General features: G+C 38.4%; 1 pseudogene; it reads right to left on the reverse strand.

Moving 5' to 3' along the window:
• Positions 1-13557: 13557 nt before the first annotated feature.
• LOC129505248 (U6 snRNA-associated Sm-like protein LSm3) lies at positions 13558-63661 on the reverse strand (annotated as a pseudogene).
• Positions 63662-115850: the final 52189 nt, after the last annotated feature.

Raw genomic sequence — 115850 nt, forward strand, 5'->3', positions numbered from 1 at the left:
TTTAAAGTGATAGATAAAAATCCAAAAACTTATTTTGCTGTATTATCTCTAAGATCTCTTGAGTTATTCATATTTTAAATGTCAAACACATTAAGCAGATTCTTCCGAAGCAGAGACAAAATGGTCTCTTAACCTAGTGTGCACCGTGGTTACACATTTTTTATAATTCTGAGCAAATATCAACATTGCTTATTATTCTTTCAGTTTGACTCAAATTTATGACCAAGTCAATAGTCTATTATCCTCACAGCATCTTGGCACGTACAAAAAGTATGCATACTCTGCAGACACAAATAAGCAGAGCAAGAATGACAAGTGCAGAAGGAAGGGAAATAGCTTTTTTAGTCTTGTGTTAGGAAAAGGAACCCACAAGTATGTTCTTCTACATAAATAATTCTTAATCTACATGATAGGGCTCAAAACCGACAAGAAAAGTAGGAGACCAGAAATACGCCTCCTCCTTTAGTATATTGCCCTTTACAACCCCGTGCACACTGGACCTTTGGGAACCCTGGCTGTGCTCTGAGCACACACAGCATGGTCTGTGTTTTTCACTGCCTAGCTGTTCATAGTCTGCAAGAACTGACCTGGGACTTTTGCCACTCTCTGGAGAGAAGATACTCTACCCTAGCTCAGCAGAGCCAGGAGATGAGCCTTTGAGGTCCTGAGTTCACAGAGCCGTTTCCATCATCGTTCTGCTGTCTTCTAATAACCTGATCCCATACAGACTGCTCTTTCTTCCTTCTCTTCCGTGACATCTTTTGATATCTAGAACATTCTGCTGACTTTTGTGCTAATGCCAGCACCCGATCCGTTTTCTTCTTTTCTACCCCCTTCCTTGCCCACATTCTCAGAAATTCAACCTGGACCTAGATAATTCTTATAGCAAACTGACCCAGCCGTCACAGAACCTCCTCATTGCCCACCACATTCACTCTACTCTGACTGCCCATTACCACTGAGGCATCTTTGGTTTAGCAACATTTATTTATTTTTTTAATTTTTATTTATTTATGATAGTCACACACACACAGAGAGAGAGAGAGAGAGAGAGAGGCAGAGAGAGGAGCAGACTCCATGCACTGGGAGCCCGACGTGGGATTCGATCCCGGGTCTCCAGGATCGTGCCCTGGGCCAAAGGCAGGCGCTAAACCGCTGCGCCACCCAGGGATCCCTGGTTTAGCAACATTTAAACAGTTTCAGCCACACCTGTGTATCCCACCTCCACTCCTACTTCATTAACTTGATTTTATATTTCTTGAAAGCTTTTGACCACTGTTCCCAATCAACCCGTAGCCCTCTTCAGTCACCTTTGCCTCCCTTCTCAGTCTGAACCCCATAGTTGGCTTTAGTCAGGGCCCTAGATACTTGATTTCCCTTGTTCTACATTTGGCAGTCCCTATTCTATACAAACACTCTTTGCTTCTTGATTCTGCATCACTGAGAGTAGCTAGAGTAGCTAAGCAATAAAATGGCAAATGTGTATTGATGTGCACTTATAAATTCATGTTCTCCAACTTGAGAACATGAATGAACCATTCACGTATGAACCATTCTCCCTCCAGCCCCTGAAACTCGGCCATAATTGATTTGTCACCCTTCTTTCTAGCTTTCTCCATGTGCTCCTCCCTTTCAAACCATTGACTATGACTTGCATGCCCCTTGAGTGCTCACAGCACCTGAGAGTTGGCCTCTGCTTTAGGGTAAATTCCACAGGTCCAAGTCCCCACACATTGGGTGGGCAACTATTGTCAAGCTACCTATCCTTTCTGGGTGGGGAATTGGGTGAAACAGATGATAGGAATTAAGGAGTGCACTTACCGTGATGAGCACAGAGTGATGTGTAGAAGTGTTGAATCACTAAATTATACATCTGAAACTAACATGACATTGTATGTTAACTAATTAAAATTAAAATAAAAAGTAAATTAAAAAAAAAGGTACTAATACCTTTCTCTTCCACTTTTGTCAGAGGAGACCATCATCCCTTGAAGGGAGCCCCAGACCTCACCACCTCACCCCCTAGACTATTGTAATAGCATCCTAATTGTCCTCAGCCCATCTGATTTTTCTATTCTCCAGTCTGTCCCACACATTACCAAGGATTAAACTTCCTAAAGAACACCTTCAGCATGTCACTTCTTTGCTCGGAATATTTTTGTGGTCTTCTTGTTTTCAAACAGGTCTTGCATTTAAGGATTTGTCTTTGTAAGCCCTTACAAGGTCCTACACAGTGACCTGTGGGACCTGGACACTAATCAGAGGCTAATGCATTGCCCAAGTCAGTGAATTCTTCTCTTGTGAGGTTTGGTAGCTTATTACATTAACTGAGAGCTTCTGTACTATTTACTACACTTTCAGTGCAAATGACAAAATATTTACTGAAGATCACACCACTGCAGTTATTGTTAGGTGTAAATAACCACCATTGTTTAATCTCTACTATGTGCTGAATGTTTTACTATATACTTTATGTGCATTATCACTTAACCCCCAAACCATCCTGATAGATGAATGGTATTATTTCTGTTTTAAAGAAGAGGAAACTTTCAAGATGGCTAAGAAACTTGCACAAGATAATATATATGTATGGAGCTACAGTTCACACTTTATAGATGTCTGGCCCCAAACTTTTCTAGATCCTATTTTTCAACAGAAAAATCTTGAGAAGTGTTGTGCCCAAGATTGCGAATCCAAGAAACCACCAAGGAGCCGACACCGATGCAAACACACGAGGGTTTATTTACAAGCTCGAGCTTGGGTCCAGGTGTACCCGATACGGCAGAGCAGGGACTTGGACCCAGAGGTGGGTTTCAGCTTAGTTTTTTATAGGCTGGTCTAGGGGATCTTCAGAAGGGGTGGAGGAATTTCTCAAGTTGTTTACATTTTGATATGGGGCTTTCAAGGGCATTGAGCTCTGTTCTTATTCTAATAGGGGCTTCCTGCCCTTGGCTTGGGCTCTGTTCTCATTCTAATATGGGGCTTTCTAGGGCATTAAGCTGTAAGCTGTTTTCTTCCTGTAACTGAAGTAAGGTAAAGTTCAGCTCTTATTCACAGGGGCTTGGGATGGCTGTACTTGTGCTAACGCTGAACTTAAAGTGGAATGGCCTTAATTTTCTCGGCCTCCACAAGAAGTCCCTTTGGTCTATAAGGAAAAAATGTCATTGGGACCCCTGGGTGGCTCAGTCAGGTAAGCATTAGATTCTTGATTTAGGCTCAGGTCAAAATCTCAAGGTCCTGAGATGCAGCTTGCATTGTACCAGCTGTGTTCAGTGGAGAGTCTGTGCAAGATTCTTTCCCTCTGCCTCTCCCCCATTCTTTTGCATGTGCACACAGGCAAGCTCTCTCTCTCTCTCTCTCTCTCTCTCTCTCTCTTCCTCTCTCTCTCAAATAAATAATCTTTTTAAAAAGAAACAATAAATTCACACACACACACACACACACACACACACACACACACATCTTGAAAAGTCCCTGATTCTAGATTCTAGAAAGGAAAATGTAATCAGGAGAAGAATGTGCCTTTTTTAATGTTCTCCATTTTGCATTGTCCCCAAGACAAAATGATCTCTTTTGACATTCATCTGCTCTTTTCCTAGAAAAGTTAGTAAAGGGAAAAGGGAAGAAATACATGGCTTTAGTGGTTCACTCAGTACTCTGCAGTGTGACAGCACAAGAAACCCCATAACAAGTGTGTGACAGTCACTCACTGTACAGAAAGTGTCCTAGAATCTTCACACTACTTTGCCATGTGCCACTTTGGATACACCCAGGATAAGCTGACTGCAAGAGAGAGCTCATTCTCTTCTTTGTTTGCTGTAAATATGCCAGGATAAGTGGTGCAGGGGCATTCCCACATCCTGTAGGATGTGTTGTCAACACTCCTGATCCTGGACAATACAAAGGCTAATAGGCACCAGATTATTATTATAGAAATATGGGACAACCACCTCCTTTTTGGTTTATCTGCCTGAGCATTTCACTTTCAGAGAAGATAAAGGCCAAGTCAAGAAGTGATGACTGATTCTGGAAGATAAATACTCCTGAATGAGCATGAGGATGAATTAGACAAGTCAATGCAAATATTTTCTTTTCACCCCCAAATTCAAATTAGATTGTAAAGAAATATGGGTCCAGCCACTGACTTAAGATACCACACAGAAATTTAGGACCCGTAAATATAGAGTTAAATAGAATCTTACTAAATTTTCTACAACTACCTCTACTTAGATGGCAATAATTTAACTATGTTGGACCCTGGCTCACGGGTGCCAACGTGTCCCGGTGGACGCCCCAGAGACCCAGACCCCAGACAGGCAGATGCAATCAGCAAGAGGGTTTATTGAACGTTTGCGCAAACGGGCTCTCCGCCTCCGAGGAGGAAAAGAGCCCCAATTAGCAATTACAGGTTCTTTTAAAAGGCAAAAGGAAAGAAACTGCCTAAAGACAAAAGAACCGCGGGGAGTCGCGTAGCATCCAGGGTCAACATGAACCTATTCAGGGACATTCCAATCAGGGTGTGTGTGGGGCGGGGGATGGTTTTCTTATTGTAAACAGAATGCTTTTAGTTGCTAAAATTTCAGGAAGACGCCTGGATGGGCTGCCTCTGGATTAGGGCTGGCCTTACTTACAAGGGGGGAGGTTTCTTCAACTATTAGAAATATTAACCAGAATTCTTATTGCTTACATCTTTGCTCTTACACAATATTTTCTCTAACCATACATTAGAAAGAATACCCTCTAATTGGAAATGAATGGCTAACAACTCACAATCCTTAAGAAAGCAGACAGTAACAGAGTGCAAAGTCTTCCTCTCTTAATAGCTGAGTTTGATCTCCTTTAGATAAGTGTTGACTTTTAAAAAAATATTTTATTTATTTACTATGAGAGACACACACAGAGAGAGAGGGAGGCAGAGACATAGGTAGAGAGAGAAGCAGGCTTCCTGCAAGGAGCCCAGTGTGGGACTCAATCCTGGATCCCAGGATCACACCCTGAGCCGAAGGCAGACACTCAACCACTGAGACACCCAGGCATCCCAACTGTTGATTTTTAAACAGTTTTAATACCAGAGAGATAATATTTGAAGTGAAAAATGATTAGCGGTGAAATTAACAGATTAATTGTAGTTATAATCTGTCAAAGATTTTTGTTGTATTTTCTTCTGTTTCTTGTATCTTTAAAAAAAAAAATTGTAACCAATATTATGTGCCAAGGGATCTCATATTCCACCTCCCGCTATGTCATATGGACATAATTGACTAATAGTATTAATAAGAAACATCTGTTCCAATGAATATTATGCCTAAAGTAACTCTGTGTATATGTGTGTAATATACTGCATGTAATAAGAAGCTCTGAGTACTCACCAGCTTTAAAGAGTGCTCTAATTTGGTTAAACTTCAAAAAGCCATTTATATATGTAACTAAAGCAAGTAATAATGTACTTTATTACATTTTCAGTAATTTCCATTGTCCATTTTTTAAAAAACTAATTACATAATTGGCTTCTAATTATAACATCTTAATTCAAATCAATTTAAATTTTACCACTAGAAATAAATGACTCATTTGCTGCAGCTGTTTTCAAATCTTATTTTTCTCCTCATTCCAATGCTCATTCTCTACATTTTTTTAAATAAAAAGGTATACACTGTTTTTTGAAAGGAATAAAGATGATAAAGATCAAAGAGTTTGTGTATATTAAAGAACATTGCCTGACGTACATTTATGCTCTCACCAACTGGTTTGAATGCACATCGAAGATGGTGGTATTTGTTCCCAAATCTATTTACGCCAGTTACATTATTTATAATAATTATGTAAATTCATAAACAATCACGCATGAAGTATGAGGATGAAAAGATATTTGTTTCTAATGAAACTACATTGAGTGCATTGGAAAAACTAAATAAAAGCAAGATATTTTAAAAAATGTTTAGCTTGGTGTAGCAAGACCATTCTCAAAGTTTGGAGAAAAAAATCATTAAAAAAAAAAAGCATTCTCGGGGTTCCTGGGTGGCTCACCAGTTAAGTGTCTGCCTTTGGCTCAGGTCATGATCTTGGAGTTCTGGGATGGAGCCTCATATCAGGCTCTCTGCTCAGCCAGGAGTCTGCTTCTCCCTCTTCCTCTGCCCCCACCCCAACTTGTGTTCACCCTCTCTCACTCTCTCTCACCTCTCTGAGGTGCCAGTTGAGGCTCATGAACATTCATGCATTATAATACTAGCTTGCCTGGAGGATTTTCTCCAGCAACCCCCTGCTGCTTGGATACAGGCAATGGGAATGTGGGTGTTTGAGTTCATTCAAGGTTAGAGTTTTACCAAGTGGGTGGGACAAAAGCAGAGGATGGGAACAGTGGTGACACTATTTGCAAGTGAAGGATCATAATAATGAATCATAAAATACAAGGAGAAGAAGAACAAGGGGAGGGCCAGTGGATAGAAAGTTGAGGCATTTCAATGAATTAAATTTGCAGTGAGGTTGAAGATTGTTGCTGCAGGAGTACTGAAGCATGGGAGCTGAAGTAATAGGAAGCAGTGATTGGGAGGAGTTAATCTGAGATTTCAGAGGTGGTACAGTTTATGGTGATGATATAGTCCAAGACACGATTTTGGGAGTGTGTGGACATAATGGAGATGTCACAAGATCATCGGAAATGACATGGTCTAGGACCTGAGAAGCTAAAATGCATGAAGACACCTTCATGCACGGTGAAGTCATCAAAGATGATGTCAATGGTTTGGGGGGAAAGAAGGCTGCCATCTAGGGACTGAAGTGTTCAATGAATGAACAGGATTTTGATGGTTACAAAGCAGAGGAAGCTTATTCAAGTGAACGACAGTGAGCTTCAAAGAAGCTGCATTGTTTTTATTTTATTTTACTTATTTTGTTTCCAAAAGAAAAATGGGCCTGATGGTCTGGAAATGACACTGTTTGGGGGTAAGGCAGCAAGAGCAACATCTAAAGCAATTGGGATATAAGAAAAGAAAATCAGCCTTTTTTTGCGAAGGCTTCAGGGGAAATGTTCCCAGAAAAAGCTGGCTTGCAGACAAAAAGTTATGACCAGGTTCCCAGAAGATGAAGAAGCTGCTGAAGCTGTGAAGGATGCAGGGACATTTACTGTTTGAGAAGAGAGCCACTTGTGAAAGACCAGAGCTCCGGTAAGTGGTTCTGCCAGAATTCAAACCCAAGTATGTCTGACCCCCAAGTGGGGCCATGCTGCTTGTCAGAGAGAGAAAATGCATCCAAAGTAGTGATTGGCTGTTGGATGCAGGCAGAAACATCTTCAAAATTCTTTCATTTGTCTCTTTAATTTTTGACAATTTCTAAGACATTCAGATTATTAGGTTGGCATATGTATGTAGCTGAAAACAGAAGAGAGAATAGTTATTCTGTCCCCGAAAATGCAAACTTTAGAAGCTCCCTTTAGCCTCAGAAACTCGATGTGAACATAACAACTCAGGTGAGCCTTTGGAGCTGGCAGAGGTACTAAATCAACTGAGACAACAAAGTTATTTTAGAGCTTATGAAGCACTTTTTATAAACTGCTGTTGCACTGAATGCTTCCCACAAGAAACTATTCAGAGTGAAAATGACAATGGGAAGATCAAATTCTCATCAAAGCTGATTATTCTGGCAGAAAGAGTATGCAAAACATCTTGAAGGCATGTGCACTATGCTTAGTGCATCTCTTTTAGTCTCATTTAGTCCAATATTGCATATGATTGATAAAACATTTTTTTGGAACATTCTATCCCTAAACCCCTGTAAACAAAATGATATCACTCAAGTTCTAATATTCTGACCGAATTCATCTCTTCACTGTGAGGAATGATACAGTACAAGGTCAAAGGAAGTAAAAGTGAGATGTTGGCTGTCTGTCTTTAATCCTCTAAAAATAAAATGTCAATGAATGTGCATCCAGTATATCCCCATCAATTCCAGATTGGAACTGTAACATGAAACGATTAGACAGATTTCCAGAGCAACCCGCCACCACGGTTCTCTTTTTCCACAAACGACTTAAAAAACAAACGTAGTGATGATTTTTTCTGCCAACAGACAACTTGTTACCCTCTGATCCATAACCTGCTTTTCTTCAATAATCCATATTGTTTTTTCTCCTAAGGTTAACATCCAAGAAAAGTAGTTTTTCCAGCTTTCTGGATCCAGTGGCCACCTAATGTTTTATCAGGCCTTTTTCTTGAAAGTCCACTGCCCCCCTTGACCTAACCACACAGCGTGGGAAGCAGAGGGACCCACATGACAATGTGATCCTGGCCGCTCTTGATTAGTCCAGGGCTGGATACCTGACTCAACCATTGGATACGTAAAGCCTGGATGTTGTCAGAACAGTTTATGGCCTTGCAAGATCAAAAGAGTGAGGAAGGTGATCTGCCAGACACGAGAGGTGGAAAATAGCCCATATCGATGTGTTGTCAGAAGTGCTACCACTTGGACAAGCAGAGATGAAGATGTCACGTAAACCCCCATGTCTTCCTGTGCCTGTTGTTCACAGTATCCCTCTGCATTCTTGTTCATGGTCCTGTCAGACATTCCAGTATCCTTGTGTCTTTATATGACACCATCCTCCCCATTTTGCTGAAGCTACTACACCTTAGAATTTTGGTCTCCAAACAAAACAAAATTCAAGAAGCTGTTGCCCTGTAGGATGTGCCTAGGGATATCTACCTCGTGATGTGGAAAGCATTAAAAGAATGCCCCCCTTTCTTGTATGAACAAACACTTTGAAATTAGTTGTGTCAACCACAGCCCTTTGAGTAATAATGAGAATGAATGTTCGTCGCAAGGTTAGAAAGTTCTAAGCACTGTGCTATGTGGATTACAGTCATTACCGCATTCGATCTCCATGGAGTACTTACAAGAAAACTGAAGCTCGGAGAAGTCAAGTGAGATGGACAAAGATTCCCTTCCCAGGTCCATCTTCAAGAAAGGACTTGCCCCCAGCTGTTTGAAGTGCTGTCATCCCCTTCAGGGCTAGCCTCAAACTGTGGAGAGCTGCCCCCCCCCCCAGATCACACCCCCCCTGGTATGTAGCCTGTGTCCAAGGAGTTAGAGGTAGCAAAGCCCAGCATCAATCTGTAGGGACATCTTAGTTCCAGAGTTCCCAGTAGGGTGGTTGGGGCTATCAGATAGATCTCGAAGCTCAAATTCCCTTCTGCCCAAACTGCTTCCTTCTCGTCCTTTCCACAGCTGCCCTTTCCAGTGCTGTTCCCTAGTAAACACTCGAACACTAACCATCTATCTCTGAGGCTGCTTCCTGAGTAGCCCAAACTTTAACAATTAGATTGTCCAAGTTCCTCCAGCCAACAAGGGCAGAGCTAGGATTTATGTTAGTCTTCCTGAACCCAGGCACATGCATTTCCCCTCTGTCCTAGCCACAGTGTCTACAGTGCAAACAATGATTGAGAGGCCACTGTGTCAAAACTATTCAGTTCACAATGTTTGCTTTGGCCATGGAAATCCAGTCTTTCCCTCATCTATCCCAGAGAGGGAAGCTTTTGAAATTTACAAAAAATAAAACTGTTCCTACCTTATTAGAAATATATAAGACCCAACATTAGGGGCAGCCCCGGTGGCCCAGCAGTTTAGCGCTGCCTTCAGCCCAGGATGTGATCCTAGAGACCCGGGATTGAGTCCCACCTCAGGCTCCCTGCATGGAGCCTGCTTCCCTCTGCCTGTCTCTCTCTCTCTCTCTGTCTGTCTGTCTCTCTCTCTCTGTCATGAATGAATGAATAAAATATTTTTAAAAAATCTTTTAAAATGACCCAACATTAGAAAGTTAAGGGCATATTCAGTGATCATTCTCACTGACCACAAAGAGAAAAGAAATGAAGTTGTGCATTTTCATTATTGGTGCAAAATATATGTGTGCACGTCATGTGACACATACATTTCAATTCCTAATACAACTTGTGTCAATCATTTCCCAGAAATTATTATCTTACTAATGCTGACAGATTCTGACTCTAAAACTGGTGGGAGAAAGGGACCCTGAGTGGCTCAGTCGGTTAAATGTTGGACTCTTGGTTTCAACTCAGGTCATGATCTCAGAGTGGTGAGATAGAGCCCTGAGTTGGAAGTTTCAATGAAAACTCAGATTTCTAGGTTTTTTCTTTTTTAAATCTAGCAATACCAACCCTGCATTCAGTGTAGAGTCTGCATGAGATTCTCTGCCTCTCCCTCTGCCCCCCAACCCCTGTTTGCATGCACACTTTCTCTCTCTAAAAAAACAAAACCAAAACCAAAAACAAAAGCAAAAACAAAAAAAAACCCTGAAAAACTAGTGGGGGAAAATGCAAAGGCAAATGAAAAAGTCAGAATTTCCCACACATGATCTTGATTCTTCTCCTATTGATGAAGGATTTGTATTCAGCTTTTTAGAGTAACCAAATTCACAACCATCTGCCCACCCCTTCTTCAACACTTAGGGGTTATTTAGAAATGATCTTTATGTACAAAGATTACAGAAATCCCTTACAAAAATTTGACCCCATTGGATAAAAAATAAAATAAAATAAAATAAAATAAAGTAATTTCAAAGACTCTTCTGGGTTTTTTCCAACAGACTGACAGACATTAAGAAGTTAATGGGTAGGCCACCTTTAATGAATCCCATTTTTTATTCCCACTAGACCTGGAGGCGATGGAGAGCTGGCAGGAGAACAAAGGTGAATCAACACCACTGTGAGTAATAGAGTCCTACCTCCACGGTGGGGAGGCCAGCTGGCCAGACTGTATCCCAATTAGGAAAATGTTTTTCTTCCTTAGCCTAGATTAGACCTAACTGCCCCGAGAAATACTGTGTGTCCTTAGATGTGTGTGTGTGTGTGTGTGTGTGTGTGTGTGTGTGTGCGCTGTTTGGTTTGATACTTAGCTCCTGGATGACCCTGACTGAAGAGGCACATCTTCAAAGGAGCCTGAGCTGCATTGCAAAAGCCTAATTGCAGCTTTGTACTGACTTGGATATGTGTCACTCAAGCCCCCTGGGAGTCATCATGCTGAATGAACCCCTCCTCGCTCACCATCTGCACCACACAGACCCCTGGATGGTAACTGGTCAGAATAACTCAGACATCGGGAAATCCACGCTCGGGTCATTACCTCCCTTGGCTTGCTGAAGGAGGGTAGTAAAAGGGGAGCTGGAGCCTATGGAAGGGTACGGTTTCCTTGAATGGGAGGTATCATGTTGAGTTCGTGACAAGGGGATATAATGAGAACAGAATGGATGGGAAGCAAGGCCATTCCATGGCATGTTTAACTTTATTGTGTTTATTCTTTGCATTATGAAGACATGGATATGAATACATAGTTCATAAAGATAATAAAATCCTTCTAAAGCCTAAACTCTTTAGCTAGTTGACTCTCTCCAGGATAATCAGGTGTCATGTAATCGTGAGCAGGGGGTGGTTTAACAATGTGGAGGGTCAAGGAAGCAAGAACAAAGACTGGGGCAGCCTCACATCCATCCAGGTTCAGCTATCCCCAGGGACTTAGCAGTCTTCTCGAGGTAGCTAATAACCAGGAGCTCTGGGGAGTGGGTCCTGCTGGGTAGGAAAGAAGTAGCCAGGAAACATCTCCATAGCAAGTATGACACTGTCTTTCTTTCACAAATATATTAAAAACAGGTGACCTTTAAGAGCGGGGGAGTCTGCTGCCTCTTCTAGAACCTTCTTTGGAGGGACTGGCTGTCTGGCACCCGACCCAACATACCCAACATTGAACACCTGCTGGATTTTATTTAACGGCTGGCACAATGGGTCTTGTGTCTTGTTTGTGTATTTAAAAATTTTAATTAGTTTCTGACATTTGAAAATTGAGAAGTTTCTATGAAAACTCAGATTTCTAGGTTTTTTTTCTTTTTTAAATCTAGCAATACCAAGCCCATGTTCTAGAATAACAACACCCCCGCCAGGAGGGAGTGGCCACTGCTGCATTTAGAGGGGAGGCTCATGCTCCGCAGTTTCACCAAGTGGTCCTGCCCTCGCTTAGAGTGGGCCTGGACCCTCTTACGTGTGTGCCCTCCAGATCCACGAGGAAGAAAGAAAGGCTCACTGTGCACTGTCTCACTTTTACAGTTGGTGTATTTACTTCTGTGAGTTAAGGGAAAGAACCTTGCAAAATAACTAATGGAAATGACATCTGGCTTACATAGATGTCAAACACTCTAAAAAAAAAAAAAAAACCATTTTCCACAACTTTGAGTTGCAAAATTGGCAAAAGCGGTGAGAAGTTGGGAAAGCAATTTTCGACACAGTGAGGTGGAGTCAGACTTCGTGGACTTTGAGGCAAATATTTTAGAGCGTCATCAGTCAAGTCACAAACATCCTATTTATGAAGATGGAGGGAGAAAGCCAGGATTCTCAAGTATTTATTTTTCTACATATTGCTTTTCTGTTTGAGGCACGATATCAGCGAGTTATCACACACAATCCAGAGCAGACCCATTTCATGTTACCAGACATCTTTCTCAATACATTTGGACTGACTGTATGTAGTAACAAATCAAAACAAAATTGTATTGCTCATGTCCCCACTAACTGCAGAATTTAAAATACCCGAATCCACCATACATTTTGGTGATAGGTCCATAAAAAGATTTAAGAAGAAGTATCTTCATGGAGCATCTCCTGAGCAATTTCTTCAAATGCTTTCGAAAAGGACATCTCTTCTGTCTGCTGGAGAGATGTCATGTGTTACCTGGCTAATATCTGAAATGCACTGCATTTTAGTTTTCTTGGTCTTTACAATGAAATTATTTAGAACTGCTTCCCAACTGTCTTACCAGTATGGATCCTCTCAGGAGTCAGGCACAGAGAATATTCTAGAATATTCTAGAGAATAGCCTGCCCAGTTATTCTGATTTGTGGAAATTTGTGATTTGTACAATAAAAATGAGCACAGATATGCTGATGTCTGTTAGTTCCTAGCCTCTTTGGTGCTTTCCTTTACGATTTCACTATCAGATCTAGAATCTCAGGAAGCAAATTCACAGAGCAGGAGCTGGTGGAAGAGGGGGATTAACTTGGCTCCATTTTCACTAACCGTTATCATATAAATGCTGCTAGCCTAGAACATGATTTGAAGTAAAGGGCAGTCAGGCTGACCTCAAGTGCCTTGAAAGCATCGTGAGTGGCCACTGAGCAAAACTGCCCACCTACCATATCATCCTTCGTCCTCCTCCACACCCCAGGCTGAGCATCCTGCCCTTGTTTCCACTTCCATTTTCTACTGTTCCAGAAGAAGAAGTGGGCATAGAATAAATGGGTTTATTTTGTTTTGTTTTGTTTTTTTGGGTTTTGGGTTTTTTTTCTATATCCTTATGATCCCATTTTTTGAAAGGATTGGAAAAATATAAAAATGCCCTTTAGCTTAAGGATTTTTGAGTTATATGCAAATGGAGTCATTTCAAGAGTGGAAGAGTCCTTGGTCATTTCTTAATATCGAAATTTATGCAGGTTTCTCTTCTGAATGTCTTCTAAAGAGGCAATCATACAAAGTCTCCCATTTTCCACACACAATAAATTCTTTGTTTCAGCCAACTCTTAATGGAGGGGCAACTAGTACAACACCATCTCCCTGGACAAAGAGCATTGGAATATTCTGTTTTGTTGCTTTATATATCTTTGTACGTTTCCTCATCAAATTCTATAGCAGTCACATTTTTCCACATCTCCCAATATTACATTTAAATGCTGATCATAAGCATATAATCTGCCTTGAAGCTCTCTGTTGTTTCTTATTTTCACATAAATTAGCTCAACCAGGCTGAGCCTTCTGAGATCCAGGGGCTGTTTTACCATCCTGGTAGTTTCTTGCTGTCCACATTGTCTGCCATGTTTCACACCCTGAGCCCTTTAGAACATCCGCAGTTTAACCCAGATCTGCCACTTATTTTATGACTGCCTAGCTTATTTTCCTGATCTTTAGTTTTGCTCTCTGTGTAATGAGAATAAAAAATAGTAGCCCTGCAGGACTGTCGTGAAAATTCATTTATTCATTCAACAAGTATCTACTGAGCTCTTACTGAGCTCTACTGTTCCAAACACTGGAAATACAGCATTTGGAGGACAAGGGGGACCAAAGTTTCTGTGCTTATGTTGCTAATATTCTAGGGAAGACACCACAAGTAGTATAATATTATATAATATAATAAATATAATATATATAATATAATATATAATATAATATATAATATATAATACTAAAGTAAGAGATCCTTCTGTCTTTCCTTCCTTCCTTTCTTCTTTCCTTCCTTTATCTTTTCATTCAATAAGTATTTGTGTTGGCAACTAAAGAAGGCACTGGATAAACTGATAATCAATTGAAACTCAATGGAGTCCTGAAGGAGTATCTAAAAGTAAGACCCACCATCTACTTCGACATGGATGGAACTGGAGGGTATTATGCCGAGTGAATTAAGTCAATCAGAGAAGGGCAAACATTATATGGTTTCATTCATACGAGGAATATAAAAAATAGTGAAAGGGATTATAGGGGAAAGGAGAGAAGATGAGTGGGAAATATCAGAGAGGAAGACAGAACATGAGAGACTCTTAGCTCTGGGAAACAAACAAGGGATAGTGAAAGAGGAGTTGGGCAGGGATGGGGTGACGGTGACAGGCACTGAGGGGGGCACTTGACGGGATGAACACTGGGTGTTATACTCTATGTTGGCAAATCGAACTACAATAAAAAAAGATTTAAAAAAATAATAAAAGTAAGACCAGGAATCTCTGCCATGAAGGAAAGGTGATTATAGGAAAGTGATAAGGCAAAGAAAAAAAAAACATTAAAAAAATTTAAGGCTGTCTTACATTTTTGCCCTGATATGGCCATGAAGATTCTGAAAAACCTTTAAGACTTGCTGACAGACCAATACTAATTCTATTGTTTTAAATATTTATACTATAAGACTATTTAGGCATTACAAATTTTATTACAGGGCAGCCCAGGTGGCTCAGCGGTTTAGCGCCGCCTTCAACCCAGGGCGTGATCCTGGAGTCCAAGGATCGAGTCCCATGTCAGGCTCCCTGCATGGAGCCTGCTTCTCCCTCTGCCTGTGTCTCTTCCTCTCTCTCTGTCTCTGTGTCTCTCGTGAATAAATAAATAAAATCTTTAATAAAAATTTTATTACAGGGGCACCTGGGTGGCATAGTTGTTGAGTGTCTGCCTCTGGCTCAGGGTGTGATCCCCGGGGAGGTCCTGGGATTGAGTCATGTATCTGGCTCCTCACAGGGAGCCTGCTTCTCCCTCTGCCTGTGTCTCTGCCTTTCTCTGTGTGTCTCTCATGAATAAATAAATAAAATATTTTTTAAAAGTTTATTACACACTAGTGTCTTGGTACTGATAGAATAGCTTATCTCAGACTACCTCTTCTTTCAATGACAATTTTAAACTCTGGAGAAAACATAAAACTACAACAGCTTTAAGATAGTGGAAGACAACCAAACCTAGGCAGAAGCTAGAAGAGACACACATCTCTCCAACACCCCCACCCCCAACACATACACACAGTTCACCATAGCACACAGGCAAATACTCAAGCAGAAAGCAGCCATCACAGTAGACTGAAGAGTCAGGTCAGAATTCAAGGTTGTCAGAGCAGTAAGAAATGTAAGCAGAAAATCCCAGAGAAAAGGATGCAACGGAGAGGACAGCCCTAACATCTGCACTTGAATTCCTCTTGAATTCTTTGCTATCTTTGAACTTCATGTATGAGCAGAGAATTGGAGGAGCCCAGCTGTGAGCAACAGCTGCCTGATGTCACAGAGATGGAGTTGAGAGTTCAAGCCTCACCACGTTAGAAGGACTTAGTAACACTCAGACTTTTCAGTTAAACTCCCAAAAGGCCACATGCTAGGAGGAAGGGCAGTTTTACTATTTTATAGCTACAGTTCAAATACATGTTGGGAAACACTAGTGCTAATTTCAAGACTAAGGACCAACTCCTTACAATTCAGGGCAAAATTGGAATACATCCACCCTAACAGTGAAAAATGAGTCTCCACAGAGTCAAAGTGATATGCTGGTAACTTTAAAACTATTTTGAAATAGTTTTAGAAATATGGAAAAGTTGTAGAGATAGCAGACAGTTCCCCTATATACTTTGTCCACCTTCTACTAATGCTAATATATTGCATACTCATAGTATAATGATCAAAACTAGATTAACATTGGTACTATACTATTACTAAACTTCAAACCAGGTGTTATTCAAATTTCATCATTTTTTCCACTGATGTCCTTTTCAGTTCCAGGATCCAATCCAGAATCCCACGATACTTTAAATTGTCTTTTTATCTCCTCCAATCCCCAGTCTTTCCTTGTCGTTTCTGACCTTGACACTTTTGACAAATGTTGTTCTATCATTTTGGTACTCAGTTTAGGTTTATCCAATGTATTCTCACGATTAGATTAAGATTATGCATTTTATGCAAAAATGGTACAGAAGTGATTTTAGCCATTTTTATTGCATCATATCAGTGATATGTGATGTCAGTATATCTTATTTCTGAGGCTGTTAATCTTGATCATTGGATTAAGACAGCGTCTGCTGGGTTTCTCTACTCTAAAGTTACTTTTTTTTTTCCATTTATTTATTTAAAAGAGAGAATGAGGGCAGCCTGGGTGTCTCAGTGGTTTAGCGCTGCCTTTGGCCCAGGGTGTGATCCTAGAATCCTGGGACCAAGTCCCAGGTTGGGCTCCCTGCGTGGGGCCTGCTTCTCCCTCTGCCTGTGTCTCTTCCTCTCTCTCTCTTTGCATCTCTCATAAATAAATAAAATCTTTTAAAAAATAATAATAATAAAAAGAGAGAGCAAGCATGGGGTGGGGCAGAGAGAGAGGGAGAGAGAGAATTTCAAGCAGACTCTATGCTGAGCATGGAGCCACATGTGGGGCTCCATCTCATGACCCTGAGATCATGATCTGAGCCGAAATTAAGTCAAATGCTTAACTGACTGAGCCACCCAGGTGCCCCATACTATTTTTCTTTCTATAATTGATGAAACTTTGTGAGAAATACATTAAGACTATGCATACTGTTTCTCCTAAAATGCTAAATTTTGCATCAATGGGTGGATCCTCCCTGTAGCAATTATCATTGTGGTATTTGCCCCAAGTTAATTTTTATATTTCTTTCATACCTTCTACATATATTAATTAAAACTCTTCTGTAAGAAAGAACTTTCTCTTTTCTCCCATGCACCTATTTATTCAATTATTTATTTATATCAGCATGAACTTATGGATGCTTGTTTTATTTTATAAGGTTTTTAAAAAATATTTTATTTATTTATTTGACAGAGAGAACTAGCACAAGCAGGGGGAACTTCAGGGGGACAGGGAGTAGCAGACTCCCCACTAAATAGGGAGCTGACGGAGAGCTCTATCCCAGGACCCCAGGATCATGCCTGGAGCCAAAGGCAAATGTTTAACTGACTGAGAATCACCCAGGCACCCCTATTTTATGAGTTATAATCCAAAAGATCATTATTTTGTTACTCAAATTGTTCCAGTTTTGCCCACTGGAAACTCCTTCATATTGGCTCCCAGATCCTTTCAGTAAGCTTCGTCATTGCTGTTTTTTAATTGAGCATATTTTTACTTTCACTACTCCAAGGAACTATGGTTCCTTTTCCTGAAAAATATATGCCAATAATTTAATTGTTGGGACAGTGACTCACCAAGAGAAAAAAAATCTGACAGACAACCCAAATATTAAAATTACTTGGAGAAGATTTTAAAAGTAATCAGGATATATGTAAGAAAATCTTTAGAAAGGAGAATTATAAAGGTGAAAAGATAAACAAATTTCAGGAGAAATATGGAAAATAAAAAAATTAGGGTAATCCTAGAACTGAAAAATATGATATCTAAAATCTAAAACAGATATGAACCATGAGCTTGATCACACCTTAATATATTTTGACAAATTTTTTGCCACACTTCCTTAGGTTTACTTAAAACTTTAATGATACATTTCAATGTTCTTTTGTATTTTTTTCTGATTCTATTCCTCTCCCTCCCCAATTATTCCTTAACATAATAAGTGTACATTATTACATACATAAACAGTATGTAGTATTTTTACATTTTTTTGAGAAATGTGTTCTAAAATTTAGTTTTTTTACTCAATGTTACTTTTCATATTTATCTATATTGATAATAATTCATTAACTCTGGCATATTATTTCATTTCTTGAATGCATCCTAATTGAATCATCTAATCTCTTTTGAAATACACAGATGGTTTCCAGTTGTTGAGTATTCAAAATAGTCACATGTGAGAGATTTTTCCTATTATATATTTTTTTTAGCTGAATTTCTGAACTTAGTGTTTGGGCATATTAACCTAAGTCTCTATCATCAAATTTTACTCCAATGTGGTTGCACCTATTTACATGATCAAAAGCAGTATGGGATTTAAGTGCTCATTTCTCCACATACTTGCCAAAACTTGTCATTCTGGTAGGTGTAAATGTAACTGTACTTGATTGTTTTAATTTACATTTACTGGGTGGGTGATGATATTGTCATATATTTACAACATATTCAGGTTTCCTGTCTGTAAATTGCCTATTCATCTCCCTTGTCCATTTTCTATTGAGTGATTTGTCTGTGCATGATTACCATGTAAAGTTCTTTATAAATTCTGAATAATAATCTCTACCAGGTATAGCTTTTTAAAACATATCCTCCCAGTATATAGTTTACCTTAAAGTTGTTTATGGTATAATTTTTGAACAGAAGCTTTAATGATAAGCAGTGTTTTTTTATGTGCCTCGTTTAAGAAATTATTCCTTTCTATGATGTTTCTTCTAAGATATTTTGGTCTTTAATATATCATAAATTTGTTTTTGTATCTGGAGTGTTAAAGAGATCTTTTTCCTATATGGATAAGCAATGATATCAGAACCATTTATCAAATATCTGCTCCTTTCTCCACTGCTTCACAATGCCTCCTCTGTTTTCATATATATATGAATCTGGACTATCACTGTTCTGGATGTCTCTTTGTCTATCCCACACCTCCTGATTCCTATAGCTTTGTGATTTGTCTTATCTGATATGGAGAACTCTCTCAAGTTGTTCTTTAAAATATCTTAACTACGCTTGGCTTTTTACTCTTCCATGTGAATTTTAAGGCCAACTTGTCAATTTTTACAAAAGAAATTCTATTGGGGTTCCTAGAATGAATTTACATTGAATTTATAAGATTAATTTGGGGGAGACTGGCATCTTTGTGACATAGTCTTTTTAACCATGAACATGTTATATTTCACTTATTTATTAAGATCTTTCTTTACATCTTTCTATAACACTTTAAAGTTTTCTCCATGTGGTTCTTACTGTCCTTTTATTGGATTTATTCCCAGATACCATATGTTTTTGTTGCTAATTGGGAATATCATTTGTTGTTAGTACATTTTCTAATTAGTTATTACTGAGGTAATGTTATTGGCTTACACTGTGGCTGTGAAAATCTCTGAGTTCTCAGGGTTAGTTTTGACAGTGATGTGAAATATAATAAATGTGTGGGATAGTAAAGCATTATCAGGTCAGACACACATGCAGTGGCCTCATGATATAGAATCTTAAGAATTCCATCTCCAAGTATGTATTGCCTACAGTTTAGAGATCTCTGGTTCACACCCTACCATTTTAGAATGATCGGGAAAAAAAAGTTTCTGGTACAGAAACTTAAGCTAGATCAGAGTGATCTGTTGGACTGCCAGTCCTCTTTCTCCGAGGCTTATGTTTACATTGAATATAATTCAGGATGCATGCATCATCTGGCCTTTGTTGTAGGTCACTTCTTGACCTTTGGACCATGGTGAATGAAAATCCAGCCCTCTGCAGGTTTGGTGCTACCCCTGGTGGGTCTCAACCCAGTCTAGCGTGAGCTGTGAGCTGGCACCAGCATGGTTTCTATGAAGAGTTTTCATGGGAAGAGATGAACCACTCAGCAAGGAAATAAGCTTACCAGTTCTTTCTTTTAGTTGGTATTTTCATGTGAAGGAAATGAAGAAGCACTTCACATACACATAGTCACTTAATTTTCATAATATTTCGATGAGGTGTCATTGTCCTATTTGAGACAACAAAGCAAAATTTAGGGAATTAAATAACCCAGCTCCCCAAAAAATGATAGGACCTTTGCTCTACTTAATTCCAACATCTGGTGACACCCGGGTGGTTCAGTGATCAAGCATCTGCCTTCAGCCCACGGTGTGATCCTGGAATCCTGGGACCAAGTCCCACGTCGGGCTCCCTGCATGGGGCCTGCTTCTCCCTCTGCCTGTGTCTCTGCCTCTCTCTCTCTGTCTCTCTCCTGAATAAATAAATAAAATCTTAAAAAAAAAAATTCCAACATCTGTGCCTTTCTCACTACCCCATTCATTGATGTTTACTTATTTTTACCAGTATTATATTTGTTTGTACCTATATGGTATTCTTTGTACACAAAAGCACATTATACTAATGAAAAGACATTTTAGAGGCTCAGCTAATCATTTCCTTAGTTGGTCAGTGACTAAGATGGGTCGTGCCAAGATGCATGGGAGTGAGCCTCATGGTCCCACTGAAGGATGGTGGGGAGGACACATCTGGCAGGGGAGCACTAGAAATGGTCTCCTGTTAAGAAATGGATCTGGAAGGAAAATCTAATCACAAGATCAGAAAAACCAGTGACTATTATGCAGAGAGCATTGGCAAGTTGCTGAGGATCTTTTCTGAGCAGAACAAAAGGAAAAAGGGCTTATATTTCAGCACTAAAAAATTGTAAACAGACATAAGAAAATTAGAAATAAAGATGATATTTTTAAAGTTATGTACAGCAAAACAACAACAACTGAAAAAACAGAGAACAGAGGTTATGGCATCTACATGGGCTAATTAGATCACTTTTGTCCTCAATTCATGCATCTTTCCCCTCCAAAATCTGCTTTGTACCTCCAGTAACTGTAAAACAGAAGATGAAAATATAATGCCCAATAAATTTGAAGAACTATTCCTTAATGGGTCTGGCCAAAATACATCTTGTGAAATCTGGAGACTCATAGTATAGGGACAATGCTGAATTTCATTTTTTTGTTATTTAAAATATTGCATATGTCAGTTGCAAGGCATCTACAGTAACAAAGCAAAAAAACTAGAAGCTTACTTCTGAACATCCCATTAGACTTGCAGTCCAGTGTATCTTTAAAGCCAAATTTAAAAAAACATGTAAGAGAATAATATGCCTTTACTTGGGCTCCAAATCCTCTTCAGTTTATAGAAAGAGGCATGCTGCTTTCCTCAGCTCTTTGTGGGAAACCTGCATAGGGCTGTATATATAATTGAAGTCCTGGTATCCATTTATGCTTCCTCTCCAATCCGAGCAAAGAATTCAGAGACCAGCAATTCTACAGTAATTAATTTAAAAAAAGGTGGGGGGGAGAGGCAAACACACACACACACACACACACACACACACACACACACACGTCGTGACAGTCAAATTCACTTTTGCAACCCCAGGAGAAGCTGACCTCACAGTACAAGTGCTTCACTGCCTTGTCAGTATATTTTACATTCCCAAAAGACCTCAGTCACACCTGGGAGTCACAAAAGGAATGTGATTGCCTGCTGTGTTAAAATACAGATCAATGGAAAAGAAAAAAAAATCTAACCCCGAGTTTTGTTATGCTTGGTTTAAATAGCTGTTCATACTCTGCATTCAAGGTAGCAACAGTTACACAGCTATATATAACTTTACCCCATCCTCAAGGGACAAGCAAATCTCTGCTACATCAGCATGATATAGCTCATATAAAACATAACTGAAAAGATAATACAATAAGAATAGCCACCATCTTCGAGCGTTTTCTATTTCCCAGTTACTGCTCTAAAGTTAAAAATTAATTTATCTTGCTTCATCTTTATGAAAGTTATAATACTGATGCTAACACTTCATATAGTCATTTATTGGCCATGTGCAATTCTTAAGTTATTGCTCACGGTCAAATAGTCAGTAAATGGAAGAACAGGCTTTGACCGCAGGCTGGTCTGGAGCCCACACCCTCCTTGCATGATGCTATCTGCCTCTACCTCCAGTTCAGTAGGGCAGATTGACAAACCTCTACCTTACAGAGGAGAGGACAGAAGCCTAGAGGGATTACCTGCTCAAGATCGCACAGTGGAGGTGCTGCGATTCAAGCTTGGCATGGACAGAGCCAGGGCCTGTGCCAGGGAAACATCCAGCGGGTGCTCTCCTCTGGAGGTGGCCTTGGAGACCCGGCCAGAATCCACAGCTTGTCATGCAAATAGAAAGATCTGTTCTCTAATAATGTGTGGCATATGGTTAAAGACCAGTGCAATCTGGCAGGATTAGAAGCCTGGTGCGGAATATATGACCAGAGTCTCTCCCCTCTGTTCAGAGCAGATGGAATGGTGAAGGTGATGGTGGCTCATAGGAGAGGTTAGATTCTACATGATGGGAAGAGGGCATCATGGGTTCTGATGGGAGGGGCTGCTGGCTGCTGGCTTTTCCTATTTCCTCTACATGAACTCAATATGTTCCAATGTGAGAGGTACATTGATTTGTTGAAGGATAATTCAGCTGCCATAGCAAAATGAAGCAAAATATCATTGTGGGCATGTACAAGCTGCTTGCGTTATGCCAGGTTTTTGAGGCCAAATCCAAGCTGTCCTAATGTATTGCCTTATTTCAGTTCAAGTAATATAATTAAAGGCTATGGTTGGCACATAGTTACTAATTACATGGTAACCACCGTGCCTCCTCTGGGTTTTAATATTTATTCATAATTTTTTTCACCAGATCAAACTAACCATCTTGGACAGTCATGAGCTAATATTTTTGTTGTGTTTGTCCTATAAGTAGACCTGTTACATTCCAGCTGGCCGACTGATCTTTGAAGACAGAACTGACTCAGTCTTGCTAATTTTTACACTTAATTAAATATGAGACGTTCGACTTTGGGATAAATATTGAGTAGCTAGACCTATCAAGGTTTTTAAAGCCTGACCAGCATTTTACATTCAAGAAGCGATAGAAGGATTGATGGAAATTTATATATTCATGATGTCCAAACCAGTGCATGAGTTAGGTGAAATTTTTCTAGAACCAAATGGATAAGAGAGTGACAAGATAGAGATGACAATTGTTTAGAGACTTGTTTTAATGCCATTCTCCCTTCACAAGATGCTGGGTTTCTGGAAAGCAAAGTTGTGCTTTACTTACTAATCTTTGTACACCAAGCACAGTACCTGGGGCATAGTGAGTGCTTCATAAATATTTATTGAATGAATTAATGAATGAGTGAATGAATTAGATGGGTAGGAAATATAGGTCACTGATTAGCTAGAAGGGTTGTCACAGGAGACACACTCAGACAACAAAAAGATTTTTTGTTGTCTAAAAAGTACGGAATGGAAAGTATGTAAAGTTTACATTAGCTTACATATACATATATACATATATACATATACATATACACACATATTCATATGTAATAATGTATAACAAATCACAAATAGTACTAAGTGAGGTTTCTCTGTTAACTTGCATCTCATCAAAGAGATGGGGAGAACTTTTCACCAATAATGGCTCTTATCTATCTTCTGATTCTATCCAGACTGCATCATAAGTCTGTTCTTGTTTAAGAGGACATGTCCTTTCACAATATATACAAATATTGAATCACTATGTTGTACATCTAAAACTAATATAATGTTATATGTCGATTAAATCTCAAAAAATAAAATAAAAGACACTTCCATTTAGTTATATTAATTGCAGAGACATCTCAAGTTATGTTTAAAAACTGACCAAGGTTTATCCTTGACTGTATTGATCACATTTTTTTTTAAGATTCTACTTATTTATTTGAGAGAGAAAGACTGAGATAGCAACAGAGAACATGAGTGGTGAGGAGAGGGAGAAGCAGGCTCCCCACTGAGCAGGGAGCCCAACATGGGGCTAGATCCCAGGACCCTGGGATCATGACCTGAGCTGAAAACAGATGTTTAACTGACTGAACAACCCAGGTGCCCCTGACTGCATTTTTATAGTTCTAGTTAATTCACTGCTTCATAGACATGTCACTACTCTTTCAAAGTATATTCTGCAAAATTACTACCACCTGTGTTCTTTCTTTTGCTCGCTCTCCATGACAACCTTCTCTGTTTTGATGGTGAGAAGGGATTAAATAGACTTCCTTGGATTTTAGCAGGAACAAAACAGCTCCCCAACAAAAATGCTTACTCCACTGCATAGAACCATTGCAATTATGAAACTTACTTTGCTTTTATTCAAACCTCCCACCTAGTATAACAGTCTATCCTTATAGTATTACCTTTTTCCCATTCCCTAAGGATAGGTTACATATACACCCAACCAGAACTCTATCATTAAAATATTAATCATTCATATAGTCCTTGGCCATTAAAATTATTTCTGACTAATTGCCTAATTTATCTTTTATAAGGTCCAGCCTAGAAACCAAAGCTAAGGCTGTTTATGAGACCTGCCTCAGATTACATTGTCAGTAAGTGGCAGGGCTCATTGTACCCTAAGTCAAGATTGCTTTTTATCCTGCTAAAGTCATTGCAAAATATTTTTAAAAGATTTCCACCAGTTTAACACCAACATCTACCAGTGGCTGGGATTTCAACAAATACATGTCATCGGTACTGGGATTTCCCACTCCTTAGTCGCAAATGAGATGACCTTCTGCAATCAGCCTCATGGTGGTAGGAAGGGCTGGGAGACTGCAATCAGAAAGCACTTTCACTCCTTTTACAGAATGGTGCAGAGGAGGGACAAAGCATCATCATTCCAGAAGCCCTGCACACAGTCATTTCTGTTGCCCTCTTCCCCGCACCCTTTCAATCTTTGAAAATGTCTTTTTGCAAGAGAGTGATCTGCACATCATCACAGTCTCAAAATGATTCTGAAGACTGATGGTTTATTTGTGTATGCAGTCATTATTTGCTTATTTCCATTTCATTCCAGTCAGATCCCTATTATCTCAAGACTGCTCACCAAGTCTGTGGCTTCTCCGGCTCATTTGACCTGCCCCTTTGCTCTTCTGTTACAAGTATCCTCCCATTTCTAAGCCTGTGACTTTGTTTGCCAACACACCAGTACAGAGAGAAAAGACACAAGGAAAGAGCTCAGTTTACTACTTGTTCACAATGGCAGTGAGGATAGATTTCCTGTTTCATTCCTTGTTTTTTCAGTTTAAGTTTTGCAGAGTGAAGAAGGCAGGATGTGGAGGGTTTGAAAACATGGATTATTTTGCTAGGTTCTGGTATTTTGAAATATTTATGTTTATTGTAATTAGATAAAAGGAAAAATCTAATCTCTTCAGGGGTCATTGAATCACTTTTCTGCTCTCTGTTTTGGGATATGGATTCCTTTAAGGTAAATTGGACTATTGATCTTAATCACTATCTTAATATTGATATAGTTTTCTTTGTTGAAATTCATTAGTTACCACTTGCTAAAAACAGGCCCTGAGGTGAACTGATTGCCCTTAGCAATTTCATAGTTTATTACAAAGCTAAGAGTTAAAGCAAAAGTCAAGGATGACCTGGCCAGGGACACAGCTCCAGCTCCATCAGAGCTCTGGGCTCATGGGCTGGTTTTTGCCCCTACTGCTAGCAGGGAGTGGAGAGCTCAATGAGGTGAAGTCACTTTGCTGAAAAGCCTGAAGCAGATGAAGATGAGAGGTGTTGGTACCAGTGTTGTCTGTCCTGGAAAACCAGTGGTGTCTCACCTCTGTGGCTCTCCCTGAAGACCAGCCCACTTTGAATACTACACAGAGAAGAGTTTCACCTTTTGTGAAACTAATACATTAGAAAAGAAAAATCGGTTACAGTTTCTTAATGGTTTTACATGCTGAAATTAAGAAGAAGTTTTACAAACTTGAAAAATTATATACCCCATTGAATAAATGTCCACAAACATAGTCCCTGGCTATATCTTTTAGAAGCTTGATTTGGGGGAGAAGGTGGAATGGTGCTGCTAGGAGAAATTGCTGTGTGTCTTTAATACAGAGACCATTCACACTGGGAGCTTTACATGAATAGCAAATTGTTGTAACAATCAGAAATACTTCCTTCAAGCTGATGCATTAATTTAATCCAGCAAAACAACAAAAGTATATTTTTAAGTCCAGTTTATAGTGTTGTCAGCATTACACCTCATAAACTTTTATCATTTTATAGATGAGTTACTATTGCAATCTGGTTATATGCTAGGTAAAACTTAACTAAGCACATTAAATTAAATTTTAAAATGTTATAAAGAATAAAGTGGCTTCAACATGAAATATCTCTTTTGGTGTCACCGACCCATGTTATTTTTTTATTGAAAAAAAAATGAATAAGCACTGCATGTACTTGGGTACTATAGAAAGCGTGTGCTAGTTAGCAAGGTTTTTTTCTACTTTATTTTCTAAGCCAAGTGTTATACAACATCCCACATAATAGAATTGTTCCAGAGGGATGGCGAAATAAAGAGTATTTATAAAACAATAGTATTAGCAGTGATATAAACAAAAATTCATTTAATGTGAGAAGTAGAAATCAGTAAACCTTTTTTGTTCTACCAAGATGAAGAATCTTAAAAATGTTCCTGACTTTTGATCCTATATTCCACTTCTAGAAATACTTTAGCAAACCGAAGATGCATCAAAAGACCAAGATGACTCAGAGAGCATTAGTTATAAAAGCCGAAAGCAACAGTAAAATAATCTAAATATCAAAAAGAGAAAAGCCTGTTGTGATCGAAGGAATTATAGAGTGGAATATTGAGCAATAACATTAATGTGATGTTTTTGAAAAGCTGCTGGTGTTGTATAAACCCACCCATAAGACAGACTTGAATGAATAAAAAAGAAAAAATTCTGTGAAGAGTATGATTAAAATCAATCTATATTAAATATATGCATATATGTAATAGCTTGAAAAGGTACCAAAAGAAAATACACCAACATACTGAAAAGTAGTTATTGATTATTTTTATTTTCTGTTTTGTATTGTTTCTGAATTTTCAAAAATGTTGAAACTTGAATGCCTTTGTGACAGTTAATGTTATGCATCAACTTAACTGAGCTAAGCAATGCCTGGAAAGCTACTAAAACATTATTTCTGGTGGTATCTGTGTGACTGTTCTGGATGAGAGTAGCAACTGAATTAATAGACTGAGTGAAGAAGACCACCCTTACCAATGTGCGTAGGTATCATCAAATTTGTGGAGGGCCTGAACAGAACAAAAAGGTGGAGGAAGGGGGAATTTGAGCTAGGACATTTATCTTCTCCTGCCTTCAGACATTGGCACTCCTAGTTCATGAGGCTTAGGATTTGCACTAAGAGTTACATCATTTACCCTCCCCCCCATCCCCCAGCATACACACTGTTCTCAGACCTTTAGATTAGGATTGAATTATACTGTCACCTTTCTTGGTTCTCTAGCTTGCAGGCAGCAGATCATGGGGCCTCTTAGCCTCCATAATCATGTAAATCAATTCCTATAATAAATCTCTAGATAGATAGATAAAAAGATAGATATATAGAGACTATATATAAATATATACATATAGTCTATATATACAGACTATATATAAACTATAGTCTATATTATATATATTATACATATATACATATATAATATTATACAATTTGTATTTAATCTGTATATAGTCTATCCTATTGGTTTTGTTTCTTTGGAGAACTCTAATACAATATTATATTTATAGTGAGACAGTATCATATATAGATAAAAATATTTATTTTAGTCAGGGAACACTTCATTACTCATCCTATGAGGCTGTTATTACCAAAATCAAAGGCATCAGGAGAAAAATATAAACCAATATCCTTTATGAATACAGATGTAAAAATTCTCAACAAAATACTAGCAAATGAAACACAGCAGCATAAAAAAAGATTGTACACTGTAATCAAGTAAAATTTATCCCAGAAGAGTAAGATTGATTCAATGTATGAAAATCAGTGTAATATATCACATTAATAATATAAAAGAAAAAACCCACACAATCATTTTTGCAGATGCAGAAAAAGCATTTGACAAAAATACAACACATTTTCACAATAAAAACAATCAGAAAACTAGAAATAAAAGGGAATTTCCTCAGCATAAAAAAAGAGCATGTATGGAAAGCCCATAACTAACATCATATTTGATTGTGAAAGAAAGTTTCTTTTCTCCTAAGACTGAGAACAAGACAAAAATATCCACACTTGCCAATTCTATTCAACCTTGTAGTGGAGGTTCCAGACATAGTAACTAGGCAAGAAAAATAAATAAAAGACATGAAGATTGCAAAGGAAAAAGTAAACTATTTGTAGATGACATGATATTCTATGTGGAATATTCTCAAGAATTCATATATAGATACCCAAACACACACACAAACACACAATTTAGAGATATTAGTAAGTTCAGTAAGGTTGCAAAATATGTCAATATACAAAAATCAGTTGTATTATTGTACACAGCCATCTGAAAATGAAATTAAGAAAGCAATTCCATTTACAATAGCATCAAAAAGAATAAAATACATAAGAATAAATATAACCAAAGAATTGCCCAACTTGTACATTGAAAACTACAGTGCTGATGAAAGAAATGAAAGACCTAAATGAATGGAAAGACATCCTCTGTTCATGGACTGGAAGACTTAATATTGTTAAGATGGCAATACTCCCAAATATGAGCTACAAATTAATTGCAATCTCTAAAAGATTTCAACTGAGTTTTTTTACAGAAATGGAAAATCTGACCCTAAAATTCATATGGAATTGCAAGAGACCCAGAACAGCAAAAACAGTCTTGAAAAATAAAGAGGAAAATTGGAAGACTCCGACTTCCCTTATTTCAAAACTAACTACAAAGCTGCACCAGTCAATAAAGTATAATACTGGTTTAAGGATAGACATGGAATTAAGAGTCCAGAAATAAAACCATACATTTATATCAATTAATTTTCAACAAGGATGTCAAGACCATTCAATAGGAAAATAAATCTTTCAGTTGCAAGATTAACTGGATATCCACATCCAAAGAAATGAATTTGGACCCTACTTCACACCATATAATGAAATTAAGTCAAAATACATCAAAGCTAAATATTTGAAATATTAGAGCTTAACTTATAAAAATCCTTAGAAACATAGAATTAAATCTTCATGACCCTCATGATTAAGTAACAGTTTGTTAAATATGACACTCAAAGTGTAAGCAACTAAAAATATAGATTAATAAGACTTCATTGAAATTAAAAACTTCTGCATGTAAAAGGACACTATCATGAAAGTAAAGAGACAGTCCACAAAATTGGAGAAAGTATTTACAGTCATTTATCTGATAAGGGACTGGTGTCAAGACTACATAAAGAATACATACAATTCAATGATAGAAAAACAAATAACCGGGGATCCCTGGGTGGCCCAGTGGTTTGGCACCTGCCTTTGGCCCAGGGCATGATCCTGGAGACCCGGGATCGAATCCCACGTCGGGCTCCCGGTGCATGGAGCCTGCTTCTCCCTCTGCCTATGTCTCTACCTCTCTCTCTCTCTCTCTCTCTCTCTCTCTCTCTCTCTCTCTGTGACTATCATAAATAAATAAAAAAATAAGAAAAAAGAAAAACAAATAACCAAAATTTTAAATAAGCATTACAAATAAGATATACAAAAGGTCAGTAAGCACATGAAAAATGCTCAACATTATTAGTCACTAGGCAAAAGGTAAATCAAAAGCACATGGGACGCCTGGGTGGCTCATCAGTTGAGCATCTACCTTTGGCTCAGGGATTCCAGGATCAAGTCCCACATTGGGCTTCCTGCATGGATGGAGCCTGCTTCTCCCTCTGCCTATGTCTCTGCCTCTCTCTGTGTGTCTCTCATGAATAAATAAATAAAATCTTTTTAAAAATAATAAATAAATCAAAAGCACAATGAGATACCACTTTGTATCCACTACAATAGCTATACTTTTTTCAAAATTCAGATCAAAATATAAAATTATTTGTGAAAATATGAAACTTTCTGTCCCATTTTGATCCTAATAAATCCCTGGGTTTGGGGTCATTTTATTAACTGCATTGCCTAATTGCTACTAATAAGTTGTTTTAATTTTACTAGCTATATGTTTTATTCTTAGCCTTTTAAAAAAGTATTCCTCTTTTTTTTAACACTTTTATTCTTTTCTTAGGTCTCAAATCTTTCTGTTCTTTTCAACATCATTTTTTAAATCGTCTTTTAGTTTGCTTCTATGAAACAAACTGTTGGAGTGCTAAGTCTGCTGGCTCACTCATGGTTCTGTTTGCTCAGGTGCTTCACCATATTTGATTGTACACTTATCTTCAGGATGGATTTGTTTGACTGGCACGAAGACTGCACTCCAGGAGCAGTTTCACATTTCCTTCTGCCAGGCTTTCCAGGGACATCATTTTCAAAGTAAAAATTTTTCAAAGTCAAAATTTCAAATTTTTCAGAGTAACTCTTTTTCACACTACTCAGAAAGAGAACATTCTTAAGTCAATGAACAAACTTTTTACAGATCACTGAAGTGCTGAGTAACACAGGGAACGTAACTAAGTACTTTTGCATGCATGTGAGTATTGACACCAGCCATTTTCTTTTTCTTCTTTCTTTCTTTCTTTCTTTCTTTCTTTCTTTCTTTCTTTCTTTCTTTCTTTCTTTCTTTGTTTTCTTTTTTAAGAGAGAGAGTGTGTGAGAGGGAGGAGGGACAGAAGGAGAAGTAGAAAGGGAGAAAATCTTAAGCAGTCTCCACGCCCAGCACAGAGCCAATGTGGGGCTGCATCTCACACCCTGAGATCATGATCTGAGCCAAAAATCAAGAATCCCTCGCTTAACCCACTGCACCTCCCAGGCGCCCCACCAGCCATTCTCTGATATAATAATCCTCCATCTACCTTAGCAGCATTAGCTCATGTGCTGGCTATTCATGTTCTTACTTCCTATTGCTAATTTCCTTCTTTATTATCGTATATATATATTGATAATCACATCATAATTTCTCAGAATTCTTTTGGTGTATTATATGTAGTTCAGTTTGTTATCTTTCTTTGATACTGTTTGTATTTATGGTGTTTAAATATTTGAGTTCCTGAATTCAAGTTTGGATACATACATCATCTGTTCTTTCTGGCAAAGTTTCCCAGGGAAGAGCAGGAGGCTAGTCCCAGTCTGTATTCCTCCCAGAAAGTTTAAGAAGAGAAGAGGGGATGAGTCCCAAACAAGGAGACCCATGCACCTGGGTCTCCAGAACCACTGTTTGGCCATTTCCATGCATCACCACTCCACAGACACCACCTGAGGAAAAAGAGTGGAGAGACAATAGTCTTCTAGGTTTTACCCAAACTTGCCCAGGCATATGAAGAGAATGGTTGGAAGAGTAAATACCTGACGTGGCTGGCCACTGATTCTGGGGCTTTGCACTGTTCTAATATTATTCCATGCAGAATAGCTGTACTTCATCAGTAAGTCTGTCCTGAAAGGGGGAAGCAATGATTGCTCCAAGACAACTCAGGAAGAGGCCAGAGTATTGTTTAAAGCTTTCTTCCAGATTTTCCTATTACACTGCCTCTGGCAGTCCTGAGCCAGGATGCAGCCGCTCATCTACTGCAGATGAGTCTTAACTGACCTCAGCCTTCCTTTTCTTTCTTTTTTAAATTTTCATGTATTTATTTATTTATTTATTTAAGAGAGAGAGGAGGCATGCATGAGCAGGGGGGAGGGGCAGAGAGACCGGGAGAAGCAGACTCCTCACAGAGTAGGAAACCTGATGCAGGACTCAATCCCAGGACTTCAGGATCATGACCTAAGCCAAAGGCAGATGCTTAACCAACTGAACCACCCTGGCACACTCTTCTTCTTCTTCTTCTTCTTCTTCTTCTTCTTCCTCTTCCTCTTCCTCTTCCTCTCCTCCTCCTCCTCCTCCTCCTCCTCCTCCTCCTCTCCTCTTCTTCTTCTCTTCTTCTTCTTCTTCTTCTTCTTCTTCTTCTTCTTCTTCTTCATTTTGTTTAATCCCATAAATTCCCTTTTCTTTCTTTCGTTTATTTCTTCAGGTTTGACTTTAGGAGAGCCAGCAGCCCATATTTATTTGATATCCTGATAGAAATCTATAATCCAATTTATTGCTTTTTATTTCTGACACCTGAGTATTTCCCTTGACTCCTACTATGGCAGATATACATTAAAAGTCATTATATGTTATTTAGCATTGTAGGGACTTTAAGACATGTGGGTTTGGGGATTGGTATAGTCTTAGAAATTACTGGAACCAGAAGTCACTTTAATCTTTTCAAATCCATGATACACATCTTTATGTATTTGATTTGGCTACTCTTCTTTCACATTTTGCCAAATTTTACATGAGATAATTCTAAAGTCAACTTAATACTGCTTGGGTAATATTACATATATTTTACAATAAAGCCTATGATACTTGAAACAAGCAGAAATGTGGCAAGAGAAGTTAAGAACCTTTGTCCCAACATGTTGGGGGCATAAATGGTGTTTCTTTTATGAGGTAGTGATATACTTATGATTAAGAGTGTGAGCTTTAAAGTCAGAATTTCAAGTTGGATCACCTGCACCCTCAGTCACTTATTAACCACCTACACTTGAGCTACATTCTTAATTTCCCTAAGCTTTGGTTTGTGCAGCTGTAAAAGTGGTTAATAACTGTACCTACCACAGGCATTGATGTGAAGATTAACTTCTATAATAGGCACTTAGTACATGGCTGATCGTACAGTAAGTAACTAATTAAAAACTCTCGTTATTTTTATTATGTTTATTATGTTTTTCTAACCTAGAAATATTGGAAAAGATGAATCAAGGTGGTGGGCCACTACTCTCTTTGGTTTTCCCTATAAAACCTCATCTACTTCCATGACTTATATCTAAGTTTACATTTAGAAAGGGACAAACCCAAGTATTATTTAAATGCAAACTCTCAGTTTCCTCTTTCAGCTTAATAGGTCTTCAAATCTTATTTGCAGCTTCTATAATATGTAGTAACTTACATGAGCCAGAAGGACTTTAGAGCTATTTAAACATATTGCATTTATTTAGTCTAATAATGATTTGGAATTAAGACACGTATCTTCCTGGCCTAGTGATTCTCTATATATCTTACAGGTGTTACATTAGAATTGCAAGAAACACTGTTGGGGATATTGACTGAAATTGTAAAAGAATGTAAGAAGTATTAATCATTATTTTCATAATATCTACATTAAATGACATAAAGCAGATGGAATTATGTCTTGCCATTTACATATATATAATATGTTGTTTAAAACAACATATATTTTCTGATATTCTAAGATGTAGAAGTCTGAAATCAGTTTCACTGGGCTAAAATCTAAACATATATTTAAATATCCTTAGGATTTAAGACAGAAATTTATATATTACTGAATGAAGATGAGTTTGGACAATTTATCTTTGATTAATGATGGGTCAGTTTTTTATTGACTTTTTTTTTTGCATTTTGTTTTTAGAGGTTTTCTAAACACTTGACAAATCTGAAAGTCATTTATTTGTGTTTTTAAGAGAGTTTAGGGGATTTTCATTCTAGCTTTGATGGAAGAACAAAAACTGGATCCACACTCCTCCCTTACACAACTAAAAAACCTAGATAAAATGTATGAAATCAATACTTATGGGCATTCAGTGGATCCTGGCACAGGGGGCTGTGAAGCAAAGCAGGGTCAGGTCTGCAGTGAGGCTAATGGTTGTCTGGGTGATCACTGCAAACTGAAGGGGGCACTCACTTGCAGGGTCATGCAAGTGCAGAATTGCCCTGAGCAAGAGGAGTGTGGAAGTGTTCTTGAACTGGGGAGATAGGAATCAAATATTAGGGAGGCTCAACTGACGGGAACTTGCATAGAGTCCCAAATAAGGGGAACAATGTAGAGGCACACATGGCCTGGTGTGTCCTCCCCTTTTGTCTACTGCCTGGTACCATGTAGACACCATAAATGGAATGCTATAAGCCCCTTCCTTGGATAGAAGGACTTGGAGACAATCATCGGCTTCCCTTCCTCTTGCTTTCCTGAAGCAAAGGCAATGTACTGCTTTTTGGGTTTCCTGCCTATCTGAACTCTGTCCAAATATCTGCATCATTTCCTTTGTCTGATGACTAAATTGAGAATAAAAAGGAAAATGTTAATAACATGCAGGGCACTGGGATGTTGAAGTTCCAACCAGCCAGCGTAAAGCAATCTCACTGACCAGTTGGAGCATTCAGAGAAGACCCAAGCCATACCATTACTTAGCTTTAAAGGCTGCTCTGAACTTACCCCAAAGAAATTTCAGAATGAGTTTCAAAGGGCTCAAGCTCAAATGCAACTGAATTAACAACCAGCCAGAGCAAAACTTAATAGTCTTTGAAGGAAGTTAGCAAGACTAGACACACATCAAGATAATATTAATAATAATAAGCATCCTATTAAAACTGCTAGACATGAAGAAGCAGGAGAATGTGATATGTAAGGAGAAGAAAACTCAGTGATGGAACTGGACCAAGAATGATAGAAATGATGGAATTGCCAGATAAAGTCTTTTAAAAAGCTATTAAAAACATATTCAGACCCTTCAAAGAAAAAATTGAAATAATGAAGAAAGAAATTTTCACTAACTTTAAGATAACTGAAATCAAATAGGCAATGTTTTCTGACTATACCAGATTCAGATTAAAAATCAATAACAAAAGATATATAGGACATCAGTAAATACTAGGAAGTTAAAAAAAAAAAAAAAAAAGAACATCTCAGTAACACTTGGGTCAAAGAATTCATCAAGAGAGGCATTAGAGGGCAGCCCCCGGGTGGCTCAGCAGTTTAGCACTGCCTTTTATCCCCGGGTGTGATCCTGGAGACTCAGGATCGAGTCCCACATCATGCATGCATGGAGCCTGCTTCTCCCTCTGCCTGTGTCTCTGCCTCTTTCTCTCTCTCTGTGTCTCTCATGAATAAATAAATAAAATATTTTTAAAAAATTAAAAAAAAGAAAAAAAGACGTTAGAAAATATTTCAAACCGGATGATAAAGAAAGCACAATATATCAAAATTTGTGAGGTACAGCTAAAGCAAAACATATAGGAAAATTTATGGATTGAATTATTATGTGAAAAAAAGATTAACATTAATAATCTAAGCTTCTGGCTTCATAACCTAAAAGAAAACACATCAAATTGAATAAACAGGAATATGTAGAAAGAAATAAAAAAGATAGGAGCTAAAATCCATAAAATAAAATATTAGAAATAATAGAATTCTATAAACTCCTTTAGAAAATAGAAGTTGACATTTTCAAACTCATTTTAAGAGTCCATCATGACTTTGATAACAAAATCAGACAAAATCATTGCAAGAAAACTATACATTAAAATCCTTGATGAACATAAACACAAAATTCCTACCAAAATGGTGACACCTAGACACCAAAGTACATAAAAAATATATAATATATTATATATAATATATAAAATATATAATATATAAATATAACCAAGTGGGATTTATCAAAGAAATTCAAGGTTAGTATAAGATTTTGAAAATTCAGTATAAGTATCTCAGTAGATGCAAAAAATGGACTGGACAAAATTTAATACCTAATTATGCTAAAAGCTCTCCAAAAACTAGGCATTGAAGGAAACTTTCTCAAATTGATTAAGGGCATTTATAAAAAAAAAATCTACAGCTAATCTGATACTTAATGGTAACATATGGAATGTTTCCTGTAAGACTGGAAGCTAAACAAGAATGTCTATTAAATACTTCCTATTTGTACAAACTTGTCCTGAAGGTCCTGGTCAAAATATATGTGTAAAAGAGAATAAATTTTAACTTAGAGATTATAAAGAAAGAAACTAAAAACTATTAGCTGGTGATGTAACAGTTTATGCAGAAAATTCTAAAGAAACTAAAAACAACTAGTATATATTTATATTCATTTAATAAATGAGGTTTGCAAATTTGCAGAAATAATATACAAAAAAATTAAATGTATGCTTATATGCTGGAAACTATTGGAAAAACATTTAAGAATATGTTCTCAATAGCATCAAGAATATAAAATACATTCACATAAATGTAAATATATGTAACATATTTTTTAACAAAATAGTTTAAAACCTGCATATATAACATTAACAAAATATTCTGAGAGAAATTAGAGAAGAACTAAAAAAATCGAGAGCTATATTATGAATTGGACATCTCAGCACTGTTTATCTTTTTTTTTTAAGATTTATTTATTTATTTATGAGAGAGAGAGAGAGAGAGAGAGCAGAGAGAGGCGAGCACAGAAGAGGGAGAAGCAGGCTCCATGCCGGGAGCCTGAGGTGGAACTCGATCCCGGGTCTCCAGAATCATGCCCTGGGCCAAAGGCAAGTGCTAAACCGCTGAGCCACCCAGGGATCCCCCCTCAGCACTGTTTAGATGTTAATTCTCCCCATCCGGATCTATAGATTCAATGCAATCTAAGACAAATTCTCAATAGGCTACTTTGTACAAATTGATAAATCCGCTTTAAAATTGAAAATGCAAAGAATTGAAAAAGACTAAAATAATTTTTGTTTTGTTTGTTTTGTTTGTTTTTTAAAGATTTTTTAAAGATTTTATTCATTCATTCATAAGAGACACACACACAGAGGCAGAGACACAGGCAGAGGGAGAGCAGATGCCTTGCAGGGAGCCCATTGCAGGATTTGATCCTGAACCCCAGGATCACCACCCAAACCAAAGGCAGACACTCAAGCTCTGAGCCACCCAGGTGTCCCGAAAATAATTTTGAGCAAAGCAAAACAAACGACCAAGTTGGGGACTTTGGCCTCCTGTTTTAATGACCTCCTATACAACCACAATAATCAGGACAGTGTGATGTGAGCTAATGACAAACTTATAGATCAATGAACCAGAATAGAGAATTTAAAATTGGTCCACACATACAGAGTCCATTAAGTTTTTACAAAGATGCCAAGATAATTCAATGGAGATAAACAGTCCTTTCAACAAATGATGCTGAAACAATTGGATTGTTGTATGGAATACCATGCAAATAAATCAGTTTGATATGAACCCACAACTAATATGGCCAGATAATCTTAAACAAAGCAGAAAAGAATATCCAATGGGGAAGCAAAAAGCATCTCTTCAACAGACTGTTGGGAAAACTGGACAACCACATGCAAAAGAAAGAAACTGGCTCACATTCTTACGGCATACACAAAAATAAATTCAAAATGGATGAAAGACCTAAATGTTACATAGGATGCAAAATCCTAGGGAAGAATATGGGCAGTCACCTCTTTGACATTGGCCATAGTAACTTCACACTTGATATGTCTCCTAAGGCAAGGGAAACAAAAGCAAAAAATAAACTATTGGGACTTGATTAAAAAAAAAAAAGCCTCTGCACAGTGAAGGAAACCATCAACAAAACTAAAAGGCAACCTATGGAAAAGGAGAAGGTATTGCAAATGACATATCTGATATTAGTACTGAAAATATATAAAGAACTTATCAAATTCAACCCCCAAAATAAATAATCCTGTTTAAAAATGGGCAGAAGCCATGAATAGATATTTTTCCAAAGAAGACATCCAGATGGCTAACAGACACATGAAAAGATGCTCAACATCACTCACATCAGGGAAATACAAACCAAAATTACAATAAGATACCACCTCATACCTGTAAGAATGGCTAAAATTAACAACCCAGGAAACAACAGGTGTTTGTGAAGATGCAGACAAAGGGGAGCCCTCTTATAATGTTGACGGGAATGCAAACTGGTGCAGCCACTCTGGAAAACAGTAAGGAGGCTCCTTAAAAGTTAAAAATAGAACTTCCTTACAATCCAACAATTATACCACTAGGTATATACCCAAAGGATAAAAAAATATTGATTTGAAGGGAAACGTGCACCCCAATATTTAAAGTAGCATTATCAGCAATAGCCAAATTATGGAATGAACCCAAATGTCCATCGACTCATGAGTAGATAAAGAAGAGATGATATATACACACAATGGAATATTACTAATCCATAAAAAGAATGAAATTTTGCCACTTGCAATGATGTGAATGGAACTAGAGAGTATTATGCTAAGTGACATAAGTCCATCAGAGATAGACACATACCATATGATTTCAGTCATATGTGGAATTTAAAAAATAAAACAAATGAACATAGAAGGGGGAAAAAGAGAGAAGCAAACCAAGAAACAGACTCTTAACTGTAGAAAATGAACTGATGGTTACCACAGGGGAGATGGGTGGGGTGATGGATTAAACAGGTGATGAATATTAAGGAGGGATTTGTGATGAGCACCAGGTATTGTATGTAAGTGATAAATTGCAAGATTCTTCACCAGAAACCAGTATTGCATTGTATGCTAACTAGCTGGAACTAGCTGGAATTTAAATAAAAACTTGGGGGGAAAAAAGAAATAAATTTGGGATGCTTGGGTGGCTCAGCAATTGAGGATCTGCCTTTGGCTCAAGTCATGATTGCCGGGTTCTGGGATGGAGTCCTGCATTGGTTCCCCACAGGGAGCCTGCTTCTCCCTCTGCCTATGTCTCTATCTCCATCTGTATCTCTCATGAATAAATAAATAAAATCTTAACCAAAAATAGAGAAAATTTAATACGGATTAAACACCAAAACTCAAAGTGGAAAACTTCTTGAAGAAACATTCACAACCTTGTGATTATGATTCCTTAAGACACAAAGAGCACATATCATAAAACAAATAAATTGAACTTCAAAATCAAAATTGCTGCTTTTCTAAAGACACCACTAAAGAAATCGAAAAGCAGGATACAGAGTTGGAGAAACTATGCATGTATCGAATAAAAATCTTATATCTAGAGTATATAAACAATTCCAATAATTCAGTAATCAGATAATAAACCAATTAAAAATACACAAACTATTTTAATATTAACTTTATGAAAGAAGATATAAGAATAGCCAATAAGTGCATAAAAGGATGTTCTACATCATTTGTCATTAGAGAAATGCAAATTAAAACCACCATGAGATACCACTCCACACTCTCTACAACTAATATTAGAAAGAAAGAAAAAGAGAGATAACGCCAAATGTCAGCAAGGATGTGGAACAACTGGAATGCACACTACTAGTGGAAATGTAAAATGTTATACCTACTGTGATGGTTGATTTTATGTGTCAACTTGCCTAGGCTAAGGGATGGCCAGATAGCTGGTAAAACATTAATTCTGGGTTTGTCTCTGAAGCTGTGTCTGAAAGAGATTAGCATTTGATTCAGTAGATTGAGTAAAGATCATTCTCACCAATGCAGGTGGGCAATTATCCAATCCACTGAGGGCCTGAATTTTTCTACCAAAAGGTAAAAAATAATAATAATGTTTTTTTTTTCTCTGCTTAAGCTGAGCCATTCAGCTTCTCCTGCTCTAGGATATCAGTGTTCCTGGGGGTTTGGACTCAGCCAGAGATATAAAACATTGGTTCCTCCCCCCATTCTTAGGCCATTGGACTAAGGGCTGAATTACAACACTGGCTTTCCTGGTTTCTCACTCAAATGTAAATACTTGGTATTTCTGATGTGCATACATTATATCCTTCCATTTTAGAAATTAGTAGCAACACTGCATAAGAATCAGAACAAAAGCTTTGGCGTAGATATCTAAATTTTTTAGGAACATTTTTGGTCAAGAAGCAATCCCATAGCCAAAACACGCAATGCATTAAAACAGTATTAAAAAAAAACAGTATTAGAATTATTTCAACTTAGACATTAGCCTCAGAAATACTGTGTTTCATATGGAACAAAATTATCAGTCTAAAAGTACACAAAATCTAAAAATATTTGTATCTCTACTTGTACCATATAAATATAAAACATATTTAAAATAGCTTTCCAATAACTTCTGTTCAACCAGATGAGTATCAAATCAAAACCTTTCCTTATCCTGGTTGTTACAAATGTATCCACTTGACCAGATGAGCACTGGATGGTATACTATATGTCCAGCAAATCCAACTCCAAAAAAAAAAAAAAAAAAATACATTAAAAAATGTATCCCCTTTTCCTGCTCAGTTGCAACTTTCTGACAGGTTCTATAAACTTAAGCAGAACCAATACGTTTTGCACCTCTAAAGTATGCTTATCATCAGCTATCACAATACTCTTACTAGAAAAACTGGGCAGCCCGGGTGGCTCAGCAGTTTAGCGCCACCTTCAGCCCAGGGCGTGATCCTGGAGACCCAGAATCAAGTCCCACGGCAGGCTCCCTGCATGGAGCCTGCTTCTCCTCAGCCTGTGTCTTTGCCTCTCTCTCTTCCTCTCTCTCTCTCTGTGTGTCTCTCATGAATAAATAAATAAAATCTTAAAAAAAGAAAGAAAGAAAAAGAAAAACGACTGCAAAACCAAAAAAACTTGTTTAGTTGGCCATGCTTCTCACTTAGCAGTACACATAATACAAGAACATTCATGGGAAACTCATATAAGGAATAATTTGTTAATAATTGTAGTTAAATAAGTGCATCCTCATGAGAAGATACAAAGTTTCTTTCCATTTCTGTCATAAAATCTAAGCTTTGGGACTAAGAATATCTATAATATATTAATTTTTACTTTAGATGGAAATTTAGATTCTAACAATTTGGAAGTTAGACTGTAACTGTGTTCTAAAGATCCATAACTGAAATGGTGTGATATGCTGTTGCTGCTGCTTTTTCCTATCATTTCCTTATTGATAAAATTCAATTTTACAAATTAATTCTTTACTAATTCCCTAGAAAATTAAGGATGACAGATAATTGATATTACTTTAATGAAAGTGATGCCAAATATCTCAAGGAGAGCAAAATGTAATGTGTAAATTATCACATTTCCTATTAGAGAAGTATTGTCCTAAGCTGTGATCCTTTTGAGAAGGGACCATCTTTTGTTCATTTTTATATCCTCAGCCACTGACACTGACCTACCAGTAAGTGTTCAAGAATTATTTCATTAAAGCCACTTACTTTATTAAAAGGACGGCTTTCTCTTCTTATAACTTGCATTCATATTAACACCAACATGAAGCTTCCTAATTAAATAATTGTTGACACTTTGATCAAATTAGATTTGCGAAGTAGCAGTATACAATAATTACAGCTTTATTACTTGGTAACAATGGTAACAGTCACATCATTGTCCTTTCCCGTTACTGAGTCATCTTTTCATGCTATTATCAATGCCTCAGTCATTATAGAATCTTGATGCCCCAGGACTATATGCAATATATATGGCAACAAATGTATTTGTCTTGAGCTAAAATATGCACATTTTGTCCATGTGAGTGGAAAGTGGATGGAGATAGTAATTTGTGGGTGAGTGGCCTTTTCTTTCTGCTATAAAAGCATTCAGAAGAATGAAGTGTGTTGGCTTTTAGTCCTTGCCCCTAGGATAGAATTAGGAACTTTGGTTTTGAGATGACTTAAACCATCTAAGGGCTTGGAAGGATCCCAGAAACTTCAAGACTGAAGAAATGACTAGGGATGAAGGGTGAGAGGAACAGGTTGCCTCAAGTGAAGATCAAAGCCCTACCTTCCATGCAGCCTACAAGAAGTCAAGGAACTGAGTTGGTAGGATCTGCAATAAAGACCCCCTTTTCTTATGCTGAACTCGTGGGTTGGGGTCACATGCTTTTCAAAGGACCACAGGGCTTAAAGAAAAAGCATCTAGGGATGTCCAGAGGCTTTGTTTCCTACTCACTAGGCACTGCAGAATTACATGCCTCCAGATGCTTGTGGAACCCAAGTTGAGATTAATAAAACATTCCATACGTCAGGCTTCTCATCATGGTGGAGTTCGAGTTGGATTTGGCATGAGGTTTTAAAGCAAAGCTATGTGATCTTTTCTTTTACACTCAGATGTGTATATTTTCTGATTTATTTTCAGTGCGATTTTATCAGGAAAAACCTTTGAATAAAATGTTCAAGAAATACTTGGTGATCAAATATGTAATAATGATGCCCTTCTCACAGTGGCCCTGAGACTCTACAATATAATTAGTTCTTTAGGGTTAGGCATACTGAATAACATACATATAATCCCTGTTCCCCTAGAAGTTTATAAGCAGAATCTGTATGTATGTATGGCCAGTCATCTAGATATGCCAAATCCAACAGTATCCTGACATCACCACAGCTCTGGCCCTCTTAAATCACTAACTGTAATTATTATTTAAAATAAGAGATCTCATATAATCCAGGGGTTTTGTACTCCCCAAAGCCATTCTTTTATCTCTCATGATATTAAAAAGAGATTCCAGTATTTTCATTCATTCATTCATTCATTCATTCATTCAACAAATATATAGTACTGATTACTATGTGTAAGTACTGTTTTATGTGATGGGGATATAGCAATAAAACTGTCCTTAGCTTATATTCTAGTAAATATGTCCATATAATATACATACAACAAATAAACATTTAATATAATATCGGGGAGAGACAAGTAATATGAAAAAATACAGCAGTGTAAGGAAATATAAATGAATGTGGGAATGACGATGAGAGGTGCTATGTTAGATAAGATGAGCATCAAAGACTTCCTGACATAGCATCTAAATATAGATGCAAATTCAGTAGGGCCTCCATGCCTGATTGGAATTAAGTTGAGGAGATGATAAAGTAAAGAAGCAGAAACTAGTAGAGCCAAACTCTCAAAATGTTTTACTATAAAAATGAACTGGAAAAATAAAACTGTGATTCCTAGAGGCATAGTAAGAGTCCAGGCTGGTTTTTCTTTTATTTTATTAAAAAGAAAGTAATTACAGCATATTGGCATATTGACAAGATGACTACAGCTGAGAACAGAATTACTGACTGTACAGGAGAGAGATGAGAGTATCTGGGGAGTCGAGACCTTGAAAGTGAGAAAAAGATGAGATCTCATAGGTAAGGAAAGAGGAAAGAGGAAAGAGGAAGTTGTGAAACAGTTGACAACATAGGAAAGTAAACTTAAATCAGAAATGCTTTATTCTCTGTCTCTGCAGTCTCTAGCAAAACCCCCAAAATATTAAGAGTGACTTCTTACCATATTTTGCTCTTGTTCAGAAAGTGCCGTGGCTGTCTGGCCAACAGCCTTTCTCCAGCTCTTCTTCCTCTGTGGTCCTAAGCTTGCCTCCCACTACTAAGGCTGAAATTCTAGAAACTAGTTTTCTGATTTCCTTTTCAAGTGAGGCTTTGCTAAATGACCCTGTTCTGGCCAAGGAGACCTGAGAAGAAATCCATTTGGTGGGTAGGGTGTTAGGATCATTCTCTGACACTTCTTCTTCCTTGATAAGAGTGAGATGCCCACAGAAGATGCTCTGCTGGGGTCTTATCGGCTTCGATTCTGATAAGTGGAGGTATGATGTGTGGCTGTGACCACCACCTTCTAGGGTGGTGAGTGAAATCTGAGAGGTGCACTCAGCCTATCTGAAACCTCTGCCTTGCTAACCTGTTGAAATCCCAAACCTGGTATTTTTGCTTTAGCTTCATTAACGAACCTCTATTGTTGAAGTCACTTATAATTCAGTATTCTTTTTCTTGAAACCAAAGCATCTCGATGCAAATGTGGACTTGGATACAGCTAGGGAATGATGCCACACCCAACAACACTCGGAATATTCAATAGACCAATTTCACAATTATATTCATTTTTTTAAATGATAAGAGGATAAATCAAATAGTTTAAATACTTAGAATTCTTCTGCATTATATGACTACAAGGTCTAATTTGCTGTGTTAGGGGAACTGTTTGGATTATATAGTTAAATTTCATAGTGTATCATACAATGTCTAATACAAACATAGCCTAAATTTATTTGGCTTATAAATGCATACAATCTGTAGTTTAAAGTCATAATTTGATTAGAAGATGCATGTTTAATAGACTGCAGTCTAAAATACCTTAAATTATGACAGTTTTAATGAAGCAATGATTACTATTCTTGTTAAAATGATTATTACCAACAATCACTAAGCATAAGAACATCTAAGGTTAGAGGAATATGGTAACAATGTTGAGTGTCATTAAGGAAAAATTGTATTTTTCCATAATCCTTTCCTATTCTTCGGCTGTGAGTAGATTGCCATTGTCAGAATATAGAGATCTTTGTGGATTCTACAGAAGGTCAATATTTGTCTATACCTGTAAGCTTTTCATTTTAGATTTATATTTTTTAAAAAAGTAGTATCGTTTATGGGGATGGGAATTAGGAAATTTATCACAAAGAGAACCTGGCCTGGTATGAGGAGAGTTTTCTAGCACATTTAACTACCATCTCTTAGCATTCCTGAATTTCTGGGGATGAGCAGAACATTTTAATTCTGAACATGTTGTGATCTTCAGAATGTTACAATCTGGGAAAAAAAAAAAACCTTATTTGTTACGTTTAAAGATAAATGCCTTTTAAAAGGAAGCACTTGCTTCCTTGGAAGTGTTATAAAGCTCAATCTCAAAAGGAATTACCTAAAGAAGTGGAGAAGAAAACAGTCCCCTTTATGGTAATCTGCTTTTGTGTAATAAGTTAGATCACATCCAAAATTGAGTGCTTTATAGCTCTATTTGTTGGAAACACGGCAGAAAGAATTCATGTAAATTCTATTTGTGTAAATTGTTGTTTCTCTGCTATCAGTTTATTTGATGATATTTTGTGTACTTGATCTTTATATAGTCTCTCATTAATGTCAAAAAGAATTACAGAAACTGAATGAGAAGGGAACACTTCTATGTGTTTTCTGAGAAATGGAGTTAGCCTAAAAATATCTGCAAAAACAATCAACAAGAAATTCTGGACAATCAGTGTTAGTCTTCACAGTCACCACTAATCCCGACTGTTAATTTTCTGCATTTGTATTTCCTGGATTAAATTATGGAGAACTTGATTGATTGAAACAATGGAGGAACTCATGTCATAATTATTTTTTCATAATACTGCCTGAGATATACGTTTGTTCATGTGGGCTAATTAGCAGAAACACAGAAGTTTTAAAGGTTATATTGTGAATATCAAAACTAGAAAAACCAGTAGTTCTGTACCTCATTTCCCCAGACAGCAACATTTTAGAGGGATAAAGTTCAGGGTAGCAAAATCTCAGTGGACACAATTAAATGTGTTTCTTTTGCACTGATGATGCAAGACCACATGCAAACTGACCACACAAATATCTAAGTTGATAAAATGTCTAACATAAAATTACAGATATAGCAGTATATGTCAAATTATTTAGAATCTATATCTTTTAACTAAGTTCATTTCTTAGAATTATCATCCTTGGAAAATACTTAAGATAGGTACATAGATTTTGTTACATTAGTATTGTAGATACTAGCAAAAACAAGAACAGCAAAAATAGAAGGAGGAGGAGGACTACCTAAATAGCCAATAAAAGAAAATCTGGCTAAAAATAGATAAAATGGTGAACTTGGATACTATGCAGACATTATTAAATATTATGAAAAAAATATAAATGACATGGAAATATATTTGCAATATATAGTCAAGTACACAAAGCAGGTTATAAAACAGTATAAAGTACTATGTTCATTTGTGTATTATTGGATTAATGGCTGTCTCTCCCATCTGGGAAAGGACTTTGTTTTGCTCACTAAGTCTAGCACAATGCCTGACATACAGTAGTCACTCAGTAAATATTTGTTTATACATATGTATATTCGTGATTACTGAGAATCATAACTGTAAGTGAAATAAATGACATTTATTTTTTGTGTTTCCTAAATTTTTTTACAATAGAATGTATTCCTTTTATAAATACAATACTATATTTTATATTATTTTTTGAGAATGAGACAGGGCAGGGGGAGGGGCAGACGGAGAGGGAGTGAGAGAATCTTTTTTTTTAAAAAAAAAGATTTTATTTATTTATTCATGAGAGACACAGAGAGAGAGAGGCAGAGACACAAGCAGAGGGAGAAGCAGGCTCCATGCAGGAAGCCCGATGTGGGACTTGATCCTGGGACTCCAGGGCCAAGGGCAGGCGCTAAACCACTGAGCCACCCAGGGATCCCCTGGAGTGAGAGAATCTTAAGCAGCTCCATGCCCAACACAGAGCTAGGCAGAGGGCTTTATCTCATCACTCTGAGATCATGACTTGAGCCAAAATCAAGAGTAGGACACTTAACAGATTGAGCCAACCAGGCTCCCCCAAAGCTCTATTTTACAATGTAGTTTTGCCATATGAATATTTTACATAGTACTTCTTTCTCCCATGGTTTGGAACAACATAGATCACTCATTCAAGTGAGATGCAACTTTTAATATTGTAAATGGAAAAGAGATTGACAAAGTAAAAATGAGGTGGAACACAGAACAAGCCTGCTGATGATCTTATGATAATTGATTTATTAAGCTCTTAAATCAGTCCTGGAAGTTTCTGATTTTATGTTTGTGTTGGCAGAGGTAAACCAAAAATGAATTGGACTCTCATTTCCTCAGAAAGTCCCTGTACAAGACTTCTTCTTTATATTTGTCAGCTACTGTCTTCTATTGGCTCTCTTTAAATTTTTAAAATAATTTTATTGATTTATTACACTCATTTAAAACATATAGTACAATGAGTTTAAGAACTGTACAGTATACACCCATATAATCACAGTCAGACTCAAGATTTAGGATATATTAGCCTGCACATTTTCCCATGATCCTTTGCAGTCAACTCCCTTCTCCTGCTACAGCCCCCAAGCATCCCCTGATGGGCTTTGTATACTTGGACTTTCACTTTGCCTATTCCAAAATAGTATAAATGGAATCATACAATATGTGTTTTTTTAGTCTGATTTCTTTTGTTCAACTAGTTTTTGAAATTTATCTACATTGTTGCATGATCTGAAATTTTTTTTTAAATTTTATTTATTCATGAGAGATAGAGAGAGAGAGGCAGAGACACAGGCAGAGGGAGAAGCAGGCTCCATGCAATGCAGGGAGCCCAACGTGGGACTCGATCCCTGGCCTCCAGGGACTGAAGGTGGCACTAAACCGCTGAGCCACGGGGGCTGCCCTCATGTACTGAAATTCCATTATATTTTACTGCTGAGCAGTAGTTTATTGTGCAGATATCCAGCAGTTTGTTATGAATTCACATTTGATGAATCAATCAGTTATTCCAGTTTGAAGCTATTATAAATAACGTTTCTACACAAATTTTGTGTGAGCATGTTTTCATTTCCCCTTTGTAAATATGAACATCTAAGAGACCATTTGCTCAGCTGTATGGTGAGATATGTATAATTTTGTAAGAAATGACTGTGTGGTTTTCCAAAGTAATTGTAACATGTATGTACCCTCCAATAAAGGAATGTCCATTTGTGCCACATTCTTGTTAACATTTCATATTTTGTTTTTAATTGTAGCAATTTTGATTGGTGTTATACTGGCATTTCCCTGTTTTAATTTTCATCCAAAATATTAATATATTCCTCCCCTTTGTTCTGTTAATTTGGTGAGTATTGGTTATTTTTAAATGTTAAGCCAACTTTATATTCTTGAGATTGACTCTACTTATGTTTTATTATCTTTTTTATATAGTCCTGGATTCAATGTGCTAGCAGTTAAAAGATTTTTACATGTTTAGACTGCAATATCTGTCTTGTTTTGCTATTAAGATAAATTGGGCCTCAATAGATAAGTATAGAAGTATTCAGAACACTTCTCTTATGTGAAGCAGTTTTTGTGTAGAGTTAGTACAATTCATAAATGAAATCTGGGTTGTTTCTGAGCCTAGGTTGTTCCTTGAATATTTTCAACTAAAAAATCAAATTTTTCATAGATAGAGGATTATTCATATTTCCTATTTCTTCTTTTCTGCATTTTGGTAATACGTGTATTTTAGAGAATGTCTTCATTTCATCTAAGCTATCAAATTCATTGGCATAAAATTGCTCATAATAACATATTATTCATTTAATTAGTAGCAAGATTTGCAGTGATATCTCCTTTAGATTTCTGATATTGCTTACTTGTATCTCTTTTCTTGCTTACTTTATTTTTTTATGTGGAGCATTTTACAACCCATGTATGTTGTTTTATATCACAACAATCCATGCTTGCAATGTAATCGTTTTCTGTTATTTATACAAAATACGCTCATATAGGTCTGTATACTGGCAGTAGAATGTACTGATAGTTTGGCCAAAACACAAGAGATAGATTACACTGAGCCAAAGCAAACAACTTCATATATAACATTAGTCATCCTTCTTTTGAGTTCTTCAGCTTCTTCATCACTGAACCAGTACATCATTCCTCCATCCCATTGTCATTTAGTGTGGAGACATCTCACCAGCTCCTCTCTCTTCCTTCCCCTCTGATTTCTCCCATTTATCTTTCCTACATGTCTCTTGACCCTACTTTCCTCCACCACAGAGACACCAAATTCTTCCCTGATGTTAGGTGAAGGACTTTCCAGTCCTCCCAAACACTGCACTGGGCCTACCTAAGTAAGCTTAGCAAACCTAAAAGAACTAGCAGATCTCCATTTAGCAAAATCAAGTCCTCCTTCTAAAACAATTAGGAATATTCTTTTTATTCCCCTCCATTACATCTTAATTAACCTCTCCATGGTATTTGATATTTTCACTGTTTCCTTCATAAAATGTTTTCCTCACTGATCCCTCTCCCTCATTTCCATCTTTTTTCCTTATCTGTGTTTCCATTTGTGTTTCCAGATGTGCTCTGCACATTTTAAAAAGTTGTTTTTAACCTCACCCTATGCTCTAGAGCAGTTTTATCCAATAGGAATATAATGCAAGCCACATATGTAATTTTAAATTTTCTAGTAGCCACATTATAAAAAGTAAAAATAGATGAAATTAATTTTGTAATACATATTATTTAATCTACTATATTCAAAGTATTATTTCTCATCACATAATCAAAATGAAAGTTATTAATGACTATATTTTAGGTTTTTACATAAAATCTTAAAAATGTAGTGTGTATTTGTGAAGGAAAAGAACACTACTCCTAAGTGTCTACTCTTAATACTCTGCCACAAAACTATTTCACTTTCTGATACCAACTGTGTGAGTTTCCCACACTTCAAAAAATTCTGCTACACCAGCTGCTATACCCTATAATTTGACTCAATTCAGACACTACCTACCTGGAGGTGGTATCACATTCCTCAGGACTGCCTCTCCCCACTTCAGGTGCCAATCCCAAATCCAGATTGTCACCTGTGATTCTGGCCAACTAGCTATAAATCAGAGGATCTCACAATCCTTTCCTTGGGTTTGATTACTTTGTTAGAGCAGCTCACAGAACTCAGGAAAACATTTAGTTCCTAGATTACCAATTTTTTATAAAAGGATATAATCAGGGATACCTGGATAGAAGAGATACATAGGGCAAGATACATGGAAAAGGGGTGTAGAGCCTCCATGTTCTCTTGGTATGCCACTTCCTAGCACCTCTGTGTGTTTATTAACCTGGAACTTGTCTGAAATCTGTCCTTTTGAGTTTTTATGGAGTCTTCATCATGTAGACATGGTTGATTACATCATTGGCTATTTGGTGATCAACCAACCTACAGTCCCTGTCTCAGACCTCAGTAGGACTGAAAATTCCAACCCTCTAACCATGGTTGGTTTCTTGGACAACCAGAACCCATTTTTAGGGGCTTTCCAAAAGTCACTGCATTATCGTCAATTCAGGTGTAGTGAAAGGAGCTTCTTATGAATAACAATTTCACCTTTTTCTCTTCTAGAGCTATTTCACAAGCAAGAAACAAAAGGTTCCCCTATAGTTGTCATTACTTAAGAAATCACAAAAGTTTTAGGGGCCATGTGCCAGGAACCATGAAGGAAAATCAAATAGATTTCTTATTATAAATTAATATCACCATCTTTTACACAACATGTTTCAATTCACATGCTAAATTTCATTAAAATGTTTTATCTGTCTTTAAATTTCATAAAATTTGGGACGCCTGGGTGGCTTAGCAGTTGGGCACCTGCCTTTGGCTCAGGTCATGATCCCGGGATCTGGGATTGAGTCCCCCATTGAGGGTTCCCTGTAAGGAGCCTGCTTCTCCCTCTGCCTATGTCTCTGCCTCTCTCTCTCAGTTTGTGTCTCTCATGAATAAATAAATAAATCTTTGAAATAAATAAATAAATAAATAAATAAATAAATAAATAAATAAAATTTGCAGTTAAAGTAGTTTTAGCTATTCAACATGTTTGAAACATACTTAAATTTTCCAGTAAAATTGAATGAGTACCAAAAATAATTGTTTCATATTTCCATCCACATTGACAAAACTAGTTTGTGATGTTTACAGAATAGATTTGACTTTGAAGCAAAAACATAGCCACTTTCCAACTTTAGTAAATTTCTCCCAAATCGCAAATTCTAAAGAGAATTACATAAATTTGAAAAGTAGCTCTACATTTACAAATATCAACAAAAAAATCTTCAAGTTTTTCCTGTAATTCTTGTAGTCAATTTATATAACTCTGTGAATTATAATTAAAATCTTCTGCATATTGAGTCATGTCAAAAAATTCTATAAAATCATTTTTTTAAGATTTTATTTACTTATTCATGAAAGACACAGAGAGAGGTAGAGAAATAGCAGAGGGAGAAGCAGGCTCCTGCTGATGAGGAACTCGATTCCAGGACCCCAGGATCACGGCCTGAGTTGAAAGCAGACGCTCAAATGCTGAGCCACCCAGGCATCCCAAAGTCATTATTTTGATGTGTATTATAGAAAGTTTCTATTTCAAGATAAATTCTCATATCTGCATAGCTATGTCATGAATAAACATTTCCCTCCTTGGACTTCAAATTTAGCTCACTCATACACAGTGTGATATCAGTGAGAAAATGTGAATCACACTGAAATACTATTTAACTATGTAGTAAGCACTCTTTTGTGGATACTGTGCACTTAAAATATGGTTAATGCAACTGAGAAAATGAATTTTTAATTTTAGTTAATTATAGTTAATTTAAATTTATATTTTAAAACTGATGTTAGATAATGTATTAAATACTTTCCCATTAAATATAACTTTATTGTTCTGTTAAAACCATTTTTACAAACATTGCAACATTTCAAATATCATTATTATTGTATAAAAAAGGGGATATTGTCCATTTTTAGCCATTAGGTATACTGTCCATTTTTAGTCATTGTCAAAGGATTATTTCAGTTTAAGCAATTTTTTTCTAGCCATTGATATAACATTGTAATGTGTTTATTTGAATATTTTATGTGTGGAGCATAAGTTACAGTATACTTATATAAATCAAAATTTGTAATTAAATTGAAATATTTATTACTTTAATTGTTATATACTTCAATAATTTTTCTAGTTTATTTATCTCTTAACCCACTTGACCATGAACTCTTTGGGCTGCATAGAGCTAGGTATTTTTCTGCTCTGTACTTCTAGTGCCTAGTAGTGTACAACATAAAGAATAAGTACTAAGTTAACATTTGTTGCTTGAGTATAATCAGGACCCTGCCATGTACCTTTTCCCTCCTACACTCTCCTCTGGCCTATCATGGAGTATCACAGCCTGCTCTAGATGCCTAGATGTGTTCTTTGTGCAATATATGTCATATCTATCAAAAAGAGGGAAAATGGCTTTAATAATAAGGCAATGCTGAAAGAAATTCTCCACACTTTATTTTTTCAGTATGGGTCTTAAACTGAGAGCTCAAATAATCAGAATGCTATCAGAAAAGGTTGTTATTAATTCCAAGATTTATTTTTTTTAATATTTTATGTATTTATTCATGAAAAAAAAAAAAAAACAGAGAGAGAGAGAAGCAGAGACACAGGCAGAGGGAGAAGCAGGCTCCATGCAGGGAGCCTGATGTGGGACTCGATCCTGGGTCTCCAGGATCAGGCCCTGGGCCAAAGGCGGCGCTAAACCTCTGAGCCACCGGGCTGCCCTAATTCCAAGATTTATACATTTTATTGAGAAGATCTTGCTTGTACCACAGAATCAGAACGAAGCACACATGTCACGACTAGAGGCAGTGTCAGAGGTCAGACTGACCTGCAATTCAAACCCATCTCCTTTACCCAGTAGTATCGTAATTTCAGATAAGACAATTTCTGTCTCTAAACCTTGATGTGCTCACCAGGAAAGTGTCAAGGATGTTAGGATATCGTCATTTCCTGAGGTCATTGTGGAGATTAGGAAACATACAGAACACTTCACACAACGCTGGTCTGGTAAGTCCTCAATAAACCTTAGCAATTTTCATTATGAATATTATGAATAATAAAGTGTATCTGCTAGAGTATTTGACTGTTATCATCTGATGGTAAGATTCCACTTAAGAAAGCAGAAGCGTCAGTGAAGAAGCAGATGGCAAAACTGGAAGACTCTACAACAGCAGAAAACAGAAGAAAAAGACTAAATCAAGAAAAACAGGAAGCAGGGCAACTCTGAGAACCGACTTTTCATAAATAAAATACAATCTCTTCAAGGTGCTATGATTAGAATGATTCAGCTGTAATGATTTTTCTGCCCTGTGCTACTAGGGTAGATATTCAAATTCTGAATTCCTGGTGGACAATCTGATTAGCTTAATGTAGGTTTTGTGCCAACCCTTTTATATAAGATAAAGATAAGTTTCGTTACTATTTCTTTCCTATGAAACAGAGGTAAAACAGCTGGTCAAGCTGCCTGCCAAGGGTATGGTCCTATGATAAGGATTCCTAGAATGGTAGAGCTGAGGGGGATGGTTTACCCAAAGCAATCTACAACATTTGAGCCTGTAGGGAAATCTGAATTATGATGGAAGGGGAGCCAAAGTCCTAGAAGGCAAGACTTGGCCATTGAATTCTAAAGAACAACTTGAAACCAAAGTTAGCATAAATTAGAGACTGTGAAAATAAAGACCAAGATGAATTTGGTTCAAAAAAGTTAAAGCATCCAGTTCAGGATTAAATCTGTGAATAGGAATAAGACGAAATATTTCCTGATTTTCTTTTCCCAGAGTATTTCCAATGGCCACACATAAGATGCTTCAAGGGCTCATGTAAAAAGGTTCTACAGGGCTGGAGAGATATTAACTTCTATGGCTCCAAACAGAACTGTGCCAACTCTTAACCAGATGAAACGGCTAAATTTTTTGTCTTGTCTTGATCAGATTCTCTATACCTTTCACATGAATTTCTCCATCATCTTTAAACTACTGTTTTTCAAATGACAGTCTGTAGACCTGTGCTGAGCTGTGACAACATTTTTACTGATTTGTAGTTAAGTTAAAAAAAGAGAGAAAAAAATTAAAAATTGCTGCAGTAAGATTTTCCTAAAACTAATCTATCCAATTTAAAGGACTTTCTTTTATTAAGTTATATCCTTCTAACACATTTTGATGTTAAAATATCCTTGTCTTTAACAATATTTTTTCTTGGCACAATAAATACTGGCAACTCTATATTGATTTCCTCTTCATTTTCTTTTTTCTTTTTTTAAAAATTGATGTTGATGTATGAAATACAAAATCTAAGTGTTGATGTATGAAATACAGTTCCTAGTGTTTCTAGGTCTCTCCCCATTCACTTATCATATAGTTCTGCATGAGGAAAGGTTGCTTCTGTCAGTACCCAACAGTGGTGAGGAGCAGGAGTGGCCCTAAGTTCAAATCCTACTTCTCCATTTACTTGCCCTCTGACCTAGGGTGTGTCGTTTGGTTTTACCTGTAACATAGCAATAATACTTGTATCCATTCTACCAGAGCTCTCAGTAGATGTTAGTTCTAATCAGGATCTATTTCTGTTACTACGTTTAGGTAATTTTTTGTCTTTCAATTTATAATTCTCAGAGTTTAGGCTTCCAACTAAATTTTTATATCTGAAAATACTGTCCAAATTAGGAAGGGCTAGAATTTCAAAATATGTCCTCCTTCAATGTTCTATGAAATATATAAGCCACCTGTCCCTCAAGAATAGGGACAGGGTCTGGCTTTCCCCATGCTGCCCTGGGTCATACCCTTGGCTGCTCTTTGGCAGGAGATAGTCTTTAGCAGGGAGTATGACATGAACAAAGTTCCCTTTCTTATTGGGGCATCAGTTATAAATCCTTCGTTCTTTTGGTGAATCAGATCACCTATCATCCATAGTTATAGCAGCTTTTGAGTATCAGGACTCAGCTAATAAGGTATTACTGTATATATAACCTTATTATGTTCCTTCTGGCTAAGTACAGCTTGTTGAAAGAGGTCAATCAGGATTTGAAAGGAGAGGAGGTAGGGCAGCCCGGGAGGCTCAGCGGTTTAGCGCCGCCTTCAGCCCAGGGTGTAATCCCAGAGACGCGGGATCGAGTCCCATGTTGGGCTCCCTGCATGGAGCCTGCCTATCCCTCTGCCTGTGTCTCTATCTCTCTGTATGTCTCTCATTAATAAATAAATAAAATCTTTTAAAAAGAGAGAGAGAAGGAGGTAAGTCCAAGGGGTCAATTAGTTGTATGAGAAAAGGCTCGTCCTTTAGTGCCCCCAGCATGCTCATGGATGTGGCAGCTAGAATCAGTGATCAATTTGAGGTTAATCCTTGTACAACATGTGAGGTTTAGGTTGGGGTTAGTTTTTTTAATTAAAAAAGTTTTTTAGTTATGGATTTCTTTTTGGATATGCATGTATTATTTCTCCCACACAATTCATTTTTGTTTTTAGATTTTATTTGAAGGAGAGAGAGAGAGAGAGCTCAAGTGAGCAGGAGAGGGAGAAAGCAGGCTCTTTGCTGAGCAAGGAGCCTGACACGAGGCTCAATCCCAGAACCCTGGGATCATGAACCCAGCCTAAGGCAGACACTTAACTGAATCACTCAGCCTCTCTGACTCAATTTCTTGAGAAGACTATTCTTCCGTTGAACTGCTTTTGCACCATTGTAAAAAACAACAACAAGAACAGCACCAGTTGATTGTATTTGTGGGTGGCTACTTCTGGGTTCTCTGTTCTGCTGCATGGATCTGTCTCCACCAATACCATACAGTCCTGATTACTGCAAGTCTTGAAATCAGATAGTATAATTCTTCTCATTTCCTTTTTTTTTCAAAGTTCTTTTAACTATTCTAGTTCCTTTGCTTTTCTATATGTATTTTGGAGTAATCTTATCTATCTCAACAAAAGAAGGGATTTCTACCAAAAAAAAAAAAATCCTTGCTGATATTTTTATAGGAAATGCAATATAAATAATTTACTTAGATCTTTGATTTCTCTCACTAGCATTTTGTAGCTTTCAGCATACAAGTCCTATATATGTTTTGTTAACATACATGCAAACTTTTCATTTCTTTTGAGCAATTATAAATGGTATCACATAATTCATTTCAGTTTCCATGCGTTTATTGGTAGTATATAGAAATAAACTATATATAGTATACTAGTATACAGAAACATAGTGAATATTTGTATGTTGACCTGTGACTCTGCTGAATTAACTTATTATTTCCAATCTTGTTATAGATTCCTTGAGGTGTTTGTTCTACATAGACTATCATCTCATCTGTGAATAGCTACAGCTTTATTTCTTCCTTTCTGATCTATAGGACTTTTGTTACTTTTTTTCTTATCTTATGATGCTTGCTCAAACTTCCATTACAATGTTGAATAACAATGGTGAGAGCAAACATCCTTGCTTGTCTTGTTTCCTGTCACAGATGAAAAGCATTTAATCTTTCACCATTAAGTATGATGTTACCTCTAAATTTTTTTAAAAATAAATGTTCTTTATCAAGTTGAGGATGTTCCCCTCTATCCTTATTTTTCTGAGAGTTGTAATCAATTATTGTTGAATTTTGTCAAATGGTTTTTCTGCTTCAATTGATAAAGTTATGTGATCTTTCTTCCTTAGCCTGATAATAAGGTGAGTAACACTGAGTTTTCAAAATTGAACTAATCTTGCATCCATGTAATAAACTCCACTAGGTCAAGATGTATAATTCCTTTTATATACTGCTTAATTTTGTTTGCTAATAATTTATTAACAATTTTGGTAACTGTATCCATGAATGATACAGCTTCATAGCTTTTGGTTTTTGTTTCTGGTTTTATACTGTGTCCCTCTGTTGTTTTTATAATCAGAGAATGAGGGTAAATGTTTTTTCCTCTTCTGTTTTCTGCAAAAGATTATGTAAGATTGGTATAAACTCCTTAAATATTTGGAAGAACTCTCCAGTGAAACTATATGGTAATGAAGAATTTTTTTTCGAAAGTTTTTTATTTTATTTTATTTTATTTATTCATGAGAGACACAGAGGAAGAGAGAGAGGCAAAGACACAGGCAGAGGATCCCTGCAAGGACCTCGATGTGGGACTTGATCTTAGATCCCAGGATCATGCCCCTAGTTGAAGGTAGACGCTCACCTGCTGAGGCATCCAAGCATCCCAAGATTTTTAATTATAAATTCAATTTCCTTAATAGTTACAGGAATAATCTCTATCTCACGTAAGGTGAGTTATAGATGATACTTTTCAGGGAATTGGTGCCATTTTATCTAAGTTGCCAAATTTATGGGTGGAGGATTGCTTGTACTATATTTTCCTTATTTGCCTTCATTTTTGTGGGGTTTATAGTGATACATCCTGTTTCATTCCAATCCCACTGAGATTTATGTTTTGCTTCTTGTCTCTCTTTGGTCAGTTTTGTTGGAACTTTATCAATTTTATCAAACTTTTCCAAGAACCAACTTTTTTCTTTATTGTTTTTCTCTTCAATTTCTTAATTTTTTTCTCTTATGTTAATTATTTCCTTCCTTCAGTTTTGGATAAATTTCTTCTAGTTTCTTGGGGGTGAGAGCTTATATCATTGATTTGAGGCTTTCCCTCTTTTCTAATGTAATCATTTCATGTTACAAATTTTCCTTAAGAGGCACCTAGGTGGCTCAGTTTTAAGTGTCTGCCTTCAGCTTAAGTCATCAAGTCCTGCATCTGGCTCCCTGCTCAGCAAGGAGTCTGCTTCTTCATTTCCTTCTGCCTCTCTCCCCTAACTCCTGCTTTCTCACACTCTTGTTCACTCTCAACTAAATAAAATATTTTTAAACATTATTTTATAATTCTTTAGCTGCATCCCACAAGTTTTGAATGTTCTTTCATCTTATTTAGTTCAATGTGTGTGTGCATGTTTGTTTCTTTGTTTTCTCTTGGTACACTGTCTTTGACTCATGGATCTTTAGAGGTATACTTTGGTTTCCAAGTGTTTAGAGATGTCTCTGTTATGTTTCCATTATTAATTTCTAGTTTTTTAAAGGATTTTATTTATTTATTTAATTTCTAGTTTGATTTCAATGTAGTATGTTGACAGAGAACATACTCCATATGATTTTAATTCTTTTAAATTTGTCAAGGTTTGCCTTATATCCCAAGATATGGACAATTTTGGTGTCTGGTCCCTGCACTCTTGAAAAGCATGTGTGTTCCACTGTTGTTAGGTGGAGTATTGTATAAACATTTATTAGATCTTGTTTATTTGTGGTATCGCTAAGTTCTTCCATATTTTTGATGATTTTCTGTCTGGTTGTTTTATCAGTTATTGAGAGAGGGGTATTAAGATCTCCAACTGTAACTGCAGATTGTCTATTTCCCTTTTTAGTTCTTTAAGATTTTCTTTTTTTAAAGATTTTATTTATTCATGAGAGACAGAGAGAGAGAAAGAGAAGAACAGAGACACAAGCAAAGGGAGAGGCAGGCTCCATGCAGGAAGCCTGATGTGTGACTTGATCCTGGGATTCCAGGATCACACCCTAAGCCAAAGGCAGACACTCAACCAATGAGCCACCCAGGCATCCCTATACGATTTTCCTTCATATAATTTACAGCTCTTTTTTTCATTGTGCAAATTGCAATCACCGTATCTTTCTGGTGGATTGGTCACTTTATCATGTCATATCCCCTCTTGTTGCAGGTATTGCTCAGAAATCTATTTTATCTGATATTAATATGACCACTCCTGCTTTCTTTAAGTTTTTGCACAGTATATCTTTTTTCATTCTTTTAAATATTTTTTTAAAGATTTTATTTATTTATTCATGAAAGACACACACACACAGAGAAGAGAGAGAGAGGCAGAGACACAGGCAGAGGGAGAAGCAGACTCCATGCTGGGAACCCAACATGGGACTCGATCCCGGGTCTCCAGGATCACGCCCTGGACTGAAGGTAGTGCTAAACCACTGAGCCACCCAGGCTGCCCTTTTTTCATCCTTTTAATCCAAACATACATATGTCATTATATTTGAAGTGTGGTTCTTGTAGACAGCATGTAAGTGGGTTTTATTTTTATTCATTGTGCCAATCTTTTAATTGGTACATTCAGATCATTTACTGTTATGAATTATTGATATATTAAAGCTTAAGTCTTCCATTTTATTTTTTGTTTTGCTTGTTCTCTTTGATTTTTGTTTGCCAGTTTTCTTTTACCTACCTTCTTTGGGATTATTTGATTTTTTAGATTGGATTTTTAGAATTCCATTTAGATTTATCTACAGTGTTTTTAAGTGTAGCTCTTTGTATAGATTTTTTAGAGGTTACTCTAGGTATGTGTTAAATGCATATAACTTATTAAAGTCTAGTGTTATAGGTGTTTTACCCATTTGTGTAAAGAATAGAAAACTTACCTCCTTTTATGGCCCTTTACCCTCCCCCATCTACAAACATTGGGAACCATATTTGGGTTGTAGTTTTGCTTCAGCTATCAAACATAATTAAGAAAACTCACAAGGAGCAGAGGCTACTTGTATTTATTCATATTTTTATATCTTTGTCTTCTCTTCCTTCCTAATATTTCAAGAGTCCTTTTTTTTATAATTTCCTTTTTGTTTGGAGAACTTTGTTTAGCCATTCTGTGTCATCTCTGTGTTGGCATTTGTTGATTGTCTTGTCTCATTCAGTTTGACATCATCCTGGTTTTTGATGTACCAAGTGATTTTTTTTAATTGAAATACCGTCATTTTGGATATTATGGTATAAGGTTATGGTTCTCATTTAGATTTTGTGTTCTATCAGGACTCCTATGACATCACTCTACCTCATTAAAGCCCAGTACAGGTAAAATTCCAGGTTCCCCCCTGGGCCTCCATTATGGTGGTGGGAGAAGATCGAAGTTCATGCTGCACTGAGAAGTTCAGGCTCCCCACATGGCATCCTACTAATTTCCCCTTGCTGAAAGGAGGAGGACAGCCCCACTGACACTGTATGGGGGGTTCAGGGGTAAACGATGGTCTTCTTGGCCTCATTACCACGATGGGGGTGGAAGATTAGGCTCCCTGGAGAGGAGCACTTACTGAGACCACAGTGGGAGGGCTTTTTGTCATCTGGCTCCTTCTCTGACATCATGCTCATGGAGGAGGGGGTATGTGCCTTTCACATGGTGGAGGTTTACACTCCACCCTCAGTCTTTGTTGGGAGTTAGGGGAGTTGGCTTGGTGGTCTTGTTATCTTCTCAAAACTTTCTGTCTTGCTCCCATACTCCTTCCATCCTCTTTGGCTAGAAAGAGAGGAATTTTCTTGGGGCTTTTTCTGTTTGCCTGTTGGCAATATCAGGTTCCATTTTCTTTCTCAATCAGGGATATAAAATGCACAAAGCAAACACAGGGACTCACCCCCATGCGGTTCCTCAATCCTGAGGACCCTACCTGATCCGCTGTCTGCTCACCACATTTTAGAATCTTGAGCATGCTTATTTGATATCTAATGTCCAGGGGAGTTAATAGTTTTTAGAGGGAAAACAGGGAAAAACACAACTACCCCATTTTATTGAAAGGAGAAGTTGCACTTTTTTTCTTTCTTCACATTCTGTTCCTTTGGCCATTCAATACTGCTTAGTAAAAACTTGTATCTTGTATTTAGATTCATCTATTATGCCTCCTAAATACCTAACTTAAGACATACAGACTTCTACTTCTTATATCTTTCAACTACTCATTTCTCCATATTCACTAGATTAAGATAACTAACTAGTTAGCTAAATACATAAATAAATGAATGTATTGCAACATGAAATGAAATTCATTTTTAAAAATATAAATTACAAAGAGATTTGTGATTTTCCCATGACTTTTCCATTGATACCAAGATATATAACCTCTAGTTATATATAACTAGATATAACCCTCTAGTAAATGTAAAGAAAAGTAACAAGAATAGTAGAGAATTTTTTTTTAACAAGCAGATACTTATTTGCTGAGATATCATCAATCTAATCCTGTCTAAACATAGAAATAAGGACTGAGGGGATCCCTGGGTGGCGCAGCGGTTTAGCGCCTGCCTTTGGCCCAGGGCGCGATCCTGGAGACCCGGGATCGAATCCCACGTCAGGCTCCCGGTGCATGGAGCCTGCTTCTCCCTCTGCCTGTGTCTCTGCCTCTCTCTCTCTATGTGTGTGTGTGACTATCATAAATAAATTAAAAAAAAGAAAAAAAAAAAAAGAAATAAGGACTGAGACTCAAAATTCTAAAAATTCACAGCAATTTATGATTTAAGTTTCCTAAGCAGACAATATTACATAACTTTTAATTGCTTGATTAACGATGGAAGCATGTTAAGCTGTCACCACTTTAAAATTTAAAAGCCAAGCTCCAGTCAAATAAGCTGACATTCAGGCACTTCCCAAACTGCCTCTTCCACAATAATTTCACATAGTCATTTTTCTTTTTCTTTATTTCATTGTGACAGCTTCAACTTTTATACTTTCCAAGAGGACCACAGGCAGAAAGTTCCAACAGGAAAAATGATCACATTGTGTTTTACCTTTATTATCAAGATCTGAAGTGTTTTATCAAAAGGAGTTGGTCAATGAAGCCGGGCAAGTCCTGGAAGGAGCTATGAAGAGGTATAGAAATATGTGTCTGGCACACTTTGCACTCTTTTCTTATATCATGAAAATAGGGTAGTTTATGGAAGCCTGGATGACTCAGTTGGTTAAGTGTCTGCCTTTGGCTCAGGTTGTGATCACAGGGTCCTGGGATCAAGTCCGGCATCAGGCTCCTGCTCAGCAGGGAGTCTGCTCCTCCCTCTTCTTCTGACCCTCACCCCACTCAAGGTCTCTCTCTCACACCCTCTCTCTCTCAAATAAATAAATAAAATCTTAAAAAAAAGAGAGAGGGTAGTTCATATTGCCATTGTTGTATTTTTATTTTATTTCATAATTTTTAAAAGATTTTATTTATTTATTCATAAGAGACACAGAGAGAGGCAAAGATATAGTCAGAGAGAGAAGCAGGCTCCATGCAGGGAGCCCGAGGCAGGACTCTATCCCCAGAACCCAGGATCATGCCCTGAGCCACTGAGCTACCCAGGCATCCCTATTTCATAATTTTTAAAAAGATTTCCACTGAGCAGGGAACCCCACACAGGGTTTGATCCCAGGACCCAGGGATTAGGACCTGAACAGATGCTTAATGACTGAAACCTCTAAGCATTCTAATTTTATTTCTATCCCACCATTATAATTCTCTCGGGTTGTCTGAGGTACAGATAATACCACAGTTTTTCAGTGTGTCATGGTACTTATATTCACAGGTGAGTCTTGAGAAGGAAGCCTCAGAATATTGGAAGGTTTTCTTTTCTTTATTTTTTTAAAGATTTTATTTATTCATGAAAGACAGAGAGAGAGAGGGAGACATAGACAGAGGGAGAAGTAGGCTTCCTACAGGGAACCCAATGCGGGACTCCATATTACATAACTTTAAAATGTAAATAAAAGGCTGGTGAGCTCCAAAGAGCTCCAAAGAGTGGGGCTGGTGTTCAGATCTGGATATTGTCATCTAAGAATCCCTCCGGGTATTTCCCCACCCCCACTCCCACCCAGGTACTTTTAACAATGAAATTTGACAGCCTACATCCGCTAAGTCTATCTATAGGCCTAGAGCAACAGATTCTTAATTCTTAAGTCACTTCCAAGCAGCAAAAGGAAATTTGATAGAATATGATAGGTGATGAGGCCCCTGGGTGACTCAGTGGTTGAGCGTCTGTCTTTGGCTCAGAGTGTGATCCTGGGGTCCTGGGATCGAGTCCTGTATTGGGTTCCCTGTGGAAAATCTGCTTCTCCCTCTGCCTATGTCTCTGCCTCTCTGTCTGTGTCTTTCATGAATGAATAAATAAAATGTTTTTTAAAATTTTTTAAAAATACAATAGGTGATAAAGGTATATTTTGGTGTGTAGAATTTCTACTGCTCTGACACTAAGTTTTCAGGCTTAGAGCCCAAATTAAATTTCAATAAGACTTCCCTGAGCATTTTTCTCCAGAAAGTTAGCTGTGTCAGGATGGGAGGGTACAGTATTCTTGGGTGTTTGGGGAGGTATACGTGAAGGAAAAGCTGAACTAAATATTTGAATGAAAGCTAAGGGTTCAGGATGACTAATAAGCAAGAGCAGGTAGAGAGAACCCACTGGAGTGTCAGCAGATATACAGGATAAAGAAGGGGCCTCTTCTGGCCCTTAAGTTCACTACCAGCCTGGGGTCCAGGCACCAATCATCAGCCAGGCTTGCAGGGTCAGAATTAGCAGCAAGGGGCCTAGAACCTGGAGAAACAGAATAGGCAGAAAAGACCAGAAGGAAACAAGAAGCCAAAAACCCATAGGGATGGGTCAGAAAATATACAGGACACTAACAAAAAAGGAGACCTTGAAAACAAACCATGTCTAGTTCTGAGGTTTACACAGGCTTCTTGTAAAGACAATAATCAAATCTGGACAACAATGAGCCTGGGGCTGGTAGGTAAAGATAAATGTAGTCCCTTGGCTGGGATCCAGAGACAAGTTCTGGGCACAACACTTACTTATTTATTTTTTTCATTCAAGTAAAAAATAGAACTTATAATATGCCAGACAATTTTCTAGGTACTGAGGATACAGCAGGGAATGAAAACAATTCTCTGCCTTATATTTTATTGAGAAAGATAATAAACAAGTTACAAATACTGCAGAGCATAATTTCAAGTAGTGGTAAGTGCTAAAAAAAATTACAAATAAAATAATAAACTAAGAACCAGGGGACAGAGATAATAGAAAGGAGGCCACTTTAAATATATTTATTGTATTTGAGGAACAGCTTCTCTAGGAAGAAGAAACTTGAGGAAGGACCTCATTAAAGCCAGGGAAATTGCTATGTGATGATCCCATGGAAGAGTGCTCCAGAGAGAACAGAAAGTGCAAAGATCCTGTGGCGGTACTGAGTATGACGTGCTTGAAAAATTGCGAGGTCAGCGTGCTGAAAGCCAAGGAAGCAAGGCAAGGCTGGCAGGTGATGAGTTTGGAGAAATATTGGGAAGATTTTGAGGGCCTGACAGGCCCTAGGTTAGGAGTTTGGATTTTATTATTGAGATATTTCTCTCATTGACTCTCTCCTAAAATTAAACCCCAACACTTCTTGGTTACCACAAATTTTCACTCTGTGCCTTATAAGTAACTTCATTGTTGTCACAGGCAGCATAGCCACTCCATGCAGTAAAAATTGGCATCACTCGCTCTGTGGGGCTCTTGGCCACAAGTCCATTTCACTGTCTCCACAACCTACAAGGGTCTCTAAATGGCAGTGCTCGAGCCCAGCATGAGTGGCTAATGCCATGTTCACGTGCAGTCACAAACCCCAAGTCCAGTCTAGATAATACAGTGGGCCAGAGGAAGACATGCCTCAGATATCCACAAACATGCGATTCCCATAGCCTATTTTATATTTTCAAGTGCACTCCACTGAATTTAAAAAGAAAAACAAAAACAAAAAAAACAAAACGAAACAAAACAAAAACCAACCAGGGGGAATTGTTTTGAAGTCCCAGAATCTTTCTGTTTAAAGTCATGGGGGAAATGGATGTATATGCTTTCCTGGATATAAAACATAACCAGAAAAGTAAAGCAAAAATAAAATAATTTCCATGCCAGGATAGGAAATTCAGAGTTTTCCAATAAGGAAAGTTGGGCCATAATTATTTAACAAACATTGTTAGATCTGGATAAGCAGCTGTGCTCCCGTTTTCATTTTGGAACATATAACCATGGAGACATCCTGGATCTGACACTATTTAGCCACTCATCTTTATAGATTTAAGTGTCATCTAGCTCTGCTACCTGCCATAAAAATATTTCAAATTCAGGTATCTTGCTTTTGCTTTCTTATCAAAATAATGGCCATTTACCAAGTGGCACTAAAGTGATAGGGCATTGTTCTTGAGAAAATACACAGTAGCTAGAATACAGGTAGGTGTGAGGAACAGGTTTGTGGATGCAGGTAAACTAAGTCACCTCCTGGTTCCATTACTGTCTAGTTGTGTGGGCTTCACTGTGTTACTTCACTTTTAATTCCTTACTCTACATCTGGAAAAAAAGGATAAAAAATACCCACCTCATAATGTGGTGAGGACTGAGATAACACAGGGACCCCAACATAGAGTGAGGACTTCATCAGTGGCAGTTTTGTAATAATTATAGATTATTACAGAAAGTTACAATAAGAGTATGGCAAGGTCACCTGGTTTCTTTCAGTGGCTTCATCTTACATAATTTTATAGGGAATTAACATCAGTATAATGTATGTGTATAGATCTATGGATTTTATCACATGTATGGATTCATCTAATCACCACCATGATCAAGCTACAGAAGTATCCTATCACTCCAAAAGGCTCCCACTTGCTACTCAGAAAGTCACACACCCTGTCACTCCAGCCCTCACCATCTTTATCCTCCATCAACCACTACTGATCTGTTTTCCATCTCTGTAATTTTGTCATTACAGAAATGTTTTTATAAATAGAATAACATAGTATGTGACCTTCTGAAATGGACTGTTTTTTCACTCTTGATAATGCCTTTGAGATCTAGCCAAGTCATGGCATGTATCAGAAAGCGTGGGTTTTATTAAAAACATCATGCAATGCTCACATGGTAAGCTAAGTATATTTATCACCTATCATCATACAATGTTATCACAGTATTATTGACTGTATTTCCTATGTTGTACTCCTCATCTCCATGACTTAATTATTTGCAACTGGAAGTTTGTACCTCTGAATCCCCTTTACATTATTTCACCCATTCTCTCACTGCTCCCCTCTGGCAACCACTTGTTTGCTTCTGTATTTGAGTCTGTTTCTGTTCCATTTGTTTGCTCATATGTTCTTTTTTTTTTTTCCTTAGATTTCACATAGTATTTGTCTTTTTCTGGCTTATTTCACTTAGTATAATATCCTCTAGGTCCATCCGTGTTTTTGCAAATGGCAAGATCTCACTCTCGTTTATGGCCAAGTAATAGCCATATATACATTTCACATCTTCTTTATCCAGTCATCTATCGATGGACACTTGGGTTGCTTCCATATCTTAGCTATTATAAATAATGCTTCAATGAACATAAGCAGTGCATATATCTTTTTGAAATTAGTGTTTTTATTTTCTTTGGATAAATACATAGTAGTGGAATTATTGGATTTTATGATATTTCTATTTTTAATTTTTTAATTTTTTGAGGAATCTCTATACTATTTTTCACAGTAATTGCACCAATTTACATTCCCACCAACAGTTCATGAAGGTTTCCTTTTCTCCACATCCTCACCAGCACCTGTTATTTCTTGTCTTTTTAATTCTAGCCATTGTGGCAAGTGTGAGGTGAGCTCTCATTGTGGTTTTGATTTGCATTTCCTTGATGATGAGTGATGTCAAACAACTTCTCATGTCTGTTGGCCATCTGGAAGTCTTTGGAAAAATGTCTATTCAGATCCTCTGTTCTTTTTTAAGTTAGATTATTTGGAGGTATTTTTTTTGGGGGGGTGTTACATTGTATAAGCTGTTCTTTATATATTTGGGATATTAACCCCTTATTGGATATATCATTTGCAAATATCCTCCCCCATTCAGTAGGTTGCCTCTTAATTTTCTTGATGGTTTTCTTCTCTGTCCCAGAACTTTTTATTTTGGTGTAGTCCCAACAGTTTATTTGTGCTTTTATTTTTCTTGCCTGAAGAGACATATCCATAAATATGCTGGTAAGGCCAATTTCTAAGAGATAACTATGTTTCCTTTTAGGAGTTCTGTGATTTCAGATCTCACATTTAGGTATTTAATTCAATAGTTTGTTCTTTTTATACCTGTGTAGCACTCCACAATATGAAAATACCATTTTTTTTAGCCATTCATGTTTTGAGGACCATTTCAGTTGTTTCTAATTTGGAGCTATTACAAATAAAGCTACTTATGACAACCCTATACAGGTGTTCGTCTGAATATAAATGTTTTTTTCTGAGATAAATTCCTAGGAGCATGATTGCTGGGTTTCGTGAATTTTTCTAACAGTTTCCTTACTGACATAATTATAAGCCACAAATGTGTAATTATTTCAGTACAAAAGATGCTCAATAAACTCCTTGAAAGATGAAGAGAAGTTGAATAAACTCTTTGGATAATATTGCAAAATTATACTGGTCAAGATAATTAGATTATCTATTAGATAATTATCTATTAGATAATTAATGATAGGTGCCCTAACAAACAACCCTACAATCAATAGCTCAAAACAGTAAAAGTTTGTTTCTTACCCAATCAATATCCAGTGTGGGTCAGGTAGCAATTCTGGATGGCTTCCTCTCTATCTTGTGACTCTTTGTATTTTGATGTGCCAGTATCTCTGCCATCCTTGCTTTCAGCTGGATGGCTGGAAGAGGGAAGGAGAGGATATGAAAGATAGCTCTGGATGCCTTAGGAGTCAGGCATGCATATGGCATACATCACATTTGTCTATATTCCATTGGCCAAAACCAGTCACATAGTCTCTACTTAATTGCAAGGGAGGTTAGGCAATTTGGTCTTCCAAGAAGAGGCAATGGAGCATTTATCTGGCTAGGCTTTGTGACAATGTGAACAGCAGGTGTGACCAGATAGAAAAATAGGACATTTTATTTTTGGTATCAAAACCTTGCAGGTTGCACTAAGTCTGGCTTGAGGAAAACTCAGTAGCAATACCTGAATCACTTCCTATGAAGACAACTAACAGAATTAAAGAAAAGGTAATGGTACTTGTAACAGTACCAACAAGGGTTTATTGGCAGTTATAATCATTAAAGCAGTTGAAGCATGCTGCATGTATTAAATTCTACTGACTGGAAGCAAGCAATCTTTGGGAGGTACATGAATGGAGATGAGATACAGAAAGAAGAGGTGGAAATGTGTCAAGACCAACCACACTTGTTGGCTCTGAAGAGCCATTCTCATTCTACATGCTATAGCCAGACTGAAGCAGGTGAAGCCAGGATCAGCAAACCACAGCCCACAGGTCACACCCAGCCTGTTTCTGTTTGGCCTGGGTGCTAAGGATCAGTTTCTGCCTGTTTCTGTATGGCCTGGGTGCTAAGGATCAGTTTCACATTTAAAGACTTGAAAAAAAAATCAAAGGAAAGAATGATATTTGGTGACACTGGAAAACATATGAAATTCAATTTCATTGTCCATAAATAAAGTTTTTTTCAGAACACAACCATACTCCTTTGTTTATGTATTGTCTAATAACTGCTTTCATACTACAATGACAGGGTTAAATGGTTGCAACAAAGGCTGTATGCCCGAAGGCAAAGCCAGAGTTATTTACTATCTGGCTTCAGTTTGCCAACTCCAAGTATAAACCATCTGGGCCTAATAGTTTTCAATGGTTTTGAAAATATTGTTGAGTTCATGGAAGGCTATGCCCCTTTTAAAGCCAACTTTATTTAATGGCTTTTTTCACATTGGAAAAGTAGCATTGCTATTTTTTAAAGATCCACTCTTAATAGACCTTTTTCAGCTACTTGTCACAAGAGCAATCATGTGAGACTTAGCAATCACATTCCTGAGCCTGAAAGGATAATGGTATTGTCCCCCAAATCCATCAGCGTTGACCCTGGAGTCCCTGGTCTGGAAAAAGAACTGCAACACGTCCAGCTTTTGAAGAGTCCTAAAATATTACATAACTATCGCATAATTCTGTTATATGACTAGAAACCTTTAAGTACTATGAAAAAGATTCTCCCCAGGCATAAAGTACACAAGTTTTTAACTGTATTTAGAAATCTTCAGTTTTTCCAAGCTTACTTGTTCCCCACTGAGCAGCCAAGTTCAAAAGAGCGTCAGCAGAAAACAAAATTTTCTTAAAAAAAAATGTTCCCATAGTGTCCATGTTGTGAAATACTTCATCTTTTAAAATAACCTGCAAAAATTCAGCATTAACATCACAATTTACAGAAATGAACGAGTAGCACTTGAGTATTTTGATATTCAGGGAAAAGCATGTGAATCTTTTCCTCTTGAACTATCACATACCATGCCTTTTTAACAACTTGCAAGGTTTTTGTTCTCCACATCTGATTTTGCTTTTTAAATGTGTAGTTGGGGGCAGCCCCAGTGGTGCAGTGGTTTAGCACTGCCTGCAGCCCAGGGTGTGATCCTGGAGACCCGGGGTCAAGTCCCACGTCGGGCTTCCTGCAGGGAGCCTGCTTCTCCCTCTGTCTGTGTCTCTGCCTCTAAATAAATAAATAAATAAATAAATAAATAAATAAATAAATCTTTTTTTAAAAAAAATGTGTAGTTGGTATGAGCACTGGCTTGGAACTCAAAAGGCCCAGGACCCAAATTCCCCTCTGGTACTTTAGTTGTGTGACTTTGAGTCAACCACATAATGGGGCTCATTAAATGGGACACAGCCTGGAGAGTACTTAGCACAGTGCCTGGCATTTAGAAAATGATCAATAATATTGTTTATGATTAAGGATTATTCTTGTGTCATTGGGGAATGAATGGAGCATTAAGAGTCTTCTGTTTTGTTGCTGTAGCAAAAACCGTGGTGGCATGGTTATAACTTGTAGAAATAGTGTCAGAGACAAATAATAGTTATTGTCAACAAAACCATCTGTCAATGGATTACACAAACTCAAAGAGTAAGAGCCTCTTCTGTTTATCAAAGCAGTGGCTAAAACATATCAATTATATGGACAGAAATATCATAGGTATTAAATTAAGTCAACGAAAACAATCATTTTACATTAAGCTCTCTTAAACTCCTAGGAAATCTTAGAATTTATCCAGTAAACCACCTGGCTCATTAAGTCATTCTGCCCCTTCCCATCGTAAGGAAATCACCGTCCTTTGAGGTAACCCATTTCAGCTTGAGACTATCCCTCTGACTGAATTGAAAGGGATTTCTCTGGTGCTTACATTCTTTGGACCAAGTTCCACACTCCGGAGCCAAATCTGGTACTTTTCACTTTTGACCGATCTTCAAATATTTGATGGGATCGTCTATACTGCTCCTGCATTAACTTCTCTAGTCCCTTCCATGTTCACCAATGCTACCGGATTGGTGTGGCCATATCCTGGCCACATATCCTATTGTGCTTCAAGCACAGCACAGCCCCTTTCTTTACAAAATAGCTCATCCACCCTGTACTCTGCCCTCTGGCAAATCTACAGCCACATAAATTCCCCAGACTGTATAGCTAGATCAAAGTAGTCTCAATATGTTCTCCAGCCCATTCCTGTGCATGAGAGCACATTTCAAAGCAAAATGATTTGATCTCTTCCCTGGGTTCTGTTCTGCAGGTCAGAATCACGTCCCCATGATACTGAAAGCAGTGTGAGAAACGAACTCCAAGGTGCAGTGCCTGGAGAATTTACGCCTGGATGTCCCATTGACTTAGTTCTCCCTACAGTGAATCGAGTCCAAACAATACAGAACCCTGCAACTAAATGAATGTGCTTTTTAACATTCATTTCAATATTATGTTGAGCACGGCAAAGAGTCTGAAGTTTTATCCTACTTGCATGCTAGCAAGTGAGCTGTGAGCCTGCCCCAGTGTCATGGGTACTTCCAGATGACACGAGATGCCTGCGTGAGAGACAAAGGAGCTTATTACCCCAGACACAGCAAGCAGCCTGAGCTTCATGTTCCTGTGGTTTCCACTTGTCTCTCATGTTCCACAAGGACAGGTCTGAGGACTCAGCAGGTGTGCATCACAGCTGAGAAATCTGGAGGTTAAAATCCCCCAGTCTTGGGGATCCCTGGGTGGTGCAGCGGTTTGGCGCCTGGCTTTGGCCCAGGGCGCGATCCTGGAGACCCGGGATCGGGTCCCACGTCGGGCTCCCGGTGCATGGAGCCTGCTTCTCCCTCTGCCTGTGTCTCTGCGTCTCTCTCTCTCTCTCTCTGTGACTATCATAAGTAAATAAAAATTAAAAAAATAATAATAAAATCCCCCAGTCTTTCATAATGGGCTGCAAGTGAGCTTACCCAGCTTTTACCCTGGAGGGAGACATAATCTTTATTACACTGGGCAGCAAACAAACCTGCCCTTCACTCCGGGGGATGGGGGGGTGTCGCTATCTATCTTTTCCAAGGCCATTCATTATACAGATATCCTTGAAAAGGGAATCTAGAACAAAAGCTGGCAGTGCCTCTCCTCATAAGACTTGCAAAGCATAAGAGACCCACGGAGAACAGTCTCCCAGTACATCGTAGGATTTTATTTGGGGAATACTTAATTTCTACAGAACATTAAACCATTCAGTAAATATCTATTGAATGAACACTGTATGCTCAGCACTTGCCTATGTACTGTGGAGGGTGAAAAGTCATAAGGAGTCCTAATCCATAGGACTGGTTGCCACCAGAGATGTAGGTGACTTGGCTCAAGGTGAGTGTACAGCCTGAGAAGAACACAGATCCCAATAAGAATCAGAAACACACTTCAGGCACAAGTAGAATAGAAGATGGGATCAAAAGAGGAGAAATCAAGCAAGCCCTCAGTGGTCAAGGGAGGTCCATGGAGCAGGGCTTTGAGTGAGTGCAGACACTGGGCTGCCTGAGTATAGTTAGCCTGGTCTGTGAGTCCTGGGCAATGGGAGAAGCCTGTGTGGCCAGAACAAGTGTCTTGCTATCATTCTTTATAATTCTGGGTGCTGGTAAATGGAGAGGTCTTTGTTTCCTCAGTGCTTAGAGGATGGAGGTGTGTAGGCGTGAAGGTAGGAGCCAGGAGTTTGTAAGGTAAGGTATGTGTAACAGAGTGTGCCTTATAAGACAGGGCCTTGGAGGAGCTCTATCAATGTGGGGGTTGGAGAGGGCTCGGCATATATAGAGTTAATTTCCCTTATAAAATATACATTTGTCTGTAATGCTGCACACTATAAGGGTAGTATAGGGTGAGAACAGTGGCGACATATGGGAAAACCAACATCTGGTCATGCTATGAGGAGCTTGTGTGGGAGCCTTGGATCACATCCTGGATGATCGTTGTCCTGGTCACCAGCCAGGCATCCTCATGACTGTCAACGTGTTGTGAAGTGGATTTAGACTGGAGGAGCTGTGGAAATCCTTACATTGTTACCTCAAAGGCTCAGGGGGCTTGCATAACAGACCTTCTGTCCAGTTTTGGGGGGAGTTGCATTGTACCAGAGCACATGTTGCAGACAGCCTCAGTGGAGCTTCTAAAATTCAGAAATTGAGATTAGTGTTTAGTCAAGCCCTAAGACATGTTGAAACTCCTAAGAACTGAGAGTCTTTTTTGAGGGGTAGGGCAGACCCTGGCAGCCATGCTTCAGCTGGTGAAGGGTCTCCACACTGAAGGTCTTGAAAATGCGCTGCGACCAGGAAGCACTTCAAAGTCCCCATTGAGGCCACATTATGCTCCAGAAACTGGAGACAGACAGGAGTCAGTGCTGTGCCCTAGAAAGGAAGAACTTCAAATTAGTTTGAAGAATATGACAGTAAAATATAAACATATTAAATATGCAGTTTTTGAGAGGCAATAGAAATTAATAGAAAATTTTAGATCTGATGTGAGGGTGACCACACATCTCAGAGCAAGACATCTCTCTCTTTGGCAGAAGGCTGAGAGGTAAAAAGTTATCCATGAAGGAGTTGCAATCACCCTAGCGGGGCATCCAGACCTGCCATTGATATCACATGCTGTGCCTTCTGTCAGGAAGATCCTCCCCAGCCTACTGCTCTTCCTTTTCCTCTTCTTCTTTTTTTTTTTTTTAATATTTTATTTATTCATCAGAAACACAGAGAGAAAGGCAAAGACATAGGCAGAGGGAGAAGCAGGCTCTCTGTGAGGAGCCTGATGCAGAACTTTTTTCCATGACTCCAGGACCATGACCTGAGCCAAAGGCAGATGCTTAACCACTGAGCCACCTGGGTGCCCCTTCTTTTCCCTCTTCTTGCAAAACACCTACTCATGTTTCCATGTTCAGTTCAGAAGCTCCACCCCCACCCCCACCCCACTGCCTAGGGTAGGATTGGCCACTCTCTCCTCTGAGTGCTCAGGTACACTGTGTGTAGATATATTCCATTGAGATTGGTTCACCTTTTCATTTGCATGAAGAATTTCTTCTCCAGCCCTGAAAGGACAAGGACCTTGTTTTGCTGTCAGATTCCTCAGCCCCTGCCCCAATGTTTGCTATAAAATCAGTACTTGACAAATGTCGGATGGCTGACCTGCTGTTAAGAGGCTCACGTTGACTCCCATTCCCACCCAGATTCCCAGAAGAAGAAAGTACAAGGCAGGTGCTGAGTCGTATGCTGTAAGAACTAGTGTGGATTTCCAGGACCTACTGGGAAAAGGAAAATGAGGAAGGAAACAATTCTCGGTCTCTAACCAGAAGAGGCAGGGAGGACACATTGCAGAGCACCAAGCCAACTCCCACCCAAAGGGTCCCGAGTCACTGATGACAGGACCTCTTAGAGCAGGGATGGCTGGAAGAAGCAACTGTTTCCAGTCAGAGGGGAAAGTGACGGAGAAGAAGGAGGCACAATCAGCCCACAGCTTCCTTGGGGGGAAGGCTGCCAAGGGCCTCTCTGTCATTTGACTTTCCCCATCACAGATAAGCCCTTGAGGTCAAGGTAAGTAAGTTGGAAGGCCTAATTGCCAACTGGTATCTCTCTTACCCTGCCTGAAATTCCACCCATCACAAAGTCGGAGAATTTACAAACATCAAATGCAAATGCCTTGATATTCTGAGGTGAATGGAATGGACACAGGTTCTCTGTCCAGAACTACCCTGTGGCAGGAGTGCCAGCAAAGACACCACTAGGAACTTTTGGTGCCTGGAATGCCAGCCATGGGGTGTGGGCCTCCCTGGACTCCCTCAGATCCAGTTTTCTGCTCCATGTTAGAGCTACCCCTCCAGATGCTAGAAAGATGGTTTGGTACAAACCCCATTCCAATGGGAATTCTGTGAACTCCAGATGTATCTCTCAGATTATTGTGGGGTTGCTGAGGCCCATGGCCAGTGGAAGACCACCACACCCACCTCCTACTAGCCTGCTATGTCTCCAGTCCCCGGCCCTCCTGGGGTGGTAAGCACATCCTGTCAGGACCTTTCCCATGTTCCAACCTTCTACACCGCAGCTCTCCCTTCTCACTGAGGTCCTCACCCAGGGGTTGCTCTTGGCTGGGTGTGCCCCTGGCCCCACCCCACTGTGGCCAGAGCAGCAGTTATCACTGCTGTGGCTTTATGATCCAGCTTTTTGGTGACTTCTAATGGACTGGGTACAAATAACTGAGGCCAATAGCAGATGGAAGCCAACAGATAAATTCTCCCCTTTCCTGTCCCCATCCCCCATAATGGGTTGTTTGGAAAGGCAGTAGTCTTGGCATCTCTGGCAATATCCATGAGACTGGGTAACCCACTTGGGAACACACCAGATTGAGATATATTTGTTCCCTCCCCTTCTGGGCCTCACCCTATGTTTGCCCTCATCACAGCTTCCCCAGATTTCACTCCCAGGATAGTGTGAGCTGTGATGCTGCAGGCTCAGTCTAATGCTGGGAGCCTGGGAGGAGGAGGCTCTATTACCCACAGAAAGTACAGGGGGAGAAAGGGGAGGACAGATTTTTTTTTTTTTTTTTGGAAGACAGATTCTAATACTCCAAAAATATAATGGCTTAGGACCATTATCATTTTGGACCCTTATCATTCTCCAGAGGCCCCATGAAATGGGTTACCAGAGAACCTGTGCAAATCTTGGGGACATTTTGTCATGAGCCCCTGCATGCGGGAATGGGGATTCCTATGCTCGCTTGCTCTGTAACTTCATGCTAGAGAGACTGAAGGGTGAGGTAGGAGAGGGCCCTGAGTCCCCTACTCCAGGGACCCATGGACATGAGACACATGGCTCCTTGGGAAGCTGAGCACAGAGCTTGGCCCCTCTGCCAGACCCTCTTTGAGAATTCCTTCTATTTTTTTGTCCACATCCCCTGCCAGAGTTAGATGAGAGGCCAATATGGAGAACAAAGCAGGCTTCGTGTGGCCCGTGCACAAAGTCACCACTGGTGAGGAGCCAGGCCAACTTGAAGCCTCACCCAGACATACTATGCAAAGACCTCGGGCACATTATCCAACAGTTCAATCTTTAGTTTACTTGTCCATCAAATGGGAATGCTGAAGACCAAGGAAATTGTGAAAGACTTCAAAATGGGCCTGTGGGAATCTCAAGTGTCTTTTCAATGGCATGTTGGGCATTCCGTGGAAGTTCAAGAGTTATCAGATTCCATAGGAGTGTATGCTTTGGATGGTCTCTGCTGAGGCTGTTTTACAATTTGGTAGAGATAGAAGTGAGTCTATAGAAAATTAATAAGGTGCCTATAGACACATGTATTAGTCTTACTTAGGGCAACACAAATCAGTTCTGTCTGGTTGAGAATGTAAGTCTCTATACACCAAATCTGAATTTGAACTAGTTTTTATTTACCTTTTAGCAGTTCCCCTTAATTAATGATTTATATTAATGATTTACATAAAATATTCACTGTGTGTTGATTTCACAAAAAAGTCATGATTTTACCTTTTCGAAAATTATCCTCGAAAACATGGACTATGAGTAGTCATATACTCTAGCATGAGGTTACAGTCACATCAAGTGACTTCAATGAGGCTGTGTATATGAAGTGTGTGACATCGAGGATGTAAAGTACAGGACACCAAAGTCTAACGTGGAATAAAGGCACACAGGGGAAAGGAGAGGAGGGAATTACAGCTGAGTTGTGCCAAAGGCTATACTGCATAGCCTTTTCTAATACTGACAGCAACCCTGCATGGTAGTCATTATTAACCTGGTATCATGAAGGGGAGCTCCGACCTCTGGGTCTTGGGGAACTTGACCCAAACCAAGATGGTGGGAGGTAAAGCAGAGGAGACCCAGGTCTGTCTAACTCCAAAAGCCCGTGTTTTTAACACCAAACCACCTAACACAGAAACAGTGCCACACTGTTGTGGTGGGGAGGAAACATCTGTAAATGAGGATGGGTGCCTACAAGTGTGAGAAGGTGCTCAGAGTCCTGGCCACCCAGCAAGGAGCCAGGAGGAAGGTGGGGTGAGTAGTGAAGGAAGATGGCAATGGGATAATACTGAGTGAGGACTTCCAGCCTTGGGCAGACACCTGCTTTATTCCCTCAGCCTCCTTCCAGCTCCCCTGCCCTCTGAAAACTGAATGAAAGGAAATTGAAATTCCCATTAACTTCATACTTTTACCCAAGCAAGGACATTGACATTTTCAAAGACCAAAAAATGACTCTTCCAGGTCATGGGCAATGTCAGTAAGGAGACAGAACAGAGGCTCCTGACCCCTAGGATCATTCACTTTCCCTCAACTATATTCCCTCTGAAGGTTTTAGAATGGCAAACTCACTGAGTATAATTTATAGTATCATTTATCAAACCGGCAGCCAAGTGCGTTAATTTTTAAAGACTATAAATCCTGTTTACTTTTCAAAACAAGGATGCAAGCCTGGTAGACAGAGAACAGTCAAGACTGATGCAATATTAATAAACCTTAATTGCTTTATTATTTACATTGACAAAACAAGTGAAGGCCATTAAAAAAGAAAGACAAGCCTATATGAGTTCTATTGTGTTGTTATGTGCCACTCTGCTTAAAAAGAGTGCCTGTGGGCTTTCAATATTTAACTACACACATCAGTGCTATCTCAACCAAACCAACATCTACCTCAGACTCAGTGGCCTCGTGAGTGATTTCTCAGGGTTCTCCAATATGCCTTTAACTGGTAGCATGTTATTGCTAATCTGGGGCGCTCATTCAATTTATCATTGCGATATTTAAAATTACTATTTCTCTCTTCCCTTCACCTTCCATCTCACACACCCCCGACCAGTGATTTTGATATATAAAAGATAAAAAAAAAGAAAGAAAGGAAAGGAAAAAAGAGATATATGGGGTTTTTCCTGGAGGAGAAACAATGTTCTTAGTATGTAAATGGGAACTAAATGTCAAGCCTTAAAAATGGAAGTGTGTCTTCTAAAATTGTGAAACCAGGACATTTCCAACAGACCATTTTTCTTCTCTTGACCTTTTAGTTCCATGATCTACTAGAGGTCATTTCATTTGTAGCCCTCTGAGGAAAAGTAGCTACATTTTTACTCAAATGCACACTCAGGGTGAAGGAGGGGAATAGGCGACTAATCTACCCTCTTCATCAAAGACTGCTCCAAATAGCTTTTGAATGACTGTGAAGACAAGTTAATAGTCGATCATGCTTCCCTATGATGAAGTGCTATAATAACTACTTATTTTTTTTTTTAGAATTCTAGTCTTCACATTTTCCTAAAGGAAATAGAGCATACAAAATAAAAAAATGGGGAATAATAATGAATTCTTTTTTTAAAATTTTTATTTATTTATGATAGTCACAGAGAGAGAGAAGGCAGAGACACAGGCAGAGGGAGAAGCAGGCTCCATGCACCGGGAGCCTGACGTGGGACTCGATCCCAGGTCTCCAGGATCGGGCCCTGGGCCAAAGGCAGGCGCCAAACCGCTGCGCCACCCAGGGTTCCCATAATAATGAATTCTTAATAATCATATAGATATCTCTTTTAATTTGACTTTAAAAATGATACATTTGTTTTTATATAAGAAAAAAATTCATCCTACTTGGTTTTAGTAATTAGAGTTCATGGAAAAATTTCATTGTCACTTAGTCACTTGGCATTTTGTCCTGACCAGCTAAAGTAATCACTTCATTAAAAAATATCCTGTGAACAAAAAAAATTTAGGGGCAGCAGAGTCATTTTTCTAGTGTTTATTCTTTTCTTTTTCCTAATGTTTATTCTTAACTGAATCTTACTTAGTCTTACTAAGTGATTAGTCTTACTGAGTAAACAATTTCCAATAACTAAATGAGAGACGCAATATTTATTTTATCAATATTTAAATATATTATTTACTAATATTTATTTCACCAGATTATTTGATTCTAAAAAGGTACTCATTAAAAGATATATATGGTGTGTGTTGCCCATAGGTGTATGTGTGTGTGTGTATGCCTGTGTTCATAAGTGTGTGTGAGTGTATATGTGTATGAATGCATGCATGAGTGTGTGTCCATGTATAACTTGCGGTAGTAGCCTGATTAGTGGCTGTGCCTCTACATACAGAGGGGTTCTTCAAGTTCTCCTGTAAGCCTTCTGCTCCCTTTAATATCTACATACAGTGAAATCATTTATCACTTGGCCAAAACCAAGCATAAGAATCATTTTCCCTATAGTGGGCAAATGATAAAATTATCATCATCATCATCATCATCATATCAACTATTGAGACAACTATGGCAGATCATGCTTTATGTTTGAAAATTAATTTCTGGACACTGTACCAATAGCAAAAGTATTATCTACTCACCCAAGAGTCAACATATTCCAATAGAGAACAACGATAAGTAAGTACAGTAGTATATGCTAGGAATGAATACTTGAAAAGTGCTGCTAAAATTCTGCATTTTAATTAATTGTGAGTCCTCTGACAATCAGGACTGGGTCAGTCTCAATTCTGGGTCATGAGTGGTCTACCTAAGACTGAAGTAACAAAAAACATTTTGTTGGTAGTAGAAGATTTCTGGTTATTTTTTTAAGAAAATGTTAATGTTGGGCAGCTCTGGTGGCCCAGTGGTTTAGCGCTGCCTTCAGCCCAGGGCGTGATCCTGGAGACCTGAGATTGAGTCCAATGTCGGGCTCCCTGCATGGAGCCTGCTTCTCCCTCTGCCTGTGTCTCTGCCTCTCTCTCTCTCTCTCTCTCTCTCTCTCTCTGTGTGTGTGTGTGTCTGTCATGAATAAATAAAATCTTTAAAAAAAAAGAAAATGTTAATGTCTTTGAATATGATAGCAATTTCAAATTCTGACAGCATATTCCAGAATGCTATGATTTTAAAGATATCACTTTATGGCAAAGGTTACCCTGGTCATCATTACATACCTCTTTCTGTGAAGGTCTGGGTGTGGGTTGTGTTCAGTAGTGCTTAAGCATTGCTTTTGGACTTTACTGAGTGTATAACTTGCTTAGACTATCTTCATGTCCTGGCAATGGGAAAAGAATACCTCAAATCTCCTTTTCCTGCCAGTCACAACTCTACTAATTAACCATTTCACTAACTGTGTCACGAGAACTTGTTAACTTCCCCTGAGTTTAGCAGGTGTTCACTGATGACAAAAACAAAACAAAACAAAAAGCACCCACCAAAACCAAAACCAAACCAAACCAAACCAAAACAAACAAACCCCAAACAAACACAACCTGGAAGTGAATTTCAAATAAAATTGACTTAGCTGCTGCATACCAGGTATACGTCATAGACCTTTTCCCCTATGCTTATCTTTGTTCAAGTATCTCAGTTTTGTTTTGACTGTTGTAACTTAACAGGAACCAGGCAGAGAATTATAACAAAGACTACAACAAAGCAGAAATTTGAATATTTTGGTCTTTATCCAAGAGAAAGAAAAAACTGAACAGATCCTTTTTTGCCTCCACAAAAAAGCTAGTGATTTCACTGCTGTGAGATGTGAGTAACCATAACTAGCACCATATTAGTAGCCTAGCTACTATAGACTGTGAGATGGAGACATGAGGTATGCCAGTGGGCAACACAGGTCAGGAAGTTCTAAGAATAAAGAGCTATTCTGGACCAAAATGTCCTGTCAAAAAAATTAGTTTATGCTTCTATTCTAAGTCAATTATCTCTGTCTTGCTTTTACCTAAGTTCAAGTTAAAATGTCAGACCAAAAAAATGTTTGTGATTAACAAATATTAGGATATATCAAGAAGGTATTTTTGAACTATATTCTTTCAAGAATTAAGATAAAACAGCTATAACATAGTCTGAAATGCAGTAAATTAGGATGCAACAAAGAAAAATGGTAAGGAATATGTGTTTTGCATCACATGAAACCTGGGTTTGTTGTGCCCTGGCTTTGCTATATACACCGGCTTTATGACCTTAGATAGTTAACCCAAGGCTCGGATTCCTCAGATGTAAAAGAGGAAGGAGAGGAATTGTTTTTTCATAGATTTGTTGTACAGTATGATGTCTAGTAAAGAGTAGCACTCAGTAAGAGTTAATTGTGATTATTATATTTATTCAATATTTAGCTAATATTTATTCATCTTAAAAATATTTACTGAGCATCTTGCTGCATGGCAGGTATACTCTTCCAGGGCTAAAGGCACAGCAATGGGGGTGCCTGAGTAGCTTAATTGGTTAACCATCTGCCTTTGGCTCAGGTCATGATCTCAGCATCCTGAGATAAGTCCTGCATCAGGCTCTCTGCTCAGTGGGGAGCCTGCTTCTCCCTCTCCCTCTGCCCCTCTCCTCTGCTGGTGCTCTCTCTCTCTCCCTCTTTCTCTCTTACACACACACACACACACACACACACACACAGTCTATCAAATAAATAAATAAATAAAATCTTAAAAAAGAAATAAAGGCACAAGGATGTATGAATCAAGAATTGCTACAAGTTACCGAGTTTTGACCATGTGCCGGGCGCTGTGCCAAGTGCACACGCTATGCAATGACACATTTCAAACTCACAACTCAGTAATAGCATTATTGCTTTGCAGATGAAGAAACTGAGAAAAAGTTAAATAGCAGAAGGACATGGATCTGAGATTTGAAACCTAGGTGACCCAGCCCAAGACCTTAACCATTATACAGGTTCTAGTGCATGAGTCACAAAATAAATAAATGAACAAGTTAATGAATTCAGAGGTTGAGTATGGCCAGAAAGAAAAGAGCCCCCGCATAAGGCACTGGAGAATGAGACGAGCCTGGGGGAAGAGAGGCCACGGAAGGCCTCTAGGACAAGATGAGGTCAGAGCAGAGGTCTTGGTAACATGAAAACCAGAACCAGGCTAAGGTCCGCATGCAGGAACAACTTTCCAGGAGGAGAGAACAGCATGAATAGATAAAGGCCCTGCAGCAAGCTTGGATTCATCTGAACATTAATTTTCTATATGAATTTTCTCAGGGACCCCATGCCTACCCTATTACTGATTCTTTCTCTGTTACCCTTCCATGTTGCTTTATCTTCTTCTCAGTCCCCTTCTATGTTTCTCTCAGTGCCTTCTCTTGCCAATTTCCTACTTTTCCAGAGAGTATGAGCAGGAGGGGAGAGGATGGGGAAAGCAAATGGGAGAGAAAGTCAAGAAAATGGGAGGGGAAGACAAGATATGACGTGCTACTGCAGATGCTGCGTGCTGTCATATAATAGGCTTGAATCTGTGAAGTTGGAATTCATCAGGAGCTCTACCCCCTCCTTTCCTGCCTAATAACAAACTCAAAGCTAAGTTTCATGTTCAGTTGTAGTAGCTTCCATGAGCCCAGGCATTTGGGTATGAATAGTCCTTTAAACCTCCTAACTTCATTACTCAAGTCTTATATTGCATCTGTACTTCTTTTACATGCTACACTTCCATTTGGGGTGTAGATATAGAATGCAAATACATTTAAATAAGCAAATAAAGGGTGGCCTGGGTGGCTCAGCAGTTTAGCGCCACCTTCAGCCTAGGGCCTGATCCTGGAGTCCCGGAATGGAGTCCCACGTCGGGCTCCCTGCATGGAGCCTGCTTCTCCCTCTCTCTGCCTCTCTCTCTCTCTCTGTCTCTCATGAATAAATAAATAAAATCTTTAAAAACAAACAAACAAACAAAGGCACTGTGGTTATTGTTTGCAAAGTGTCCACCATGATTTCGCTCTGTGGATAGGTCTATGGATAGGGCCTCCCACACTGATTCTAAGGATTTTTCCCTTTCTTTTAATCCTGAGAACAAGCCCAAGTTAGCCTCCTGGTGGAGGGAGAGATTCCAGCTTTCCAGATTTTCCCACCATTTCAAGTTAAGTCCCAGATCTGGAAATGAGGCCATGACGGATTCTCCAGCTGCAGCCAAGCTGGTCCAGACAAAAAGCCCTCTGGCCAAGATAGAGAACAATGGGAAATAATAAGTGTTTTGTTTATGTTGCTAAGTTTTGGCATGGCTTGTGATAATAAAAGCTAATTGATAAAAACAATAGTGTTTTCTCCAGGTAAAATACTTGAAAGTAAATATACTGCCATATTCTGAATTATATTATTAACAAACTGCTTAACTTTTCACTAATGTAACCAGTTCACAATTTTTGGTAATGAACTTTCCTGATGATATTGAAGGGATGCTTATTAAATGTGAAGAGGGCAGGAAATTAAGAATGAATGATATAATTAAGATGAAATAGATGTTTGAAAAGCCAAAATAATAAATAAGATATATTCAACAAATTGAAATTCATTAACATATTAAATATGGAGTCTGAGGTCATTGGTCTATAATATCTACAGTATACATATTGCATGGCTTCTTGTGTCTCATCTGAAGCATTTGAGGATAAACATTTTGGGCAAATTATCTCCTTTGGTGCAGAGAAGATAAGAAAAAAAAACACAAGGAGGGGCACTTGGGTGGCTCAGTGGTTGAGCGTCTGCCTTTGGCTCAGGTTGTGATTCCGGAGTCCTGGGTCTGCCTTTTTCTCTGCTGCTCTCTCTCTGTGTGTCTTTCATGAATAAATAAATAATATCTTTTAAAAAAACACACACACAAGGAAATGACAAGGTCACCTGGAGGACATCACTGGATATTATATTAGTTAATGTTGGTTACATGCTCTGATAAGTAGATTGTAAATTATGGAATTGTTAGCACATAAAAAGACATTATTGGGCAGCCCGGGTTGCTCGGCAGTGTAGCACTGCATTCGGCCCAGTGCCTGATCCTAGAGATCCAGGATCGAGTCCCAAGTCGGGCTCCCTGCATGGAACCTGCTTCTCCCTCTGCTTGTGTCTCTGCCCCTCTCTCTCTCTGTGTCTCTCATGAATAATTTTTTTTAAAAATCTTTTTAAAAAGACACTATTTATTAGTTTTGTTACAATACTGGGAAGGTGAGCAGATGTGAGAGAGTGGCCCTCCTCCATACAATCTTTCAGGAATCTAGGCTGACAGAGCTCTGCCGTCTTCAGTATGTGGCTTCCAAAATTCCTGGCTCTCAGAATCCAATTCAATCCAGTATCCCTTCTCTATTTCAGCTGGCCAGAGGGGGAAGGACCATAAAGGATTCTGTGTGGGAGATATACTCATGTAGCTTTGAAATGGCAAGCATCAGTCTCTTTCTCTTATTCCATGGGTTAAAACTCAGTTATAGGACTATCCAACTTTAAGTAAGGCTGGGAACTCTTTATGTGTTAGGAAGAAAGGAACTAGAGGGAACGGCCAAGGGCTAAGCCTTTTTTACTCCAGCATCTCATATGTATGTGCACCTTCCCACCATTCTTTCTCATCCTAATTTCTGATGGACCCTGCCCTGACCTCTCGCCATTTGTGTGCATAAGGCTACATTACTCAGGTGAGGTGAAGAGAAAAAAAAAAAACAAAACTGTTCAGATCCATTCACTTAGAGAGTTATATTCAGTATGAATCAATACTGGAAATGACTGTAAAAAGGGAATAAAGTTCACTGATATCAATAGTATCCAGAATGAGAGAGATGTTCTTTATTGCTCTTCAATGATTATCTCAAACAAGAAGTATTTCATTCAGTTTCCATCACACTTGCCAAAGGATAAGGTGGGTCACAAAACCAAGCCATGGGAAGAGAAGCTGAAGGAACTGGAGTTATTCAGGTAGAAGAGCAAAGAAGGATCAATGGAGAGGCTGTAATTGTCTTTACATGATTTTTTTTTTAAATAAGCTTTTTCTGATAACAAAATTGCCTGGCAGAGGTGGGAGTGGGGATGTTATCTATATTTTCACCACCCAAAGACAAACCCAGTTAATATAACTGTTTTATAGTTCCTTTCAGACTATCTTCTATGCACAACTTTTTAAGATACTCTTGCATTTTATCTATTTTTTACCATTTGTGCATGTTTTTGTCATTTATGAGAGTAAGCATTTGCTTTATGTCTTTAAAGTCTTCAGAAATACCATTTCCTAAAAACACATACTGTTTCACTGGGAAGATATATATCACAGCCACTCACCACTCAAGATTTAGATTGCTTCTAAATTTTCACTGGTATAAATATCATTGGGATGCATGTTTGTGTGCAGAAGCCTTTTTCCTATTCATTTCATCAAAGTACTGGCTACTTGCATAAAATATCTTCAAGCGTATGCTAAATTTTTTCCAATATTTTACTTCCACTGATAAATGGCTAAGAATCCATGTTTCATCAACCCTTCTCTAGAGTTTGATTATTACTTAAAAATATTTTCTATTAAAGAGAGGAAATTCATAACTTGTTTTTTAATCTACATTTCATTGGTTATTAGTGAGATAAAACAGTTTTACAAGTTGATTAATCACTTACAGTTCTGCATTTGTGATTTTTTTTTTTACCTAATTTGGCCAATTCATTAGTGTTTTCCTTATTTACTTATATGATATTACTATGTTGATCTTTTAGCACATCTGTCAAGTTTATTTTTTAGTTTCTTTGACTTTGTTAGTATTCATCAGTTTGTCTGTAGGAGTTCTATATCTTAATGTATTCAAAAAAGTTAACCTCTTCTATTTTTCTCTAACGTAACTTAATATAAGAAATTTCTTTCCAATTTACAGGGTGAATAAATGAATACACATTGATATTTTCTTCTACTTTTTTTAGAGTTGCTTTTTCCTTTTATATTTAATTCCTTAATGAAATTATTACAGTGTTTTGGAAGTCTCAGATTGCCTAAAACTTTATTTCAAGTTTGACATTGGTTTCTCAAATATCTATCTTCAAATATTTAAATGGATGTGATGTGTGCAGAATATGGGTTGGAAAATTAAGCCAACTTTGCATGGCTCTAAGAAAGAGAACTAGAACCAATGAGTTAAGTTAGAGATTTTGGTTCCATAAAAGGACACACATTCTAAATGGTGATGACAGTGGAATATTTAAGAACTGTTATTACATGTTCTCCAAACATCCAAGGGGATGCCAGCTGTAAAAAAACAAAAAACAAACAAAAAAAAAAACCTGGCAGTGCCCTTTATGTGTGACAAGATGAACATCAACCGAAGTTAAAACTACCTGCATATAAAATAGCCTACTTTGAGGTTAAAGGTGCAATGACCATATACCTCAGTTAGCCCACCACAGTCCTGGTTTATGTCTGTTGTCCAGGTGTTATTATTTGTAATGCCTTTTTCCCCCACTATTACATTCTTCCATTCCTCCATTCTTATTATTTAAATAACAGCCATAGTTAAGCAGTGCTCTCTCAATAAAGTTATTCAGCTAAAGTGGGGTGGCTAACTTGTAGGGTGTGGAATATGGAATTCTGCCATTAAGGGACTGTACTAGTGGTTTCCCAGGTCCTGTTGTCAGGTTTTTATGGCTCATGCTGCATCCAGCTGTGCCCAGCTCCCTGTATCCTCTCCACAGCTTGGTAAGTACTTTGTGAGACTGTGTATATGCTGATATGTTTCCCCAATAGAGCTCCCTCGTAATGTGGTATTTTGCTGTTTTCTTCCACTCATACTCCCTAGCCAGTGCCCAATATGAGGCAGGCTCAATTTGTCTTTGTAGACCATTCCCCCCACAAAAACTTGGGGAGGTGGGAGGCATCCCCACTGAGGATGGAGAAAGTTATCTGGTTGGGGTTAAACCGTTGACAACCATGAGATTTACATGGTTTATACCCATAGCCCATGGAAGCCCTAGTAAGGGACACAAAGTTTTCTGAAATTCTATCCCTTGACTCTACTTCAATGTTTCCAAATCCTTCTGAGGCCTGAAGATAAAAGAGAAGACAAAAAAGTATGCTATATCATCCCTAGGCAACCTTAGAAGTAGATGGAGCAGTCTAACCACTTAGATAGGAAGCCTTCCATTATGCAGCATATCACTCAAGGATCTTTTGGAGGAAAACAAGAATGAGTGGGAATGTGATGATACACGGAAAGAAAATTTCACTTCTCTTAGTGTATTATATCTATGGCTAGAAGAAATAAAGAGAGTTTTGAATGATGAAGTATTTACATCAATGAAGTTGACTGAGACTCCATATTAGGCAATAGGAGGTGGTGAATGCAGGACCCTCAGTTGCAGAAAGAATTTTCTAGACTGACCAATAAAATATGCCTCACTTTTTTAAAAGGGCTTTAAGGAATCAGATTCACATTCTCAATCAGAGGACACTGCTCTAAGAATCTATAATAACAAATATACAGAAATCTCAAGTGTTTAACAGATTAAAGTAGTTATTCATTCAGAGTCCACTGGGATCCCAAGAGCTCTTCAGGCTAGTTGCCTTTTCATATAATGACAAAGGGACTCAAGCTTTATCTTCTCCTGGTGGCCAACCCAATCAATGTGGAAGGAAAGTGGGAGCTGGAGATTACACAGGGGGCTTATAGCACTTTTATGGCCAAGATGTGGCCTAGCTCAGTTCCTCTTATATCCCATTGGCCACAACCAGTCACATGATACCAACTAACTGGAGACTAGGAAATGAAAGGTTGCTCCTTGGTATATGATAAGCATTAAATGGCTCTGTTTTTAAAACCCTTACAAGTTAGAGAAAGCTAGAAGAAAAACTCACCTACAAGAGTCACATTTAGTAATATTAGATTGGGTACATAATATCCATATTCTGTGTAATACCTGATTAATCAGATATACAGGAAAAAAGAAGATGGAGTGCTAACATACCAGTAGCTAGAATTCTTGCCTTTTTCAACTGCTTTCTAAACTCAGTTGCATCCATTTATATCTCCTCTTATAAATGATAAATGTTATTGGTTTCCCTATTTTCCTTTATTCTATATAGAGAAGTTTAACAGGCATCAAGATTGATTATAAACATACTTGTTAATGTTTTCAATCCAATTCAAGCACGAAGCGAGAGTTTATGATATTTCTATGACAAATCTCATTATTAATGGATTGTTTCTTCCATCCAACATCCTTGTTTTCCCTGTTAGGTTTAATTAAAAATCCATTTGAACCATAGCCTTACTGATATAATATTTCAAAAGCTCTATACTACATGAACAATGCATACATCTCTCTAGATGGCATCATTGTCCCATCATGATGCTTTTTTATTACTTAGTACTTAAGAACTCAGAGAGAAGATTCATGAAGCTCATTAATTAATTCATATTTAATCATATCTATAATTTTAGAAGAGTGTATGTGGTTCATAAAGTAGGATGATGAGCTCTCAATAAAGGTTAGTTGGGCCACTTTCAGGCAATATTATGAATATAAGGCAATGACCCTTAAACAAGACCAAGATGACATAATGATAAATTAATATTTTGTCAAGTAAATGATAAAATTATTCCTTGTCTCCTTAAAGAAATTTTTCTTATCTGTACTTGAACAGTTCACTCAAATTTAAGAGTATTTAAATTCTTCAAGAATAAGAATATTTCAAACTACTCATCTGAAGATAGTTGTGAAGAACTACATAATATTTTGGTATCTATGAGAAAATTAATACTTCATATATTTAGTACAGTTACAAATCACAGAATCATTAAAGATTTAGTCAACTCTCCAATTCACCATGTAATATATTACCTGGTGGTAGCATTACCACCAAATAACTATCTGGCTTCTGCTGGGAAGTTTTTAATAGACAGGGGTCCCCAGTTTCTCCCAGCTATTAAACTGTTAAAGTTAGTTGCTGGATGGAAGCTCACTTTCTTTTTTTTTAATATTTTATTTATTTATTCATGAGAGACACAGAGAGAGAAAGGCAGAGACATAGGCAGAGGGAAAAGCAGGCTCCATGCAGGAAGCCCAGTGTGGGACTTGATCCTGGAATCTCTGGATCACGCCCCAAGCCAAAGGCAGATGCTCAACTGCTGAGCCACCTAGGAGTCCCTCAAGCTCACTTTCTTTTGAAGAAAACTTATCTTTACATAACTTCTTCTCAATTGATCTTAATTACACTATAATATAATAATATATATTATACATAATTATAATACGTAATGTTCTTTAGTACTGCAATTTCTTTCTCCCAAGATAGCCATGATGTCTGCCTTTAATTTTTATCTCATCTGAAGCCCAAATACAATCCAATACTCCAACCATTAACGGTAAGACAGTCTGGAGACTCCCTACTACATTGGTTATCCTCTGAATTAATGATTCTCATCTAGTGACTTGGGATTCACCTAAGAGGAGAAGAGGGTTTTCCCCCACACGGTCGCCTCCTCCTGAGATTCTATGATGCTTCCTGAGGGGAAAATGCCCTTTCTCCAGCCTGGAAATGACTACTGAGTGAGTCTTCATAACTAATGGATTTGTGGGAAAAAATTTACTTACAATGTACATCGAAACTTGTTAACAGCCTACTCTAATAGGACATCCAGATTTTAATATGGAACTCCAGATGTGGTGTGAGCATTACGAAATATAATAAAGCTATTATCTCTCATATTATTTATTTCCTACCTGTAATAAGACAGCTATCATCAGAGGTTTTGCAGGCTTTACAAACCTGTAAATATTCATGGTTTCTTTTTTTAATAAAGATTTTTCTTTCTTTCTTTATTTGACAGAGAAAGAGAGCACAAGCGGGGGGGGGGGGGGAGTGGCAGGCAGAAGGAGAAGGAGAAGCAGGCTCCCCACTGAGCAGGCAGCTCAATGTGGAGCTTGATCCCAGGACTCTGGAATCATGACCTGAGCTGAAGGCAGACACTTAACAGATTGAGCCACTCCGGCGACCTTCATGGTTTCTTATTAATAGTGAAAATACAAGCGTCCCTGACTTTTGATCTCTACCTTCTCATTCTTCTAAGTGCCTCTCCTACTCTGCTCTCAAACACATGCCACTTATTTCTTGAAGTCTGGAGCACACACACAAAAATCTGCACTCCGGTGTAGTGCTGGCTTTTTGAAAGTGTATTTCATCATTTAATTCCCACAAGAAGTGTTATGTGGGTGTAGTATTCTTACTTTACAAAGTAAAAATTTTAACATAGGGAGGCTAAATACTTTGCCAAGTTTCCAAGCCTCCCAAATGGTGCGTTACTGTATAATTGTATAGAGAAATACAAGGTGCTCTATTCAATAGGATATAGACAGTACAATTATTTAGCACAAGGGATTTAAATTATTCTGTCTCAAAGTATAGCCACGCACATGACCATTTCAAGTCACTGTGTTTTCATTAACTGTATTTTCATAGAACTGCAGACTCGCACTCTGTGAGTTCAAGGCTGTAGTCATAGTCCTCACAACCTTTCTTTCAGTTAAGAGCACTCATCAGGCAGACCAAAGCTACACATTCAAAGCTGCAATAGCAAGTCATATAAAGCATATTTATTTACTTCTATATCTCCTGTTACTAATGAAATCCAATTATGTATTACTTATCATTGAAATTTGGGGTTTCTTCCCACTGAGGTATTTCTGTTCCTGGGAAGACTGAGGTCAGAGGCTTATTGTCATTGTTTTCACTTGTGTGTTTCCTGTGTCCCTTGATTTCTGATCAGATTGAAAGGATAGACAGAATGAACTGAGAGAGGAATGTTAAGAATTTAAGACATCAATCTTTTGTGTGACTAGGTCCAATTCAATTTAAGAAAAGCAAAGCAGAAGAGTACTAGAATAGACTAATTTAACCTGTTCTTTAGAAAAGTTTGGCTTCAGAAAGGCAGTGAGGGAAGGGTCAAGAATAAAGGAATAGTTAAGGATATGTGCCTCTGCTAAAGAATGAGGGAGGCGGTGCTATTTCTCCCCAGTGGGTGGTGGTGGCAGAGAGCCAGTTTTGCAGTTCTCAGCTGCAAGCCCTAGCAGTATAGAGAGTGGGATGGACACTTGTCTCCACACCCATCTCCCTAAAGGCTGGAGACTAGCCACCCTCAGGGCTAAGATGAGAAAAGGGGTTTGTTAATAATTTCAGGCTGAGAAGGGTGGGTGCTCTTTTAGTGTAGTTAAGAATAACAGTAGCTGTGTTCCACCTTTTTAAAAGGGGCACCATAAAACAATTTCCCTCTGAAATAAAAAATAAGCAAAGGATTTCCTACCATCTCCACTATTCTCTCTATATATATTTTTAAGATTTTATTTATTTATTCATGAGAGATACAGAGAGAGAGAGAGAGAGGCAGAGACACAGGCAGAGGGGGAAGCAGACTCCATGCAGGGAGCCCGACATGGTACTCGATCCTGGGACCCCAGGATCATGCCCTGGGCCGAAGGCAGGTGCCAAACCGCTGAGCCACCCAGGGATCCCTTCTATAATTGTTTTGAAGGTACTTCTCAAAATAATTATTATGTTGTAGTCAATATGAAGTAGTTAAAGGTGTAAGAATTGGAAAGGAAGAGATACAACTACCTGGATTTATAGAAAATGAAATTTTTAAATGTATGGAAAACCTAAAAATTCATGTAAAAACCTACAAAAATAATAGAAATCAAGGAATATAGAAAAATACTAGTCTTCATAACAACAAAATGAAAGTAGAAACCTCATTTACAGTACTAAAAATAATAATAGAAATAATAACAGAACACCTAGGCATAACTTAACAGGACATATCTAATGCTTATATGAAGAGACTTCTAAAAGCATCCTGAAATACAAAAAAACAGACTCAAGCAAATGAAATGATACATACCTTGTTTGAGATGGGAAAATTCAACATTATAAATATGTCAATTCTTTCTAAATTACTTTATAAATGTAATGCACTCACTACAAAAATATCCTTATATTTTCTAAGGTAGAATAAGTTGAATATAACAAGCAATAAAAGTCAAAAAAGAAATCTTGAGGGATCCCTGGGTGGCGCAGCGGTTTGGCGCCTGCCTTTGGCCCAGGGCGCGATCCTGGAGACCCGGGATCGAATCCCACGTCGGGATCCCTGCATGGAGCCTGCTTCTCCCTCTGCCTGTGTCTCTGCCTCTCTCTCTCTCTCTCTCTCTGTGACTATCATAAATAAATAAAAATTAAAAAAAAAGAAATCTTGAAAAGAAGAGAAATGAGAAATGTTTAGGGATTTAGCCATATGTCTAGAAATTACTCCACAGCATGAAAGATACTATCTAATTTTAAAACATATTACATTAAAGCATGTGATAAGCAATATGGCTCCTTTAGTATTAGAAGATGAATAGATGGATAAATTAATAATAAATCTAGAAATGGATTCAGTGGCATGTGGGAATTTAGCATATAACAAATGGAGAAAAGATGGGACTTTCTAATAATTGTTGGAATAGGTATGTTTAAAAAATAAAATTGAATCCATTGCACTGTAAATCAGGATAAAGTAAAATATATCCAATTATTTAAATGTTAAAATACATACAAATGTATAAATATTAAGAGAAAACATGAGTAATTGCTTTATAAACTGTTAGAGTAGAAAACTTTTATAACCATGACTCAAAAATCTATACTAACAGGTGAAAAGATTGATGAATATGATCACATGAAAATAAAAATGTGTGTATTGTGAAAATCCATTATAAGCAAAGTAAAAATGACAAGTGACAAACTGGGGAAAATATCTGCAACTTATATTATAGACAAAAGACTAATATCCCAAATAAATAAACAGCCTCTAAAAGTTAACAAGAAAATGACCAACAGCCTTATATGGAAAAAAAAATGAGCAAATGATATAAACAGTTTATGGAGAAAAAATGCAAATAACTTTAAGAATACACAAAGCTTTTCAACCTCCCTCAAAAGAAAAAAAAAGAAAAGAAAAGAAAAGAAAAGAAAATGAAGAACAAATTTCACTTAGAAACAATTTTTCACTTACCTTATTGGCCAAAATACAGAAGTTTGACCACATTTTCTATTGCCAAGTTTATGAGGAAACAGACTCTTATGTCCTTTGGTGGTTAGAATGCAAGATGGTTCAATGCAATAGAGAGGAAGTTAGCAGTATCCTATAAACTTATATATGCATTTACCATTTGACACAACAATTACAATTTTAGAAAACCACCTTAAAGATACTTGAACAAAGGAGAGGAGCCAAGATGGCAGAGTAGTAGGCTTCCCTCACCCCTTGAACACAACTAGATAAATATCAAATTATTCTGAATACCCAAGAAATCCACCCAAGGATTGACAGAACAAATGGCACAACTAGACGGAGGGAAGAGGCCACATGGTGGAAAAGAGGAGATGTGGAGACATGATTTGCAGGAGAAATGGATCATAGATATTGCAAGGGGTAGGAAGGCCTGGTCACAGAGAGAGGAGAGAGACAGAGAAAGAGAGAGAGAGAGAGAGAGAAGAGGACAAAGGGTATTGCACAAGGAAAACACTTCCCCAAAGCCGTTGACTGGGAAAACAAGAAGGTCTGATTTTCTGGAGTTTTTACAACCATCAGGACTCAAAGACTGGAGTTTTAGAGGCTGCAGTGGGTATTGAGTCCTGGGGGTGCTGCAGTGCTCCTGTGGAGAAGGAGGGCACATAGCTTGGGAACAGAGGGTGTGCTCTGAGGATCCCCTGGTATGCACTGCAAGAGATGGTTCCCCATTTTTTGGAGCACATCTGGGAAAAGTGGTATTGCCCCTCCAGGGAGAAAAGAGCTGGTGGGACCCATTGCTCTCCCCCACCCCTCAGCATAGCCAAGGAGATGCACCCCTGCCAAGGGCAGCTAACTTGGACACTGGCTCTTTGCTGCACTTTACTCCAGCTCCATGCCCCTGCACTATGGTGCAACCACCTTCTGGGACAAACCTCCATCAATTCTAGCAGAGCAAGACCCTCCTCCAGAGGATCAGTGTGGGCCTGCACCATGCCAGGTTCCTAAAGTTTGGAGTTTTAAATCTCAGCCAGCCTGCCTCGGATAAAACACAGGTACACTGCCCTTCTGGGGAGGCAGACAGCCCACACAGACAGAGTGAGGGCAGCGATAAAAGGGATGCCTAGGACACAGGAGGAGAGATTGTTTGCTCTTCTGAGAGGGCTTCCCAGACAGTGGCAGTTGCCCTATGGGGATGTGGGAGGGGGCTGGTGCCATTTCTTTCCCCCACCCTTCAGCATCAACTAATTTCAATAAGCAGCCCTGTGCCAACAGCGACAACCTGAACCACTATACCAAGTCCTACTCTCTAGCACTCTGCAGGTGCTGCTTTTCTTGGGCAAGACTAGCACAAACCCCCCCACATGTACCTTGTCTACTGACAATAGAGCTGAAGTTCTGGTGGAAATAGCATCAGGTAGACCAGCGTACACATAGTTAGAACTTGCCACACTCTGCCCAAGTTTCAAACAATCTCCATTACAGGCAAGGAGAAACTCTACAGAGGACTGACCTGAGGGAACAGCAGCCAAAACACAGCAGCAGAGTGCACAGAGCACACACCAGAGACACTTCCTGAAGTTCCAGGCCCTGGATAGTACATGACCTCTTCTTTATAAAGCCATTATTCTCAGGAACAGGAAACATAACAGGCTTTCCTAGCACACAGAAGACAGACCTAGACAAAATGCCAACATGAAGAAATTCATCCCAAAAGAAAGAAAAAGATAAGGTCACAGTCAGGGATCTAGTCAAAACAGATATAAGTAATATGCCTGATCCAGAATTTAAAACAACAATCATGAGGATTCTAGCTGGGCTTAAGAAAAGCATAGAAGACTCTGGGGAGTCCCTTACCTCAGAGATTAAAGACCGAAAAATTAGTTACATCAAAATGAAAAATGCAATAACCGAGATTCAAAACCAACTGGATATAATGACCATAAGGATGGAAGAAGCAGAGGAATGAATAAGTGATATAGAAGGTAAAATTATGGAAAATAATGAAGCAGAAAAGAAGAGTGAAAGAAAAATATTAGGTCATAAATGTAGGCTTAGAGAACTCAGTGACTCCATAAAGCAAAATTACATTCAAATCATAGAAGTCCCAAAAGAAGAAGACAGGGAAAAGGGGCAGAAGGTTTATTTGAGGAAATTATAGCTGAAATCTTTCCTAATATGGGGAAGAAAACAGACATTGAAATACACAAGGGACAGAGAACTCCCATAAAAATCAACAAAAGCAGGCCAACACCAAGACATATCATAGTAAAAGTTGCATAATATACTGATAAAGAAAAAATCGTAAAGGCAACAAGACAAAAGAAGTCCCTAACTTACAAGGGAAGACAAATAAGTTTAGAAGCAGATCTTCAGAAACTTGGTAGGTCAGAAGAGGGTTGCATGATATATTCAATGTGCTGAATGGGAAAAATATCCAGCCAAGAATATTCTATCCAGCAAGGCTGTCGTTCAGAATAGAAGGAGAGATAGTTTCCCAGACAAACAAAAACTAAAGGAGTTCATGACCACTAAACCAGCCCTGCAAGAAGCATTAAAAAGGACTCTGAGTGTGAAAGAAAGACCAAAAACAACAAAGACTAGAAAGGAACAGAGAAAATCTCCAGAAACAAGACAAGTAATAAAATGGCACCAAATTCACATCTATCAATAACTACTCTGACTGTAAATGGACTAAATGTTCCAATGAAAAGACATAGGGTGTCATAATAGACTTAAAAAAAACAACAACAAAAAACAACACTCATCTATATACTGCCTATAAAAAACTCATTTTAGATCCAAAGACACCTGCAGATTGAAAATGAGGGTATTGAGAACCATCTATCATGCTAATGCACATCAAAAGAAAGCCATAGTAACCATATTTATATCAAATAAACAAGATTTTAAACCAAAATCAAACAACAGTTTTGGCTGCTGTTCCCTCAGGTCAGTCCTCTGTAGAGTTTCTCCTTGCCTGTAATGGAGATTGTAACAAAAGATGAAGAAAGCCACTATATCATAATAAAGGGGTCCATCCAACGAGAAGACCTAACAATTATAAATAATTATGCTCCCAACTTGGGAACACTCAAATATATAAAACAGTAAATAATAAACATAAAGGGACACATTGCTAATAATACAATAATAGTAGGGGACTTTAGCACCCTACTTACATTGATCAACAGATCATCTAAGCAGAAAATCAACAAAGAAACAATAGCTTGGAAAGACACACTGGACCAGATGGACTTAATGGATATATTCAGAGCATTTAATCCTAAAGCAGCATACTACATATTCTTTTTGAGTGCACATGGAACATTTTCCAGAATAGATCACATGTTGGGTCACAAATCAGCCAGTCCTCAAGAAGTACACAAAGACTGAGATCACACCATGCATATTTTCTGACCACAACATTATGAAACTTGAAGTCAACCACAAGAAAAGATTTGGAAAGACCACAAATACATGGAGGCTAAAGAATATCCTACTAAAGAATGAATGAGCCAACCCAGAAATTAAAGAAGAAATAAAATTACATGGAAACAAATGATAACAAACACATGATGGTCCAAAACCTTTGAGATGCAGCAAAGGCATAAGAGGGAAGTATACAACAATATAGGCCTACCTCAAGAAGCAAGAAAAATCTTGAATATGAAACCTAATCTTACACCTAAAGGAGCTAGAAAGAGATAAACAAATGAAGTGTAAAGCCAGCAGAAGAAAGGAAATAATAAAGACTAGATTGGAAATAAATGATATAGAAAAAAAGAACCCAATAGAATAGATCAATGAAACCAAGAGCTGGTTCTTCAAAAGAATAAATAAAGTTGATAAACCCCTAGCCAGACTAATCAAAAAGAAAAGAGAAAGGACCCAAATAAATAAAGTCCACAAATGAGAGAAGGAAGATTATAACCAACACCATAGCAATATAAACAATTATAAGGGAATATTATGAAAGATTATATGCCAACAAATTGAGCAATCTGGAAGAAATGGATAAATTCCTAGAAACATAATTACCAAAGCTGAAACAGGAAGAAATAGGAAATTTGAACAGACTGATAACCAGCAAAGAAACTGAATCAGTAACCAAAAATCTCCCAACAAACAAAGTCCAGGGCCAGATGGCCTCCCATGGGAATTCTACAAACTATTTAAAGATGAGTTAAAATCTATTCTTCTCAAAGTATTCCAAAAACTAGAAATGGAAGGAAAACTTCCAAACTCATTCTACAAGGCCAGCATTACCTTGATTTCAAAAAAAGACCCCACTAAAAAGGATAATTATAGGCCAATCTCCCTGATGAACATGGATGCAAAATTCTCAACAAAACACTAGCAAATAATCAAGATCAAATGGGGCTTATTCCTGGACTGCAAGGTGGTTCAATATTTACAAATCAATCACCATAATATGCCATTATTAAAAGAAAGGAAGAGAACCATATGATTCTCCCAATACATGCAGAAAAGGAAGTGACAAAGCACAGCATCATTCTTGATAAAAACCTTCAACAAAGTAGGGATAGAAGGAACATACCTCAATATTGTGAAAGCCATGTACAAATGACCCACAGCTAATATCCCTAATGGGGAAAAACTGAGAGCTTTTTCTCTATGCTCAGGAACAAGACAGGGATGTCCACTCTCACCATTGTTATTTAACATAGTACTAGAAGTCCTAGCCTCAGCAATCAGACAACAAAAAGAAATAAAAGGCATCCAAATTAGAAAGGAAGTCAAGAGGATCCCTGGGTGACTCAGCGGTTTAGTGCCTGCCTTCGGTTCAGGGCATGATCCTGAAGTCCCAGGATTGAGTCCCACATCAGGCTTCCTGCACGGAGCCTGCTTCTCCCTCTGCCTGTGTCTCTGCCTCTCTCTCTCTCTCTCTCTCATGAATAAATCAATAAAATCTTAAAAAAGAAAAAAAAGAATGGCATCTGTTTAAAAAAAAGGAAGTCAAACTTTCACTATTAGAAGATGACATAATACTTTATGTAGAAAACCTGAAAGACTCTATGAAAAAATTAACTAGAACTGATACACGAACTCAGTAGAGTCATAGGCTATAAAATAAATGTACAGAAACCTGTTGCATTTCTATACAAAAATAATGAAGTGGTAGAAAGAGGTATTAAGGAGTCAATCCCATTTACAATTGCACCCCAAACCGTAAGGTACTGAGGAATAAACCTAACCAAAGATGTAAGAGATCTGTACTCTGAAAACTATAGAACACTGATTAAAGTAAAGATGACACAAAGAAATGGAAAAACATTCTATGCTTATGGATTGAAAAAACAAAATTTTTTAAAAAGATTTATTTATTTATTCATTCAGAGAGAGTGAAGAGAGAGGCAGAGACACAGGCAGAGGGAGAAGCAGGCTCCCTGCAGGAAGCCCGATGTGGGACTCGATTCTGGGTCTCCAGGATCACACCCCAGGCTGCAGGCGGCGCTAAACCACTGTGCCACCGGGGCTGCCCTGAAAAAACAAATATTGTTAAAATGTCTATACCACCCAAAGCAATCTATACATTTAATGCATCTCTATCAAAATACTACCAGCATTTTTCACAGAGCTAGAACAAACAATCTTAAAACTTGTATGGAACCACAAAAGACCCTAAATAGCCAAAGCAATCTTAAAAAAACAAAGCAAAGCTGACTTCAAGTTCTATTACAAAGCTGTAATCATCAAGACAACATGGTGCTATCACAAAAGCAGACACATAGATCAATGGAATAGAATACTAAACCCATAAATGGACCCACAACTCTATGGTCAATGAATCTTTGACAAAACAAGAAAAACTATCCAGTGGAAAAAAGACAGTCTCTTCAACAAATGGTGTTGGGGAAACTGGATAGCTACATGTAGAAGAATGAAACAGGACCACTTTCTTACACCATACACAAAAATAAATTCAAAATGGATGAAAGACCTAAATGCGAGATAGGAATCCATCAAAATCCTAGAAGAGAACACAGGCAGTAACCTCTTTGACATTGTCTATACAAAACTTCTTACTAGACACATCTCCAGAGGCAAGAGAAACAAAAGCAAAAATAAATTATTGGGACTTCATCAAGATAAAAAGCTTCTGCACAGGGAAGGAAACAATCACCAAAACAAAAAGGCAACCTACAGAATGGGGAAGATATTTGCAGATGATGTATCTGATAAAGGGTTACTATCCAAAAATCTATAAAGAACTTGTCAAACTCAACACCCCAAAAATAAATAATCCGGCTAAGAGATGGGCATAAATAGACATTTTTCAAAAGAAAACATACAGGTGGCTAACAGATGCATCAAAAGATGCTCAACATCACTCATCATCAGGGAAATACAAACCAAAACTACAATGAGATACCACCTCATACCTGTTAGAATGGCTAAAATTAACAACACCAGGAAACACAGATGTTGGCAAGGATGTGCAGAAAGGGGAACCTTCTTACACTGTTGGTGGGAATGCAAACTGGTACAGCCACTCTGGAAGACAGTATGGAGATTCCTCAAAAAGTTAAAAATAAACTACCCTATGACCCAGCAATTGCACTACTAGGCAATTACCCAAAGAGTACAAACATACAGATTAAAAGGGTACATGAACCGCAATGTTGATAGCAGCATATGAACAATAGTCAAACTGCGGGAAGAGCCCAAGTGTCCACTAACTGATGAATGGATAAAGAAGAGCCACCCAAAAGAATGAAATCTTGCCATTTGCAAGACATGGATGGAGCTAGAGTGTATTATGCTAAGCAAAATAAGTCAGTCAGGGAAAGTCAAATACCATATGATTTCATTTATACGTGGAATTTAAAAAACAAAACACATGAACATAGTGGGATGGTAAGAGAGGCAAACCATAAAACAGACTATTAATTATAGGAAACAAACTGAGGGTTCTGGAGGGGAGATGGGATTAAATACGTGATGGACATTAAGGAGAGCACTTGTGATGAGCCCTATATTATATGTAAGTGATGAATCACTAAATTCTACTCCAAAAACTAATATTATGCTATATGTTAATTAACTGGAATTTAAATAAAAACTTGAATCAAACAAGTGAACAAAAGATACTTGAACAAAAATATGAAAAGATGTATGTACTGTGTGGTTTTGTTGTTGTTGTTAGATTGTTTGTAAAATACTGGAAATAATCCTAATATCCATCCTCAAGAGAACTGGGTGAAGTCATTATGATATATTCACATGATAGAGCGCTATCGAATAGTCACAGAATGAAGTATTATTCCTCAAAGAAAGGAGAAAGGCTGTCCTATGGAGAAATCTCTAATATGCACTGCTAAATGAAAAGACAAGTCACACTGCAGTACGGATAGTATATTTCTTTATACCTAAGAAACGGAATACATTTTAGCTGGTGTTTTTTAAAACTCAATTCTTAAAAGCTAATAAAAATTGTTCCTTGTTTGGAGGGATAGAATGGAGTGATTGAATCAGAGGTGGCACTTAGGCTTCTTACAATGCCGCTCGTTTTGTGCTTTTGACTTTGAACAGTGTAAATATAAATAGAAATTTAAATCCAAATGGGGGAAAAATCAATAAACATTGAAAACAAAAATAAACAAATGACCCTGTGTATCAAATTGTTGGGTTAATGACACAGGGAAAAATATATAATGTGTTTAAAACAAAGTATTTGACTAATACCTAGAAGGATATATTCTGAGAACCAACAACAACCACAAAAATATCTGCAAAGGAATCTGAAATTCTGTTCATTATTCCTAGTGTTAGGACCCAGGCTCACTTGATTTCTTTCTCTCTTTTCCTTCCTTCCTTCCTATTCTTCCTTCCTTCCTCCCTCTCTTTCTTTTTCTTTCTTTCTTTCTTTCTTTCTTTCTTTCTTTCTTTCTTTCTTTCTTTCTTTCTTTCTTTCTTTCTTTCTTCTTTCCTTCCTTCCTTCCTTCCTTCCTTCCTTCCTTCCTTCTTTCTCTTTCTTTCTTTCTTTCTTTCTTTCTTTCTTTCTTTCTTTCTTTCTTTCTTTCTTTCTTTCTTTCTTTCTTCCCTCCCTCCCTCCCTTCCTTCCTTCCTTCGTTCCTTCCTTCCTGCCAGGATTAAGGTGTTGCCTTTTATTATGTCCTGCAGCCATCTTTCTTTCAGTACCTTGGCTAGAGGTGGGTTATACAGCCACGCTCTAGCTTTAAGGAAGTGGGAAGCAATAAAGAACAATATTATCACAATTATTCAGATGAATCATGAACCACTACTTGGGGCTAGGCATTTATCTGTCCTCTCCCACAAAAAAAAAAAAAAAAAAAAAAAAAAAAAAAAAAAAGTAGGGTCTGTTAGCAAGGAAGAAGGAGAGAGTGTACTGGAGGGAAGTAATTTAAAGCACTAGCCAAGGAGGGTAAGGGTGAGAGGAAGACCTCAGATGAATGCTTTTTGAGGGCATGGAGGAGGCCATCTGGCAGGCACCAGAAGGGGAAAAATACAGTTGTAAAGCACTTGTGGGGAAGTTAACAAAACGACACATATGACTTCTAATCCTTACCACTCTTATGAGTTGGATTATGTTTATTTCTCTGAAGATTCTGGAGTGTCCTCTGCATGTGCATGTCATGTGCATGTGCATGTGTGGACAACTGACAAGAGAAGTACCTTGCCTCGGGTCATATAGCCAGTAAGTAGAAGAACCTGGGTTCCCACTCACACAGCATCAACAGAGGCCAGGCTTCTAATTACTCCTCTAGAGACTGGTTTTACTGAATCCATGAAAAGGACCATAATTTCTAGGATTCATTTTGCAACAGCGGCTAACATCTAACAGGCAAGCACTGTGCTAAGTGCTTTATATAGATGATCTCTCTTAATCCTAGAGAAAACTCAACTATTACCTTGTGAGTCCAGATGTGAACTTTGAGATTCCAGTAGCCTGAGTCATTTGTCCAAGTTCTTAGCTTTACTAAGCAGCAGAGCTGGAATGTGTGCCTACTTCTATGCTTCTAGTGTCTCTCCTCTTAGCTGCCTTGCAAAGCTGCCCCTTCCTGTAAAGAAGTTTTTTTTTAAAAGTTTGTTATTTCGGAGACATCCTTTTCAGTTCTTAAATTTACATTGTATGGTAATGAGGGTCTTTGGACTCATTAAGTGGACATAGAGTTTAATAAAATATTTTTAAAATAGAAATTTCCTTCAGTAGATAATATGCAAATCAGAGGAAGCCTGAAAGAAATATGAATGAATATTGAGAGTTAAGAATTCTGAATCCTACTCTCTGGGCTCAAACCTAGTTTGCGGCCACATGGCTAAATGCACCAAAAAGGTCAGAATCAGGGGCACCTGGGTGGCTTAGTGGTTGAGCATCTGCCTTTGGCTTAGGTCATGATCCCAGGGTCCTGGGATTGAGTCCCACATTAGGCTCCCAGCAGGGAGCCTGCTTCTCCCTCTGCCTGTGTCTCTGCCTCTCTCTGTGTTACTCATGAATAAATAAATAGAATCTTTAAAAACAAAACAAAAAACCCAAAAACTCCAAAAGGTCAGAATCCTTGGTAAATTTAGGACCGGTTATGGTGCCTCCCTCAAGAAAACAGTGACGAGGATTGAAATAAACCAGCACGCCAAGTACACTTGCTCCTTCTGTGACAAAACCAAGATGAAAAGATGAGCTGTGGGGATCGGGCATCACAGTTCCTGCATGAAAACAGTAGCCGGTGCTATCTGGACCAACAGCCCCACTTCTGTTGTCACAGTAAAGTCTGCCATCAGAACACTGAAGGAGTTCAAAGACCAGTGGAAGCTCCACCATTTGAAATATTGCTAGCCTATAAGAGATGGGTTAATTTATATAACAACAACAAAAAGGAATTCTGAATCCCAGGATTGGTGGTCTAGGTCACAGTGCCCTTAAGCAAGAAGTCAAGAAGTGTGTTTTAAGTAAAAAACCTACTGTTGGCTCAAGGGTGAAGGTATGCTATCTCAGGAAAGGGGCCAAGACAAAGAATGAAAAGTCAATAGAGCATGTTGGGATCTGAGGGTCCCAAGTGTAAGAACTTACAACTTTCTAGGCCAGCTATTGTAGTAGCCCAGAAGATACAGAGGAGTAGCTTCCCCCAACAGATAACATGAAGGCTTCTGCCTAAAGCAACTTCAGTCACCTGGACTAATAGTCACATGCAGTCAGACAATGTTTAAAGCATACTATCTGGACTTAAACCAGCTTCACTTTCTGCATCAGTGACTCTAAAGAAATACAGATGACCCTTAAAAAACACAGGTTTGAACTCTGTTCAAACAGATTTTTGCAGTATAGTACTGTGAATGTATTTTCCTTGTGATTTTCTTAATAACATTTTCTTTTCTCTAGCTTACTTTACTGTAAGAATACAATATAATATATATTAGCATATATATTGTAAGAATACAATATGATATATATTAACATATATATATAACACATATTTTATATAATATATAAACTGTTTATGTTATTGGTAAGGCTACGGGTCAGCAGTAGGCAATTAGTTAAGTTTTGGGGGAGTCGAAAGGTATACTCAAGTTTTCGACTAGGGAGGGTGCTGGTGCCCCAGACCTCCTCATTGTTCAAGGGTCACCTGTAATTCTCTGGCTTCAGGAGCTCCTGATCTCTAGGCTCCCTTTCACTAGTGTCATCCTCTGAGGACCATCCCTCCCACTGAAAGCCCGACAGCTACTAATGTTACCAGAAGCCAATGTACCAGAACAAATATGACATCAGGACAAGTCCCTATATTAAGAATAAATACATTTTGGGCAGCCCCGGTGGAGCAGCGGTTTAGCACCGCCTGAAGCCCGGGGTGTGATCCTGGAGATCCGGAATCGAGTCCCACGTCAGGCTTCCTGCATGGAGCCTGCTTCTCCCTCTGCCTGTGTCTCTGCCTCTCTTTTGCTCTCTCTGAATAAATAAATAAATAAATAAATAAATAAATAAATAAATAAATCTTTAAAAAATAATAAATACATTTTTAAAATAGGGAAAGCCATCTGAAAATTTTAAATGTTTATTTATGAGAAATGCATAAATGCCCCCAATAAATATGTGAAAATTAACAGTCAGGTGGCTGGAATGGGGAAGCCCGACTACTCCATGTCAATTACAGGAAGAATTGTCAATTACAGAATCCAACTGAAACATCCTCAACAGGAAAAGATGCACATGGCTTCCTTTACAAGAAATCGACTACCCCTGCTATTCAACAGGGAATAGTCACCACCCTGAACTCTCACTTTTCTCCAGTTGACTTTTATTCAAAATAGCCCCTCCCAGTTTCCTCTTTCTTCACCATAAACTAACGTTCTTCTCTTTTGTTGGACTTGCCTGTGGTTTTGCTGTAGCTTCCATGTCCTGAATTGCAATTCACTGCTAGTCCGGAATAACCCCATTTTGCTGGTAAGGAAACCGGCTGTTTAATTTTGAAGGTTGACAAGTAAAAAGATGGTGTTTTACTTTGGGCATTATTATCCTCTCACCATCTTTCTTTTGTGCTTATTAATCTTATGATTGGTACTGGACCATCCAGAAGAAAAAGAAAATGGCCCTGAACATTTTGCATTATTTAAAAATCCAAAATAGGGATCCCTGGGTGGCACAGTGGTTTGGCGCCTGCCTTTGGCCCAGGGCGCGATCCTGGAGACCCGGGATCGAATCCCACATCGGGCTCCCGGTGCATGGAGCCTGCTTCTCCCTCTGCCTGTGTCTCTGCCTCTCTCTCTCTGTGTGTGACTATCATAAATAAATAAATAAACAAAAATTTAAAAAAAAAATTTTAAAAATCCAAAATAGTTTTACTTTTCCCTGATGACCTGGACCTGTCATGCCCACCTGACCTTTCTCTTGCTTTGCCACTGTCTCTCACAGCTGTGGGATATCATGTTTCTTTCAGGGAGTTCTGGCGTTGTAGATTAAGACTTAGTATCCCTCTCAAAATATCGTCCAATATTGAAGTGAATGAAATATTTAGATTCATCAAAATGTTACAGAGAGTGAGAGGGAAAAGGAAAGAAGCCTCAGTTCTTTTGCTGTCACAGTGAAGAATTATGGGAAGGGGAAATGAAAGTGAGGCAGAGCAAAGTTTTATTAAAGTATGCTCAGAGACAGGAGTGGGCCAGTCAAGAGAGACAAAGGACCAGGAAACTGGGGTGTGGGCTTATATCATCTTTTTTCTTTTGGGGGAGTCCTAGGGTTCCAACATTTGAGTGACATGCCTGGGATTATATAATAATTAGCCAACTATGCATGTCTGTCCCTAAAATGTATTTAAAATACCTGAATGGGGTAGGAAATCGCAACATTATTTCTATTCTAGAGACATAGGTCATGCAATAAGAACAAGCAGCTGGTTTCTGTACCAATGAAACAACCACTATACACTTAACTCTTCCTCTGCCAGGATGCTGTAACAGCAAACTGACTGATAGATGGGTGGAACAGGGGTGGACCTTCTGCAGTCCTGGATTGGGGCTATCCAGCAGCACGTCTTAGGACAGCAGGACATCCATCCTCCTGTCACTCATGCCTAGTTTCCTGCCTAGCAAAAGGAGCTATGTCTAAAAATTGCAAAAACAGATGCACAGAGTCACTACTGACTTTGGTAAAGATTACAATTAGATCCTGCCCACTTCAGTTATAACCATGTTAAATCAGCTTGCTGGGAAGTACAGATCCCTCCCACCCGTACCCCATCCAAAAGTGGAGCATTCCCAGGAAACCTTTCCTAAGCCGAAATAGCCATAACAAGAAACAGCAATTGCCATTAATTTGTATGGAAAATTCTTTTGAGTGCTCCCAGACGAAAAAAAAATAGCTTCTCTTAGGCTTTTCTGATACCCTCAGACACATCTTGCTAACAGATGAACAAAATAAATAGAGATGAAGCACAGATGCTCACAGACACAGTTGGGAGCTGCGGCGACTGATGCTGAGGTGCTGTGTGTGGTTCCTGGGGACGGGGCCTGGCGGGGCCAGTCTCACTGCTCCGGTGCACACTGCCTCCATAAAGGCTCAACTGGCTGCAAAACAAATGCTAAGGCTACTTTCTCTTTTCGCCTTATTTTCGTAAAATCAAAAGTCCTCTTCAGATTTCCTTGCCTAGCAGAACCAGGTAATGATGGAGTAAGTCTTACCTAACAGTGAAGCGGCCTAACATGAACTTTTGAAAAGTGAGGGGAGTACCCTGTATTGCTGTAATACATAGTGAGACTCTAGCCATTTGCTGAACCCACAACCAGGAGACAAACTCTCGCCTTCTTAATCATTTCAATTTCCCATTCTTTTCTCTCTCTCTCCCTTAGGTCTGCTTTTCTTTCTTTTCTCCATATAGTGTATATAAAGGTAAATAAAATAGCTAGTATGCACGTAAACCTGCATGTTTGAAATATGTCCTTGCTGTCTACTTGGTATGTGGACAGACAAGAAACAGCATGTCAGAGGAAGCACTTCTAGGATTTAGGTTAATTTTTCCACTTCCAGACCTTTCAGGCTGGCCTCAGATGGACATTTATAGACACCACTCTCCTGAGGCTCAGGGAAGAAAAGCAGTGGAATACAGAAGAGCTTACACAGTGGTGGTGTGATCTGGTGATGCTGCCCTCTGGATGATGGAAGCCCAGATTCTGGTTTTTTCTCCTGGGTGTCACTCTTGTGGTTTCTCTGAAGGCTTCTGTCACCAATTCCCTCTAAGTACCTTCAAGCTTAGTCTCCTGGGGATCCCCTGGGGTGGTGACAGGCTCTCCAGTCTGCCTTGGAAACTTCATCTGCCAGAGGTCTTCTGTCACAGTCACCTCGGTGTGGCTGGCTAGCAGTCCTCATGGACAGCATCACCTCAAGAGAGCCCCAGCCTGGCTATTTGCTGGACAACTACTCTGTCTAGGACAGAAAACCCAGCTCTTTATCTTGCCTGACTCTGAGCCCAAGCCACTCCATCCAGGAAAACCTCTTACCTTCAGACTCTTTTACCTTCTATGCCCTCACAATCTAGGGCACACAGATTTTTTTTTTTTTTCTCTAAATGGTGCCATCCAAACTCCTCTCATTCTGCCTGAGGCAGAGATGGGGTGCGGTCAAGGTGAGAACTGCAGTCAGCAACTAGCTTTAAATGGATCATCACTCATCTTTCCTCTCTGATCATGCTCCTGGCCTATGTGGTGGTAGAAGGGAGGAATTGGCCCTGTTCTGTGGGAGTCCTGACAATAGCTCTGGGGAGATGAGCTGGCAAGTGCCTCTCTTGAGAATGTAGTTTCTTCATTGTTCTCAGCTTTTGCATCTCAGTGAAAACTGCAAGACAATGAGAAAACTCGCATCTAGTCTCTGTTGCTTAGGGTTCATGCAATTGGGCACCACTCGCCCCCTTTCTTCCCCCAGACACAACACAGGGCGTAGTGTAATCAATCAACAGCCACACTTGGTCAGGTTTATGCCAGGTACTGAGGAGGCTATAAAGAAAAGCTAGATTACAAGCCTTTGTGAACTAATCCTCCCAATAAATAAAACAAATGGTGTCCATTTAAATCACAACACATTGAGGCAACAGCAGACCTGTGCCAGCTAGCACAGCCCGGTTAGGCTGGTCAGATCAGGGATGGAGGAGGTGCCTCCGAGGCCACAGTCCCTGGAGGGGTAAGAAGGAGGTGATGCCCTCTGTGGTCATTGAGTTTTCCTCGACAACCACAGAACAGTGGCCAGGATGCCAGAGGCCAGAGTCTTGGGAAGGGAGAGGACACAAGGAGGGGAAGCAGGGGGTAGCCTGTCCCGCCCTGCAGGATAATGTGGAGTGTGCAATACAGGATGCCTGGGCCATCCAGCCACTCCAGGGCACATGGGCCACAGTGTTCCTCATCCTCAGAGAAAGAACTTCCTCAGCCAGAAATAGCCTAGGGGAGCCAATGTGTGCCCAGCATCTGAGGAAAGCAAGACAAGCATGGCCTTCGCAGTGTATGAGAAGTGCAAGTCAAGAATGAGAATTGGAGGGAAACAATCCTTTGGTTACTGGGCTGTGTTTCTTCAAGTACAAGAGACTAGACCCTAGTCTAGTGATAGACAGTGATAGTGATAGTGCTAGTGATAGGGCAGAGCTTGGTTCTTGTCTCACGGAGCCAAAGAACGAAAGTCGCAGGCAACAGAGAGTGAGCAAAGTGATATAAGTTTATTAAACAGAGATATAGAGGAAGCTCTCAAAAGTTTGAAGGGCCCCAAGGATTATGCCACTGAGGGCTTTAATGATCTGTCTTTTATAGGAAACTGATTAGGGAATTTGATAAATTTCTTGTCAATATCAGGGTGGATTTGTCAATATCATGTCTGTATTTAAAACAAACATGGAGGACTTGTAACTATCCTAATAACAAACAAGATGTTTTTATAAATATCATGAGCCCAAACAAGGTGTTGCTTCTCTCTGGTTATCTCCTCCATAACATCTCTCTACATCTGGGATTTCTGTGAGCCTTAGTCAGGTAGCCCACGGACTTGAGATTCTTGTGACCTGTTGGTTTGAGCAGGGACTATTGACTTAATGACATTTCTTTGTGGTCTGCTGAGTTTCTGTGATTACTTAGTAGCCATTAAAGGGGGATACTCCCTAACATTTTGAAGCTAGGGAGCCAGGTTTATTCTTTTTTTATATATATTTTTTATTATTATTATTATTTATTTATTTATGATAGTCACACACACACACACACAGAGAGAGAGAGAGAGAGAGAGAGAGAGAGAGGCAGAGACACAGGCAGAGGGAGAAGCAGGCTCCATGCACCGGGAGCCCGATGTGGGATTCGATCCCGGGTCTCCAGGATCGCGCCCTGGGCCAAAGGCAGGCGCCAAACCGCTGCGCCACCCAGGGATCCCAGGTTTATTCTTTCTATTTTTACTGTCTTACCTCTGTTTTCTTGAGATGGATAGGCCCTAACTCTGGGGCCTTTCCCTTATCTTTCCCTGCCTAGCCCTGTGTGCCCCTAACTCGTTCCTACATCACTAGGAATATTATGCAGAAAAAATAAGGAAGGCCATGCAGTGCTGAGCTGAACAGGGAAAGGTTAGAAGCACAGAAGAAGTTCAGAGTCTGAGCTGCTGAGAGGACACTGGGGCGGGCAGAGGGACAACTGCACAGGGCTCAGAGGATGTTGGCGATCTGGCAAAGCCCAGAAGGGTGGGAGGATGCACAGCAGAAGAAACAGCTTCCAAGACAGACAGAAACACCCATTGTTATAAAACACATACCGTCATTAAGAGAAAGCAAGGAAAGCAAAACCATTTGCTTTCTCTCTGCGTTTTTGTTCTCTCTGTAGCCTCAGACTCGGGGGAGCCCTGTCCTGGACATCGCCACTTTGGCTGGAGTCTGCCCTGAGTGCTCTAGTTAGGATGCAAGCAGAGCCCCCTTCCAGATTCTTCAGCGTGCATTTGTCTCCTCCTTCTATTTGGCTGGAGCCTTGCTGTGATTGATGTAGACACGTGACTTTACTTTCAAATGTTGCCCTAGTTTTTCTTATCCAGGTCAACCTTTGAAGGATGTTAGGTCACAAATCCAGCCAGACGGGGAACTTTATTCACCCCCATGATTTACATTGATCTGCTGCCTGCCTCTCCGAGAGAAATATCAGTTTGCCCCCTCCCCAGTCATCTGCATTCTAATTTGGCCAAAGGGCTGGCTTTTCTCTCTTGATTATTTTGTGTTTACTTCTACCTGCACAAGTCAATGGGGAGAATGAGCTTTGCAGATCACACTAGAGAGGAATAGAAGAGATTTCTTTTTCTCTTAAGACATTACATCAAGACAGTTTTGTTGGAACATGCAGCTGTAGTAGGATCGGGGCTGAAATGCAGTTGTTAGCTCCACCCCCTGCCCTATTTTGTCTCCAAAGGGTTATGTTAATATCACATATGGAATCTGTTTCTTGATTTGTTTGTCCTGCCTTCCTTCTAAAAAATCAGATTTTTGAGGTATAATTTATGTATAGGAACATTTGCTGATTTTAAGTATTCTTTGATTTGATGAATTTTGACAGTGGTGTGGTCACAGAACCACTCCTACAGTAATAATATAGAATGTTTCTGTCACCTCAGATGTTCCCTCAGGGCTTCCTGCAGTCGACCTCCTCCTCCCTGCCCTGTCCCTGGCACACTTGGTCCCTTTCTTAAATATGAAGAGGAATGCGAGCAGCTGGAAAAGAGCATGGTCACATAAATATTCCTTGAGGCTTCTTGTTCTTAATCTACAGAAATTGCGTTTTGCTGGTCATTTCCTAATTGGCATCCTGAAGAGTCAGGAATCATTGAAATTTATCCATCTTGTGTCACTTATTAGGAGCTGGGCTCATTGTCTTTGTTGACTTGTTCCACATATATGATAGATAAATTTGGTTCATGTTTCCAAAGAGACAGCCCTGTTATTGACATCTTTCTGGAGCTAAAAGAGAGCCATCTGAGCTTAAAGACAATGTCGCACACAGTTGAAATTAAACGTAGTACACTCTACCTGCTACTCTTCTTCCTATTATCTTTTGGTTAGACTTTAGATTGTTACCCTTATTGTATTACCCTATGGGAATAGGAAGAGATAAGAAGTAATGAACAAAGCTAAGGAAGGAATACTTGAAGGTGTACTGGTGATGTGATCGCGAGGGTTGTGTGTGAACAATGTACATTATAAACCACTTGTTGGGCATGTATCAAGTATTCTGAGTGCTGGGATATCAACCCAGGATAAGCTATAGATCTTGTCCACTAGGAGTCACACTTCAGTAGGGGAGGCAGCCGGGTAATCAGGCAATGATGAGATGATGGAATCAGGCAATGACAGGCAATGCTGTTGGTTACTGGAGCACAATCAAAGAGTGTGGGGTCCATTCATCCATCAGGGGAGCCTCCTGGAGACTGATATCCAGGCTTGAAAATCATGAAGAGTATAAAACCGGCAAATTTGTTTCTCAGGGTTGTTGACGGTAATAAGCAATTCATCAAGTAGGAATTGGGGACTATTTAAAATTAAGGGGTATCATACAGAAGCATGCCAAGAAGTGAGAAAAATTAAAAATGCAATCTGAATCAGATTATATGCAAATCTAAGGGTGATTCAATTGAATGTGAAAAGAGAGAAAGAGAGGGAGGGGGGAGAGAGAAAGAGAGAAAGAAAAAGAAAGACACAGAAAGAGAGACAGAGAGACCATACCATGCCATGCCATGGAGCAGGCACTGTAGCAGGGCCTGAAAATGCAATCTCTGCATTTGAAAGGCTAATACTCTTGCTGCCTTCCCAAGAAGGGATATGTTGCCTATATGTGGGCATTGTGTGGAAATCACACTGAATAGGAAGTGGAAGACCAGTGTGGTGATTTGGCTTTAGCTACAGGGGACCTTAGCCCACTCGCCTACATAATCAAGAGATGGAGCAAAATGATCTTTCTAGTGTTTTAACCTCTGGAATTTTCTGATTTGATGTTTACCTGGCAGATGCTTGTAACTTTCTGCTGAGGCATAAGGATGTTAAGATGTTACTTGAAGCACTAATAGTTGGGTAATGATGACCCTATCTGCCCATGGCCCTCTGCAAAGGAAAGCAACATTATGCTATTCTTCAAGTGGCTACAGCTTTTGCTATGTGTATGGATGTCCAGTGAATGTAACCCTGCATATCCTGTCTGGAATGACTGGACCAGAGCCAAAGGCACCCAGAAAGATTGTATGTGAGAAGTATACCATGACAAGTAACTTGGCATGAAACAAGGCCAGTATGAGTGACCTAATTGGAGCTTTTCTTTCTGGTATAAACAAAATGCATGGAAGAAACGTGGGTCACTGGAGCTGTGTCTGTATTCTATGTGACTATGAGTCAATCTTGAAGCGCATCAGGATCTGCTGAATATTATCGCTGTAGAACTGAGACACAGAATGAATCTAAGTTGCTGAGTATGTCCTCCGTTACTGCAAATATTCTTACATAAATGCTTTCCATCTAGAGCAATCTGGGTGTGTCTCATCTCTGCTAACTATGAACGTCCCAAGGCTAGGCAGGAAGCTCTAAGTGAGGCTCCTGGGTGAATACAGATGAGTAAGAGATTTCATTCGGCTAAAAGAATATGTGCTCCTGGAAAACTCTTTGTAGCATAATTAGTATTAGTAAGTTAATGCTGCAGAAAAATATATTTTCTATTTGCTTTGGGACTAAGGTGAAGAAATAAATTGGCAAAATTGGCTTTATATTTAAATTGACAATGTGGGAATGTTGTCTGAGATTTCACTCTCCTTGCAGCTAACCAGTTAGCCAACCAGTTTCATGGATGCTGGCAAAAGACATGAGACTCTTGGCTCAGAGACAAGGCATTTGTGGCATTCAGAGTCAGCATTCACCCGTTTCTCAGGCCTCACTTCCAAAAGAGTGACACTAAGGGGGTCCAGAGGAACAGAACTTTGAGCTTAGGGACCTTGAAACTTTTATAATTGGCGGCAAGCCTGCTTGCCATTATCTTTATTTTAATGTGCAGGAAGCAAACTTGTCTTTTTCTCTGGAGGAAGACACTGTCTCTGTCTTTCAAGGCTGCTTGCTGTGCACACACCCTTGAAAGGACAGCATTTTTGAAAAGGGAGTCAGTGCTTCTTCTGAAAGACAAACAGAAACAGAGACTCACAGACAACTGTCTCCAAACAGTGACTCATTAATAGAATCATGAAATCAAGTTACAGGGCTTAAACACATAGAAGAGTATTTCATGTAGTAGGGTAAGCATTGTTTAGGGAAACTTTCCTTTAAAAATATTTTTTTCCACCTTTTTTTCATTGGCAGTAAATTTGAGATGCATGGCTAGGATATTATTAAATACACTGAGTTCTTACATTCTGGGTGACATGACTCGGCTTGCATTAAACCCCAAACTGTGCAATAGCAACATGTATTATGTTGGGGTTCTTCTACAATATATCATAAACTTCATATTCTTTTTAAATATATTTTATTTATTTATTTGTGAGAGACACAGAAAGAGAGAGATAGAGACATAGGCACAGGGAGAAGCAGGATCCATGCAGGAAGCCTGATGTGGGACATGATCCCGGGACTCTGGGATCATGCCCTGAGGCAAAGGCAGATGTTCAACCACTGAGCCACTCAGGTGTCCCTAAACTTCATATTCTATGCCATAGACTACATATTCTAATCATGATCAGTAAACATACTCAAATGCTATTTTTGGAGACTAGGAAATTTTAGATACTCTATTGTGGAGTTTTTTTTTTTTTTTTTTTTTAACGAAATGAAGTTTTAAGATGGTAAATTTTACCTCAGGTTTCAGGTAGATAGCAGGCAAAATGTATAGTATGAACTTTGACTACTTAGAGAATAAAATAGAGGGTGGGAATCCTATGTACATTATTAACTGAATTGATGCTTTGCCAAGCACTGGCTTTAATAAAGAGCACACACAAAAATTAAATATTTGACATCTTAACAGCTCCAAAGCAAATATTTCATTTGACTTGTATGCCTATAAAATGAAGGTTCTGGATAGACAAAATGGTTGTTGGGTTCCTTAGTGTATTTATTAAATTCAAGAGTTTTAAAAACACTTTATACAATAGATAAAATTTCCTTAAAACTAGGTTTTAAAAGTCCACTTTCATAAATATCTACTGAGTTTGTATATGCAAAAGGTCAGAAGAAAGAAAGATATGTAAAATACCTCACTTCATGTGGATTGCATGGATTAGAGTGATTACAATTTCAAAGGGTAGAAATTATGTGTTTTCTATTTTATCTACCTACCACATTGCTTTTATTTAAAGTATGTGCTGTTATTATTGCTAAGATCAGAGTCATAGTAGAAGATTACAGTGCTAACACATTATTTTATATTAATTGAAAAAGTTACCCATTTAAATTGAGTATTTCTAAATCTTTGGGAAAATCAATTTTAAGACTGGACAGAGATCATGTTTTAGAAACAGACGTATGAAATCTTAACATATGAAAGCCATTGCCCAAGAATTGTATGATCTGCTAGAGAGAATTTTAATGGCAGAACCAAGCACCATATCACTGAGTCTATCATTTATAGGAAGAACATACAAACAATACTCTTCTTGGAATATTTTAAATACGAAGAACTGCCATTAATTGTTTTCTCTTGCTTTCTCGGAAAAGTAGTAAAACCACTTTTCCCTAGGGTCCAGCTAGCCTGATCACTTAATTAATTTCGTTGTCCCCCTTAAATGCTCTTTTAAAAGAAAAAAACATACAAGAAAACTAGCTGGTAGAAATTTCACACACACACACACACACACACACACACACACACGTGTGCATGCGCACAGAATCTACAAGATAAACTTTGGGGTCAGGACTCATTCAGACAAATAAAAATATCCTCATCATTTAAGATATTAATAATGTTCTATAAATAGGTATTATTCACACCTAATGGGGAACATAAAGAAAGGTGGTATGGTATTGTACCAGCATATGGACTTTAAGGAGAGCTCCTTTGTCTGATATAACCAATATAGGAGTGGATTATAGATGTAAATATATAAATATATAATCATTTGTCTATCTTTTAATGTAAGGCAAAGGGTTGTCTTTGAGTATATTCATTAGCTACACTTTAGCCACATGAGTAATGCATTATCTAAAATGACCGGATGGTTTCCTTAAAGTCAAGCAATCTGATTTAAACATTTGAGCTTCAGTGATTCTTTTTCCTCACAATGGGGTACAGTTTTTGCTCCAACATTTAAGTTAATGGTAATTTTTTAAAAATATTTTATTTATTTGAGAGAGAGAGAGAGAGAGAATGAGCATGAGCGGGGGAAAGGGCAGAGGGAGAGGGAGAGGTGGGGAACACAGTACCTAGAGATCATGACCTGAGCCAAAGGCAGACACTTAACCGAGCCACCCAGTTGCCCCGTAATTTTTGTTTTTAACAGCTAACCCATATCAAATCATTCAAAGCTTTCAGCTTTATATTTATATTCATATTTGAATGTTTTACATAATATTTAACTTATTTTTTAAAATAATAACCACAATGGCAAAAGGAGGTTGGAATAAAAAAAAAATGACTCTTAAGAATTATTTAAAGTTCTAGTAGTGGGAGTGAGAGGGGGCAGTGCTTCAAAAGGTGGCATTTACTAGGTGTAAACAAGCAGATAGTAGCAAGTAGAGTCTGCCAAGCCAGGTAAGCAAAAAGTAATTAAAAACTTTCTACCATGTGTCAATTCTTTTTTTTTTTTTTTTTAAGATTCTTAAAAATTTATTCATGAGCGACAGAGAGGCAGAGACAGAGGCAGAGGGAGAAGCAGGCTCCATGTGTGGAGCCCAATGTGGGACTTGATCCCGGGACTTAGGGATCATGCCCTGAGCCGAAGGCAGACGCTCAACCACTGAGCCACCCAAGTGTCCCTACCATGTATCAATTCTTGTTACTATTAGTGTTTATACAGAATATGAGCAGTTCTCATCTTCTTCAATACCTAAAAAAAAAAAAAGTTGTATTTGAAAGTCCAGTTTGCCTCATTTCACAAACCTGTAATTTTACATTTACTTTCATATAATTTTTCATTGGTATGTATGTATTCTTTTCCTTTTTGAGAGAGAGTGAGAGCCAGCAGGAGAGGCAGAGGGAGAGAGAACCTCTAGCAGACTCTGCACTGAGCAGGGAGCCTGACATATGGCTTGATTCCCTGACCCTGAGATCCTGATCCAAGTCAAAACCAAGAGTCAGATGTTTAACTGACTGCACCACCCAGGCCCCTCAGTATGTATGCATTCTTTATTTTATTTTTTTTAAATTTTTATTTATTTATGATAGAGAGAGAGAGAGAGAGAGAGGCAGAAACACAGGCAGAGGGAGAAGCAGGCTCCATGCACCGGGAGCCCGACGTGGGATTTGATCCCGGGTCTCCAGGATCACGCCCTGGGCCAAAGGCAGGCGCCAAACCGCTGTGCCACCCAGGGATCCCCTGTATGCATTCTTTAGAACCTGTAACAATTTGTTACTGGATAAGCAAGTTTCTTGCAATCAAATTTCTGTGAAGGTTCTAAATCAACATCTGTGCCCCACATGTAATTAATTACATTTTCTCTTCAACACACCGTTTATTTTAATAATTACATGTTATATTTTATCAGTATTTATTAACCTATTCTCTATGGTCACCTGTACTAGGGCCCCTTTTGGAACTATGATCTTTAAACTCACCCATTTGTTTCAGGGTATCTTTTCCTTCAATACTTTAATCCCTTCCCTGTAGTATAAATGGTCAGAGCTTTCAGTATCTCTCTGGGTGTCTCCCTAGTGCTTTGTATAAAGCCACAGTGAATGGGGCTGGAATCCTTTCTAATATCCTTGGAAAATATTATTCAGTTTATTTTTATAAACCTCATCCATACTTTCTAATGATGCTTTTAATATTTTCACAACTACTCCCAACCCATAACTTTTACTGATCTCATAGTATAGTTTGAAGCGGCTCTGTTGAACTTGAGCCTTTCTACTTCTGCTGTGATCTTTATATTTATTTCTGGATTTGGTTGCCATAATTACCCTGTGACCTTCATTTTCAGATTTCTTTTGAAAGCGGCTTTGCTTAATTGTGAATTTGTTCCCAAAAGCTGTGAGAACAAAGCCACTTCTTTAAGATCTGGTGCTGTCAACACTCCAGAGACTGTTCTTTCATTGATTTGTATTTGTACTTGATTTTGTTCTGTGATTATTTTTAAGCTAGTTACAGATGGCTGCCAGGGAAACCAAGCAATCAATAGTCTTTGTTTATTGTATCTATATAACCATATGCAAATTCTACAGATGTTCTGAACTCTAAGGAGGTAGTGAAGGTCAGCCTGTCTCTAAGGACTTGCTTAGCAAAGGATGTTCAGAATCTATTCTGTATACTTGCAGTTTTTAAGGTCATTAATGTTTACTAAAGCCCATTTAAAACCAATGACTTTTGGCTATGAACTGTAAAATAGGCTGCATTTTAAATCTTTTTAAAAAAATTTTTTTTAATTTATTTATGATAGGCACACACAGAGAGAGAGAGAGAGAGGCAGAGACACAGGCAGAGGGAGAAGCAGGCTCCATGCACCGGGAGCCCGATGTGGGATTCGATCCCGGGTCTCCAGGATCGCGCCCTGGGCCAAAGGCAGGCGCCAAACCGCTGCACCACCCAGGGATCCCAAAATAGGCTGCATTTTAAGTTGAGTTTTATATAAATATTCTGACAGTTGAGAATGACACTACACATCTTAATATTCATTAAGCATAATAAATTTACTGCTGCTTATTATAATACTTCTTAAAATTTAGTAAGTATTAACTATGACTGCTAAGGTAAGCGGCATAGCTGAAGGCAGTTATATCTGATCTGGTAGGGGCAAGTTCATTTGAAGAACCTACACTGACTCAAAGATTACGAATTCTAGATTCACTGGCCATTCTGTGATCATCTTCATATCAAGTGGGATTTCTCAGACCTTCCCTCTTCCATCTCAACCTCTGGGAGGAATGTACGTGTAAAGAAAGTATCCTTGGAAGTGAGAGAAGCCCTGAGCGTTTCCCTTCCTTATGAAAGCCCAGAATCAAGCCACGTTTCTCACCTGCATAAAGGCGTAATTTACTCTGGCTGAAGATATAGGGGAAAATCTCTACAAACGTACAGATATAAAGGCACACGCGTTTATTAAACCATAG

This window comes from Nyctereutes procyonoides, unplaced genomic scaffold (assembly GCF_905146905.1).
Source record: "Nyctereutes procyonoides isolate TBG_1078 unplaced genomic scaffold, NYPRO_anot_genome, whole genome shotgun sequence".
Taxonomy (NCBI): domain Eukaryota; kingdom Metazoa; phylum Chordata; class Mammalia; order Carnivora; family Canidae; genus Nyctereutes; species Nyctereutes procyonoides.